Raw genomic sequence first — 142,238 nt, 5'->3', positions numbered from 1 at the left:
TAGTGGATGGAGCAAGGTTCTGGGAGTCGGCAGGTCCTGGGTTCTAATCCCGGCTCCGCGACGTGTCTGCTGTGTGACCTCCGGCAAGTCACCGCACTTTTCTGGGCCTCAGTTACCTCATCTGGAAAACGGGGATTGAGATCGTGAGCCCCACGTGGGATAGGGACCGTGTCCAACTTGATTTGTTTGTATTCACCCCAGCGCTTACTACAGTGCTGGTACATAGTAAGCACTTAACAAATACCATTATTATTATTATTATTGTTATTATCCATCCCTCTGCCCCACCTACCTAAGCCTGTCTTGAGGAGAGGCCCAGGCTAACCTCTAGAGTGAAAACTCACTGTGGGTAGATAATGTACCTGTTTTAGTGTACCCTCCCCAGTGCTTAGTTCAGTAAGCTCTCAATAAATACAATTGACTGACTCACTAAGACCCTACTAAGGCCCCTGGACCAGGCCTGTAACTGAATTCATATTCGGGACCCGCACCTGGCTCTGAGCCCTGAGCAGCTGGACACTCCCTGGGGGCTGCTGGGGAAGAGTCGGAGGACCCGAAGGTTTACTTGGCATGAATCTGTTGGCACGTGGGCAAGATGTTGGCCTAGTGGGTCCCTGCATGGAAATAAGGTCGTTTCCTTCTGCCCACATTTCAATCAATAACATTTATTGAGTGTTGACTGGGGGCAGAGCTCTGTAATAATAATGGTATTTAAGTGCTTACTATGTGCCAAGCACTGCTGTAAGTAGTGAACCTAAGTACTTGGGAGGGAACAATGCAATCAAGTCGATGGGCACGATCCCTGCCCACAAGAAGTTTACAATCTAGTGGTGGGTCTGATGTTGTCTTTCTCATGAGGCCCCGACTGATGGGAGAGAATTGGCGCAAGGTGTTCTGAGTCCTTGGGTGCTAGAGAAAGTTACTTCTAATTGCTCCATCTCCAGAAAATACCAATCTCCAGAGATTTCCTGAGATTCCTGAGATTTCCTGAGGAGAAACACAGTGGAGTCCCTCTTATTTTTCTGTTTAGACCTTTCCTGAAATCTCCTTCTAGTCTTACCTATCAAAGGCAAAGATATGGCTTTCTGGTTATCATCCAATACAGAGGTGTGACTCTGTCAGGACTTTCTGGCTAGTCCCTCAAGCTCTGGAGGAAAAGGTGCCCAGGCCAAGAACCCTGAGGAATTCTGGAAAGAGAAGCAGCAGCCTTCTCCAGGTCACCTCATCATAGGCTTCATGGAATCCCCTAAACTAGAGGTATCTTTAATCCCCCAGAAGGTGCAGAAAAGGCAAAGAAATAAGGTGTGAGGGGAGCAGGTGGAGTGGAGAAGTTAGGAAGCAGTGTGGCAGAGTACAAGAGATATAGGGGAGTGATCTCTGCCCTTGAAGAGCTTCCCTTTGAGCAAAGATGATTCCATGTCAGCCATAAGGGCGGCAGAACGATAGGGATGCAGACAAGTGGAGAGAGATGGAGACACGGTGACTGTCAGAGAATGTGGGAGAGCTTCAATAGTATTTATTGAGCGCTTACTATGTGCAGAGCACTGTACTAAGCGCTTGGGATGAACAAGTCGGCAACAGATAGAGACAGTCCCTGCCGTCCGACGGGCTTACGGTCTAATCGAGAGAGAGAGAGCTGGGGACGCCAGGCCCGGCTCATCCCAAATGCTCACCCTAAACGTAGGTTTTAGGACTCTCTTTTACTGGCTTCTCAAACAAGGATAAAGCAGGGTGCTTCAGATGGGCAAAAGGATTTTAAGATTATTCACTGAAATGACTGCCCCCAACACTCCCTCCGTGATGAAATAAGCCTTCTTTTCTCTGCCAGAATTCTCCTAGCCCTCAGGCTCCTCTCCGGGGCTCCTCCTGAGGAGCTGCCCTGATTCAACTTACAGGGCACAGTGGAAGCACCTGGCAAATCCTCCTCCTCATCCCTCTTGCCAACTGCTGCCCTCTGGGAGTGAAGGCCCGGCAATTAGGTGCCCTGGGACTGCAGTCCTGTCTTGCCTCTCTCCGGCTGGGGCAGTGCTTCCGGAGCAGAGGCTCTCCAGGGACTCGGCTGCAGGCTTGAGAGATCCAGCCGGGAGCTCTGGTCTTAGACGGGGAGACTCCCCGGACCCCTTCTCTGCAGAGGGGGATAGTGCAGTGAGCAACCAGGAAGCATCCAACTTGGGGTGAATCCAACTGGAGATTGGCCGAACGGATTGACATCACACCAAATTGTCAAAAGCCAAAACCTCAGTGGCTGGGGCAGATTTTTTGCCTTCCTGGGGCCTCCAGGGACCCCATAAAATTACTGGGTTCACCAGTCTTGCTTGGGTTTTCTTGGCATTATAACTGGGGGCTCAGGTTCGGGTTTGATTTGGTGGGTCGCTGAGGGAGGAATACAAGGGTGAGGAATGCTACCTGTCCTTTAGGACTCTGGGAACGGGCTGGGTGGGGAGCCTGAGATTGGGCCTGCACCTGGGTTCTTGGGTCTGGAAAACTGTGGGGGACATTGATTTGTTTTGCTGAGAATCCGTCCAAGGGCCACAGCTGGATTCACACAGGTATCACACAGGAGGGTCTGATACCACTTTGAGGGTGGGTTTCAGAGGAGGTCCTCTTTTAGGGTCCCTATTAGGCTGGGGTGTATGCCTTGGATTAGCTGGGGGTGGCTGTCAAAACCGAGGGAGTCTTTGATCATCAACCAAAAGCCACTGAGTCAGCCGTTTGGTGACCAGATTCTGCCCAGATTCACTAGAGTCTGAAATAATAATAATGAATAATGAGGATATTTAAATGCTTACTGTGCACCTAGACTGACTGTCCTAATCCCCATAGCAGATACAAGATCAGCAGGCCAGACGCAGTCTGGGACCTTTCGAGGCCTAGGTGAGTTGAAGTGAAAGTGGTCCTCACAGTTGAGTCTCAAAGCCTGGTCCGGGACAGTCATTTCCTCCACCTCCTGTGTCCTGTATATTACACCGGCTGGATAATGAACCCACCTAGGGGAGTTGAGGAGTGAGAGAGCACCAAGACCACCTCTCCTCTAGGAGGCCTTCCCAGATTGATGTCTAATCTCCCCTGTTTATAGTCCTCCATTGCCAATTCAACACTTCCTGACATCTAAGCACTGAAGTACTCAACAATCCTCGCATAGCCCTTGGGTGTATAGCTTCATACTCTATTACTTCCTCTTATCTGTAATTTATTTTAGCGCCTGTGTCCCCCACAGACTATCAGATCCCTCAGGGAAGAGGTCGTGTCTATTAGCTCTATTGTACCCACCTAGGTGCTTAGTTCAGTGCTTTGCACCCAGAAGATGGGGAGAAGTAGCGTGTCTTAGTGGATAGGGCACGGGCCTGGAAGTCAGAAGGACCTAGGTTCTAACCCTAGTTCAGCTACATGCCTGCTGAGGGACCTTGGGTAAGTCGATTCACTTCTCGGGGCCTCAGTTACCTCATCTGTGAAAAAGGGATTGAGACTGTGAGCCCTGTGGGGACAAGGACTGTGTCCAACGCAATTTGCTCATATCCACCTCAGTGCTTAGTACAGTTCCTGGGACATAGTAAGCGCTTAAATGCCATAATTATTATTACTGATGGGGATTAAGAGTGTGAGCTCCATGTGGACCCAGCATGACCTACTGGCAAGAGCCCGGACTTGGCAGTTAGAAGACCTGGGTTCTAATTCCCGCTCTGCCACTTGTCTGCTGTGTGACCTTGGACAAGTCACTTCACTTCTCTGTGCCTTAGTGACCTCATCTGGAAAATGGGGAGGAAGACTGTGAGCCCCATGTGGGACAAACTGATTACCTTGTATCTACCCCAGCACTTAGAACAGTGCTTGGCACATAGTGAATGCTTAATAAAATACCATAATTATTATTATAATTTTTCTTAAGTGGGACAGGGACTGTCCAAATTGATTAATGTGTATCTACTCCAGAACTTAGAACAGTGCTAGGTGCATAATAAGCGCTTAACAAGTGCCATATAAACACTATTTATTGACTGAAAGAAAAGTTGGCATTTATGTCCACTGTGCAGAGGGTCTTCCCTGCCTTCCCCTTCTGCCCCACTTCCATGAATTCACCATGGCCAGAAAAAAGAGATGCTTTATTAAAGCCACCTCCACTCCTGACCCTGTGTGAAAACTGATGGTGGACCAGGGATAGTAGAGAAGCAGTGTAACTAATTATTATTATTATATGAAGTGCATGCTATGTGTCAAGTACTGTTCTAAGCACTGGGGTAGATACAAGTTAATCGGTTTGGACACAATCCCTGCCCCATATGGGCTCACGGTCAAAGTAGGAGGGAGAACAAATATCGAGTCCCTATTTACAAATGAGGAAACTGAGGCACAGAGAAGTGAAGTGATGTGCTCAAGTCACACAAACAGCAGGCAACTGGCAGAGCTGGGATTAGAACCCGGGTCCTTTGGCTTCCGGGCATCTGGCCTTTCCATTAGGCATGTTGCTTCCTGACTAGGACTAAGGGTCTAGAACATTGGGTCAGGCACCTGCTGATGAACAGATTCAGGACGTGGGGACTGGGGAGAGGAGAGATACATCCACGGAGATGAACCCAGAAGAGTAAGGCCCATGAGAGGCAGCATGGTCCACTGGAAGGTACTGGCGCTGGGAATCCAGAAACTCGGGTTCGAGTCCCGGTTCTGCCAGAGGTTGACCTTGGGCAAGTCTCTTAATCTCTCTGTCCCTCATTTCCCTCCTCTGTAAAATGGAGGGTGCCTGCTGTCACTCCCTCTTAGATTTGAAAACCCTGTGTGGGCAGAGACTGTCTGATTTCCTTGTACCTACCCCATGCTTAGCACACAGTAAGCACTTAATGAAGGCCAAAGTTAGAACCAAGGTGCATTTTAACCAACAACAAGTGCCTACTGGGTACAGGGTATTGTTTCCGAGCAGATCCGACCAGGCTTTTGGCTTCTTTCCACGAATCCATTAGAACTCAACTTGAAACACTGTGGCCTTGTAGAAATAGCACAGGTCCAGGAGTCAGAGGGCCTGGGCTCTCATCCCGGCTTCTCCACTCGCCTGCTGTGTGCTTTAGGCGAGTTACTTAAACTTCTCTGTTTACAGTTTAAGTTCTCTGTAAAATGGGAATTCAATATCTCTTCTCCCCGCCCCCGCCTTAAACCGTGAGCCCCATGTGGGACAGGAACTGTGTCCAACCCAATTAACTTGTATCTACCCCAGTGTTTAGTATAGTGCCTGGCGCAGAGTAAGCGGTTGACAAATAACACGATATTAATAGTAATTTTTATTATTACTCAGAGGGACTCTCGTCTGCGGAACGACGGGCTCCTTGGGAATATTTCTAGGCTGGGGTAGCCTGGCCCAGAAGTCTCCCCGGAAGCTGTGACGCCCCGGTCCCCCACACCTCCATGGTTATGGTCCCCTTCCCTCCTCTCCCTGGTAGGGTTGTCCCCGGGGGGGCGAAGGAGAGATTCTCCCAGGAGGATCTGGAGGCTTTGTGGATGGGGCCTTCTCCCTGGGCCTCTGTCCATCCACCCCGCCCCCAGTCCCCACTGCCACACAGAACAGACTGAGCTCACTTCCTGGCCACCGTGACCCTGGCCCACATCAGACCGGGCAGCACTCCAGGTGACGCTTCGGCGGAGCCGGCCCAGTGAGGCGGGATCCGAGCCAGGAAGCGCAGCCATGACAGATGGTTCCAGCTCCCCCGCCGGGAGGGAAGATCGGGAATGAAGCAGGGGTTGGGAGGGAGGGAGGAATGGGAGGTGGACTATGGGATCGGTCCAACCTCCCTCTCATCCCCGTGGCCCTCCCCATCTTCCTCACGTGCCCAGTCGCCGCCGCTCAACTGTGAACTGAGGTCAGGGAGGTGAGGAAGAGGAGAAGGCCTAGCCATCATCTTGGGCAGCATTTTCCCTGTGGCAGTAAGGCAAATAATAATAATGATGATGTTGGTATTTGTTAAGCGCTTACTATGTACGGAGCACCTTTCTAAGCGCTGGGGTAGATACAGGATAATCAGGTTGTCCCACATGAAGCTCACAGTCTTAATCCCCATTTTAGAGATGAGGTAACTGAGGCACAGAGAAGTGAAGTGACTTGTCCACAGTCCCTCAGCTGAGAAGTGGCAGAGCTGGGATTCGAACCCATGACCCCTGACTCCCAAGCCCGGGCTCTTTCCACTGAGCCACGCTGCTTCTCTAAGCCACCAAGGGCTGGGATAAGATGGGGGCAAAACAGGCATGGAAAATATCTGCTTTCCAGGCTTTGGATGGCTCTCTTCTGGAAGCTCTTTGCTGGGTGGAAGAGGCTAGAGGAAGGGAGTATTAAAAAACAGGAAACTGGAGCTAGATTGATCATTCAGTGGGATTTATTGAGTGCTTAATGGGTGCAGGGCACTGTACTAAGCGCTGAAGGCAAGGAGAGAGAGAGGGAGCAAGGGAAGCACAAAGAAAAAGGAAACCAGAGCTAGATTGATCCAACAATATTATTTATTGAGTGCTTACTGGCTGTGGGGCACTCTACTAACCACTTAGGAGAGAACAATACAATAGAGCTGGTATCTATCCCTGCCCTCAAATATATATATATATATATATATATGGTGGTATTTGTTAAGCGCTTACTATGTGCAAAGCACTGTTCTAAGTGCTGGGGGATACAAGGTGATCAGGTTGTCCCACATGGGGCTCACAGTTTTAATCCCCATTTTACAGATGAGGGAACTGAGGCACAGGGAAGTTAAGTGACTTGCCCAAAGTCACACAGCTGGCAAGCGGCGACTAGTGGGAAAGAGACATTAACACAGATTGTAGATGAAGGAAGCAGCAGAGTATGAGATTGTGTACATAAGCGCTGTGGGGCTGAGGGCCAAGTTAGTATCAGAGTGCTCAAAGGGTACCCAGGCAAGTGCAGAGGGGACACCGAAGGGAGGGTGAGAGAAGTTAGTCAGGGAAGGCCTTCTGGAGGAGATGTGATTTTAGTATGATTTTGAAGATGGGGGGAGTGGTGGAGAAGTGACATGATAGTGGATAAAGCACGGGCCTGGGAGTCTGAAGGTCTACGCCCCCCTTTTTTTCAGTTCCCCCTCCTCTCCGCATCTCCCCGACTCGCTCCCTTTGCTCTATCCCCCCCCCGACCCACAGCACTTGGGTATATAGGTACATATCTATAATTCTATTTATTTACTTGCAAGCCTGTTTACTTGTTTTGATGTCTGTCTCCCCCCTTTTAATCTGTGAGCCCGTTGTGGGCAGAGATTGTCTCTATTACTGAATTGTACTTTCCAAGAGCTTGGTAAAGTGCTCTGCACACAGTTAAAGTGCTCAATGAATACAATTGAATGAATGAATGAATGAAAGGTCACGGGTTCTAATCCCCTCTCCACCATTTTTCTGCAGTGTGACCTTGGGCAGTCACTTTACTTCTCTGTGCCTCAATCACCTCATCTGTAAAATAGGCATCGGGACTGTGAGCCCCCACATGGGACAGGGATGATGACCAACACGATTTGCTTGTATTTGCCCCAGGGCTTAGTATAGTGCCTGGCACATAGTAAAAGCGATTTCCAAATACCCTAATTATTATCTGCTGAATATAAAGACGGAGAGAGTTCCAGGATAGAGGGAGAACTTAGGTAAAGGGTCTGTGTGGCAAGAGAGGTGACACTGAGGTACAGTGAGTAGGCTGGTATTAGAGAACCAAAGTGTGCGGGTTGGGTTGTAGTAGATTAGCAAGATATGGTAGTTGGTGGAGAGCTGACTGAATGCCTTAAAGTGGATGGTAAGGAATTTCTGTTTGATCCAGAGGTGAATGGGCCACCACTGGAGGTTTTTGAGGAGCGGAAAGATGTGGAGACAGAGAGGCAAGCGAGGAGGTTGATGAGTAATCAAGGCGGGATATGATATGTGCTTGGATCATCATAGTTGAAGTTTGGATGGAGTGGATAGGGTGGGTTTTAGAGATGTTGTGAAGATAGGACCGACAGGATTTGGTGACAGAGTGAATATGTGGGTTGAATGAGAGAGATGAGTCGAGGATAATGCCAAGATTACGGGGTTGTGAGACAGGTAAGATGGTGGTGCTGTCTACAGAAGCAGCTGGGCGTAGTGCATAGAGAACGGGCCTGGGAGTCAGAGGGTCATGGGTTCTAACGCCGGCTCTGCCACCCGTCTGCTGCGTGACCTTGGGCAAGTCACTCCAAGTCACTTCACTTCTCTATGCCTCAGTTGCCTCATCTGTATAATGGAGATTGAGACTCTGAGCTCCACATGGGATAGGGACTGTGTCCAGTGCAATTTGCTTGTATCCACTCCAGTGCTTAGTATAGTGTCTGGCACATAGCACTTTACAGATACCATAATCATCGTTATTATTACAGTGATGGGAAAGTCAAAGGAAGGACAGGGTTTCGGTGGGAAGATGAGGAGTTATCTTTTGGAGATGTTAAGCTTGAAGTGTTGGTGGCAGATCCGAGTAGAGATGTCCAGAAGGCAGGAGGATATATGAGATTGCAGAGAAGGAGAGAGGCCAGGGTTGGGAAATCAGGAAATGTGCCTGTTTATTGTTATACTGTACTTTCCCAAGTGCTCAGTACAGTGTTCTGCATACTATAAGCAATGCCTCAGTTCCCTCCTCTGAAAAATGGGGGTTAAAACTGTGAAACCTATGTGGAACAAGGACTATGTCCAAATTGATCATTTTATATCTACCTCAGCACTTAGAATAGTGCCCGGCAGAGAGTAAGTGCTTAAGAAATACCATAATTATTAATGATTTTTGAATGAATCATCCGTGCAGAGAGGGTAGCAAGAATAGACAAAAGAGAAAGAAAAGAGGGCAGAGAAGGTGTAGGGGGCTCCCTGAGTGGAGAAACCATTTGGAGAGGGCTGTATTTCTCACCTGTGTTGGATCAGTCAGTCTGGGTGGGATCAGCTTCGCGGAGCAGCTGCCTTGAGAGTGGACTTTATCTCTCTCTACCTTTAACATAGGCATGTCCATCCTGCCAGCCTCCCTGAGGTGGGGAGGAGGGAGGGAGAGTGAGGGGAGGTCCTTCATCTAGGAGTCAGGGATAGTAATGATGAGGATGGGTCATTTTGAGATTTGGGTCTTATCTGTTTTCCTCACTTGACTAAGTGGAGATGGTCAGAGTTTCTCCACAACTCAGAGGTGTTTCAGTGAGGTAAGTAATCGAAGCCACCGAGGGTTGCTTTGAAGAGATAAAGAAGTTCCAGTCTGATGTTCCATGTGGTGATTACAGGGGTGAGTCTATCGGAAATGCACCCAGCTGAGAGAGGACTCGTGTATTTAGTTTCCCCTTTATGGGATGCCTCTGGGAGGAATGACATGAAAAACAAATAGCGAAGGAAACCTCTTGACAGAAGGTCTGAAAAGGAAGCTCATTAAATCTGGGTCAGCTGACTCAGGAGAACCACTTCCCTTCTTCAAAGCCAGGAGAGACTGACACAGGGTTAGCCCTGGGGATGACTCCATCCCAGGCTCCCAGAGAACGGGAGCGTCTCCGGCTCACTTCGGATTTCCGCGTGGGTTCGGGGAGGACCAGGGCTGGCCTGGATGGGGAGGTGCAGAGCCCTCCCAGGGTGAGCAAGTTCTGGCTTCTAACTCCGGCTCTGCCACTTGTCTGCTGTGTGACTTCGGGCGAGTCACTTCACTTTACTGTGCCTCAGTTGCCTCATCGGTAAAATGGGGATTAATGCTGTGAGCCCCTTGTGAGACGTGACCTGTGTCCAGCCTGATTAACGTGTATCTGCCCCAGCACTTAGAACAGTGCTTGGCACATAGTAAGAATTTAACAAATATCTCCTCCAAGTTGTCATGGATTCTACAGGGTCTGGCTGAGGAGGGGAAGGCTCTGTTCATCCAAAGCCGGGCAGGAGTTCCCCAGATTGGACTACGTACTTCCTTCAGGGCGGCCCTGAGAAGCACGGGTCTGTGAATCAGAAAGACCTGTGTTCTCATTCCGGCTCTGCCACGTGTCTGCTGTGTGACCTTGGACAAGGCACTTGGCTTCTCTGTGCCTCAGTTCTCTCATCTGTAAAATGGGGATTAAGACTGGGAGTCCCACACAGGACATAGACTGAGTCCAATCTGATTATCATGTATCTACCCCACTGCTGAGTACAGTGCCTGGCACATAGGAAGCGCTTAAAGACTATTTTTTAAAAAATGGCCCCAGCTGCATGGAGGTCCTGATCCCGCAGCCAGGCCTAGAGGACAAGCCTCAACTCCCCAGGGAGCTGTGAGCCTTGTCCAGTGTGTGTTTTGTCCATCTGAACAATGACTTCATTCCACCATCCTCCCCAACTCTCAAGCCAGTCACTGTAGCTCTATCCTTGACCCCACCCTCTCTTAACGCCCATAATCGGCCTGTCCCCAGATGCTTTCGGTTTTTCCGTCACCACATTTCCAGGATCCACCTCTTTCTATCCCTCCAAACGGCCACCAGGCTGGTCTAGTCCCTCATCATATCCTTCCTTAACTACCGCCTCAGCCTCCTTACTGGCCTTCCTGCCTCTCCCCCATCTCCAGTCGGTCCGTACTTCACTATGTTGCCCAGGTCGTTTTTCTAAGTCTTTCTGCACGCGTCTCCCTGCTCCTCAAAAGCCTATAACTTCTAGACTGTGAGCCCGGTGTGGGCAGGGATTATCTCTCTTTATTGCTGAATTGTACTTTCCAAGCACTTAGAACAGTGCTCTGCACACAGTAAGTGCTAAATAAATATGAGTGAACGAATGACTATAACAATAATAGCGACAGTGATTAATAATAATGAAGCGGGGAATTTGCTATGCATTTACTTTGTGTCATGCCCCGTACAAAGTAACAAGACAATCAGATTGGACACAGTGCCTGTCCCACATGGGGCTCACAGGTCAAGTAAAACGGTAAACAAGAATTAAATCCCCATTTCACAGATGAGAAAACTGAAGCAGAGAGAAGTTCATTCATTCATTCATTCAATTGTATTTATTGAGCACTTACTGTGTGCAGAGCACTGTACTAAGCACTTGGCAACGTACAATACAACAATAAAGAGTGACAATCCCCGCCCACAGCGAGCTCGGGGGTGGGGGAGAGGGGGCGAGGGGAATTTAAGTGATTTGCCCAAGGTCACACAGCAGGCAAGTGACAGAACCGGGATGAAAACACAGGTTCCTGACTCCCTGGCCTATGTTCTAGGCCAAGATAATGGTTGTCTTTTCCTCTCTGCATCAGCAGAAACTCCTGACAGTTGATTTTAAGGCATTCAGTCAGCTTTTCCCCGCTACTTATCCGCTCTCTTCTTCCACTCTAGTCCAGCTCACACTCTTGATCCCTCTTCAGCCAACCTACTCCAGCTAACCGACCCTTCTCCCCAGCTGCCGACCTACTGCTCTCGCTCTCCCTATTGCCCGGAGCTCCCTCCCCCTTCGTATTCGAAAATCCTCCGCTCTCCCCTTTCTCCCCCTGGGCCCCAGCCACAGTTCCTCTTGGGTTGGGGGTAGAGGAGTGATGAAGGCAGTGGAAGCCCCAGTCCATTTTCTTCCTTCCAGCTCCATCCTCACCCCGTCTACTCCCTCCCTCGCTTTCCTCCTTCTCTCCACCCTTCCGTTCCACAGGGCTCTATACATTTCTCTGACTGCCATCTTCTTTCCCTTTAGGATTTTCAGGATGAGAATGTGCCCCAGAAAGTGGAAGGGGAAGAGACACTACAGTTTGGGGACCGTCACCTCCAAATGGGAATGCCAGCCAGCTCTGGGGCAGGGGCTCGCGCGTATCCAAAGCCTCAGCTCCGGAGGGATCGTAACAGCCGCGGCGGCGAGCAGTTGTTCTGTCTGCCCTCCCTCGAGACCAGACCAATCTGATGGTTATTCTCACTTCTAACTCCTGTGTGGTAAGAGATAATTTCACCACCTTTTGGGGCCTCTCGTTCTTCAGCTGTGAAATGGAGGTAACAAAGACTCCTGCCCAGCAGCTGGAGGACGAAGGAGATAAAGTCTGGAGCAGCAGCGCTCGCTGTGGAATGGGGAGGGCCAAAGGTCAGAGAAACGTGTTTACTCTCTCCTGCGCTTGGAGGCCATTATGGCGGCGTGTGGGTTTACATTTCCTCCTCTCTCCCAGTTGCGCTCTCACTTCCCAGCCCACGCTAACGCTCTCCTCGCGTTATTGCTATTGTGCTTTCTGGGGCTCCTGCCGCATTTCGGAATTGAAACGGTCTAAGGAAAAGGCGTTTGCTTTCAGAAGTGGAAGCCGCCTTTACTGAGTGGGCAGTTCCCCAGGAGGTGGGAAGAATGGCCACAGAGTTAACCGGGCCCATCATCAGTGGTATGCGTCGGGCACTTACTGTGTGCAGAGCGCTGTACTAAGCTCCTGGGAGAGTACGCTACAGCGGAGGTCGACACGTTTCCTGTCCTCGAGGAGTTTACCGTCAAGATGGGGCCAATGACCCAGGAAGCCAGGTGACCTCTCCTGTCCTCCAGCCTCTGGGTAACTTGTCGGACTTCCCCAGGCGGCTTCACTTCTTCCCACCTACCCACCCTGTGCCCGGCCTAGGGCTGGGGCTGGATCTAATGGCAATGGCTGCCACGGGAGAGATAATAACGGTGGTATCTGTTAAGCGCTTACTGTGTGCCGAGCACTGTTCTAAGCGCTGGGGTAGATACAGGGTTATCAGTTGTCCCACGTGAGACTCACAGTCTTCATCCCCATTTTGCAGATGAGGTAACTGAGGCACTGAGAAGTGAAGTGACTTGCTCAAAGTCACACAGCAGACAAGGGGCGGAGCCGGGATTCGAACCCGTGACCTCTGACTCCTAAGCCCGGACTCCTTCCACTGAGCCCACGCTGCTTCTCTAAAATAAGCCAATGTGGCCCACGCCACGGTGTGTGCCCATATATGACCTTACCTGTGGATTATCTGCTTTTTCCACAAGCTAGTTTTTCCATCTATGAATGTGGATAATGGAGTGTTCTCCGCCCCGCACCCCCAACCGCCTTCCCGACCCCAGCTGTCTGGGTTTGAACGCTTTATAATATAGATTTAGAAACACCTGGCAAGCAGGTAGCACCGCGTGAATAGATCATAATCATCATTGTAATAAGAGCAATAATGATGACAGGGCACAGCCATATAATATTTGGGTTCAGTCATAATCAGCGAGTGCATGGTTCCTTCTGATCATCTCGATACTGTGATCTTGAGGAAAAAGCCCAGAGGCCCCGGGAGGTGACCGAGCCCTTAAATGAGCCCTCATTTCCTCTTCTCCCACTCCCTTCTGGATCACCTTTGCACTTGGATTTGCTCCCTCTATTCACCCCTCCCTCAGCCTCACAGGACTGATTTCCCTATCCATAATTTATTTTAATTCAAATTTTCCTCCCCCTCTAGACTGTAAGTGCAGAGAACGTGTCTACCCTCCCTGTGATACCGTACTCTCCCAAGCACTTAGTACGGGAGCAGCGTGGCTCAGTGGAAAGGGCCCGGGCTTGGGAGTCAGAGGTCATGAATCCGAATCCCGGCTCTTCCACTTGTCAGCCGTGGGACTGTGGGCAAGTCACTTCACTTCTCTGTGCCTCAGTTACCTCATCTGGAAAATGGGGATTAACTGTGAGCCTCATGTGGGACAATCTGACTACCCTGTATCTACCCCAGCGCTTAGAACAGTGCTCGGCACATAGTGAGCGCTTAACAAATACCAACATTATTATTATTACGGTGCTTTGCACCCGGTAAGCACTTAATAAATATGATTAAATACGGGAATGAACAAATACCTTCAACACTGCTGCCAAACCTGAATCGGGAAGCCACCTGAGGAGAGAGAAGGTCTCTCAAGCTCAACTTTTTAAATTTTCTTTAGTGGTGTTTGTTAAGCGCTTACAATGTGTCAAACTCTGTTCCAAGTGCAGTGGTAGATATAAGTGTTTTGGGTTAGACACAGCCCCTGTCCCGTTTGGGGCTCACAATCTAATCAGGAAGGAGAACAGGAAAACTGAGACACAGTGAGTGGATGACTTGCCCAAGGCCACTCGGCAAGCAATCGTCAGAGCCATTATTATAATGATTTTTATTATTAATAATATTTAATATAATATTAGTATTAAGAGCAGTATTTACTTGCCAGGCACTGTACTAAACACTTGGGTGGATACAAGCAAATAAAGTTGGACACAGTGTCTGTGTTGTCAGCTGTGTGACTGTGGGCAAGTCACTTCACTTCTCTGTGCCTCAGTTCCCTCATCTGTAAAATGGGGATTAACTGTGAGCCTCCGGTGGGACAACCCGATTACCCTGTATCTACCCCAGCGCTTAGAACAGTGCTCTGCACCTAGTAAGCACTTAACAAATACCAACTTTATTATGTGGGCCTCACAGCCTCAATCCCCATTTTACAAATGAGGTGAGGCCCAGAGAGGTGAAGTGACTTGTCCGAGGTCACCCAGCAGACAAGTGGCAGAACGGGAATTAGGGCCTTTGACCTTCTGACTAGGCCAGGCATCTTCTGTAAATTTCTGCATTTAGGTCTAGAGCAAGGAGGGGACTTGGATCGAAGCAGCCTGGAGTGGGAATCAGTCCAGCACCTAGAACAGTGTTTGGCACATAGTGAGCGCTTAACAAGTACCATAGTAATAATTATTATTATTATTATTCGGGGCATCAACAGTTGAGCAACGGGACAGCGGGCAGTTGGGGCATTCGGGGCCCAGTGGAGAGAGCACGGGCCTGGGAGTCCGAAGGTTCTGCGTGTTCAGATACCCGTCTGCCGTGTGACCTTGGGCAAGTCACTGCGCCCGGCCAGGACGGGACAGCAGAGAGCACGACCCCCGGGCCCAGGTGAGTGTCGGCTTCGGCGGGCAGCCCGATGGGCCGGAGCGGAGGCGTTGGGGGCCGAGGTGAGGTTGACTCACCAGAGCCTGTTGTGAAAACCTTCCTGATTCAGGCCGGAGTCAGACAATCCCGAGGGCTCCACCCTCCCGCCTTTCCCTCTGAATCACTAGGAATGGCTGGGAAAAAGGGGTGCGGAGGCGTGGGGGGATGGGGAGGGTTGGCACAGGTCAAGGGGTGCCCGCCTGCACCTCCTCTGCTGCCCTCTGCTGGACCCAACATCCTGCAGCCCCAGCTAAGCGATCGATCGATCGATCGTACTTATTAATAATAATAATGTTGGCATTTGTTAAGCGCTTACAATGCGCAGAGCACTGCCGGGCGAGATTGTCCCACGTGAGGCTCACAGTCTTAATCCCCATTTTACAAATGAGGCCACAGAGGAGTGAAGTGACTTGCCCACAGTCACACAGCTGACGAGTGGCAGAGCCGGGATTCGAACCCATGACCTCTGACTCCCACGCCCGGGCTCTTTCCATTGAGTCACGCCACTTCTCTGTGCTTACTGTGTGCAGAGCAGCCTACTAAGCGCTTGGGAGAGAAAATGCAACGGAATTAGCAGGGAAGCAGCATGGCTCAGTGGAACGAGCCTGGGCTTGGGAGGCAGAGGTCATGGGTTCTAATCCCCGCTTGCCAGCTGCGTGACTTTGGGCAAGTCACTTCACTTCTCTGTGCCTCAGTTACCTCATCGGGAAAATAGGGATGAAGACCGTGAGCCCCACGTGGGACAACCTGATCATCTTGTATCCCCCCCCCCCAGCACTTAGAACAGTGCTTGGCACATAGTAAGCGCTTAACAAATGACATCATTAGTATTATTATTAGCAGACACGTTCCCTGCCCACAGCAACTTTACAGTCTAGAGGGGAAGATGGACATTACTATGAAGAAATAAGTAACATAATATATATATTTTTAAAATATGTACATAATAATAATGTTGGTATTTGTTAAGCGCTTACTATGTGCCAAGCACTGTTCTAAGCACTGGGGTAGATACAAGGTACTCAGGTTGCCCCACGTAGGGCTCACGGTCTTCATCCCCATTTTCCAGATGAGGTAACGGAGGCACAGAGAAGTGACTTCTCTGTGCCTTGCCCAAGGTCACACAATTGACAAGCGGCAGAGCCGGGATTAGAACCCATGACCTCTGACGCCCAAGCCCGGGCTCTTGGCACTGAGCCACGCTGAAGTGCTGTGGGGTTGGGGGTGGGGTGAAAATGAAAAGTCTAAAGGTCACAGATCCAAGATTCGGGTCCCTCCCAGGACGGGGCAGATTCTGGGTGTTGCCCTCAAAACCCCACGGCAGATTTAAGTCCCCAAGGCCTGGGTCTGCCCTAGTCACAAAATAACAACCCCGCCTTGTCAGCTGGGTGACCGTGGGCAAGTCGCTTAACTTCTCGGTGCCTCAGTTCCCTCATCTGGAAAATGGGGCTTAAGACTGTGAGCCTCACGTGGGACAACCTGATGACCCTGTATCTCCCGCAGCGCTTAGAACAGTGCTCTGCACGGAGTAAGCGCTTAACAGATACATTATTATCCAGGGCAGCCCGCATTCCACAGAAAGGGAAAAAGCCTTCCTCGTCCCCCAAATAGAGAAACAGCATAGTGTGGTGGAAAGAGCAGGAGCCGGGGAGTCAAGTGACCTGGATTTTAATCCCAGCTCTGCCACTTGTCTGCAGTGTGACCTTGAGTAAGTCATTTAACTTCTCTGGGCCTCGGTTTCCTCATCTCTAAAATGGTTATCGATACCTGTTCTCTTTTCCCCTTAGACTGTGAGCCCCAAGTGAGACAGGGACTGTGTCTGATCTGATGACTTGTAATCCATCCCGTTAGTACAGAGAGCACAGGCCTGGGACCTGGGTTCTAATCCCAGCTCTGCGACTGTGGGCAAGTCACTTCTCTGTGCCTCAGTGACCTCATCTGTAAAATGGGGATTAACTGTGAGCCTCATGTGGGACAAGCTGATTATCCTGTATCTACCCCAGAGCTTAGAACGGTGCTCTGCACATAGTAAGCGCTTAACAAATACCAACAATATTATTCACTTCTCTGTGCCTCAGTTCCCTCATCTGTAAAATGGGAATCAATACTCTGAACCCCTTGCGGGACAAAGACTGTGTTCATCCTAATTGTCTTGTATCTACCCCAGAGCTTAGTACAGTGCCTGGCACATAGGAAGTGCTCAAAAATTGCCATCACTATTATTTTTAGGACAACAGGGCTGTGCCCCCATGAAGTCCAGAGGGTCCACCTTCCTGTAAACTCCTTGTGGGCAGGGAATGTGTCTGTTGGAGAAGCGATGTGGCTTAATGGATAGAGCACAGGCCCGGAAATCAGAAAGACCTGGGTTCTGATTCTGGCTCTGTCACATATCTGCTGTGGGGCCTTGGGCAAGTCGCATCACTTCTCTGTGCCTCGTTACCTCATCTGTAAAGTGGGGATTAATAATAATAATAATGTTGGTATTTGTTAAGCTCTTACCATGTGCCGAGCACTATTCTAAGCGCTGGGGGAGATACAAGGTTATCGGCTTGTCCCATGTGGGGGGGGGGGGTCACGGTCTTCATCCCCATTTTACAGATGAGGTAACTGAGGCACAGAGAAGTTAAGTGACTTCCTCACAGTCACCAGCTGACAAGAGGGTGAGCCCCATGTGGGACAGGGACTGTGTCCAACCTGATTAACTTGTATCTACCCCAGCGCTTAGAACAGTGCTTGGCACGTAGTAAGCGCTTAAGTACTTTTTTTTTTTATTGTTGTATTGTACTCTTCCAAATGCTTAGTACAGCGCTCTGCCCCCATGTAAGCGCTAAAAAAAATTTAAAATGTTGGTATTTGTTAAGCGCTTACTACGTGCAGAGCACCGTTCTAAGCGCTGGGGTAGATACAGGGTAATCAGGTGGTCCCACGTGAGGCTCCCAGTCTTAATCCCCATTTTCCAGATGAGGTAACTGGGGCACAGAGAAGTGAAGTGACTTGCCCGGAGTCACACAGCTGCGAAGTGGCAGAGCCTAGGACTGAATGAATGACCGTCCCCGAAGGGAAGTGGAATCCCCAAATTTCCAGGCACTTGCCCAGGCCTCCGCGTTCTTGCCTCACGCCATCTTCCGCCGAGCTGGGCCTAGGAGCGCCAGGCCGGGCCCTTAGGCTCCGGGGCTGGGTGGGAGGGTACGATCCTCATCGGGAAGGGGAGGCTCAGAGCCTGTCACGCCCGGGACTTGGTGGCGGGGGCAGGAAGTCTCTCCCAGCTGCTTCCCGGGGAGCCTGCCTGCCTCCCTACCCTCCGCTCCCACCGACCAAGTTTGGGAAGACAGGTCGGGGGTGGGAATGGAGGCCCCTCCTGCGTGACTCGTCTCCAAACTCCGGAGAGCGGGCGAGGGAGAGGGCCATCCGCGAGGGCCATTTGGGCCCGGAGATGACCCGTGGCGGCGACCGAGAACACCCCAGCGGGGGCCACGGGGAGCCCAGGGACGGGGAGAAGGGTGGGGGTTCATCCTCCGGTTGAAGGGACGTTGTCTGACTTCTCAGTGCTTAGAACAATGCATGACACTTAGTCCTTACAAAGGAGGACGCGAGAAGCAGTGGATAGAGCAGAGGCCTGGGAGTCATGGGTTCTAATCCCGGCTCCGCCACTTCAATCGTATTTATAATAATAATAATGTTGGTTTTCGTTAAGCGCTTACTATGTGCCGAGCACTGTTCTAAGCGCTGGGGTAGACACAGGGGAATCAGGGTGTCCCGCGTGGGGCTCCCGGTCTTAATCCCCATTTTACAGATGAGGTAACCGAGGCACAGAGAAGCGAAGTGACTTGCCCACAGTCACACAGCTGACAAGCGGCAGAGCTGGGATTCGAACTCATGACCTCTGACTCCAAAGCCCGTGCACTTAAGGTGTGCAGAGCCCTGTACTAAAAAATAAAATAAAATGGTGGTATTTGTTAAGCGCTTACTATGTGCAGAGCGCTGTTCTAAGTACTGGGGGATACAAGGCGATCAGGTTGTCCCGTGTGGGGCTCCCGGTTTTAATCCCCATTTGACAGATGAGGTAACTGAGGCACAGAGAAAACTGAAGTGACTTGCCCAAAGTCACACAGCTGGCAAGCGGCGGAGCCGGGATTCGAACCCATGAACTCTGACTCCCAAGCCCGGGCTCTTTCCACTGTACCACGCTGCTTCTCTGAGCTAGGAATAGACTAAGCGCTTGGAATATACAATTCGGCCACAGATAGAGACAATCCCTGCCCAACAAAGGGGTCACACTTGTCCGCTGTGCGACCTCGGGCAAGTCGCTTCACTTCTCTGGGCCTCAGCTGCCTCATCTGTAAAATGGGGATGGAGGCCGTGAGCCCCAGGTACGACAAGGGCTGTGTCCAACCTGATTTGCTTGTATCCACCCAGCGCTTAGTGCAGTGCCTGGCACAAGGTAAGCGCTTAACGAGTACCAGAATTATTATCATTATTATTATTGCACATACCATAAAAAGAACCTGCAGTTGCCCCTATTCCCTGCCCCAGCGCCCCCACACATTGTCTTTCCCTCTCTGTATTCTGCACATACCCTTTGTGGAACTGTGCTTGTTTGCAATGCCAGGAGCTGTTTCGACTTTTGCTTCCGTCGCGTGATCTTCTCGTAGCCGCTCCTGCGAAGGAGCCGCTGTTCCCTCCGGGGTAGGGTGTCCGGCAGCCTGTGTGTCCCGTTTATCACACACCGATCCACTCTCCCTCCAACTCCCACCCGCTCACTCTCCTTCCTTTCCAACCGGGCGTCCCGGGCCCAGCTCCCTTTTCTCCCGCCCTCTCGACACCCGACAAATTCTGGGCCTTTGTTCAGTACGGTGCCTGTTTTCCACCTCAGGGACTGAGGGCCTGCTTTGGGCGGAGTACTGTGCTTGGGAGTTCAATCAGTCGGTGATATTTTTGGACCGCTCGATGTGTGCAGAACAGTGTATTCATTCATTTAATCCTATTTATTGAGCGCTGATTGTGTGCGGGGCACTGTACCGAGCGGTTGGGAGAGTACACTACAACAATAAACAGACACATTCCCTGCCCACGACGATTGTACTACGCACTCAGGAAATAAAATAAAATAAAGTTGGTAGACACGTTCCCTGCCCACAGAGAAGCAGCGTGGCCTCATGGCAAGAGCACGGGTTTGGGAGTCAGGGGTCGTGGGTTCTAATCCCGGCTCCACCACACGTCTGCTGTGTGACCTTAGACAAGTCTGTTAAATTCCCTGTGCCTCAGTTACCTCATCTGGAAAATGGGGAAGAAGACCGCGAGCCCCACGTGGAACTACCTAATCACCTTGTATCTACCTCAGCGTTTAGAACAGTGTTTGGCACGTAGTAAGTGCTTAACAAATACCACAATTATGATTAGACTGTGAGCCCGTCACTGGGCAGGGATTGTCTCTATCTGTTGCCGGATTGTACATTCCGAGCGCTCAGTACAGTGGTCTGCGCCTAGTAAGCGCTCAATAAATACTATTGAAATATTAAGGAGGTTACTTGGGATCGAATTGTTCATGCATTCATTCAATAATATTTATTGAGCACTTACTATGTGCAGAACACTGTACTGAGCGCTTGGAATGTACAGTTTGGCAACAGATAGAGACAATCTCTGCCCAGTGACGGGGAATTAGTACAAGGCTAACCCTTCTGTACAGTGTTCAGCGCACAGTAAGCACTCAGTCAATTCCATCTCACCTCTGGTCCCTCACCTCTGGACTCTTAGCTGGGGCTTAGGGGCTGGCCCGTGTCCCACCCCGTGCTGACCGTGAGGTCAATCTAAGAGGGTGGTCTTATCTTCTGCTCTATTACATCCATTAACAAAAAGAGAAGCAACATGGCCTAGTGAGCCAGAAGAGCATGGATCCGGGAGTCAGAAGACCTGGGTTCTAAACCCAGCTCTTCCACTTGCCTGCTGGGTGACCCTGGGCAAGTCACTTAACTCCTCTGAGCCTCCGTTACTTCATCTGTAAAATGGGGATTACGACTGTGAGCCCTACATGGGGCACGGACGCTGTCGGGCCTGATTAGCTTGTAGCTACCCCAGCGCCAAGTACAACGCCTGGCACATAGTAAGTGCTTAAAAAATACCGTTGGAAAAAAAAGTGTACTGTCAGAATTCACCAGCCCCTGAGCCTGGACCTATTACTAAGTTGAGCAGGGTGATCTCTAACCTTAAAGGGAGCAAGGTGGCTTGGAGTCAGAGGTCCTGGGTTCTAATTCCAGATCTGCCACTTGTCTGCTGGGTGACCTGGGGCAAGTCACTTAATTTCTCTGGGCTTGTTTCCTCATCTGTGAAATGGGGATTTCATTCATTCATTCAATCGTAGTAACTGAGCGCTTACTATGCGCAGAACACTATACTAAGCGCTTGGAATGTACAATTCGGCAACAGATAGAGACAATCCCTGCCCGACGCCGGGCTCACAGTCTAATGTTCTCCCTTTTACTTGGACTGTCAGCCCCAGGGACTGTGTCCAACCTAATAACCTGTGTGCTTGTTATTATTATTCATCCCCATTTTACAGATGAGGGAACTGAGGCACAGAGGAGTTAGGTGCTTAATAATAATAATAATAATAATAATATAATATACAGTAGGTGGCGCTGGGTACTTATTTTTCCAAGCTATATCTTCCCAATCTCCAGGGAATGAAGCCTCCTGCCTTTGAGGAGTGTGGAGCGGTTGGCCACCCAGGAGACAAAATCCAGAAGTCTCCTCCTCCCCGAGGCCTTTTTCACCCTCAGAAAGCCCCCCACTAATCCGTTGCCTAATCCCGGCTCCTCGATTTGTCTGCTGTGAGACCTTGGGTAAATCACTTCACTTCTGTGAGCCTCAGTTACCTCATCTGTCAAATGGGGATTGAGAATGTGGACCCCACAATGGGACAGGGACTGTGTCCAGCTCGATTTGCTTGTATCCACCCCAGCGCTTAGAAGAATGCCCGGTATATAGTAGGGCTTAACAAACGCCATCATTATTATTAGAGACCCGGAGCATTCATTCATTAGCGTGGCTCAGTGGAAAGAGCCCGAGGCTTTGGAGTCAGAGGTCATGGGTTCGAACCCCGGCTCTGCCACTTGTCAGCTGTGTGACTTTGGGCAAGTCACTTCACTTCTCGGTGCCTCAGTGACCTCATCCGTAAAATGGGGATTAAGACTGTGAGCCCCACGTGGGACAACCTGATTTCCCCTGTGTCTACCCCAGCGCTTAGAACAGTGCTCGGCACATAGTAAGCGCTGAACAAATACCAACATTATTATTCATTCATTCAATCATATTTATTGAGGGTTTACTGAGCGCAGAGCACTGTACTAAGCTCTTGGAATGTACAATTTGGCAACAGATAGAGACAATCCCTGCCCAACAACGGGCTCACAGTCTAAAAGGGGGAGACAAGCAGCAAAACAAAACAAGTAGACGGTCATCACTACCATCAAAATAGATAAATAGAATCATAGATATATACACATCATTAATAAAATAGAGTAATAACAACATGGAGGTTGTACCTTGATTTGGGCAACTGTGATCTGTGAGCAGTGAAACCGCTTGTCTGTTGCTGACCAAAGGTCCTTTTTATGTTAACTGCTTCAACCGATCAACCAGGTGTATTTACTGAGTGCATGCTATGTGTCAGGACTGTACTAAGCACTGGGTCAGATACAAGTGAATCAGGTTGGGCACAGTCCCTATCCCATATGGGGCTCACTGTCTTAATCCCCATTTTACAGATGAGGTAACTGAGACACGAAGAAGTAGGTGACTCGCCCAAGGTCACACAGCAGATAAGTGACAGAGCCAGGATTATAACCCAGGTCCTTCCGACACCTAAATCTGTGCTTTATCCACTGGGTCACACTGCTTCTCTAAGGTTTTCCAAGCCTTCCCCTAATTGCTGGGATTTTACCGAGCCCACCTTCTTTCACCGAGTCCACCTTCGCACCTACTTCCCACCCCCATCAATTATGAATATTATTCTCCCTGCTTGGAGTGCCCTCCCCACTCTTTTTCACCCAACCATCAATCAGTGAGTGGATTTAGCTGAACGCTCTCTGTGTGCAGAGTACTGTACTTAAAGCTTCGGAAGTACAATATAGTAATAATAATGGTATTTAAGTGCTTATTATATGCCAAGCACTGTTCTAAGCGCTGGGATAGATACGAGATAATCCGGTTGTCCCATTTGGGGCTCACAGTCTTAATCCCCATTTTACAGATGAGGTAATTAAGGCATAGGGAAGTAATTAAGGCATAGGGAAGTTAAGCGACTTGCCCAAAGTCACACAGCTGATAAGTGGCGGAGGCAGGATTAGAACCCAAGACCTCTGACTCCCAAGCCCGGGCTCTTTCCACTAAGCCACGCTGCTTCCCATATATAATAGAGTTGGTAGGTGCAATCTTGGTCCACAAGGAGCTTAGAGTCTACAGGGGCAGACAGCCATGTTCCTGCTTTCTTTCAAAATTCAGATGATCCCCTAACTCTTCCTTGAAACTGGGGCCGATCACCGGACTTGACTCTGTTCCTCGTGGGACCCCTTAACAGTAGGGTTTTTCTCTCTCTAAATTCTGTTTTCGTCTCTCGTGTCCTTATGTAGCTTCTCCACACTTGAACGTTTCTGTCAGTGGTGAGGAATTTTTATATTTCTGTTGATGTATTTTTTGGTTCCCCATGAGACTCCCCTGCCGCAGTAGCCCTGCCCTCAAGATCCCAGATTAACCTGAGGATCCAGAGCCAGCGACTGCCGCTGTCTTCCCTACTTCCATCCCCTCCCCCTAACCTGGGTGCCCTCCCACCCCAAGCACCCCCTTCCACCCCCCTTTCCCCATTCCCCAGGACCAGCTCAGACACCAGCACCTCAGAGAGGCCTTTGTCCACTGTGGCTGAGTAACGGGCCAAGGCCCAGCGGAGGGCTGGACTCCTGGCTGGAGGTGGGGTTTTTTGTTGTTGTTTGTTTTTAATGCTATTTGGTAAGCACTTACTATGTGCCAAGACTTGTACTGAGCGCTGGGGTACATATAAAGTAAATCAGATTAGACACAGACCCTGTCTCACAGGCTATGAGGGGAGTAGGATTTAATCCCTAATTTACAGGTGATTTTAATGCTATTTGTTAAGCATTTACTATGTGCCAAGACTTGTACTGAGCGCTGGAGTAGATATAAGGTAAATCAGATTAGACACAGACCCTGTCTCACGGGCTATGAGGGGAGTAGGATTTAATCCCTAATTTACAGGTGATTTTAATGCTATTTGTTAAGCACTTACTATGTGCCAAGACTTGTACTGAGCGCTGGGGTAGATATAAAGTAAATCAGATTAGACACAGACCCTGTCTCACAGGCTAAGTATGGAGGGAGTAGGATTTAATCCCTAATTTACAGGTGAAGAAACTGAGGCACAGAGAAGTTAAGTCACTTGCCCAAGATCACAGAGCAGACCAGTAGGAGAGCCAGGATTAGAATCCAGGTCCTTTGAGTCCCAGGTCTGCGCTCTTTCCATTCGGCCACGCTGCTTCTTTGGGCTAGGCCAAGCAGCTTTGTCGCTACGGGTTGAGCTGCGGGAGGTGAGTTGTTACAACCGAATTTAAGTCTGTTTTCTCCCAGGAAAGCAGTCTTCAGCCTCCAGAGAGGCTTCCATGTGTGGAATTCAAAATTAGCGTAACCCAATCAGGAAAATCAATGGACCTCTGTCTGGGCTCTTGACTCCAAAGTTTTCTAGAGTCTCCTCGGCCTTTGGCTTCCCTGAGGAGGTGGTTTTAGAAGAATGTAGGAGGAGGGAAGCGACCCAAGGTGAATTAATTCTTTCTCAGAGGCTTCCTGGAGGTCGGGTCCCCTTTAGAAGAGTTATTAGCTGAGGCTCAGTTCCCACCACCCTGCTTAAATACAGAAGCAGAGAAGCAGCATGGTATGGGAGGCAGCATGGCTCAGTGGAAAGAGCACGGGCTTGGGAGTCAGAGGTCATGGGTTCGAATCCCGCCTCTGTCACTTGGCAGCTGGGTGACCTTGGGCAAGTCACTTAACTTCTCTGTGCCTCAGTTCCCTCATCTGTAAAATGGGGATTAAGACTGTGAGCCTCACGTGGAACAACCTGATTACCTTGTATCTACCCCAGCGCTTAGAACAGTGCTCTGCACATAGTAAGCGCTTAATAAATACCAACATTACTATTATAGTGGCTAAACCCCGGGCCTGGGGGTCAGAGGGTCATGGGTTCTAATCCCTGTTCCGCCACCTGTCTGCTGTGTGGCCTTGGGCAAGTCACTTCACTTCTCTGGGCCTCAGTTGCCTCATCTGTAAAATGGAGATTGAGACTATGCGCCCCACATGGGACAGGGACTGTGTGCAACCTGATTTGCTTCTTTGCACCCCATTCATTCATTCATTTATTTATTCATTCATTCATTCAATCAATCATATTTATTGAGCGTTTATTGTGTGCAGAGCACTAGTAATTGCTTGGAAAGTTTGATTCAACAATAGAGACAATCCCTTAGAGAGCGCCCAGTGAACTGCCTGACACATAGTAAGAACTTAATAAATTGTACAATCATTATTATTATTATTATTATTATTATATTTCTGTGAATTATGTGTTTATGTGTTTGTTGTGGGATTTTTTTTTAATCTTTTGATGGCTTTGCTCTCAGCCAGATGTCTCTGGGGCATTTGTGTGTGGTGTGTTTGTCCCAACTCCTTTAGATCGAATCAGCGCTCTGAGGGCAGAGTACTGCTTCCATAGTCTCCTCCCTCCCCATCAGCCCAGCCCACAGCACAGTGCTTAGCACAATGGGAACACCTCCCAGTGAGGCTACCCCCTCAGTGCGGCTGGACACGGAAGCAGCAGTCCTTGGGTACCTGGGATACGGACTATTGCCCATATAGGGGGGAGCCCGGGGGCGTCCATCCCCCCAGCCTGGAGAACCCAAGTGACGAAAAGAAACAGTTGACATGGAAAGAAGTCCAAATTTTATTCCCAACAAGAAGCTGAGGACCTCAGCCTCTGGTTCCACCCACCTCCCCAGGAGCCAGAGGGCCCTAGCCGGAGTCAGCCAATCATATTTATTGAATGCTTACCTTGTGTAGAGCTCTGTACTAAGCGCTTGGGAGAGTACAATTCAACAGTAAACAGGCACATTCCCTGCCCACAGTGAGCTTCCAGTCTAACCGGAGCAGCCCGGAGATCTTTCCCGTAGAATTGGAGGTTTGGCTTACCTCCAAAGGAGAGGCTTTTGATCCGTTTGCAACCACCTGAGCCTCGGTAACCCCAGCCAAGCTCCAGATGTTGAGTCTGTAAGGGAAAGGGAGCGTCCCCCGGGGCTGGGAGGAAACTCCGGGTCTCTCCCTGGAACCCCCCCTTGACACTAGCCGCACAGGGCTTGGAGTAGCCTTTCTGGGACTACTTTCTCCAACAGGAAGGAGCCACTCGTGGCTCCTCTGAAGAATCATCCATCGCCCGGGGGCTGGCTGCCCTTTGCCGGACGGAACAAGATTGGCACCCAGAGGCCAGAGCTCAGGGCCAGCCCTCCCAGGGTGGGCGACTAAGTCGGCATCTGGTGGTTCAGATGGGCTGCCAGGGCAGAAGGGAGGGAGCCTAGCTGGTAGGGCAGTGGCCAGAAAGCAATATGAAGCGGGAAAAATTTTCTCATGATTTGGAAGGGCTTGGGACTGGTTGACGTTGTGGGGAAGCAGCGTAGCCTAGTAGAAAGAGCACGGGCCTGGAGGTCAGAGGAAATGATTTCTAATCCCAGCTCTGTCACTTGTCTGATGCGTGACTCTGGGCAAGTCACTTCACTTCTCTATGCCTCAGTTACCTCATCTGTAAAGTGGGGATTAAGACTGTGAGCCCGATGTGAGACGGGGACTGTGTCCAACCTGATTAGCTTGTATCTACCCCAGTCTTTAGAACTGTGCTTGGTACATAGTAAGCTCTTAACAAATGCTGTTGTTATTATTATTATTAGGAGAGAGAGTATCCTGAGCACAGAGGAGGAAGTGTGCCTCTCATCCTATCCCCTCCACCCCCTCCCCTCTCAAGCTTCTACCCCTCTCTGCCCCACCCCGTGAAATCCCTGTCCCCTCCACCCTTTTCCCCTCCTATCCCCTCATCCTATCCTCTCCACCCCTCTCCCCTCTCAAGCTTCTACCCCTCTCAGCCCCAGCCTGTGAAATCCCTAACACTTTTGCTAGCTTCATCAGAACCTAATGGGGAGTGAAGTCTGGGAAGATGCCTGTCCCACTGGGATGTTAGAGATCGGAGCAATGAAGCTCTCTGAGCTGCTTAGGAACAGGAGAGGGATCGATCATCAGTCAGTGATATTTATTGAGCAATTACTATGTGCAAAGCACGGAGAATACAGTACAACAGAATTAACGGACATGCTCCCTGCCCATATCGAGCTTACAGTTTAGAGGGGGAGACAGGCATTAATATAAATGAATTATTTATGTTATCTAAATTATTAGGAAGCAGCATAAGGAAGCCCTCTCTTACCTCCGGCTTCTTCTGTCCGACCTCTGGGTTCAGCTCTCAACATCATCAGTCTCACCCGAGACAGAGCCAAACCTGAACTGTTGCAGCTGCTTCCCAGCGCCGGGATGGACGAGGGCCCATCCGTCCGCTGCCAAGCCATGACCTCAAGAACAGTATTTCCAGGAATCCCCATCTCAGCACCTAAGGGATTCCTGGGAAAACTGGACCCTGAGGACACGGTGGGGGTGGCCTGTAGGCAGGAAACCAGGATCCTTTCAGGTTCTGGGGAGGAGCTTGTCTCGAGCCCCCACGGCTGCAGCTGGCCCCGGCGGAGGCGCCTCGTTCCCCAGGAAGTTGTCGGGCGTTAGCTTCCGAGGCTACCGGATCCCAGCTCAGGGCGGTCCTCCTTCCCTTTTTTTCCTCCTTCCCACTTCAGGGAGGGTGGGGACCTGGCTCTACCCTTGTGAGGATTCCCTCTCCCAAATGATGAGATGGAGCGAGAGGCCCCGGGGATGGAAAAGGAAGGCCTTTTCCGTTGCTTCATGGCGATCGGGGAAGACTCTCTGTGTGTGTGATCGAGGCCCCGTCGGAGCCCTCCCTCCTGACCCCCTGAACTGAAGCTGACAGTGTCTACGCCAAGAAGGCTGTAGTTTCATGGAAGTCAGCATGACCTAGTGGAAAGAACACGGACTTGGGAGTCAGAGGGTCTGGGTTCTAATCCTCGGTCCTCTTGATGACGATGGTATTTGTTAAGCGCTTGCTATGTGCCAAGCACTGTTCTAAGCACTGGGGTAGAGACGTGGTAATCAGGTTGTCCTACGTGGGGCTCAAAGTCTTCATCCCCATTTGACAGATGAGGGAACTGAGGCACAGAGAAGTGAAGTGACTTGCCCAAAGTCACACAGCTGACAAGTGGCAGAGCCAGGATTAGAATCCACGACCTCTGACTCCCAAGCCCAGGCTCTTGCCACTAAGCCACGACTCAGTTCCCTCATCTGCAAAATGGGGATTCAGTACTTCTTCTACTTCCTACTGTGAACTCCATGTAGGACCTGATTTTATCTTGCATTTACCCCAGCGCTTAGTACAGTGCTTGGCACAGAGTAAGCACTTAATAAATGCCACAATTATTACTATTAGCTAGCATTTTTTTCTCCCTAAATTCTCCCTGGTTACTGTTCTTTCAGTTCCCGTTATGGAAACTTCCAAATTTCCAGTTAATCTGAACCTGGAGCTGGGAACCGTTAAATGTTGCTTTCCCTTTATTCCCAAATATCTCGGTCTGGAAGTCTGCTTTTCTCCCGAACAATTTTTCATGGTGCTTTCTCTGAACACCAGGGACCTAATAATAGTAACTGGGGCAATTATTTGTGCCCAGGGCTGTCGGTAGAAGACAATTAGGTCAGTTATGATGCCTGTCTCACAAGGGACTCAGAGTTGAGCGGGGAGGGAAAACAGGTATTGAATCCCCATTTTACAGATGAGGAAACAGGGGCCCAGAGAAGTTAAGTGACTTGCCCAAGGTCGCACGGCAGGCAAGTGATTGAGCTGAGATTAGAACCCAGCCCTATGGCTTCTCCATTAGGCCACGCTGTACCTCTTCCTTTGCGATAGCCGGGAGGGATGGGAGGCAGTGCCCGGAGAAGAGAGAGGGCATCAGTCAGTATCAGGACCTGTCGTTCTCCACAGTCTCCATCGGGCTGTTCCCCAAACCAGCCCCTCCCCAAATCCAGCCCTCCGGGGAGTCTCCCTGCAGCACCAGTCTTGTGGGCGATCAGTAAATACCTGGTGATGATGATGAGGTGGGAGACTCCTCAGCCCATCAATCAATCAGTCCAAACCCCTCATAGCTCTTTCCAGAAAAGAGGGGAAAGGTAGCATTTGTCTTTGAGAAAGGACCGCCCCGTGGGATCTCTGTCCCCCAGCCCAGCCGCATCTTTATTAGGTGAAGAACACGTCCGATCGCAGGGTGCCTCTCCTGGATCCACCTACCAACCGCAGAAAGCTGCTCTGTCCCTCCGGGTCAGGTCGGGGGCTGTTCCTGGGGAGGAGAGGGGCTCCCACAGGGTTGCCGCTGCTTGTCCGTGCGGCCGGCCGATGGGACGGGGGAGCAGGGGCATCGGGGACGACGATTCCCCGTCCGGCTGGACAGCTCCTCCCTTCCCGAGCTACAGTGCTTCATCTCAGACTCACAACTGACCAGAGATGCAGCACTGCACCTTGGGCTGGGAGACATCGGAGAGGTCTCTGAGTTTCCGGTCTTCAGCCGGCCCGGGACAGGAGCCGGATGGGTGTGAAGATCGGGGACCAAGGAAGAAACACGGAGAGGTTTCCCTGCTCTCCATCCTGCCTTGGGGCAGGGGGAAGGAAAGGGCCCCGGCCATCCCATGGGCGCCAACATTCCTAGGCTCCAGGAAGGACAGGTGGCATATTGAGCTTCCTTTGGCAAAGTAGCCAGAAACCCAAAGGTTGGGGAGTGAGAGAATAGAAAGAGGAAAGAGACCTTGGCGCTCACCAGAACCTGGCTTAGAAAGGGAGGGTGAGAGAGAGGGAGGGTGAGAGAGAAGAGAGGATGGAGGGAAGGAGAGTGAGAAACATGGAGGGGGAGAGAAGGTAGGGGAGGGGGAGGCTGGAGGGAGGTGAAGATAGAGAAAGGTGGAGGGAAAGGTGGAGGGACAGAGGGGAGGATGGAGGGAGGGGAAGATGGAAAGAGCGAGAATGATGGAAGGAGAAAGGAGAAGAGGGAGGGAGGGAAAGATGGGAGGAGAGGGGGAAGATGGAGGGTGAGAGAGAGGAGAGGATAGAGGGAAGGAGGGTGAGAAACATGGAGGGGGAGAGAAGGGAGGGGAGGGGGAGGCTGGAGGGAGGGGAAGATAGAGAAAGGTGGAGGGAGGAAGGGAGGGGAAGGTGGAGGGACAGAGGGGAGGATGGAGGGAGGGGAAGATGGAAAGAGCGAGAATGATGGAAGGAGAAAGGAGAAGAGGGAGGGAGGGAACGATGGGAGGAGAGGGGGAAGATGGAGGGTGAGAGAGAGGAGAGGATAGAGGGAAGGAGGGTGAGAAACATGGAGGGGGAGAGAAGGGAGGGGAGGGGGAGGCTGGAGGGAGGGGAAGATGGAAAGAGCGAGAATGATAGAAGGAGAAAGGGGAAGAGGGAGGGAGGGAAAGATGGGAGGAGAGGGGGAAGATGGAGGGAGAAAGAGAGGGGAGGATGGAAGGACAGAGAAGAAAGGATAAAGGGAGGAAAGAGGAGAAGGGAGAAGGGAGAAAGGGGCAGCCTGCAGGGAAGCAGCTGTGTTCTTCACCCTCTAGAGCAGAGCATCTAAATAGAGCACCTGCTCCATGCAGAGCACTGTACTGAGCATTTGGGAGGGTAAAATAGAAATAGTAGACACAATCCCTGCCTTCAAGGAATTTACAGTCTACCCTCCTGAGTGCAAACTTCATTCCACCCCCTGCCCAAAGAGGGCTCTGAAAGGAGCAATCTCCATTTCTCTTCGGCAAGGCATTGGGGCAGAGAACCCCAGAGTCACCCTTGGATTTGAAACAGGAATTCGAAGCAGAAATACCACCCAGTATTTTCCTCAGTTTGGGGCATGACAAAGACATCACAGTAACTGAAAAGGTAGGGTAGGGGCAGGGGAATTGAACTTTCATGGAAGCAACAATCAGGGAGCAGGGGGAATAATCATTGTGTTATTTGGTAAGTACTCTGCTAAGCACCGGGGTACCTACAAAATAGTCAGGTTGGACAATCGCTGTCCCACACGGGGCTCACAATCTAAGTAATAATAATGGCATTAGTTAAGTGCTTATTCTGTGGCAAGCACTGTAATAATAATAATAATGTTGGTATTTGTTATGCGCTTACTATGTGCCGAGCACTGTTCTAAGTGCTGGGGTAGACACAAGGGAATCAGGTTGTCCCACGTGGGGCTCACAGTCTTAATCCCCATTTTACAGATGAGGTAACTGAGGCACAGAGAAGTTAAGTGACTTGCCCACAGTCACACAGCTGACAAGTGGCGGAGCCGGGATCTGAACTCATGACCTCTGACTCCAAAGCCCGTGCTCTTTCCACTGAGCCACGCTAAGCACTGGGGTAGATACAAGTTAATCTGGTCACACAGTCCCTGTCCCAAGTGGGGCTGACAGCTTAAGCAGGAGGGAGATATCGATTCCCCATTTTTACAGACGAGGAAACTGAGACACAGAGCAGTCCAGTGACTTACCCACGGTCACCCAGTAGGCAGGGGAAAGAGCCGGGATTAGAACCCAGCTCCTCTGACTCCCAGACCCGGGCTCTTTCCACTAGGCCAAACTGCTTCCGGAAATAATAGTCTGGAAGGAATTCCACTCTGGTGCAGCAGAAAAGTACAAAACGTTAAGCGAGACTGCACCCCCAACACCGAGCACCACAAAGGTCCTGGTAGAAACTAACGGAGCCTGGGCTCCCAGCCCCAGGGCCAAGGCACTAGTGTGCCTGGCTTGCACCCAGCTATCTTCTAGGCCCGGGCTAGCGAGTGTGACTCTTAGAGGGCAGAGGCCATAACACTGTTAGAATTGGCTCCGGTCCCTCTGTCTCTAGCGAGGAAATGGGATCCACAGTTTCCATCCTCAAGGAGCCAGAGGTAATAAGCGGCGTGGCTGGGGAAGCGGCACAGCTTAGTGAAAAAGCACGGGTTCGGGAGTCAGAGGATGTGGGTTCTGATCTTGGCTCCGTTACTTGTCTGCTGTGTGACCTTGGGCAAGCCACTTAACGTCTCTGTACCTCAATTACCTCATCTGTAAAATGGGGAGCCCCACGTGGGACGACCTGATTACCTTGTACCTACCCCAGTGCTTAGAACAGTGCTCAGTACATAGTAAGCCCTTAAATACCAGCGTCATCATCGTAATAATAGTAACAATCATAATTATGGTAATTGGTGAGCTGACTGACTCTTCTTTCCCTCCCTCCCTCCCTCTTCTCCTTTCTCCTTCCATCATTCTCTGACTAAGCGCCAAGTCCTGTTCTAAGCTCTGGGATAGATACAAGTTAACCAGATCGGACACAGTCCCCGTCCCACATGGGGCTCACACTCTTATCCCCATTTTCCAGATGAGGTAACTGAGGTACAGAGAAGGGAAGCGACTTGCCCAAGGTCATACAGCGGACACGTGGTGGATCCGGGATTAGAACCCCGGGCCTCCTGACTCCCAGGCCCGTACTCCATCCTCTAAGCCACGCTGCTTCTCCAAGGGCCCCGGAGCCGGGGGAGGTGGGAGGCGCCTGAATTGGGACTACTTGGGGGGAGGGGGAATGAGCCGAGACAGCCCCAGATGTTTCCCATCGGCGCCCAACGCTGCCTTCGGACAGGGGTAGGGAGCGACATTCCCACGTCTCCATCCCTTTTCCGCAGCCTTGCCCCAGTGAGAGGAGAGGAAGCGCGCGAGGAGGGAAGCGAGGGAAGAGGACAGATTAAACAGAGGCCGCCTGGGCTTTCTCCATCCGGCCTGGAGGAGTCTTCTCCCAGGGCTCCTTCCCTTATATGGCCAGAAGCAGCCTCCTGCCTTGTTGAAAAGGAGCTGGCAGGCAGGCGTCCCCCGTCCTGGCCGCTTCCCCTCACCCCCTCTCCTCCCCGGCAGCCCCTCACCGGCAGATAAATTGGCTTAATCCAAGGAGAGTGGAGTCTGTCTGTGATGGCCTGGTCGTTGGGGCAGGAGACAGCTTTGTTCTCTGAAGCACAAAAAAGTGTGTGCACACGTGTGTGTGTGTGTATGTGAGGAGAGCGGGGGTGAGGGAGCCGGAGGGAGAAGGGACAATTAATCACCGCCCAGCCCGCGTCCACAATCCAGCAGCCGGACAGGCCCAGAGCCGCCTGGTGCGAGGCGATGTTTAGCCGCTCTCTGCAGAAGGCAGACAGGAGATTTACACTAAGGATAAACTGTCGTGGACTGTTTTCATTACATCGGCCCGCTCCCCGCTCCAGGTGCAGTGGGTTTCCTGGGAATTGAGACCAGGGCCTGGTGCCTGTAACGGTCTGAGCTCCAGAGTGGGGCTTTCCTCTCGTCTCCCCAGCTCACAGCCTGGGAGCTTGGCCTAGTGGATAGAGCATGGACCTGGGACTCAGAAAGACCTGGGTTCTGATCTCTGCTCCGCCACTTGTCTGCCGGGTGATCTTGAGCAAGTCGTCGCCCTTCTCTGAGCCACAGTTCCCTCGTCTGTAAAATGGGGATTAAGATGGTGAGCCCCAAGTGGGACAGGGACTGTGTACAACCTGATTAGCTTGTATCTACCCCAGCGTTTAGTTCAGCGCCTGGCACAGAGTAAGCGCTTAATAAATCTGGCCCAGTACTCCTCACCCAATCCACACACAGACGGACCTGAAAGAGATATCATGGCGCAGTGGATAGAGAACGGGCCAGGAAATCAGAAGGTCATGGGTTCTAGTCTCCGATCTGCCACTTGTCTGCTGTATGACCTTGGGAAAGTCACTTCACTTCTCTGAGTCTCCGTTACCTCCATCTGTAAAATGGGGATTGAGACTATGAGCCCCACGTGGGACAGGGACTGTGTCTAACCCAATTTGCGTGTATCCACCCCAGCACTCAGTACAGTGCCTGGCACATAGTAAGTGCTTAACAAATGCCATAATTATTATTCCATCCCTGGGCCTCCCTGGAGGAGACACTGGCCAGACTGCTGACTTGAGAAGTCACCTCTGACCCCTGCTGCAAGGGGCTGCAGGTGGCATTTTCTTGAGGTCATAATAAATAAGGAATGAGAAAAAAAGGAAAAGATGGTGGGAATAGTAGCTTCCACAGGACAAGAGAAATTGCAGGGAGGCTCGGCAAGAACGTAAGGGCATTTGTGCCCACAAACCAGCCTACGGAACCTGTCGGTTGGCAGAGAAATGACTAATTTTTCTTTGGGAGATGCAGTGGGGTGGGGACAAGGCTGAATGCGTCAAGATCCCACCTCCAGGGCTTGAAGGGGAATAATAATAAATGCATTTGTTAAGCCCGTCCTCTGTACCCAACACCGAACTAGATGCTAGGGAAGACACACGATATAATCAGGTCGATCATCATGGAGTCCCCCCAGCCCCACACAGGACCAAAGGGGAGGGAGAATAGGTATTCCACCCCCATTTTACAGATGGAGAAACTGAAGCCAAGGAGTCAGGTCTCCAATACCCGCTGAGAGCACAATTCCCCACCGGGTCAGAGACTGGGGATCTGGAATAAATTGGCAGCTGCTGGCAGGGTGAGTGGAAAATGGCACCGACCACCCAGGTAACAAGACGGCAGCTCCCGGGGGGGGGCAGGAGGAAAAGGAAACCTAATAATAATAATGATTATGGTATTTGTTAGGCCCTTACTATGTTCCAAGCACTTTCATAAGCACTGGGGTAGATACAAGGTAATCAGGTTGGACACAGTCCCTTTCCCACATGGGACTCCTAGTCTTAACCCCCAATTTACAGAGGAAGGAACTGAGGCATAGATAAGTGAAGTGACTTGTTCAAGGTCACACAGAAGACAAGCGGCAGAGCCGGGATTAGAACCCATACCTTCTGACTCTTAAGCTAGTGCTCTTGACGCTAGGTCATTCTGCTTCTCACGAGACCATGCTGCTCCTTGGCCTGAGATGGGTGGACTTGTGGCAGTGGGCTTGTGACCACTCTGCTCCCAGTTCCCACCCGGGTCTTCGTGCTCAGCCCCCCTATGGTGTCCCTGTTGCCCCCTCAGAAATGGGTGGGGGATAGGGATGGGCAAGGGTGGCAGGTCATAGCTGCACCACGTCCAGAGCCCTGAACTGGGCGACGCTATTCGCGGGTCACATGACACAGAGGTCGGCCGCCCCAAAGAGGCCCCGTCTGGAGCGATTCCCTGGAGGCTCCCCCAATTTAGGCCCTGTGGTGGGTCTTACATGGGACCATTCTTCAGCGTCCTGCCTCCCTGGACCAATTCCCAGAGGAATTCCCGGGACCCTGCCTCCCTAGACCAATTCCCAGAGGAATTCCTGGGATCCTGCCTCCCTGGACTGATTCCCAGAGGAATTCCTGGGACCCTGTTCTTTGGGGGTCCAAAACACAGCATGGCAGCCTGAACAGAGCATGTGAGAGAAGGAGGGAGGAGAGGAAATGGTGTTCACAAGGAGGGAAGAAAAGGACAGGGAGCAGAAGCAAGTTTAGAAACGTACAGCACACAAGTACTAACATCCTGTGCAATTCTCCACCGGCAGAAAAACCTCAAGAAATGAAACATCGATCATCACAACGTCCTCCCACTGTGATTCAGTGCCTTTGTCCCCAGAGGGGGAGGAGCAGAAAGTCAGAACAGCAAGAGAGAAAGCAGATGGCAGCTCTGTCTAGCCATGTCAGCATTTTGGACACAAAGCAGCCTGTCTCCTTTCCTCCCAGGGTGAGCAGAGATTCCACTCCCGGATTACAACTTGTAATCTAACGTATTTAAACCTAATTTCTTAGCCCAAAAAGCTTTCACTTTTGCTCATTTGGTAGGAGATTGAGGGAGCGTGTATGGGGGGGGGGGGTGATATAAATTTTTACCTATACAGAAGGCTATTCTGGGGTGCGTGTGTGTAGGGGTTTGGGTGTGGTCGGTCACTCCATAAAGGGAGCTGGTCCGGGTTGCACTGGGGTCATTTTGAGGAGCTGGGACCAAAGTAGCCTAGGTTGGTCAGGCATACTATACTATTCTGGAATGAGATAATGATGTTCTTCCTGCTGTGGAGCATCAACAGGCCGCTTTCCGGCAGAAGTGTTTCTAGGCCCCGGGGCCTTCCGCTGTAAGAACCTTCTTTCTTTCACTCCCAGCAGCCTCATCTGAAAGAAATAGAGAGAGAAAAGACTAAATAGGAGAAGTCAGGAAATATCAGAGTTGAATTTCCTTAATACATTCCTTGGCCTTTTATATGTTATTTGTTAAGGGCTTACTATGCGCCGGGCTCTGTACTAAGCACTGAGATGGATATAAAATAATCAGGTGGGACACAGTCCAGGTCCCACGGGGGGTTTACAGCCTTAATCCCCATTTTACAGATAAGGGAACTGAGGCCCTGAGAAGTGAAGTGCCTTGCCCAAGGACCCAAGACAAGGGGCAGAGCCCGATTAGAACCCAGGTCCTTCTGACTCCCAGGCCTACGCTCTATCCACTAGGCCAAACCGCTTCTCAATTGGTTTCGATTGGCCTTCTTTCCAATTCAGTTGCAAGCCACTAACGAAAGGGAAGTCTGTTGCCTAAACTGGGATTCTAGAACCCCTGAAGGCTTCAGATATTAACTGGAGCCTGATATTGATGGATCGTGTCCACCAACTCTATTGTACTGAACTCTCCCAAGCATTTTTAGTCCACTGCTCCACACAATAGAAAGCACCCAATAAATTCCATTGATAGATAAATTGATTGAGACTAGTATTCTGGCGATAAAATATTGGCATCAAATGATTCAGTGTAAACTGGTTCATGATGATGGGAAGTCATTCATTCATATTTATTGAGCACTTACTGTGTGCAGACACTATCCAGCGCTTAGTACAGTGCTTGGTACAGAGTAAGCGCTTAACAAACACCATCATTACTAAGCAGTTGGGAGAATACAATATAACATATTGTATCTAACAATATCTAATTTGTAATTAGAGAAGCAGCGCGACTTGGTGGAAAGAGCATGGGCTGGGGAGTCAGAGGACGTGGGTTCTAATCCCGGCTCCGCCACTTGTCTGCTGTGTGACCTTGGGCAAGCCACTTAACTTCTCTGTGCCTCTGTTGCCTCATCTATAAAATGGGAATTAAGACTGTGAGCCCCACATGGGACAACCTGATTACCTTGTATCTGCCCCAGTGCTGAGAACAGTGCTTGGCACATAGTATGTGCTTAACAAATACCATCATTATATTTAATTGTTATTATTATTATTAATCCCCATTTTACAGATGAAGTAGCTGAGGCACAGACAAGTTATATGAGTTGCCCAAGATCACACAGAGGACACATGGAGAAGCAGGGATTAGAACTCTGATTCTATTTATTGCCATTTTTCTTGTCTGTCTCCCCCGATTAGACCGTAAGCCCGTCAAAGGGCAGGGACTGTCTCTATCTGTTACCGATTTGTACATTCCAAGCGCTTAGTACAGTGCTCTGCACATAGTAAGTGCTCAATAAATACTATTGAATGAATGAATGAATGAATGAATGAATGAACCCAGGTCCTCTGACTCTCCGTCCCATGCTTTTTCCACTAAGGATACACTGCTTCCCAGATCAGATGAAATGGAGATCTCTCACTAGGCAGGAAGAAGAGTCAGTGCCTACCTACTAAGTGTCACTGAACACTTAGGCCAGTGCTCTGCGTATAGTCAGTCGCACTCAATAAATACCACTGATCACCAAAATCCATCCCCCCCTCCCTTTCCCTTGGGAAGATTGCAGTACAGAGGGGAAGAAAAAGGGACGGAAATAGTCCAGGTCGGAAACAGGCAGTGGAGATGAGGGATCTGGTGGGAAGGAAAGAATGGAATGAAGCCAAGAGAGGAAGGGAAAAAGGAAATGTATAAACAAGAAGAGTTCCACGGAGAGACGTGACTGTGGTGTGGTTGTGTATCTCTGCTGTGCTCTCTGCTTCTCAGCTCTCTTTCCCAGAACTTCTGTTTTCCTTTCCCTGAGATTTGCTCCTGCCCTTGGCCGAGGGATCACAGTCCTCACACGCTCCCAGCATCCTCCCTGGAGGAAATGGCTGGAGCGTGAGGTTGGGCCCTGGCAGTGGGGACGGCAGGGCGGCCTACTGAGAGGCCCTCGGTGGTGGACGTGGAGCCAGACTGCAATCACTCGGGTCAGCCAAGGGAGGAAGTGAGGGGTTTGTCATGTTGTACTCTCCCAAGCACTTAGTACAGTGCTCTGCACACAGTAAGCTCTCAATAAATACGATTGAATGAAAGGGATAAGGTAGAAAGGACCGAAGAGCAAAGAGAAACCCCGGGATTCAGGGAACGTGAGCGTCAAAGCAAAATCGAAATCGCGGGACCGATGACACTAGGGTAAAATAATAATAATAGTGGGCTTTGTTAAGCACTTGCTGTGTGCCAAGCACTGTATTAAGTGCTGGGGTACATACGAGATGATCGGGTCCTGCGTGGGGGTCATAGTCTAAGTAGGAGGGAGAACGGATATTGAATCCCCATTTTGCAGATCAGGGATCTGAGGCCCAGAGAAGTGAAGTGCCTTGCCCAAGATCGCACAGCAGGTAAGTGGAGGAGCCGGGATTAGAACCCAGGTCTTCTGACTCTCAGACCTGGGCTCTTTTCACAAGGCCACGCTGCTTCCCAGGTTGGATAAAATGGAGATCTCTCCCTAGCCAAGAGAAATTTTCCAAGTCAGTCGAAAGGTGGATTCCTGACTGGGCTGGGACAGAATCAATGGAAAATGGGAATCATGTGCACCAGGAAGGAACCGCAGAAGAAGAGGGGACAATGACACTGCAAGGAAGAGAACATAAGACTAAACACCACCGACACCGAAGCAATGTATGTGGAGTTGATCAGTTCTGAGTAGAGAGATGATATTTGGAAAGATGGCAAAGTTCTTAGTATTTTTCCCAAGATGTCTCTCAGCATCTGACCCTACCTACTAGGAGAAGAGTCCTGTTATCTCAGCCTAGGCAAGAATCTTTGGACCTCAGAATCCACTTTCCAATGGATTTTGTCTTTTTATGAGCAGCTTCGCCACTTGTCTGCTGTATGGCTTTGGGAAAGTCAGTTAACTTCTCTGTGCCTCTGTTATGTCGACTATAAAATAGGGATTAAGACTAGGAGCCCCACGTGGGACAGCGGATTATTTTATATCTATCCCAGGGCTTAGTTCAAATGCCTGGCATAGAGTAAATGCTTCACAAATACCATTTTTTAAAAATTCTATTTCTCAGTGAATAAATGGACTGTGCACAGAGGAAGCCTTCATTTTGTCATTCACTCATATTTATTGAGTACAACAATATAAGGACACATTCCCCACCCACACTGAGCTTACAGTTCTCAGAAAATAATACGGATTGTTTGATATTCTGGTCCTAAATCAACCTCCTGGGAGGGCTTGGAAAGAGCATGCTGCTGAACTGGTTTTCCATCCAGCCCCAGATCAATCAATCAATCAGTCATATTTATTGTGCACTTTCTGTCTGCAGAGCATCGTATTAAGAACTTGGAAGAGCATAATATAACGGAGTTGGCAGACTCGTTCCCTGCCCATAACGAGCAGATAAGCAGACAATTACCCTCCCGGACTGGCAGAGCTGAATTTCAGGAATTAAATCTTGGAGCCTTGACCAGACCTCAGCTCTCAGGGGTGACTTTTTAACAATCCATGTGAACGCCTCATGGGCAGGGAACATGTCTACCGACTGTGTAATATTTTTCTCCCCCAAGTGCTGACTACAGTGCTCTGCCCACGGCAAACGCTGAATAAATACCACTGATTGACCGATGGTTTGACAGGTTAATACAGCCATCCCCGGGGAGATGCAAGAACACTGAGAAGTCATCAGATCCAGTCCCCTTCCTCGAGGCTGGTGAACGATTCTCCCATCAAGAACAGATGAAGTCTGTCTGTTCTTCAAGGTTTTCCAGGAGGGACCTTCTACAGGCTTAATCACCCTGATGGCCTGAAAGTTCTTCCTTCTCCACAGCTGGACTCCCCCCATCCTCATTCCTCTAGTTTACCCCTCGTTCAGACCTTTGGCAGTGAGCCGGGCTGCCCAGAATCAGGGGGAAGAGCAAAGTCTCTTCCAGGGAGTGGACTTAAAGAGAAGCATGCATGTTCCCAATGTAACCCTGATGTCATGGCAGATGCCGAGAGCTTCAGGCCAGCTCTTCTCCCGGAATCACATCCCGCCTGCCTTGGCAGCCAGCCCCCCTTTCCCCACTCCCTTTTGATGTTAATCAACCATTCCCACAAAAAGCAAGCAAACCCCCAGTTGGGAGGAGGAAACCCTTTGAAAGTCAGCCCCGGTCCCTTCCCACAAGCCCCCCTTCCAGCACGGAGCGAATTATCTGCTGGGAAGAGCCACAAAGCCGCAAGTGAGTTTCTACTCTGGATCGGATTTGCTGGGGGCCGAGGCCCAGCGGCTTCCTCATGTCCTTGGGAGCCTTGGCGGGGGTCTCCGCTCTGCCCTCGCATTACCGGGACTCCTTTCAGATCACTCCTTCTAGCCAAGCGGTGGTCTCTGTCGTAAAATCCTCTGCCGTGGTCTCCCTTTTTTAAAATTATGGTATTGAAGTGCTTACCACTGGCCAGGCACTGTGCTAAGCACTGGGGTAGATACAAGTTAATCAGATTGGACACAGTCCGTGTCCCACAAGGGGCTCTACAGTTTCAACCCCCATTTTATAAATGAGGTAACTGAGGCACTGAGAATCAATCAGTCAAGTGCTTACTATGTGCAGAGCACTGTACTGAGCGCATGGAAGAGTACAATAAGGAAGAATTAGCAGACACATTCCCTGCCCCAAACGAATTTACATCTAGAGGGATGAGCAGTTAAGTGACTTGCCCAGGGTCACACAGCAGAACCAGGATTAGAACCCAGGTCGGTCAGTCAGTCATATTTGTGAAGCACTTACTGTGTGCAGAGCACTGTACTAGGTACTTGGGAGAGTAGAGTATAAAATTATAACAGACACATTCCCTGACCGCAACAAGCTTCTGACTCCCAGGCCCGTGGTCTATCCACTTGGCCATGCTGCATCTACTCTCTCCGTTGGACCCCTGCTCGGACTTTTTCTTCCTTGGCAGACCTGCCTCTCCTCTCCTGATGTCTTGCCACTAGAAGAGATCAACCCAGATAAGTGCCTGCCGAGTTCTTTACCTGGTCCCTTCCCTGCGTTTCATCTGGGGATCCGGAGCATCAAGAAGGCAAGACCTGCTCGGGTCCCAGGGAGGCAGCTATGCGGGGGTTCTCTGAAATAAAACTGCCAGAGGAGGCTGCCTGCCCAAACCATGGAATTTCCTTTCTGGATCAGGAAAATCAGGCTGAGTCAGAAACCTCAAGATGACCCCCCCCCCGTCATAGGATAATAATAGGATAATAAACTGCTTTGTGATACCAGAATCACTTAGAAAATGCTGCCCAAGTATCTTGTATCTCCCCCAGAACTTACTCCAGGAGTTGACACATAATAAGGGCTTAAGACCTACCACAGTGATTAGTCTTCCCTGCTGTGTGCCTGGCTCTAGTCTAGTGGCTGAAAGAGAAGACATATTTGATACTATTCCCTGACCTCCCAGTCCACAGTGGCTTCAAGCTAAGTCCATTCTGATCAAAGTCCATTAGACTGTAACGACTACTAGAGAAGCAGTATGGCCTAGTGGAAAGGCCCCAGGCCTGAGTGTCAGAGGACCTGGGTTCTAATTCTAGCTCCAGAACTTGTCTGCCATTTGACCTCAGGCAAGTCGCTTATCTTCTCAGTGCCTCAGTTACCTCTCCTGTAATATGAGGTTTAAGACTATGATGCTCATGTAGGACAGGGACTGTGTCCAACCTGATTAGCTTCTATCTACCCCAGCGCTTCACACAGTACCTGGCATATAGTAAGTGCTTAACAAATACCATTAAAAAAAAGATTGTATTAGACTGTAAAAGATTATAAAGGTGGGAACTGTTATCTCTGTCAGCTCCTTTGAGGGGGGAGGGTCCACTGATTCTATTGTGCTCTCCCAAGTGCTTAGTACAGCGCTCTGCATGCAGGTGGTGTTCAATGAATGCCATCCATGAGAAGGATAATTGAGTTTTTCTGTTTCAGTCCCCCAGATGCTCCATGCTGATTTTATTATACGTCCATCAAAGGCCTGGAAACAATTCAGAGAGTATTAAGTGCCTTCCCGTTCACTGATTCTTTGGTGGGGGGGAAGAGCTTCATTTGGGGGCACTCTTCCATTATCTCCGAAGGCAGTACCTTGTCACTTAGAAGAACCGGCGAGTCCTTGTTTGTGGGTAGGGCAGGCACCTGCTTTCAGAACCACACTATGGAAGAGTCCAGATCTAAAAGACAGGCCCAGATGTCTTGGAAAAGTCTAGATAACTGAGCTTTTGGGGCAGAAAGGTTCTTGATCTCATCTAGCTTGCCGCTGCTGATTCCTTGCCCACGTCCTGTCTCTGGTCTGGAACTCCCTCCTCCTCCATATCTGACAGACCACCGCTCTCCCCACCTTCAACCCTTATTACAATCACATCTCCTCCAAGGGGTCTTCTCCAGCTAAATCCTCATTTCCCCTAGTCCCTCTACCTCAGAGTCACCTATCCACTTGGATCTGGACCCTTTAAGCATATAATATTCACTCAGCCCCACAACACATGTACAAATCAGTAATTTATTTTCAATGTTTGTCTCCCCGCTCTAGATTGTAAGCTCCCCGTGGGCAGGGAACGTGCCTACCAATTCTGTTGAATTGTACTCTCCCAAGCACTTCGTACAGTGCTCCGCACACAGTAAGTACCCAATAAATAAATACTGAGAAACTCTGCTCAGATCCAAGAGGGACTTTGTAATAATTGTGGTATTTGTTAAGGGCTTACTATGTGCCAGGTACTGTACTAAATGTTGGGGTGAATACAAGTAAATTGGGTTGGACATAGTCCCTACCCCACATGGGGCTCACAGTCTTAATCCCCATTTTACAGATGAGGTAACTGAGGCATAGAGTAGTGAAGTGACTTGCCAAAGGTCACACAGCAGACAAGTGGAAAAGCCAGAATTAGAATCCAGGTCCTTCGACTCCCAGCCCCATGCTCTATCTACTAGGGCACTCTAGTTTGTACTCTTTTAAAATAAAGCAGCTCGGTGCAGCCTAGTGGAAAGAGTACATGCCTGGGAGTCAGAGGACCTGGGTTTGAATCTTGGCTCTGCCACTTACCTGCTGGGTGACCTCGGTCAAGGCACTTAACTTTTCTGTACCTCATTTTCTCCACCTACTAAATGAGGATTCCAAACCTATAATAATAATAATAGTGGTATTTGTTAAGTGCTTACTCTGTGCAAAACACTGTTCTATGCACTGGGGGGATACAAGGTGATCAGGTTGTCCCACGTGGGGTTCACAGTTTTAATCCTCATTTTACAGATGAGGTAACTGAGACACGAAGAAGTTAGATGACTTGCCCAAAGTCACACCGCTGGCAAGTGGCGGGGCCGGGATTAGAACCCATGACTTCTGACTCCCAAGCCCGGGTTCTTTCCACTGAGCCACACTGTGGGACAGGGACTCTATCTGGCCTGACTGTCTTGTATCTACTCCAATGCTTGACACACAGTAAACACTTAAATACTGCAGTTGTTATTGTTATTATTATTATTATTGTTATTATAGCATCTGGTAAGAATTGATTTCCACCCAGCCCTGTCTTTTGCTAGGGCGGACCAATTACCGTTTTAGAGGACTTTCCAGAGGGGCAGAACTGGGCTGACAAGTTGAGAGGAGCCAAGGCCAGAAACAAAAAAGAACCCATGTGTAGTGCTTTCTACCTTGTCCAGAGAGTCCCCTCAGAGAGCCCAGAGAAAACCAGCCAGCCCAGCCCGAACCAAACCAGCTAACAGAGAGCTTCAAATTGTCTTTTTTTCCCCTAGGGTATTTGTTAAGTGCTTACTATGTGCCAGGCACTGTATTAAGCACTGGGGCAGATACAATATACTGGCCTAAAGGGCTAATCTCTCTCTCTCCCCCTCATATTCTCTTATTCCATTTCCTCAAACACATTTTGAAGAATCAGCCTTCTACCCACTCTTTCCTTCTTACCTTCAGATGCCACTTTGGGTTTGAAAAGTGGTGACTTGTGGTGAGTGGTGGGTAAAGTCCGTGTCCCACCTGGGGCTCACAGTCTTAATCCTCATTTTACGGATGAGGTAACTGAGGCATAGAGAAGTTAAGTGACTTGCCCAAGGTCACAGAGCAGTCAAGAGGTGGAGCCGGGATTAGAACCCAGGTCCTTCCGACTCCCAGGCCCGGGCTCTGTCCTCTAGGCCATGCCGCTTCAGCTGCCATTATCTGGGTGAAGAGTCATCGCTAAGAATGACCGACCCAGGCTCAGACACCGGTGATGCCTATTGACCCCGTAGGACAGTTTACCCCAGGGACGCAGCAAGGCCTCCTGTGTTCAATGCAGGCCTTGCTGATCATTTGCCAGGCTATCCTAAATACGTTTCTCTTAGTGCCCTTTCCCAAGTTCCCCATCTTCCGAACCCACTGTTTCATCTACTTCACCAAATGAAGCTTCCTTCCCTCCTCTCCCTCCTGCAACCCACGATTCCCACCGAACCCTGCGGTGCCTCCAGGAACCGAAGGTGACAGAAGATGACTGCCTGAATTATGAAAGCTTCCTCTATGATTTATGTCACCTTAATGCGTTCAATAATTGAAAAAATAATGGAAAATATGGCTCCACAAATATGTTTTTTCTTTTTGAAAAGAAGATCCTCTAAATTCCTTTAGCTTTGAAGATGATCTAATGAATCACCACTTACCTTTTGTCCCTTCAAGGAGCCAGATGTAAATCCACCCATCCCTCCATCCATCCATCCTTCTATCCATCCAATCATTCATCCATCCATCTATTTGATTGTATTAAAAGTCACCACTCTTATTTCAAACCCAAAGTGGCATCTGAAGATAAGGAGAGAGTGGATAGAGGTTGATTCTTCAAAATGTACTTGAGGAAATGGAATAAGGGAATACGAGGGGAAGAGAGAGACAGGTAGAGAGACACAGAGAGATTAGCCCATTTAGGCCAATCTGCTAAGACCCGTCTTGAGCTCATGAACAAACCCTCAGATCCCCTAAAAATAGCCCCCATCCTCCTGGAAGCAGTGGTAGCGGGCAGCAGAAGTAGCAGCAGGACCAGGGCATAGAAGTATTTGCCCTTTTATGGTCATCGAAGACAGATTCCCGAGACCAAAAAAAGAGCAGCTCCAGCCTGCCTAACTGGAGAAGTGCCAAGGAGACTGATTGCGGGGGATCCTGTTGTTAATCTGTGGCGTTCGCTGGGAACCATCACAGGGATCCCGGTTTGTCACCCCGTGAGGTGAGAAACAAACTAGACCCCAGCCCCGAAACCCAGAGAGGAAATCTCGGGGGCCCCGGGTTGGAAGCTTGGGGGGAACCAGGGCACCCTGAGGATGGGTGGGGGGTTCAGCTGTCGAGCAGGAGGGGAACTAGAAATGAGAAGCGGCGTGGTCTACTGGAAAAAGCGTGGGACCAGGAATCGGGAGACTGGGGTTCTCATCCCAGGTCCACTACTTGACTGCTGTGTGACCTTGGGTGAGCCGCTTAACTTCTCCGAGCCTCAGCTTGCTCATCTGTCTTAGATTGTGAGCCATGGAAGAGACAGGGACAGTGTCCCATCTGAAGCTCGTTGTGGGTAGGGATCGTGTCTGCCAATTTTGTCATTTTGTACTCTCCCAAGTGCTTAGTACAGTGTTCTGCACACAGGAAGAGCTCAATAAATATCAATGATGATGATGATCTTTTATCGCTCCTCAGCATTTAGTACAGTGCTCTGCCCACCGTCAATGCTCAATAAATACCACTGATGATGATTATCTTATATCAACCCCCAGCATTTAGTACAGTGCTTGGCACAAGCTAAGCACTTAACAAATGCCTCAATCAATCAATGGTATTTAACGAGCGCTTACTGTGTGCAGAGCACTGGACTAAGCGTTTGAGAGACATTCCCTGCCCATAATGAGCTTACAGTCTAGAGGGAGGAGAGAGGAGGCTGGAGATCATCTTCTAGACTGTAAGCCCGGTGTGGGCCGGGACTGTCTGTCTTTATTGCCCAATTGTACTTTCCTAAGTGCTTAGTACAGCGTTCTGCACACAGTAAGCACTCAATAAATACGACTGAATGAATGAGGGTCTCCATGTCCCGCACTTAGTGGCAGAACGTGTTTCTCTCTATCAGCAGTTGGCTGGCTTCCTATCGGAGACAGGAGAGATCAGCCCCAAGGCACTGGACTACCTGCCTGGAAGTGGGAGACTTTTTGAAGACCGTTCCTCACTGACACATCGCTGTGAGTTGAGGCAGTTGAAGGGGAGGGAAAATCCATCTTCATTTCTAGACTCTAAGCTCATTGTGGGCAGGGAATGTGTCTGTTTATATTGTACTCTCCCAAGCACTTAATACAGTGCTCTGCACGCAGTAAAAGTGCTCAGTAAAAAAGTTTGAATCCACTGAAATGTTTTTCCTGTGCACCAGGAATAAGATAGACCGTATGTAAACAACAAGCGGAGGGAGGAGCTTCCAAACCACTGAGAAAAGAATTCACCCCAAGAAATGACAGGAAAGAGGCAGGCAGAATCTGCGGGGAGTCATCCGAGCGGGGCTTAATCCCTATCGTGAACCGGACGGGTGTGACCCGGATTCACATGGGCACCGCGAGCCTCGGAGAGACGACGCTGGTTAATGAAAGGTGCCTCGGAAGTTTAGGGAGATACTAGTGGGGGTCGGTAATGGAAAAAATCCGAGTCCATAAACCGGTTTGCTTAAGAAGACCAATCCCATGGACGCAGGAAGTGAGGAGGGCCTAGGAAACACCCAAGGAGATGGTTCCCATGGCAGAATCCATTCCGGGAAGGGGTCAGACACACCACGGTTCTAGGGCTTGCATGTAAACGGAAGAGAGGATCAGCGTAAACGAATGCAGCCTACGCCTCCCCTGGGGAGTCAGACCAGCTCCCATCTCCTGCTCCACAGAGGAGGAAGCAGAACAGGCCAGTTCCCAGGCTTGGTGAAGCGAACTCCCCGTATCCTCTAGGGAATGCTGGAAGCTGCAGGCAGGAGCATACGCATCTGCAGTTCCCATAGCCAGCTAATAAACCCGGAAGGGAGGGAACAGGGATGGAAACCATGAAGCTCCAGACCTCAGAGGAAAGGTGAAACTGATATAGGAAGGGCAGAGGGTTTACCCTCGTTAAGCAGAGAGCTCAATATTCAGCGTGGCCTAGTGGCAAGAGCTTAGGCTGGGGGTCAGAGCACCTGGGTTCTAATCCTGGCTCTGCCACTTGCCTGCTGTGTTTCCTTAGGCAAGACACTTCACTTTTTCAAGGCCTCAGTTTTCACATCTGTAAAATGGAGATTCAATGCCTGTTGTCCCTCCTACTTAGACTGTGAGCACTATTTGGGGCAAGGATGCTGTAGGACCTGGTTATCTTGTATCTACCACAGTGCTTGGCACATGGTACAGAGTAAGCGCTTAACAAATACCACAATTATTATTATTATTGAGCTCTTCTCTGATTCTGTTTGACATTCATCCCTTTATTTCTCTGATCCGGTTTCCTCCTTCACTGCTCTGCTGGCGGTAAGGCACTCCATAAATCTTGTTGATCGAATCAAGAAGAGTGAGATCATATTGCTCCACTTAGTTATGAAGAATAATAAAACCAGAACTTCCAAATAAGGCCAATAGAAAGTGCTACGTAAAAGGTAACTATTCCTACAGCGACAAGAAAGTAGGCAGTTGAAAGCAAAATGGCAAGTATTATCCCCCTAGTGTTTAAGGACTTTTCTAGAGCTCTTCCTAAAAGGATCAATTAATTATAGAGGATTAGATACTATATTAATATGAATGTATATCATTATAGATATGTGTGTGTGTGGTTATGGGCCGGGAATGTACAGTGCTCTGCACCCAATAATAATAACGATGCTATTAGTTAAGCACTTATTATGTGCCGGGCACTGTACTGAGTGCTGGAGTGGATACAAGCAAATCGAGTTGGAAGCAGTCCCTGCCCCATGTGGGGCTCACAGACTCAATCCCCATTTTCCAGATGAGGTAACAGGCCCAGAGAAGTGAAGTGACTTGCCCCTGTAAACCCCCTGTAAAGCCCCACGTCTGATGAATGGAAAAGCCCAAATCTCCCTCAACTTCTTCAGGTGGGAAAGCTGAAGGACAGAAACCCCTTGCCCAGACTCCCGCACGAACTGAGATCCAAATTAAGGTTGGATCCAGACACTCTGAATTAGAAATGGACCGTTCATCACCAAATCAGGACTCCAGAGAAACACTTCAGTTCTCTGACTCGTCGGATCGGCCATTTCCAAGTCAGGAAAACCATACTAAATTTCTCAAGAGCCTGACCTTCCCCCCAAAACCCAGAGCTTTAAGAGAGAATGAGAGAAGCTTCGATGGAAAAAGTAAAGCATTGTAGAGAAAAACCAACCAGCGTTTTCCCCAGTTTTCTTCCTTCAGGTCCATCTGCCATCTTGGCTTGGGACTGAGGCAGTCAGTCAGTTGTATTTACTGAGTGCTGACTGTGTGCAGAGCACTGTATTAAGCGCTCAGGAGAGTACAATACAACAATAGACTCATTCCCTGCCCACAGTGAGCTTAAAGTCTAGAAGGGAGCCCTAGCAAGCAAGAAGGCAAAAAATCAGGGGAGGCAAACAGGCCTAACTAACCAGTCCCTTGACAGAACCACACATCTCCAGGTCAGCAGTGGCCACCAAATGTATCCTGCAGGGACAGCACAGTGACCGACAGCCAATCCCAGGATCTCATCAGCTTGGGAGGCAGGAAGTTTTTGTTTGTTTTTTAATGTTATTGGTTAAGCACTTCCTGTGGTCTAATGAATAGAGCTTGGGCCTGGGAATCAGAAGGACCTGGATTCTAATCCCGGCTCCCCCACTTGTCTGCTGTGTGACCTTGGGCAAATCGTTTCACTTCCCCATACCTCAGTTACCTCATCTGTAAAATAGGGATTAAGACTGTGAGCCCCATGAGGGACAGGGAACATGTCTGACCCGATTACCTTCTACCTACCTCAGCGTTTAGAACAGTGCTGGGCACATAGGAAATGCTTAACAAATGCCATTGTCATTATTATTGTTACTATTTTCTGGTGCGTGTGAGCAGAGGTCTCTGGGACCTTACTGCGGATCTGTTTTCAAGCTGCATTCCTCAAGGAGGGGAGAGGGTTTACGGAGTTAATTCCCTAGGGGACCACAGGCATGTAAACAGGCCTGGTCTGGTGGCCCTGGCCCTGGTGGGAGTCAGTTCAGAATTCCGCTGGGAAACGGGGGGAGGGGGAACATAGAGTGGGAGGAAAGACTGCGGGAGGAAGGGGGTGGGCCGGGAGGGGGATTGGAGGAAAGAGGAGTGGAGGAGGAAACCCCAAGAGTGGCATGGGAGCCACTCGGCCTGCTCTGGCTGCAGTAGCCAGAGGGCAATGTGTCCTGGGAACAGACAGTCTGCTTAGCATTTTGGATGGAGCACAATCTATCTTTCATTTTAATCATTTTCACAATTCCTGGGATTTCTAAGTCCTTCTTCTGGGAACCTTAAAGAATTCAGAGATTAGAGTTTCTTACAGAATCGAGGAAGACAGGCAAGGGACCGGTCTTATTTTCACCCTCATTTGGGAGGAACTGAGGCACAAGGTAAACCCTGGCTACCAGTTCGGGGGGGCTTTCTGCTCGACGTTATTGCTTCCTTAATAGGTTGAAGAGGAGACCTAATAACAGTAATAATTGTGGTATGGGTTAAGCATTTACTCTGAGCCAAACCAGATCAGATACTGCCTCTGTCCCTCACAGGACTCATAGTTTAAGCGGGGGAAGAATGGGTAATTAATTCTCATTTTACAGATGAGGAAACTGAGGCCCAGTGAAGTAAAGTGACTTGCCCAAGGGCACACAGCAGGCAAGTGGTAGAACCGGGTTCAGAAGCCAGACGCCCTGCCGCCCGGTCCCATGAGCTCTATCCACTATGCCAAACTGCTTCGCGGGCCTCCTCGGACCCTCCTCCGAACTGGCACTGCATCGCTCCCTGGGTGAAGGTGTTACTGTTGGCACAGACGGCTGTGGCAAGGAAAACGCACCATCGGCCCCCGTCTCTGGAAAGGGAAGAGGCAGTTGTATTTCCTCTCGGGGGAACTTGAGGAGCCAAGCGGGAACCCAAACCTCTGATTTCCTTTCAGCTGCTCCCCAGTAGCCGGAAGACTCCTCCAATGTGACAGAGGCCAATCCGCCCAGCTATTCCTTGATAATCCCTTGACAGACCCCTTACAACCACCTGACAGTTCCTTGACACCCCCGCCCCCCCCGAAGCCCCCGACAACCCCCTGATGGTCCCTTGAAAGTCCCCTTGCAACCCCCTGACAGCAGCCTTACAGTCCCTTTCAGTCCCCTCAGCTTTCCTTACCTGTACAGAGGATTCAGAGAGCTACGGCGGATGGGATGGCCATAGGCTTCGCTTTCCCTTCTTCCCTCCTTCCTTCCTTCCTTGCCTTCCCCCTTAGCAGCTTCTCTCTGCTACATCCAGGTGTATCCCTTCAAGACCGAGAGTCTCCGAAGAGCCTTGTGGCTGCAGATTTAGAGGAGGAGGAGGAAGCCCTGACCCTTTCTGTCCTAGCCCAGAAGACCGTGACATCTGACAGGCCAAAATGAAGGGTTTTGACCCAACATGCTGCAGGCTTGAAGGAAATGAAGGCTACCAGGCACTTTGCCTTCCTCCCTGCTCGCCTAATCAGCGTGGGTGAGTTGATTTTCAGCGGGTCCCTTTAAGAGCCTCCTGCATTGAGCCGGCCTGGTCTTCATTACAGCGGCATAGATAGCATCATTCTGTTTATCACAGTGTTCCCTCCCTTTGTTCTAGTTATCGCTCTATCTGGGCTCTGCAAGGAGGAGGAGGAGAAGGAGGAGGATGTGTTGCAGACAGAGATGAGCCCCATTAGCAAAATAGTTTCCTTAATGCTCAGCATGTTTTCCAGTTGGGAGCTTGATTGCTCTGTTGCTTTGTTCCAGAAGTAGGTTTGCTGGTTTGGGCCGCTTAAAAGAACCTGCTAGGGACGAGTCGGATCAGAACAAGAAACTCCTGCTGAACAAGAAGAATATGATCCTTGACCCAGGGCTGGGGAAGGGTTGAGCGAAGGATGAGAGCGAAAGTCGGGTTAAGAAAGAAACTTAGTACAGCACTTAGTACAGTGTCTGGCACATAGTAAATGCCTAACAAATACCATAAAAAAGAGAAACTGTCATGGAGGCTTGAAGAGATTTGGGGTGGGGTAAGGGGACAATTATTAATCAATCAATGGTATTTATTGAATGCTTACTGTGTGCTAAACCCTTGGAGGAGTACAATGCAACAGAATTGGTAGAGGAATTCCCTGCCTACAAGGAGCTTACAGTCTCGAGGGGGAGACAGAAATTAAAATAAATCATGGATATGGAAATAAGTGTGCTGAGGGTCGTAGCTCAGCGGAAAGAGCACGGGCTGGGGAGTCAGAGGTCATGGGTTCAAATGCCACCTCCACCGCCTGTCAGCTGTGTGACTTTGGGTAAGTCACTTAACTTCTCTGTGCCTCAGTTACCTCAACTGTAAAACGTGAGCCCCACGTGAGATCACCTCCGGCGCTTAGAACAGCGCCTTGCACGTAGTAAGCGCTTAAATGCCATCATTATTATCTACTGTTTAAAGTGTACAGATCCAAGTGCAGAGACAACACAAAAGGGTGAGGAAATCTGGGAAAGGAGGGTTTAGCTGGGGAAGGCCTCTTGGTAGAAATATGATTTTAATTTACTAGAAACCCCTCTCTCTCAGCCTCCCCTTATTTGTCCCAAATGTCTTTTCCCTCCTCCCCACCATCTCTGTTTCTTCCTCAGATTTTCCCTCTAAGAGCCAGTTCGTCTCTCTATTTCCCTCCCCTCACTGTCCCCTCCTTCTGACTGCAAATCCCTCTCCTCCAGCATTCTTCCATTGCCCACTCAGGATCTAAAAACCCCTCTGCCGTTAGCTCCCAAGGAGACGGTCCATCCATGGGCCTTGTGAACCCAAGGTTCTCTGCGTTTCCAGGCAGAGTGGCGGCTGTCAATGGGGTGGCCAGGACAGACTCAGCAGGCTAGTATTCAGAGCCGACCGGTCTCATCGAATCGCTCTGTCTCTGTCCTTGACTCAGGTCAGTTCAAATCAATCGATTACAACTGTGAACTCCACGAGGGATAGGGATTGGGTCCTACCTGATTAGCTTTTAACTACCCCAAAGCTTAGTTCAGTGCCTGGCACATAGTAAGAACTTAACAAATACCATTAAAAAATGATCGACGCATGGTATTTATTAAGCGTTTACTGATCACAGAGCACTGTACTAAGCACTTAACATTGTATTCTTGCAGCTCTCTTGAGTCTGACTGAACCTGGAAATGTCTTCTTTTTGCCCTCCCTACTTGCCATCTCCCACCCCAGGAGAGCTTTCTGGGTCACCACGTCAGAAGGACTATCGACGGCCTCCTTTGGGACCCCTTCCGGGCCAGACTGGTCAAGGTCTAAGGTCATAGCCGGGGTCAGGGCCAGGGTCAGGGCCGGGGTCGTGGCTGCTTTTCAGCCTAACCTCCCTCTAAGTGGGGTTTGGCTGCAGTTCTTCCACCAGGACAGAACTGCTGCTCATTCCGGAAGGGGCTGACTGGTCCAGAACAGAGACTGTCTGTCACGGGGCCAAGCGCGGTCTCTGGAGCCAGGAAGGAGATTAAAGCTGTTTCTGTCTTCCTGGCAAATCTACAGCTACAGGAAAAGCCGTTGGGAAGTCTTATTCCCAGGTGATAGCAAGGGATCCCCAGGGCAGCGTTTCCCCAAAGGACCATTCTTGCACCCAGACATCCTCACCCAAATCAGAGGCACCACTTGTCATCAGTCTGGAACTTTTCTTGAGCTTCTCACCAACCCTCGCGGGGGTCGGCCCGTCTGGAACTTTTCTTGAGCTTCTCACCAACCCTGCTGGGGGTCGGCCCTGGGTTAATGGACCTTCCTTCTTGCTTCTTTCTGTAGAACTAGACTGTAAGCATGCTGTGAGCAGGGAAGGTGTCTGTTTATTGTTGTATTCTCTCAAGAGCTTACTACAGTGCTGGGCACACAGTAAACGCTCAACAAATACTATTGACTGATGTATGGACCTGGGCGAATACCCAGGGGTGTGGGTACAAGCGTTTACAACCGCTTTTGTATATGTGCGTGTTTGTATGTGTGCAGGGGATCTGTATTTGAGCGTACACAAGTAGGTCCCTGCCATGTGCTTGTATGTGCCTGGAGGGTAATACAACAATCACAGATATTTCACCTTCATCCTAAACAGCTCTTTCAGTCTCATCATTTCCAGAGCTACTGCAACAAAAAGACGTGGCTTAGACCATCACTGCCATTTCATATTGGCAGCCTGGTACCTCAGTTCCTGCCTTCCGCTGCGGGAGGACACCCGTCATCTCACCCAGAAAGCAACAGGGGAGGGGAAGAGATGACACCTGAAGCATGAAAGAAGGGAGGGAGAGAGACACCCCGCCACTTCCCCCCCTCCCCCCCCCCAAAAAAAGGAATGTCTTTTGTCAGATTTTCACAGGGCAAGTCCCAAAGCCAGGTTCTGTCTTTACAGCAATTCCCAGATCTTGCTCAGTTAACATCTGCCTGAGTCCCTCTCCTTTTTATTTTAATGGTATTTGCTAAGTGCTTACTATGTACCAGGTACTGTATTAGGCGCTGGAGTAGATCCAAGCTAATGGGGTTGTACAGAGTGCCTGACATTCTTAATCAATCTTAATCTTTATTTTTGTGATGTGGTAACTGAGGCGCAGAGAAGTTAAGTGACTTGCCCAAGGTCACACACCAGACAAGTGTCAGAGCTGGGATTAGAACCCAAGTCCTTCTGGCTCCCAGGTCTGTGCTCTAACCACTAAGCCATTCTGCTTCTTTCTGGGCAGAGTTGTTGTAGCAGAAATGTACTCAAGAAGCACTAATGGAAAGAACGGCTGGAAGATTCAGGGGTGGGCGAGCACTGGGGGAGACAGGTCACCTCCAGAGAGCCGACATCACAAACACACACACACGACATCCATCTCTTTCCCATCGCTAAACATCAGGTATGTCAGCTCAGGTGGATGGGCATCTTGCTTGCATCCACCCCAGCGCTTAGTACAGAGCCTGGCACATAGTAAGTACTTAACAAATACCATCATTATTATTATTAGTAGTAGTAATATGCCCAGGACACCCAGTGTTTCCAGTACTCCCAGTGCTCCAAATAATCCCGTACTCCAGGTACTCATCCAGTACTCTCGGTATACCCAGTGTGCCTAAGATGTCCAGTACTCCCATTGCTCCCAGTAGCCCGGGTAATCCCAGTACACCTAGTACTCCCAGGGCCCAGGAGGTATCTCTCTTTCTGCCCAATGCACACAGCGGCCATCGAGGCAGGCCTAGAAAAACACCTAGAATTTGTAGAATGCCTTTATGCTTCCATAACGCTGTCACACTGATTGTCTCATTTTGCCTTCCAACTGTCCCTTCGAGAGAGTGAGAGGTGGGCATCATCATCCCCATTTTACAGCTAAAGAGACTGAGGCCCAGAGACATAAGTGCAGAGGCTCATGCAAGTGCTCAGCAGATTCTGGGGATGGTGGTACGCGATGGAGTGTCCACCCAAAGTCCTCTGAGCTCCCTATATAAGGATTCTCAGGGCAAACTCTCAGGGCGGGGGTGACCGCTCGGAACCAGTGGTGGTACAGAAGTCCCAGCTCTCCCCCACTGGGATTGGCCCGGGTCCTGCTCCTTGGCTGGGCCCTTTAATGGGAAGAGGGCAAGCCTGGCATCAGGGGAAGCCTGGGGGGCTGGGAGGAAACGGAAGGTAAGAGAGCAAAAGCTGGGGTGATGGCAGAAAGATCATCATCATGGTTCCCAAGCCTCTCAAAGAGATCCTGCAGATCTCTAGTGGTGCCAGAGAAACGGGATCTGTAACAGAAGGTAAAGGAGAAGCGGGGACCCAAACTGGAGGTGCCTGAGGACAGCCTGTCCCACCCGACCCAGAAGCCAGGGAAGACATTAAACATTCTCCCTCTTTGCGGAGACCATCGATTTCTTTCTGGTGGCCGAAGCACCGGGAACAGCCAGCATCCTGGAGTCGTTCGGTGATGGTTGATGTGTTTTCCCAAGGGGATAGGAAGCGGAGCCAGTGACTTCTTGGAATCCCTCCTGCCTTCCTCCTGCCACCCCAGGGCAAACCTGGAGCTTCTCAAGACCAGTCAAGGCAAAGCAGAAGGCTTTAACCTCAGAGGGGCTCCCCAGATGTTCCTTGGCCCCACGTACTCTGGCTTCCTGGGGCTCTGAGCCAGGGACCTCCTTCTCCATTTTCTCATCCCCTTCCACAAAAAAAAACTTGCCTCATTTGGACTCCCCAGGTACTCTTAGGCGGGCTTTTGGCTTTGGAACACCTCGCCCCCATCCCACCAAATAAACCATGCAGAAAATCTCCCCCAAGTAGTGGTTTGCTTAGGGCCACGCCATGTCAGCCTGATACCATCAAGGGTTTCCGCCGTTCTTGGAGCCTTTATTCTGCCCTGGGAAGATTTAGGCTTTTGAAGCAAATTCTCCCAAGTTAGCCTTTTGTGGCCAAACCCCGCTGGCCAGAATCCCGTCTGTGCTTTCTCCTCTCGGGGTTTCCAGACAAACGGATACTCGGGTAAGAGTTTCCAGCTGCTTTGGAAGCTCTCTTTGTTTCTCCCCAGCTCATTGTCTGATTTTCTGGCAGGAGGGAAACCAAGAACCCAAAGACCCCAGGCGAGAAAATCTTTGGGGAACATTTCTTTCTTCAAGTCCCGGAGAGTCGGGTCCTGTCCTGTCGGAGCCGGGCCCCCCCAGTCTCCATCTCCATTTGCTTTCCAGAAGCCCAGCGGGCCCCAGAATGTCCAAAGAGGGACTCCCCCAGGCTGCTCTCCATAAGGGGTGCCCAGGAGAGCTCTCTTTGGCCCCGAGCTTAACGCTCTCTCCCACCCCGGCCACATTCGAGTCTTTTTTTGTTGGGTTTGGAAAGTGAATGGTTATTCTGGCGAACCACACGATTCCTGGCCAGACTCCCCAGGCGATTTGTGCAATCAGTGATAGGAGTGCAGGGGCATTGGGAAATGAGAGCGGGGTCTAGGAGCCGAGCGGCCGCACTGGGGGAGACGGATGTCGCGGTTAGCCGGTCCATGGGTGTGTGGTTGGGGGTCGTTGCCGTGACCCTGACTACGGCCCTGCCCCTGCCACCCATCCACCCACTGACTCGAGAGATGCCCCGAAGGCATTTCAGTTCGCAGACCCACAACATCGTCCCACTTGGCTCCGGGTTTGGTACGTACCTGAGGGGCGGCCTGTCCCGGGAGGGCTGGGAGGTCAACTCACACCTGTTGCCTGTGGGGCGCTGAGCGAGGGCTGGTGGGCGGGGGAGGCCGCCTCGCCCCACCTCACCTCTCCTCTTCCAAATATACCCGGCACTGGGACCCCGCTGCTGCCACTCTGGGATTTTTAAGCAGCTGGCATGGGGTCCCCTTCTCGGAAAACTCCTTCCGCACGGCTCCCCGGCTGGAAAAGGCTTTTTCTTTTTACCTTATATGAGCTGAACCGGGAGGCCAGGCGGCGGAGCGCCCCATCTGTCAGGCCCTCCGCCGGTCCCCATTGGTTGCCGGCTGGGCCACGTGACCGCCTCGCCTTGACCTGCGACCGCTCAGCGAATGTTGGTTTTGCCCCCTAAGGAAGGAGCGTTTGACAATTTTCATATTTCTTCTAAATTTGGAGATTTCAGACAAGGCTCTGAGGTTTGGCTTGGGATGCCAGAGGCCCATGTGGAAGTCATTAAGACAGGGTGGGGGGAGGGAGGGGGTGTGGGAGGGAGGGAAGAAGGGAGGAAGAAAGAAGGGGGGGAGTGGAGAGTGCTGGGGAAGGAGGGAGAGCACGTGAGGAAGACAGGCCTGTGACTGTTGCCAGTTACATGCCTGGGAACATGAGCAAACTCTCTCAGAGAAAGTTGTTTGGAATCATTTCCTTCCCCCCTCTCCCTCTCTCTCTCTCTCTTGTCCTTCTGCCCCAAAGGGGAACAAGCTAAAGTCTAGAGCCCTGAGAACCAGGAGTGGGAAGGAATAAATCCTACCTCACCCCTGACAGGAGACCCTGTGACCCTGGAGAGAAAGATAGGGTGGGGAACCGGGTTGGTGGGGGTAGGGTGGAAGAAAGAGGAAAATCAAACCCTCTGGGATTGCAGAGGGCTGTCGCGGGAGAAGATCCTGGGAATTGCAAGCCCTCCTTAAAACAGACAAATCGACCCAGAGGTCGGTAGCCCCAGGGATGAGGAGCGGCTCTGCTGGGGATCTCTTCGTGGGCAACCCCACCCACCCTCAGTCCCCCAAGCCAGTTGTGCATGTATTAGGTTTCCAACCCTTTGAGCAGCACCAGTGGAATTGGTGGAGGATGAACTGGCCAAGGACAAATTGGTGGAGACCATCCTCCACCAATTCATCCGAGGCCACAGGCCTCTGTGAGCCCTTTTTCCCCATGCTGGGTTTGGGCAGCCTCTGGGCAGGAGGAGTAACTGAAGGAGCCAGGGCCCCTTCGGAGGGTCTATGAGACAGCCAGGCCGATCACTAGGCAGAAGAATAGTATAGCCCCGCTTTGAACAAGGAGAACCCAGCCAGAGCCTGTAGCGGGGCTTTGGATTTCTCCGATTCCCTCTGCAGCTTAGGCCCTCTCAGAGTCCAGATGGACTCTGCCCCAAGTCGAGCTTTCCCTGGCCCAGGCCTCCCCTCAAAAGTGCCCCAAGTTGTGACCTCATCCAGCTTGACTCCTGAGGACGAATCCTTCCTTTCCCGAAGCTCTTTGAGGGCATGGACTCTGTCTGCTCCGGCTTAGGACCTCAATCTAATTTATCTTGCCACCGACATTTAGGCCAAGTCCCACCTCTGGCCTGGAATGCCCTCCCTCTTCATATCTGTCAGACAATTACTCCCTTCATCTTCAAAGGCTTATTGAAGGCCCATCTCGTCCAAGAGGCCTTCCCTGACTAAGCCCTTATTTCCTCTTCTCCCACTCCGTTCTCTGACACCCTGCTTTGCTCCCTTTAATCAACACTCACCCCTCTCAGCCGCATAGCAATTATGTATGTAGCTGTAGCTTATTCATTTATATTAACGTCTCTTTCCCCCTAGACTGTAAACTCGTTGTGGGCAGGGAATGTGACTGTTTATTGGTATATCATATTCTCCCAAGTGCTTAGTTCAGGGAAGCAGCATGGCTAAGTGGAAAGAGCCTGGGCTTCGGAGTCAGAGGTCATGGGTTCGACTCCCGGCTCGGCCACTTGTCAGTTGTGTGACCGTGGGCGAGTCACTTAATTTATCTGTGCCTCAGTTACCTCATCTGTCAAATGGGGATTAACTGTGAGCCTCACGTGGGACAACCCGATTCCCCTGTTTCTACCCCAGCGCTTAGAACAGTGCTCTGCACATAGTAAGCGCTTAACAAATACCAACATTATTATTAGTAAGTGCTCAGTAAATCCCATTGATTGATTGATCATTCATTTATTCATTCAATTGTATTTATTGAGAGCTTATTGTGTGCAGAGCACTGTACTAAGCACTTGGAAAGTACAATTGGGCAACAGATAGAGACAATCCCTACCCAACAATGGGATCACAGCCTAGAAGGGGGAGGCAGACAACAAAACAAAACAAGTAGACAGGCATCAATAGCGTCAAAATAAAATAATAGAATTATAGATATTAACACATCTTTTAGCAGCCATGATCATTTTAGGGACTGCTTTCTGAGGTTATCTTCTGGTCAGTGAGCATTATGGGAAGGACTACAGGATCTCAGAGGGAGGAAGAGAGCAGAGTCTGACTTCTCAGCTTCAACTTAAAGGAACGGACATTCCCCATCACAGCTCGCCGCTCTTCCCAAGGGCCGGGGCTTGGCTCTTTTTGAACCGGATGAATTTGGATGGGCTTGGCGCTGGGTCAAAAGTTTCCAGGGCATTTGCGTTTTTTTGTTCTCCACTTTGCTGCAGAGAAGTCTGAGTTACAAAAAACCGTCTCCATTCGTTCGTTCATTCATTCAATAGTATTTATTGAGCGCTTACTATGTGCTGAGCACTGTACTAAGCGCTTGGAATGTACAAATCGGCAACAGATAGAGACAGTCCCTGTCCACTGACGGGCTTACAGTCTAATCGGGGGAGACAGACGGACAAAAACAAGACAACTTAATCACGATAAATAGAATCAAGGGGATGTACACCTCATTAATAAAATAAATAGGGTATTAAAAATATATACAAATGAGCACAGTGCTGAGGGGAGGGGAAAGGAGGGGGGAGGAACAGAGGGAAAGGGGGAAAAGGGGGCTTAGCTGAGGGGAGGTGAAGGGGGGAAAGGGGAGGGAGCAGAGGGCGGAGAGGGAAAAGGGGAAGCTAAATCTGGGAAGGCCTCTTGGAGGAGGTGAGCTCTCACGGCTTTGAAGAGGGGAAGAGAGTTAGTTTGACGGAGGTGAGGAGGGAGGGCATTTCACTACAGCGGGAGGGTGTGGGTCAGGGGTCGAGGGTGGGATAGGCGTGAACGGGGAACGGTGAGGAGGTGGGCCGCAGAGGAGTGGAGCCTACGGGGTGGGCAGTAGAAAGAGAGAAGGGAGGAGAGGTAGGAGGGGGCGAGGTGATGGAGAGCCTTGAAGCCCAGAGCGAGTGCTGTCCTCCTCAGTGAGCTAGAGGCCAAGAGGACTGAGCAGCGCTCCCGTGTCCAACCAGGGAGCCTTGTAGAGACCTGGCTTTTATGCCTGCTATTTACTGGGACTTCTGACACTGTCGTTGCTGCTGCAGCAGAGATTCAGAGACTTGTCAGGAATATCCCCAGCCCCATTCAAGTTTGCACGGGCAATAGAAAGTAAGTCCTCTTTCCAGTTCAGGTGGTCAACTGTGTATACGCTGGACTTCTTGCTTGAAGGAGGTGCTAGACAGCCGATTTGTCTATGCCGGGTTCGGTTGAAAATACCTGAGAGGGGTGGGGGGAGTGTGTGGGTGTGTATGGGTGGGAGGGGTGATTGAAAAGACCAATTCCTTCCCTAAAGGGCTCAGAAATGTCCTTTGTTGTGAAGCTATAGCCATTATCTACACTTTTCTGTAGCCTAAAGCCATCCCATTAAGTTTGAGTTTGTGCTTCATTAGCATTCCTTCAGAGATATTTCTGCTTTATACTGACTTTTGAAAAGCTCTTAAAGGTGCTGTTCTTTACCCTCCTTTTTGCCTAACTCACTAAAGAAAGGTCTACGAATGCTCACCAAGTGCCCAAACTGACGTGGAGCCCTACAGGCTCAAACAGGACAATCTCTCCCTTTGTTCCCTTCCCAAAGAAAGAGTAGATATTGGGGGTGTGAGTGGGGAGGGAGGTATCCAGGGGGAATGTGGCATGAAAACAATGTCCACCACCTGGGTGCTCTCACCTACCTCATCACCTGGGGGCCCTCATCACCGGTGGGCGGGGGTGGGGAAACGCTCATCACCTGGGGTGCCCTTAATTGATCAGTCAATGTGCAGAACACTATACTAACGCTTGGGAGAATACAGTACAACAGAGCTGGTAGACATATTCATTTATTCATTCAGTCATATTTACTGAGCGCTGACTGTGTGCAGCACTGTAGTAAGTGCTTAGGAAAGTACAATACAATAAAGTGGCATTCCCTGCCCACCACAATTTTACAATCTGGGGGTGTGGGGGGGGGGTCAGGGAGACTGATATGCATATAAATAAATAAAATGATAGATATGTACACAAGTGCTGTGGGTCTGACGAGGGGGAAGAGCAAAGGGAGCAAGGCATGGGGACACAGAAGGAAGTGGAAGATGAGGAAAAGTGAAGCTTAGTCTGGGAAGGCTTCTTGGAGGAGATGGGCCTTCAATAAGGCTTTGAAGACAGGGGAGTCATTGGCGGATTTGAGGAGGAAGGGCGTTCCAGGCCAGAGGTCGGTGGTGAGACAGGTGAGATTGAGGCACCGTTTAGCACTAAAGGAGCAGAGTGTGCGGGCTGGTTTGTAGAAGGAGAGAAGTTATGTGAAGTTGAAGGGGAAAGGAGATGGACTGCTTTAAAGACAATGGTGAGTAGTTTTTGTTTCATACAGGGGCAACCACTGGACCTTTTGGGGAGCAGGGTGACGTCCTGAACGTTTTTGCAGGAAAATGATCGAGGCAGTAGAGTGAAGTATGGACTGGAGTGACAGTCCCTACCCACAATGAGCTTACATTCAATCAGTCAGTCATATTTATTGAGCACTTACTATGTACAGAGCACTGTATTAAGTTCTTGGGAGAGTACAATACAACAGAATTAGCAGGCATGTTCTCTGCCTGTACCGTTCATTCATTCAATGGTATTTATTGAGCGCTTACTATGTGCCGAGCTTACAATCTAGAAGGAGACAGACATTACTATGAATAAACTTTGTTTCGGGTGAAAAAATTTCGTTCTAGAACCACCCTGTATTTTGTAGTTTACTCCGTCTAGCGCTGAGGGGACAGTTAAGTGACTTTAAACTTATTTTCAGATTTGCATATAAGAAAATAAGTGTGAACTAGGAAGAGACAATTGCAGAAGTTACTCGACTATGGCGTTTCCATAAAAAAAAAATTGCTCCCCATGCTTTGAAGTAAAAAGCTTTTTCATTTCTAACACTTACGTGTTTTATAGTCTCTGCATCATCTGAGAACTACGGTATGTGAAACTATTCTGCAGAACATTCAAAGAACATATACATTCCCTTCTAATCTTCCTGCATTACCAGTCTTGACATGTTTCCGTTTCTAACGCTGGTCTTCTTTTCTCTCCTTTGAATGCCTTATGTCCAAACTGCCTTCCAGGTTCTCCTAGAAGGGGGTACAATCTTCTTGAGTTTTTGGAAAGGAAAGGAAGCTTTGTTTCCTGTCACTCCCCTTTCGTGAGGGTTTACTCCTCCTTTCTCTTCATTCATTCAGTAGTATTTATTAGAGCTTACTGTGTGCAGAGTACTATTCTAAACACTTGGGAGAGTACAATATAACAATACACAAACACATCCCTTCCCACAGTGAGCTCAGAGTCTAGGAGGACTATTCTTTTATGATGTTAATCGTCCTTCTCCAATGTAGCTATAACCCTTTCCACACTGCCTCAATTCCTAGAGCACCGATCATGTGAAACTCCCTTGTCGTGGGTTTTTTAGTGGTATTTATTAATCTCTTACATTGTGTCAGGTACCTTAAGCACTGGGGTAGTTAGAAGATAATTAGGTGGACACAGACCCTGTCCACACCACCCTCGCAGTCCAAGTAGGAGGGAGATTATTGAATTACCATTTTACAGAGGAGGAACCTGAGCCACCAAGAAGTTGAATGATTTATCCAAGCAGGGCCCAGAGTCAGGATTAGGACCCAGGTGTTCTGACTCCCACACCTGTGCTCTTTCCACTAAACCATGCTCCTTCATCCCCCAGCCTTCACTCTGTTAGTGACAAGGACACAGGCCTGGGAATCAGAGGACCTGTATTCTAATCCCAGCTCTTCTACTTGCCTGCTGTGTGACCTTGGGCAAGTCACTTAACTTCCCTGTGCCTCAGTTTCCTCATCTGTAAATTGGGATTAAAAAACTTGTTCTCCTTCTTATTTACACTGTGAGCCCCACTGTGTGGCAGGGACTGTGTCTGACCTGATCATCTTGTATCTATCCCAGTGCTTAGCACAGTGCTTGGCACGAAGTAAATGTTTAACAAATACCACAGTTATTATTCTCTTTCCTATCCCTCCAACCCACAGATCACTGAAATTCATATCTTTTCACTTTATGGCCTCCGTCTACCTGTGATTTATTGTAGTGTCTTCCTCCCCCTTTAAATTGTAAACTACCAAGGAACAAGACTCTCCTGCTGAAATGAATCAACACTTAATAAATATGATTGATAACATTCTCAGTTCTTTTTTTTTAATAGTATTTGTTTAGTTCTTACTATATGCCGGGAACCATATTAATTGCTGGGGTAGATATAAGATAATCAGGTTGGACACAGCCCATGTCCCACCTGGGGCTCACAGTCTTAACCCCCATTTTACAGATGGTATAAGTGAGGTAACGGTTCTTCCACAAATGATTAATATAAACATTAATCATAACGTTTATGTAATGCATAATACATAGACTGTGTATATTAATATACATAATACATCTTACAAATAATAAATAGTATTATTATTCACTGTTTGACAAATGGCACTATGGCCTTGAATCCCATGAGAAATGGTGTTTCCCCAAGCATTAAAAATGGTCTCAGCAGATATGCCAAGCCCAGGTCCGGCAGGGAAGCCCAGAGCTGGACTGGGAGTCAGAACGCCCGGGCTCCAATGCCACTTCCGCTGCTGGTGATGGATAAGCTACTTGACCATTCTGAGCCGCAGTCCCTCATCTGTAGAATGTGGCTAGGCTACCCGCTCTCCCTCACGCTTAGATTGTGAGCCCCAAGGGGACAAAGACCATAACCGATCATATCGTATTTACCTCAGCGCTCAGTACATAGTAAGCCACATCTTACCAAACCGGGGAGAGAGAAGAGAGCCTCCATCCATCTCCTCTTCCCCTCCTGTCTGCTCAGCCTTGTAATAATAATAATGTTGGTATTTGTTAAGCGCTTACTATGTGCAGAACACTGTTCTGAGCACTGGGGTAGACACGGGAATCAGGTTGTCCCGCGTGGGGCTCACAGTTAACCCCCATTTTACAGATGAGGTAACTGAGGCACAGAGAAGTGAAGTGACTTGCCCACAGTCACCCAGCTGACAAGTGGCAGAGCTGGGATTCGAACTCGTGACCCCTGACTCCAAAGCCCGTGCTCTTTCCACTGAGTCACGCTGCTTCTTGTACCCTCACCAGATGGCCAGGGCCCTGCTACCAACAAAATTCCCAATTCCACAGCTCTATTTTTTTCTCCAGTCACCAGGATCGGAGCATAAGCAGCTCCTAAACTGTATTTGTCAACAAGTAGCCCTGGGGAGGGGATTGGCTTGGGTCTGCGTGCAGGTTCTGTGGGTTCTGCAGGTTCTTTCAATCCCATGGATTGATAGAAAAGCAGCGTAGCTTAACAGAGAGAGCTCAGAGCTGGGAGTCAGAGGAACTGGGTTCAAATCCCAGATCCTCCTGTTAATAATTGTGGTATTTGTTAAGCACTTACTACGGGCTAGTTGGATTCAAGCAAATTGGGCTAGGCACAGTCCCTGAGCCACATAGGGCCCATAGTCTCAAACCCCATTTTACAGATGAGATGTTGGGCAAAGAGAAGTGAAGTGATTTGCCCGAGGTCACATGGCTCTTTCTGACTCCTGGGCCCATACTCCACCCATTAGGCCACACTGCTCCTCATAGTTGAATCCAAGCAGCATGGCTCAGTGGAAAGAGCCCGGGCTTGGGAGTCAGAGGTCATGGGTTCGAATCCCGGCTCTGCCACTTCTCAGCTGTGTGACTGGGGGCAAGTGACTTCACTTCTCTGTGCCTCAGTTACCTCATCTGGAAAAATGGGGTTTAAGTGTGAGCCTCATGTGAGACAAACTGATTACCCTGTATCTACCCCAGTGCTTAGAACAGTGCTCTGCACATAGTAAGCGCTTAACAAATACCAACATTATTATTGTCTTCCAGTCGGAAAGGTGAGCTACCTGCACTTATAGACCGTCATTCTGACTATGTGGTGTCCTATTTAATAATGTTGGTATTTGTTAAGTGCTTACTATGTGCAGAGCACTGTTCTAAGTGCTGGGGTTGACACAGGGGAATCAGATTGTCCCACGTGGGGCTCACAGTCTTAATCCCCATTTTACAGCTGAGGTAACTGAGGCACAGAGAAGTTAAGTGACTTGCCCACAGTCACACAGCTGACAAGTGGCAGAGAAGGGATTCGAACCCATGACCTCTGACTCCAAAGCCCGTGCTCTCTCCACTGAGCCACGCTCTTCTCTATTTGTGTTCTCGCTTTCCTCAATCTCCAAACCTCTCTGCCTTTCCAAAGTCAACTGCCACATTTAGTATCATTTGGCCTATCACTTTGCATTCCAGTGGGTCAGCGCTTTCGCTCAGGCTGACCTCTCCTCAAAGCGACGTTTCAGTATGGACTAGCGGCAAGAGCCTGGGCTTGGGAGTCAGAGATCATGGGCTCTAATCCCAGCTCCGCTACTAGTCTGCTGTGTGACCTTGGGCAAGTCACTTAACTTCTCTGGGCCTCAGTTCCCTCATCTGTAAAATGGGGATTGAGACTGTGTGCCCCATGTGGGACAATGTGATTACCTTGTATTTACCCCAGCACTTAGAAGAGTGCTTGACACATAGTAAGTGCTTAACAAATACCACAATTATTATTATTATGAATCCAAGTGCTTAGTACAGTGCCCAGCACACAATACAGACGGGGTAAGTTTTCAATAAATACCACTGTCCACTGTTGTTGATAATCCTTCCCCCTGCATTCACATTTGGACTCCTTTGCGGGTTTTTGTGGCCTTCAGGAAAGCTCTCCCTGGAAACTATTTTTTTCTCTCCTTAATCAATTTTATTTACTGAGCACTTACCATGCACAGAGCATTGTGCTATGCACTTGGGAGAGTACAATATAACAGAGTTGGTAGATGCGCTCCCTGCCAACAGTCAGCTAGAGGAGACTTGTGGGCAGGGAACGAGTCTACCGACTGTGTTATATTATACTTTCCCAAGTGCTTAGTACAGTGCTCTGCACAGTAAGGACTCAATTAATACCATTGATTGATTATTTAGTTTTCTGTGAGACGATGGATGTTAACCTAATTCATCTCCACCCCTTCCCATCAGAGGTTTAGTATCAGACTCCTTCCAGCATGGCGCAGATCACAGACCTGGGACTCAGAAGGTCATGGTTTCTAATCCCAGCTACCCTACTTGTCTGCTGTGTGACCTAGGGCAAGTCACTTCACTTCTCTGTGCCTCAGTTTCATCATCTGTAAAATGGGGATGGAGACTGTGAGCCCCATATGGGACAAGGACCGTGTCCAACTCGATCGGCTTGTATCCACCTAGCACTTAGTACGGTGTCTGGCACATAGTAAGCACTCAGCACACAGCAGAATTATCACTGTGAGAGATGGGGAAGAAAAGTCAACCTATGAAATTTTCCTGACCTTCGGACCACCGGGATTTCGTCATGTTCTCCCCTATTGCTTGTGAGCTTCCCTCCACTCCCATGCTGAGAGCAGGCATCTCTTGCCCTGCAAGCTGGCTCCAGTGGAAAACACCATCAAGCTCTGCCATTAAACAAGCCCTATAATTAGAAACCAGGTTCACTAAATGAAGTGAAAAATGGAATGTTCCCCTCTGTTTGTTCTCTGGATGCGAAACTCTTGTTCCATGATCCGGAGGGGCTGTGACCTCTGGTTTCCAAGAAGCCTTAATAAGGTAATGTTTAGAAGGTTACTATCTTTACAACTCTTGTCTTATTACAAGTCTGTGAGAAAAGCATTCGGGACAAACCGTAAGTCCATGGAGATGGTTTTTTACTACTCCCCTCAGATGGTGTGGAATGACACCCTTTGCCGCCCGTCCGGTTTCAGTGTCTCTGGCTCTCCCTTCTCCGTTTGACCTTTTTCCACTGGACCTACGGCCCGGTGCCAAGCTGACCTGGGACCTAAAGGACCGGATGGATTTCCCCGGTCCTTCCCGGGACAGCTGAGCAGGGAAGCTGGATTGACCTGACCTGGAGGGCAGGAGCTGAGTTTACAAAATTGTGAGGGAATTTTTTGTGTAAAGGTATATGCTAAACACTATGTGTCAAGCGCTGTTCTAAACACTGGGGTAGATATGAAAAAAGCAGAGGGGAAGCAGTGTGGCCAAGTGGATAGAGCACAGACATGGGACCTGGACCTTTGTGTTCTCGCTTCCCTCAATCTCGGGTCCAGAAGGACCTGGATTCTAATCTCAGCTCTGCCACTTGTCGGCTGTGTGACCCTAGACAAGTCACTTTACTTTTCTGTGCCTCTGTTTCTTCCCCTGTAAAATGGGATTTCAACCCCTATTCCCTAGTTAGATTGTGAGTCCCATGTGGTGCAGGAACTGTGTGTGAGCTGATTTCATCGTATCTACCCCAGTGTTTAGTAATTATAATGATGGCAGTATTTGTTAAGAGTTTACTATGTCCCAGGCACTGTATTAAGTTCTGGGGTGGATACAAGCAGTTCGGGTTGGACACAATCCCCGTCCCACCCGGGACTCACAGTCACGATCCCCATTTTACAGAGGAAGTAATGGAGGCACAGAGCAGTGAAGTGACTTGCCCAAGGTCACCCGGCAGACAAGTGGGGGAGCTGGGATTAGAAGCCATGACCTTCTGACTCCCAGGCCTGGGCTCTAGCCACTTCTAAGTGCTCTTCTCAGCACTTAGCACAGGGTTCGGCACATTGTTGTAGTACTAATAAGTTCAGTGGTCCCCAGGGATGTCCGCAGGGCCTTACTGCGAACCCACGGTCATCCCACTGTTTGGAAGACCGGCAGGGAAGCTTCATTGCTCAGAGCCCCCGGGCGAGCACTGGGGTGAGCAGCAGGGTGAGCACTGGGACGAGCCGAGTCAGTCAGTCAATAGCATTGCTTGAGCGCATACTGTGTGCAAAGCACTATACTAAGCCGTTGCAGAGTATGTTATAACAGATTCATTCCCTGCCCACAACGAGCTTACACTTTAGAGGGGGAGATGAAGCCAGCAGAAAGGCAGCTAAGCAGCTTCTGGGGACGCAGGAGGACCCCCAGCTGACTCCTCTCCCATCCCCATCCCCCTTGGTAGCTAGAAGTTAGGGGATGCATTTTGGTTTCTGGAATGTGGGGTGACTAACTGGGTGCCTTCTTGGTGTCAGGTACCACGGGAGAAAGAATCCCCATGGGATTCTTGCGATCGGAAATCCCCTGCCCCCCATCAGAACCCCTTCCTGAATCGCTCCCCACCTTCCACCCCCTACCAGAAAGCCCCCTCAGAGGCAGACCGCCACCCACCTCACCTGACCCCTGACCTAAACACCACTCCTCACTATGGTCTTTCCAGGAAAAGTCAGTACGAGGGGTGGGGGTTGGGGGTGGGGAGGAGTGTCTTGGATTCTGGAAGAGCTCAGAGTGTTCTAGAAGACCTTGAGCCCACTTCCATCCGCCCGGCAAGAGCAGAGTTCACAGCAAAGCTGCCTCGCCTGGCCTGGGCCGAGCCAAACCTCGGGAAAAGTGCCAGGCTCGGTGCAGAGACCGAGAAACCTTAGGGCAGGGGCTAAGGGCAAGTCAGACCACGGAGGAGCCACCAAAACCTGCTGCTTTTTTTTTTCTTATGGCATTTGTCAAAACTCAGCTGTGCTGGGCGGCAGCAGCATAGGAGAGAGTCGACTGCAGAGACTCAATTTACTGTGTGGAAGGAGGCAACGGTAAACCACTGCCAGATTTTTACCAAGAAAACTCTTTGGATACACTATTCATTCATTCGATAGTATTTATTGAGCACTTACTATGTGCAGAGCACTGTACTAAGTGCTTGGAATGTACAATTCGGCAGCAGATAGAGATAATTCCTGCCCAGTGATGGGTTTACAGTCTAATCGGGGGAGACAGATGGACAAAAACAAGACAACGTAATCACGATAAATAGAATCAAGGGGATGGACGGGCATTAACAAAATGAATAGGGTAATAAAAGCATATACAAATGAGCAAAGTGCTGAGGGGAGGGGAAGGGGGGAAGGGGAGGGAGCAGAGGGCGGAGGGGGAGCAGAGGGAAAAGGGGAAGCTCAGTCTGGGAAGACCTCTTATAGGAGGTGAGCTCTTAGTAGGAGAGACTACTGGAACGATTGCAGATGGAGGTGGGGCCTTCTGGGAGAGATGTGTCCATGGTGTCGCTACGGGTCGGAGACGACTCGACAGTGTAAAATGAGACAATGGTATTTGTTAAATGCTTACTATGTGCCAGGCGCTGTACTAAGAATTGGGCTAGATACAAGATAATCAGATTAGACACAGACCATGTCCCACTTGAGCTCACAGTCTGAATCCCTATTTTATGGATGAGGTGACCGAGGTACAGGAAAGTTAAGTGACTTGACCCAGGTCACACAGTAGACAAGTAGCAGAGCCAGGATTAGAACCCAGGTTCTTCTGACTCCCAGGGTCATGCTCTATCCATTAGGCCATGCTGCTTCTGCCTTGAGGGCCTGGCCTGCTCTCTCTGAAGCCCACACTCACTCACGGAGCCAGCCAGCATCCGTACCCCCCGTTCAGTTTTGTCCAAAAAGAAAATGATCATGGGCGGGGGGGATAAGGTGGGAAGGAGGAGAACCGGGGATGGAGGGAGGGAGTCACTTCCTTGTCCTGGGTTCAGGTCTGATGAATCTTGTACTTTGTTTGACAGGAGGAGGCTTACACAGCAGTTTTACAGTCTATCATATTAATGACAATAATAATTATGGTATTTGTTAAGTGCTTACTGTGTGCCAAACACTGCTCTACGCCCGAGGGTAGATACAAAGTAATCAAGTTGTCCCACATGGGGCTCACAGTCTTAATCCCCATTTTACAGACGAGATAACTGAGTCACAGAGCAGTTAAGCGGCTTGCCCAAGGTGACAGAGCAGACTAGTGTCGGACCCGGGATCGGAACCCACGTCCTCTGACTCTCAGACCCGGGCTCTTTCCACTAAGCCACGCCGCTTCATCACACTCCCAGTGCATGACGACAACGACAAGGCTACGGTTAGGAGTGGGCACGCCGGCTACGGACCCCGGCACGAAGGTCAGGACGCTTCAGCGGTCAGGAGCCGAGGGTCTGACCTTCCTCCCCCTCTCATATCTCCTCCCGCCCCCGAACGGCCCCACCCCCGCTTAGGAGAGGAACTGGAGTCTTAATTTAGAAAGGCATCTAACGGGAGTCGGGGAGGAGGGGAAGGGGCAGCCGCTCAGTGGGGCCAGAGGGCCCGGGCGTGGGCAGGGTCCACCCGGCTAACAGGCAAGCGCAGGCCGATTGCAGGAGTTGGCTCCGGAGCCGTGTTGGATCTGTTTGGGTCCCATGGGCCACTGTCTCCATTTGGATTGCCTCAGTCCCAAGACCCCTCAATTGCTACTCCTTTAGTCTCAGCATAAACTCCTGTCTGGCTCTTCCTCTCTCCCCTCCTTCCTCCCTAAACATCCGCAACCCTGCCCTCCTCTCTCTCCCCCCCGCCCTTCCTCCCTCGCTCCCTTCCTCTCCCCGTTCGATAAGCCAAGTCTCCCTCCCCTCTCTTTTTTTAATGGTATATTTGTCAAGCGCTTGTCAAGCGCTTACTATGTGCACTCCACTAGGTAGATACAAATTAATCTGGTTGGACACAGTACTTGTCCCACATGGGGCTCCCGGTCTTAATCCCCATTTTCCAGATGAGATAACTGAGGCACAGAGAAGTTAAGTGGCAGAGCAGGGATTAGAACCCAGGTCCTCTGACTACCAGGCCCAGGTTATTTCCACAAGGCCATGCTGTGCATGCGCTCTCTCTCTCTGTGTCCATCTCTGTCTCTGTTTCTCTCTCTCTCCCTCCATCTCTCCCCTTCTTCCTCTCTCCCTCTCCTTCTCCCTCTTTTTCTTTCTCCCACCGACTCCCCCAACCCCCAATATACTTTACGTGCCTGCTCTTCTCCTTTTTTCCCAATAACCCGGAGGTTATTGAGGAAGGAGGACAGGAAGATAGATACCACAGGCACCACCTGTTCCTACCCAGAGCCGTTCTGGGCGGGAAGGCGGGGTGGAGATAGGGCGTGTGCTCTGCTGAGGGCAGGGATGAGGGTCGGGTGTACTCAGATGTTGCCCCGGGGGCAGGGATGAGGGTCTGGGTGGTGAGGCCAAAGGGATCCTCCAGCTTCCTCTACCAAGGACTCGGGGGACCTCCGGAGTCAACCCCTGGCCTTGCCCAGAGCCCTAGGTGACCGGTCAAACTCGGACTGGGCCGAGGCATCACGGACAACCGTGATGGCCTGAGCCCAGGTCTTGGGGTGCCCCCGGGCCCCGCCTCTGTCAGCGCTTGGCCCGCCGACCGAGCCACAGCTGCAGGCTGGAGCCTGCCGTAGGTCCGGGTAGCTTGGACGCATCCAAGAGCTTCCGACCCTTCCCCGACCTGGCAGCTCTGGCTCAAGTCCTAGTATGGTGAGGGCACTGTGTGCCGGAGCTGGAAGAGCAGGAGGACGCATGGGGAAGGAAGGACTCCCGATCTTCCCTTCCCTTTGGTTCTCGAGGACCTTGTGGGCCCCCCGCACTCCACATAGCCGCCCTCTCCTCTCTCTCTTCCAGAACTATGCCAGGGAGGAAGGAAGCAGCATGGCCCAGGGGAAAGAATCTGGACAGTGGCAATTAGGCAACCTGGCTTCAAATCCTGGCTCTGTCACTTGTCTTCTGGGTGACCTTGGACAAGTCACCTCATTTTTCTGGGGCTCCATTTTCTCAACTATCAAATGGGGATTCGATCCTTAGATTGAGAGTCCCATGTGGGATAGGGACTGGGATCAGATTATCTTGTATCTATCACAATGCTCTACACATAGTAGGTGCTTAACTCATTCCATGATTATTATTATTACTATAATTATTATTATAATGTTTCAAGGCCTCGTAGCTCCAAGGCCTGAACAATGCTGGCTGAGTGTTTGGGATTGGATGGGTTGGAGCAAAGCTCTCTGGGACCCCTCCAAGAGCTAGGCCCCTGCAGGAGCCCAGGAGAGAGCCGGGATGGTCTGGAGAGATCCCAGACCCAAGGGTCCCCCAGAGACTGGTCACCCCTAGACGTCAAACCACTGCTGGCAATCATGGCGACCCTCTAGCCCGGCCCAGCCCAACAGTTACCCAAGCACCTGGTGACTCCCAACTGACGCCATCTCCAGGGTGCGGGGGGCGAGAGGAAAGGGACACTGGGAATAATCTCCCCATGTCCCTCCCTGGAGGAGCACCATGGTTTCAACTTGAACCCGAGAGGCTCAGACAAGATCAGAACGGTTTGGGGACCGCATCGAGCTGGATGATCGGTCTCAGCTGCGTTCGGCGCTGGGTCCCTTCCGCCGAGGAGCCGTGGAGTCGGGGAACGACTCCGGCCGGACGGCAACTACCTGGAAGCAGCCTGCCAGCCGAAGTCCCCAAATTCTTCCGATTTCGTCGAGCTGCTTGGGTTCAAGTTGAGACCGGGCTGTGCTGGGGCTCCCCTGGGAGTGGGGGTGCGAAGGAGGTGGGGGCGTTGCTCTCACTGGCCCTTTCCTCTTGACCCCAGTAGCCGCCAACTAGGGCTGACTTCAGAGACCCTCCCCCATCTGTCCCCAGTCACCTCCGAGCAGCAACCTCCAATGGAGGGGTAGACCGGCCCCATTACTACAGCCTCCCTCTTTGGCTAGCTTCCTCTCTCTTCTCCCTCTTCCTCCTCCTCCTTCTCCCTCCTCCCTCTATCCCCTGCTTCCTGCCAGAGGAGCGACCCAAGTCAAACACTTCCCCGGGCCCAAAGGATGCACCCCTGCCCCGCAAATGTCACTCTTTCTCTCACCCTCCACCGGTGTTCCCAGGATCTGAGTGGGAACGCGGCAGTTGGGGAGGCAGAGGAGTATGGGGTGGGCTGGTGGGGAGGGTGACGGAAGAGCAGGAGTCCGGCAGGAGAGATGTCCCAGGCGGTCCTGAGGAAACGGCAGCTGCGATCGCCACATCATTCTTTATACGATGTGGGAGGGGCGGTGGGCTCTGGCTGGGTCTCAGAAAATAGCAACGGACAAAAACCAAGCAAGAAAGAGATGACAGCTTTGGGGGAGAAAGCCGGGAGTCTGGAACACATAACGCCAGATGTGGGGTAAACATCCCCGCTGGACCGGGGGGGGAGCCCGGCGCCGAGGGCCTGCCTCACGAGCACACTGTTTACTCCCTCTGCCGTGGTGTCTCCCGCCGCCCATCTCCCCGGGGTTGTTTATCCCGGCCATGACGCGTGAGGAGAGGGGTTTGAGGGGGGAGGAGGCCGGATTGGGGGAAAAGGACGCCTTCGACCAAGCCCGGGGGCGGAGCGGAGTCTCTTTCATCTGGACTGTTGGGTGGAGGTTCAGGGCCACTCTGGACTTCCTTTGGACCTCGGATCTTGGGGCAGTTTCGACCCCTTACGACTCCACGTCTGTGATCCAGGTGGCAGCGTGTGTTTTAGGCCCACTCGCCAGGCGGGAAGGTGGCACATGGTCATTCATTCATTTGTTTGTATTTATTGAGCACTTACTACGTGCAGAGCACTGTACTAAGCGCTTGGGAAAGTACAATACAACAATAAACAGTCACATTCCCTGCCCACAACAAGCTTACAGTCTAGAGGTGGGGAGACGGCGATACAAATAAATAAAATTATGGTTATGTACGTAAATGCCGTGGGTCTTGCAGGGTGGGGGGAAGAGCAAAGGGAGTGAGTCATGGCCATGCAGAAGAGAGTAGGAGATGAGGAAAAGTGGGGTTTAGTCTGGGAAGGCCTCTTGGAGGAGATGCGTCTTCTATAAGGCTTTGAAGGTGGGGGAGAGTCATTGTCTGATGGATTTGAGCAGGGAGGGCATTCCAGGCCAGAGGCAGGACGTGGGTTAGGGGTCGGCAGTGAGACGGGTGAGATTGAGGCCTAGTGGATTGGGTCCTGAGGCCCTCTCTTTGTCCCTCACTCTAAGTGCCGCGGCCTGCCCACCCGAGGAGTCAGCAGCCCAGCCGGTGGACCTCTGGGCCCAGTCCCTCGACTTCCTCGGATGGGCTCGGGGATGACCTGATCACCAGGGCGGGGGGGAGGGGGCATCCCACCAAGGGGTCCGGAAGGGACCCAGGGACTGAAGCTGTGAGTGCAGAGAGGTTCCAGAGCACAACCCCCCGACACCCTGGTTTCCAGACAGTGCCCCCCGCCAAGCTCCAGAGAGTGGTCTCCCGGGCTTCAGAGAGTGGCCCCCTGGAATCCAGAGAGCTTCTCCCCCAGACTCCAGAGAGCAATCTCCCCAGATTCCAGAAAGCAGCCCCCCGAAGGACTCCGGACAGTATCCCCCGGGCTTCAGCCCCCAGTGCCCCAGAAAGAGCAGCCTCCCAGGCTCCACAGAGTGGCACCCCCCTACCCCCCAAAGACACCAGAAAGCGGCTCCCGCCGCCTCCCCCAAGGCTACAGAGAGCAGCCTCCCAGACTCCAGGGAACAGCCCCCCTCTAAGGCGGGTGGGCCAAGCTTCCAGTTTTGTATAACTCCGTGCGACGTCAGCGGCAGCAGAGCCGGGGCTCAGGATTCTGCCCTTTTGGAGAACCAAGAGTTCACGGGCTTGTTCATTCCCACCAAAAGATGTTCTTTTCCAGGGAGCTTAAAATAGCTGCCCTTGGCGGGTGCTGCGAGCACGAGGCTCCGAGGCCGACTTTGTGCAAATATGGACTTGAGCGAAACAGCCCCAACGCACGGGCCGGGTGGGCCAGGGAAGCGAGGCCCTCCCGGGAAAGAGAACGGGAGCCGGGGAACTCCCTGCTTGCGCAGCAGCCCCTTCCTGGGGTCGGGCTTGAGGGCACCTAGTTGGGGTTGTAGGTCACCAGCAGATAGCCAGACTCTGGTGGGTCCAGTTGGAGGGAGCTCGGGGGAGCGAGGGCTCCAGGAGGAGCGGTGAAGTTGGACAGAGAGGTCGAAGCCTTTGGCCTCTCCTGCCCCTTCAGCGGAGAGAGGCTGATTGCCTCGGGGTTGGCGGTTCCGGGGGTAGGCGGGGGGCGGCGTCAGAAGACCCATGGAAGGGGCACCAAGACTTACCTCAACTAGAGGCCTCCCCATCTGTGCATCCTCAAGAGGTTGGAGATGCTGCTGGGTGAATGATAATGACCACGATGATGATGGTTTTTATTTAGCACTTAGTGTGCTGCGTTAAGCATAGGGGAGAACCCAAGATAAGCAGATCAGACCCAATCACTGGCCCACCATGGGGCTCACAGTCTAGGAAAGAGTGAGAGCGGTTGTTTTTATTGTCATTTTAGTCAGAAACGTTTACTGTTTTCAGAGCCCTCTATTAAGTGCTTGGGAGAGTACAATATAACAGGCACGTTCCCTGCCCACAATGAGCTTACAGTCTAGGGAGAAGGAGACTGAGGTTCAGAGAGCTTAACCGACAGGCACCCAGCAGAATCAAGTACAGAACCCAGGTCATTCATTCAGTAGTATTTATTGTGCTTACTATGTGCAGGGCAGTGTACTAAGCGCTTGGAATGTACAGTTCGGCAACAGATAGAGACAATCCCTGCCTATCGACGGGCTTACAGTCTAATCGACGGGCGTCCTTGACTCTCTTTCCACTAGGCCTGTTGGCAGGCCTGAGAGCTGGAGTGCCACGTGTGGGTGAGAGAAGCTGCGGCCCCACGGGCTGATCTGTGCCCATGCGCTGCCCCGCTCCGCCCCGGCTCCTCTGCGCTGCATTTGGGGGCCAGGCTTGCTGAGTAGGGTGGCGGCCCCCAGTGGGGGGGTGGTCCTTGTTCCAGCCCCTGTGATTTGTCAGGAGTCCTGCGTACTGCCAAAGTCAGCCATTCTAATAATAATAATAGAAATAACAATGACGGCATTGGTTAAGCCCTTATTATGTGCCAGACACTGTTCTAAACCCTGGGGCAGATACTGGTTATCAGGTTGGATGCAGTCCCTGTCCCATGTAATAATAATAATTATGGTATTTGTAAAGCGCTTATTATGTGCAGAGCACTGTTCCAAGCGCTGGGGTAGATACAGGGTAATCAGATTGTCCCAGGTGGGGCTCACATTTTTTAATCCCCATTTTTACAGACGAGGTAACTGAGGCACAGAGAAGTGGTGACTTGCCCAAGGTCACACAGCAGACAAGTGGCGGAGCCGGGTTTAGAACCTATGTCCTCTGACTCCCAAGCCCGTGCTCTTTCCACTGAGCCATGCTGCTTTCCACTAACAATCATGGTATTTGTTAAGCGCTTACTATGTGCAGAGCACTGTTCTAAGCACTGGGGTAGATACAGGGTAATCAGATTGTCCCACTTGGGGCTCACTTTTTTAATCCCCATTTTTACAGACGAGGTAACTGAGGCACAGAGAAGTTTAGTGACGAATCTCACAGTCTTAATTCCTATTTTCCAGAGGAGGTAATTGAGACCCAGAGAAGTGAAGTGACTGGCCCGAGGTCACACAGCAGACAAGTGGCAGAGCGGGGATTAGAGCCAGGCCCTTCTGGCTCCCAGGCCCGTGATCTATCCATTAGGCTACACCGCTCCACTATCCTTTGTGGAGGAGTGAAGGGAGGCAAACCCTTGGGTGCTGCCCCCATCCCCCTCCTGTCGTGGCCCCCGAACTCGTCATATGAGGAGAAGCTGACCCGTCCGCCCTGTTTCTTCACCAAAAAAGATCAAAACCAGGAGGGAGCTGCTGATGCCCAGCACAGACGCCCGCTGGCTTCCCTCGAGTGTAAACAACATTTCCATGTGCTGATCCAAGCCAGGCTCTGCCACCGCAGAGACCAAGCCGGCTCCAGCACCCGTGAGGCGCGGGTTGACCCCGTGGGCTCTGGGCCTGGACGCTTTCTGAGAGTCGGTCAATTGTATTTATTGATCACAGTTGTGCTATCTGTTGATCCCTCACTTGGTGCCAACCGCTGAGCTGTACTGGAGACCAGCGTGGCTCAGTGGAAAGAGCATGGGCTTGGGAGTCAGAAGTCGTGGGTTCTAATTCCGACTCTGCCACTTGTCTGCTGTGTGATCTTGGGCAAGTCACTTCACTTCTCTGGGCCTCAATTCCCTCATCTGTAAAATGGGGATTAAGACTGTGAGCCCCGTGTGGGACAACCTGACTAACTTGTATCCACCCCAGTGCTTGGCACATAGTAAACGTTCATTCATATTGAAGCAGCGTGGCTCAGTGGAAAGAGCACCGGCTTGGGAGTCAGAGGTCATGGGTTCGAATCCCGGCTCCGCCGCTTGTCAGCTGTGTGACTGTGGGCAAGTCACTTCACTTCTCTGTGCCTCAGTTTACTCATCTGTAAAATGGGGATGAAGACTGTGAGCCTCACCTGGAACAACCTGATTACCCTGTGTCTACCCCAGCTCTTAGAACAGTGCTCTGCATGTAGTAAGCGCTTAACAAATAACATTATTATTATTATTATTTATTGAGCACTTACGGTGTGCAGAGCACTGTATTAAGCTCTTGGGAGAGTACAATATAACAATAAACAGACACATTCCCTAACTACAATGGTCTAGACTATAAGCTTCATATGAACAGGGAAGGTGTCTGCTAATTCTGTTGCACTGTACTTTCCCAAGCGCTTAGCAGGGTCTAGTGGTTAGGGCACGGCCCTGGGAGTCAGAAGGTCAAGGGTTCTAATCCCGGCTCTGCTACTTATCTACTCTCTGACCCTGAGCAAGTCACTTCACTTCTCTGGGCCTCCATTCCCTCATCTGTAAAATGGGCATTAATTCTGTGAGCCCCACGTGGGTCAGGGACAGTATCCAACACGATTATCTTGTATCTACCCCAGTGCTTAAAACAGTGCCTGGAACATAGTAAGTGCTTAACAAATACCATCATTATTATTATTATTACAGGGCTCTGCATGTAGTAAGTGCTCATTAAAAATGATTGATTAGTTGATCTGCTAGTCTTCCCCATAGAAGGTCCTCCTCCGGAGGATGAGGCCTTTTGTACCTCATCCAGTAGACAATTCGTGACCACTCTGAAGCTGGGGTCTTTGGGAGTACTGGGCTGTGCTGGTGAGTGGCCAGACTTGTCCTAGAGCACTGGAAAAATGCCTAAATCCAGGCAGGATTATGGAATCAGCTACAAGGGGCCAAGAGTCAGGAGGGGAGGAGGGAGGTTTCACCGGGACCTGCCCGCGGGGTAATGATTCTCCTGAAATTCTCCTCACACTTTGTCGTACCCCCCTGCCCACCTTCCACCCAGGGTCAGCTCCACCCAGCTCCCCAACTGCCCCGGAACAAAAGCGTCTCTCTAGAAAGAGGACTTTTTCTAGTCATTCATTCAATAGTATTTATTGAGCGCTTACTATGTGCAGAGCACTGTAGTCCACCAAGGAGCCAAGAGGGTGGATGGCTCCTGCAGCCGCCACGGTCAAGGAAGTCCCTAGGGAGACCCCCATCAGCGGAAGCCAGAGGGTGACTTCTTTCACTGTCCTCAGATCCCACAGGCCTCCTGGTCACAAGGGGATATCCGCGGGTCCCCAGGGAAATAATAATAATAATGTTGGTATTCGTTAAGCGCTTACTATGTGCAGAGCACTGTTCTAAGCGCTGGGGTAGATACAGGCTCATCAGGTTGTCCCACGTAAGGCTCACAGTTAATCCCTATTTTCCAGATGAGGTCACTGAGGCACAGAGAAGTGAAGTGACCTGCCCACAGTCACACAGCTGACAAGTGGCAGAGCTGGGAATCGAACGCCTGGCCTCTCTGACTCCCAAGCCCGGGCGCTTTCCACTGAGCCACGAAATGAGAGCAGTGAAGGCTGGGATTCCTGCGGGAATGAGCGGATCCTGCGACCGGAGTCCCCCCCCACCATTTCCACTCCGGATTTTTAAGCCCAAAGTGGAAGAGGCATGAAATGGAGGCCATCTAGGGCCCACCAGTTTGCTGGGCCCAGTGGCCTGAGAGGGACTGGACATTTGGCTTTAAGGCAGCACCATCTTGTGGCCAAAAGCTGGCGAGGGGACTCACCTTCTGTGGACACAAACCAGATCCCCAGCGCTTAGAACAGTGCTTTGCACATAGAAAGCACTTAACAATGGCCATCGTTATTTATTATTGTTATTATTATTAATTGGCGGCCACTAGTCTGCTAGTTCGATCGATCGTATTTATTAGCGCTTGTTGTGTGCAGAGTAATAATAACGATGATGGCATGTGTTAAGTGCTTGCTGTGTGCAAAGCGCTGTTCTAAGCTCCGAGTACTGTACTAAGCATTTGGGAGAGGGCAGCGTAAAAAGGTGGGTAGACACAATCCTTGTCCACAGAGTTCTTACAGTCTAGAGGGGGTGACAGACGTAAAGGCACGAGAAGCAGCGTGGCTCAGTGGAAAGAGCCTGGGCTTCGGAGGCAGAGGTCATGGGTTCGACTCCCGGCTCTGCCACTTGTCAGCTGTGTGACTGGGCAAGTCACTTCACTTCTCTGGGCCTCAGTTACCTCATCTGTAAAATGGGGATTAACTGTGAGCCTCACGTGGGACGACCTGATTACCCTCTGCACATAGTAAGAACAGTGCTCTGCACATAGTAAGCGCTTGACAAATACCAATATTATTATTAAATTAATAAATTTATAGACCCCTATATAAATGTGGGGCTGAGGGAGGGGCGAATAAAGGGTACAGATCTAAGTGCAAGGACGGCACAGAAGAGGAAATGAGGGCTTAATCGGGGAGGGCGTCTTGAAGGAGATGTTTTTAATGAGGATAATTATTAAATCAACATTTAAGTCAACAGTTATTAAATTGTTCAATCCACGAAGCCCCAGATGGAAGTCCAAAAACTGACAATGTCCATTTCTGAAGAAGTAAATTAGGGGTTGGATATGGTTTTGGTCCTAGGGGTAAAAGTTAGGGGGTGGGTTAAGGTGAGGATTTGTTCAGGATTGGTCTGTAGCCTCAAATGGTTGGTTTGGTCATCATTGACACTTCAATTTAATGGGCAATGAGTGGATGCGCCCAGGGTTTGATGACAGTTGACTGAGGGTCAGTGATTGGAAGAATGTGTGCCATTGAGCCTTGCTCATCGATCAGTCAATCAGTGGGATTTATTGAGTGCTTCCTGTGTGTGCAAAGCGCTGCACTAAGCACTCGGGAGAGTAATAACGATGATGATAATAATAATTGTGGAATTTGTTAAGCTCATTGTGGGCAATATTGTTTATTTTTATTGTTTATTGTTACACATTTATTGTTGAATTTATTGTTGTACTGTACTCTCCCAAGTGTTTAATATAGTGTTCTGCAGACAGTAAACACTCAATAAATAAGATTGAATGAATAAATGGTAAGCATTTACTATGTGCCAAGCTCTATACTAAGCACTGGAGTAGATACAAGATAATCAGGTCCCACATGGGGCTCACAGTCTAAGCAGGAGGGAGAACAGGTATTAAATCCCCATTCTGCAGATGAGGGAATGGAGGCACAGAGAAGTTCAATGACTTATCCAAGGTCACATGACTGGTATATAACAGAGCCAGGATGAAAACCCTGATTTTCTGACTCCTAGGCCTGGGCTCTTTCCACTAGCTATTGCCACTTCTCAATTAATTTACAACATAATGGACATACTTCAAAAATTATCCAGAATATAGTAGACTCTTGAATCAGAGAGCTGGAAGAATCCTTTATCTGGAAAGGTCCTCGAGGGTAGAGACTGTGTCTTGTGGAAAGAGCACGGACCTTGAAGTCAGAGGAGCTGGGTTCTAAACCCAGTTTGGCCACTTGCTTCCTGTGTGACCTGGGGTGAGCCATTTATTCATTCATTCAATAGTATTTATTGAGCGCTTACTATGTGCAGAGCACTGTACTAAGCGCTTGGAATGCACAAATCGGTAACAGATAGAGACAGTCCCTGCCCTTTGACGGGCTTACGGTCTAATCGGGGGAGACGGACAGACAAGAACAATGGCAATAAATAGAATCAGGGCTCACGTTTACCAAGTGCGGAGAGTCCGATTCAACAGAATTGACAGACATGTTCCCTGCTCATATAGAATTTACAGTCAGTCAGTTGATAGTATTTATTGAATGCTTACTATGTGCAGAGCACTGTCCTAAGTCCTTGGGAGAGAACAATAGAACAATTAACAGATACATTCCCTGCTCACAGTGAGCTTACAGTCTAGATAGGGAGACAGACATTAATATAAATAAATAAATGACAGCTATGTATAAAAGTGCTGGGGGGCTGGGAGGGAATTGAATAAAGGGAGCAAGTCGGCGCTGCAGAAGGGATCGGGAGAAGAGGAGAGAAGACCTCTTGGAGGAGATGTGCCTTCAGTAAGCCTTTGAAGTGTGGGCAGAGGGCAAGAAAAAAGGGGAGAGAGAAAAAGACAGAAGAGAAAGAGGAACAGGGAGAAAAGGGGATGACAGAAAAGAGAGAAAGGCAAAGAGAGAGGAACAGAAAAAAGGGTGAGAAAAAGTGGGGAGAGAGAAAAAGGGAGATAGAAAAGAGGAACTTTGAAGTGTCAGATTTGAGGAGGGAGGGAGTTCCAGGCCAGAGGTAGGATGTGGGCAAGGGGTCGGTGGCAAGATAACGAGATGGAGGTCCGGTGGGTAGGTTGGCAATAGAGGAGCAAAGGTGTGGGCTGGAGGGGTAGGGGAGGGTCGGGGGAAGGGGCAGGGGCCTGCCATTACCTCCAGCCCTTCCTTCTTCCACCCCACAGTGACCCTGCCACCGCCCAGAAAGCTCGCCACACCAAAAATAGCAGCCCCGCCAGACACGGGGGGCTGGCCCAGTTGGTTTGGGGCCCACCCGCTCACTCCAAGTCTGCGTCACTTCTGCTGGGCGGCTGCAGCAGCTTCCCATCGAGGACATCTGCCCCAAATAACGCCCCGTCCTCGGCTGTCTGAGAAGCATCTGGCCAGGAGGAACAATGAGATTCCGTCGGTCCCCCCGCTGGGGGAGAGGATGGGGAGGAGGGGGAGGAGGCAGCGGCAGACGGGGATTCTGGGTGTCTCCAGCCACTCAGAGGAATGTTTCACCCTGCAGCCTAGATCCGCCGTGTGGTCTAGTGGTTAGAACGGTGGCTGAAGAGCCAAGAATCCTGCCTTCTATTTCCAGCTCTGCCCCGACCTTGCTGGAGGCGAGACGGGGCCTTGTGGCCTTGGCCTCTTTAACTCTGCAGCTTGCTCTCTCTGTCTCTCTCTCTTTTTCTCTCTCTACATTAATGAAGCTGAGGATCTTTCAACAAGGAGCCGGAAGCATATTGTACTCATTATTCCACCTGGCAGAAGGCCTTTGCTACAGGCAATTTGGGGCCCTGTGGCCTTGGCCTCTTTGGCTCTACAGCTCTCTCTCTCTCTCTTTCTCTCTTTTTCTCTTTCCCCATTTTTTCTCACCTTCTCTCGTCCCTCTGTTCTTCTCTCTTTCTGTCTTTCTTTTCTGTTTCTTTCTCTCACCTTCTTTTATCTCATCCTCTCTTTTCTCTCTGTTCCTCTTTTCTATCTCTCTTTTTCTCTCTCCCCATTTTTTCTCACCCTTTTTTCTGTTCCTCTTTCTTTGCCTTTCTCTCTTTTCTGTCATCCTCTTTTCTCCCTGTTCCTCTTTCTCTTCTGCCTTTTTCTCTCTCCTCTTTTTTCTTGGCCTCTTTTCTCTTTCTCTCTTTCTATTTGTCTTTCTCTTTTCTGTCTCTTTTTTCTCTCCCCATTTTTTCTCACCCTCTCTTCTTTTTGTTCCTCTCTCTCTCTCTCTTTGTCTTTCTCTCTCTCTTTTTCTCTCTCCCTCTTTTCTTGCTCTTTTCTCTCTTTCTCTCTCCCTTTTTTACCTTCTCTTCTCTCTCTCTCTCTCTCTTTCTGTACTAATGAAGCTGAGGACCTTTCTACAAGGAGCCTGAAGCACATTGAATTCATTATTCCACCTGGCAGAAGGCCTTCTGGAGTCCCCATTAGCAACGCCACCTCACCTGGCCAGCCCGACTCAGACCCCTATTTTCCTAGGTTAAAAGTAAATAAACAACTTGTTGTAACCAACGCAGACTGCATTCCCCTGGGCACACATCCCTATGACAGAGCACAATGAACCGCTTTCAGGACACACAAGAAGGGACTGTGTCATCTTCGGTTGCCCAAGAGGTCCAGAGATTTGGGTCCCCATTTCACTGAAGGGAAATCGAGGCACTGGAGAACACACCCAATGGGAGATGAGGATCAGGGATAGGACTTTAATACAAAAGTAAATGGACCCAGCAGAGCAGGATCAGGGAACGAGCCTAAAGGGTGAGTGCAAATCAGTAATTTACATCGGCATTCAAAATGGCATTTGTTAAGCACTTACTATGTGCCAGCCACTGTACTAAGCTCTGGGGTAGAAACAAGCTAATTAGGTTGGACACAGTCCCTATCCCACATTGGGCTCATAGTCTTAAACCCCATTTTAATAATTACGGTTTTTGCTAAGCCCTTATTACGTGCCAAGGTCCTTCTGATTTCCAGGCTTGCACTCTAATGCGCTATGCTAGGTTGCAATCAATCAATGGTATATATCGATGATATATACTGTGATTATATCGATGATTCTATTTATTTTGATGGTACTGATGCCTGTATCCTTGTTTTGTTTTGTTGTCTGTCTCCCACCTTCTAGACTGTAAGCCCATTGTTGGATAGGGATTGTCTCTCTCTGTTGCCGAATTGTACTTTCCAAGCACTTAGTACAGTGCTCTGCACACAGTAAATGCTCAATAAATACGATTGAATTGAATGAATGTTATTGAGCGTTTGGGAGAGAGTACAATACAGCAGATTGGTAGATACGTACCCTGTCCACAAAGAGCTTACAGACTAGAGGGGGAGACGAACATTTAAAAAATTACAGCTACGTACATAAGTGCTATGGGTCTGAGGATGGGGTGAGTATCGAGTGCTTAAAGGGGACAGATCCAAATGGATAGGTGATGCAGAAAGGAGAGGCCGTAGGGGAAATGAGGGCTTAGCTGGCAAAGGCCTTTTGGAGGAGATGGGCTTTTAGAGTGGCTTTGAAGGTGGAGACAGTACAACCTACACACCGTGCCTTGTTCTCGGCTCATGCCATGCCTCCCACCTCTTGCTCATGCCCTTCCTCCTGTGTGGAACTCCCTCCCTCCTTCAAATCCAGAAGACCCCTGCTCTCCCCATCTTCAAAGCCCTTCTGAAATCACATCTCCTCCAGGGGGCCTTCCCTGATTAATCTTTCATCTCCCAACCCTAGATCTTCCCTAGCTAACACTTCAGCACTACCCTATCAAATAAGCCATAATAATAACAACAACAATAATAGTAATGGAATTTGTTAAGCGCTTACTATGTGCCAAGCACTGTTCTAAGCGCCGGGGTAGATACAAGGGAATCAGGTTGTCCCACATGGGGCTCACAGTCTTAATCTTCATTTTACAGATGAGGTAACTGAGGCACAGAGAAGTTAAGTGGCTTGCCCAAGAAAATACAGGAGCCAGGATTAGAACCCATATCCTCTGACTCCCAAACCCGGGCCCTTTCCACTAAGCCACGCTGCTTCTCTACAACAACGACAACACTGTGGTACTTGTTAAGTGCTTACTATGTGCCAAGATAGTATTGTGTACTTTGTGCTGGAAAAATGCTCAAATACCCGCGCTTTGCATCTGAGAATCTATCTTCCTATTTTATTGCTTCCTATTCTATTGAGACACTCGGTTTCTGGCCATTTTGAATCTGAGAGGCAGGCAGGATATTCGGGTAGTGTCGTCTTGGTGGCGGGGGGAGAAAAAGAGAGGTCAGGGCTGGAGAGGTAGATCTCTGAGTCATCCAGGTAAAGATGGTAGTTGAAGCTGTGGGAGTGAATAAATTCTCAAAGGGCGGGGATATAGATGGAAAATAGAAAGGAACCTAAGTTCCTGGAAGGATTCCTACAGTTAGAGGATGGGAGGCAGAGGAGGAGCTGATGTAAAGCAGGGGCCAAAGAATTAGAAGAATCAGAAGAGGATGGTGTCATCAAAATGAAGGTGAAGAGTATCCAGGAGAAAGGGGTGGTCCACAGTGTCAAAAGCATCTGAGGAGACTAGGAGGATTAGGATGAAGTAGAGGCCATGAGATTCTACGAGTAGTAGATCAACGGCAACTTTGGAGAAGGCAGTTTTTGGTTAGGTGGTTGGTGCCCAAGCTGGGGTGTAGAGGACCAAGGAGACAGCTGGAAAAGAGGAAATGGAGCCAGCAGGTGTGAGCAACCCGTTTGAGGACTGTAGATCAGAACTATAGGAGGGAGGAGGGGTGTTCACTTATGAAGCGGTGGGATTGAGAGGAGGATATTTTTCAGATAGAAAACATTTGGGCGTGTCTGAAAGAAGAGGGGAAGGAGCCAGTGGCAAGTGAGCAGATGACGATGGTGGACAGGAAGGGAGAAAGAGTGGGCATAAGTGTTTTTAGGAGGAGGCCGGGAAGGCTGAGAGAGTGGATTTGGGTCCGGTGGGGAGAGGGGGGTTGTGGTGGGAGGCAGTTGGGAAGGTGAGACTGGTCTCCGTTGGTGGCGGGCCGGGCCAGAAGAGATGTCCTTAGGTGGACGACCTCAGAAGTCAGGAGGTTCTGTGCTCCTGCCGCCATCATCTGGACTGAGGTGACTCCCCACCCCCTTCCCTGTGGCCAACCAGCGGACTCCATTTTAAAGGCCTCTGGTCTCCTCAGAGGACCTCTAAATGCAAAGGGCTCTTCTCTCCATCTTCCCCAGAAGTCTTGGAAGACTGGCCGGAAACCGATCTACTCAAAGTGGTTTAGGGGCGGCCTTCCTTGTTCATTCATTCGATCGCATTTCATTCGATCATATTTATTGAGTGCTTACTGTGTGCAGAGCACTGTACTAAGCGCTTGGGAGAGTACAGGACAACAGACACATTCAATGCCCACACTGAGCTTACAATCTTGGATGGGGGGCGGTGAGGGGAGATGGTGGAGGTGCTCCCGCGCCCGAGGGGAGCTGGGGTGTGTGTGGACTGCCGGTGTCCGAGCTGACGCGAGCTCCAGGTCCCTCTCCCTTCTGCATCGTCGATGTCCTTGAACTTCTGACCGTCTGGCATTTGATATCCTCCCCACAGCCCTTAAGGATATATCTATAAATTATATATTATAAATTATTTACATTAATGTCTGTCTCCCCCTCTAGACTGTAAACTCCTTGTGGGCAGGGAGTGGGTCTGTTATATTGTTATATTGTAATCTCACAAGAGTTTAGTACAGTGGTCTGAACACAGTAAGTGCTCAATAAATACAATTGACTGACTGACCTCCTGATCGACCTTCGGGTATTTGATATCCACCCCGTCAACTTTCATTCATTCAATCATATTTACTGAGCGCTTACTGTGTGCAGAGCACTATACTAAGCGCTTGGAAAGTACAATTCAGGAACAAATAGAGACAATCCCTGCCCACAATGGGCTCACAGTCTAGAAGGTGGGAGACAAACGTCAAAACAATATGTATAAATTATAAATTATTCATATTAATGTCTGTCTCGCCCTCTAGACTGGAAGCTCATGGTGGGCAGGGAACGTGTCCAACAACTCAGTTGGTTGTATTCTCCCCAGCACTTAGCGCAGTTCTCTGCACACAGTAAATACCACTGATGATGATGATGATGATGATAGAATTAGCCTCTTTGGACAAGAAGTTCAGACCGCCAACTGTATTCATTCATTCATTCATTCATTCATTCATTCAATCATGTTTACTGAGTGCCTACTGTGTGCCAAGCACCTTACTAAGCGCTTGTATCACCCATCAGCCCATCTTGGCTGGCTCGCTGTGGCCTCCCCGAGGCGCCGGGCGTCTGTGGAGCACTAGAACCACTGGGAAAGGTGCTCGATCAGTGCTTAGAACAGTGCTTTGCACATAGTAAGCGCTCAACAAATGCCATCATCATTATCATTATTATTTGAGCTCCTCCGCGATGAAGCAACGAGGCCACTTCTGCTGCTCGGAATCTCCGTCCCGAGTAAACGATCCCGGGACCCAGCCGGCAGCCAAAAATCTCCTGTGAAAGTTTGCTCTGAAACCACACCTTTCCAACTGGTCTCTACTCCCCGCCCCGTTCCCTGCAGGTTTGAAAAGCAAACGAAGCATATTATCTCAGCACATCCTGTGCGAGCAGGCAGCGTGGTGGCTGAGGAGGGGGCCGCGGGGCCGCCGCGGGGAGATGCCCGCCCGCCGGGGCAGGCCGCTACGCCCACGCCACTGTCCTGCCGTCAACACCCCTCTCTGCACCGAGGCCTGGTGAAGGTGCCCACCCCCCACCCACGCACACGCCCACCGCCATCGTCCTGGGATGGGACAGCCGGGATGCCGATTGGTCACTTACCTCCCTTCTTTTTTCTCTTTCGCTCGTCGCCTGGACCCATCCGGTTCCCTCCACACTGACTCCGAGACATCTCTCCAAGCCACCCTCCCGCAGACTGTCTCGAGAATGGACGGGTCTCACCATCTGGTAGGTACTTTGCTGCTTTCCTCGTTTCAAGCGCTGGGATGAATGCTTGTTCTCTCCATATTGACCGGTGACGCTGGACGTTTGTCTTGGAAACCCAATTTGCTTCCTTTCGGAGCGATCCCCATCCCCCTCCTGTATGCAGACCCCAGCTTGGCGCAATCCTGCAGGAAAATGCGTAAGCCATTGAGTCAGAAGAACCTGGGTTCTAATCCCAGTTCTGCCGCTTGTCTGCTGGGTTACCTTGGACGAGTCACTTAACTTCTCTGTGCTTCAGTTAGGTCATCGGTAAAATGAGGATAAGACTTGTGAGCTCCAAGTGGGACATGGATTGGGTCCAACTCGATCAGCCTAGAACTAGACAGTAAGTCTTCTAGACTGTAAACCCGATGTGGGCAGGGATTGTCTCTTTATTGCTGAATTATGCTTTCCAAGCACCTAGTACAGTGCTCCGCACACAGAAAAGCGCTCAATAAATATGACTGAATAAATGAATCTACCTTGGTACTTAGTACTGGAGTAGATTCATTTATTCAGTCGTATTTATTGTGCAGAGAAGCAGTGTGGCTCAGTGGAAAGAGCATAGATTTGGGAGTCACGGTTCGTGGGCTCTAATCCCGGCTCTGCCACTTGTCTGCTGTGTGACCTTGGGGGAGTCACTTAACTTCTCTGTGCCTCAATTCCCTCATCTATAAAATGGGGATTAAGACTGTGAGCCCCATGTGGAACAACCTGATTACCTGGTATCTATTCCAGAGCTTAGAACAATGCTTTGCATATAGTAAGCACTTAAATACCACCACTATTATTAGTAGTACAGTGCCTTGAGCATAGTAAGTACTTATCAAAGACCATTTTTTAAAAAGCCAGAGTCAGTCAGTTGATTGTTTTTATTAAGCTTTTACTGTGTGCAGTGTACTGTACTAGGTGCTTGGGAGTGGACAATATACAGACACATTCCCTGCCCACGGTGAGTTTACAGTCTAGAGACAATTCATTCATTCAATCGTATTTATGTAGAGTTAGGTTTGACAGTCTGGTGGAGAAATGGGTTTCTAGGAGCAGAAAGCCAGGGCCTTCTCTGCAGACTGGCAGAGCGAGATTGGGGAGTCCTTTGCATCCCATTGAGTGAAAATCCCTCTTCCTTCCAAGGAAAAGGAGCCCTGGGGTACAGGGCAGGACCCATCCTGGAGGCAGGAGCTGGGCAAAAGCCTGGGAAAACTCTGAGGAGAAAGAATTGCAGGATCACGTTGTCGGGAAGACTGAGCGTGTCAGAGCTTGGGACAGGAAAGAAAGAATCCCTTGGTTATATAAATCCAGGGGGAAAGGTATGCAGTCGTGGGACATTTAAGTAAATATTGTCTGACATTTAGAGATCATCATCACCTCCAAGGATTTTTGAGTGCCCTCAGGCGGCAGAGCCCTGCTCCAGAGCCTGTAGTTTCTGGCCGCCGCTCCCTAGGCCTCACTTCTTACTCTAAGCTGCCGGCCTCCCTCTTGACTCTTTTCCAAGTGGGGATAGCTTGCAGCGCATCATCCGCAGACAATAGCTCCCGGTGCTGCGGCAGGCTGAGCGAGATGGGGGCAGGGTGCAGCCTGGGGAGCTTCAGGGTCTTGGAGACCAAGAACGTTAAAGAGGTTTGAGGCGAGGAAGGGCTCGGAAACCCACGGTCTGGGCGACCTGCTCCAAAGCGTCAGAATCCTTCTCCTAAATTCCTCGGGCGTCCCGTTCCCAGAGCCCGCCGACGGAACTAAGTGGCACCCAGGAACTAGTAGTAGTAGTAGGAATAATAATAATTCTGGTACTTGTTAAGTGCGTACTATGTGCCAGGCACTGTAGGAAACGCTGGGGTAGATACGAGACAATCAGCTCCCCATAGGGCTCCCATTCTAAGTAGGAGGGAGCACAGATATTGAATCCCCATTTGGTAGAGGAGGGAACTGAGGCACAGAGGACTGAAGTGGCTTGCCCTAGGTCACACAGCAGGTAAGTGGCGGACCTAGGATTAGAACCCAGGTCTTCTGACTCCCAGGCCCAAGCTCTTTCCAATAGGCCACACAGCAGAGATGCGGGAAGAGACAGAGATGTTGAAGGTATCAGAGACTGAGACTCTGTGTTGGTGACTTCTGAGATTCACCCTAACCCAAATCCTGGGCTGCTGGGGAGGCCGGGGGAGGTGCCGCTGTGGGAAATTGGCTTTTTGCGGCTCCTGGGGGCCAGTTGGCAGGATCTGGGAATCCTTGCTTGCGGCCCCTATCCTGACCCTCCCCTCCCCTCGGTCCAGAGCCCCGTCCCCTGAGAATTCCCCGGGGTGTCTGCCCAACGCCGGTCCCAGAGAAGCTGCCAGAGAAGGGAAAATATTCATTCATTCATTCATTCATTCAATAGTATGTATTGAGCGCTTACTATGTGCAGAGCACTGTACTAAGCGCTTGGGATGAACAAAATAGGGACTTTGACAGAAGACAAGTACTTGATACCTGCAGACCTCACGTCTTAGTTCACTGCTTCCGTCCCTAGGCCAGACTGCAGTCTGTCAGTCAGTCGATCATGTTTATTGAGCTCTTCCTGCATGCATAGCACTGTAGTAAGTGCTTGGGAAAGTACAATACAACAATAAAAAGTGACATTCCCGGCAAGGAGCTCACAGCCTACAGTGGGGGAGACAGACAATACAAATGGACTGCCTGGGGCAGTACAAAATGACAATATGACTACTCTCCCATGCGCTTTATACAGTGCTTTGCAAACAGGAAGTGCTCAATAAATATCACTTCTAAGGAAGGCCTGGTGTGAGCCCCTTTTCCACAGCTACTGGGAGCCCGTGGACTGGGATCTCCGGGATTCGGAGGGCTGCAGTTTATGGGAGGAGGGTGGAGAGAGCCCGTGGGCCATGGGTGGGTGAGCTGCCAGAGCAGGAAGAAAACAGGGCCTGGGGGAAGCTAGACCAGACGCTATCCCTCTGCGAGCGGAGGAGCACTGGCTTGGTCTGGGATCTGTCTGCCTGAGGAGAGAAAAACCAACTCCTGACTTGAGGAGGCTTCTGGTTTAAGATACTGGGCCTCGGCTGTGGGGGACGCGGAGAAAAGGAAGAAACTCAGCAAGCCTCTGGTAGGCCCTGCAGAGTGGCCAGAGTCATTTTGGGGATAACTCAGGGTTTTCCTCGGGGGGCCACCCGGGAGGCAAGGGGAGTCGGGTAAAGGAGGAGGAAACGGATGCCCGCGGTCGGGCTGGGACAGAGTGCCTGTCTCCTTGGCCCTGCTCAGCCTCCCACCTCCAGCAAGGCCCCGGGGGGAGGGTTCGGGGAGAAGCTGGTCCGTTGCGACGGAGCGGGCAAGCGGGCGGGTGGCAGGGGTGGGGGAGACTCCCGATCTCTGGGGCGCTTATGAGGCTGTCTATACCCTCTGCCTGTCTTTCATTCATTCACTCAATCGTGTGTATTGAGCGCTTACTGTGTGCAGAGTACTGTACTAAGCACTTGGGAAAGTACAATACAAAAGTAAACAGTGACATTTCCCTGTAAGGGAACAACAGCCAGACTGTAAGCTCCTCGAGTTGGCACTTCAGCCAACTCCACTGATCTCTACCTATCAGAAGGAATTGGATGCTAGTCCCAGCTCTGCCACTTGTCTGCTGTGTGACTTTGGGCAAGTCACTTGCCTTCTCTATCCTCAGTTACGTCATCTGTAAAATGGGGATTAAGTCTCTGAGCACCATGTGGGATAAGGACTGCGTCAACCTGATTACCTTGTATCTACCCCAGTGCTTAGAACAGTGCCTGGCACAAAGTAAGCGCTAAACAAATACTATTAAAAAATCAATCGTATTTATTGAGCGCTGTGTGCGGGGCACTGTACTAAGTGCTGGGGAGAGTATAATACACTATAACAGACACATTCCCTGCCCATAACAAGCATGCTCCCAAGCACGCTCAGCACAGTGCTCTACACACACTAAGCGCTCAGTAAATGTCACTGATTGATTGGGCACGGGCCACGGTCCTGGGTTTAACGCGAACCAGCTTAGAGTCTAGTGGTCTTTTGGGCTGCTGGGTCACATGCTGTCCTTGATGTTCCCTCAGCTCATCCTCATCCTGGTCTTCATCTCCCTGGTGCTAGTCAGTCCGGGGGAGCCAAAGGAACGTGGCAAGGGGGCGAAGGGTAAGAGGAAGGGGGCTTCCAGGCCCAAGGCCCTGTCCCCCGAAGCTCACAGACCATCGCTCGACCTGGTCCAGAGGGTGAACCTGTCAGGGGAGAGGGCATACGCCCTGGTGGAAGACTACGAGAGGAGCATTCAGGAGATGGTGACGCAGCTGAGGAACAGCTCCGAGCTCGCCAGGAGCAAATGTGAAGTCAACTTGCAACTGTGGCTGTCCAACAAGCGGAGCCTGTCCCCTTGGGCCTACAGGTAAGTAGAGGCTGGGCCCCCACCTGATCATTTAAGGGCTCTCACCCCCAGGCTAAGGGAGGAGAAAAGAGTCCCAGTAACAACGGTAGTATTTAAGCGCTTACTGTGTGCCAAACACTGTACTAAGGGCTGGGGTAGGTACAGGATAATTGGGTCCCAAATAGTGCTCAGGCTCTAAGTAGGACGGAGAAGAGCTATTGAATCCCCATTTTGCAGATGACGACACGGAGGCCCAGAGAAGTCAAATGACTTGGCCAAGGTGTCACAGCAGGCAAGTGGCGGAACTGGGATTAGAACGGAGGCCCTCTGACTCCCAGGCCCGGGCTCTTTCCGCTAGGCCACGCACAAGAATGGGCAACTTTTGTGGGTCAGACACGATCGATCTCTGGCCCCAGGAATAAGGTCTAGGGGTGAGGAGTGGGCAGTGTGACGGGAGGGTCCCCGAGCCTGTCCGGTGGTCTGGTCCAACTCTGGGCTCTGACGTAGGGGTCGGAGCAAAAGTAGGCCTTTGGACAACTCCCCACTGAACGATAAGCTCCATGAGAGCAGAGATTATAATGATAGTATTTGTTAAGCACTTACTATGTTCCAAGCACTGTTCTTAGCATTGGATTATGTGTGTTAACTGTATTATATTGAACCCTCCCAAATGCGTAACATAATGTTCTATAATCAATCAGTGGTATTTACTGAGCACTTGCTGTGTTCAGAGCATTGTACTAATGATAATAATGTTGGTACTTAAGTGCTTACTATGTGCCGAGCACTGTTCTAAGCACTGGGGTAGATATAGGGTAATCAGGTTGTCCCACGTGAGGCTCACGATTAATCCCCATTTGACAGATGAGGGAACTGAGGCACAGAGAAGCGAAGTGACTTGCCCACAGTCACACAGCTGACAAGTGGCAGAGCCGGGATTCAAACTCATGACCTCTCACTCCCAAACCCGTGCTCTTTCCACTGAGCCACGCTGCTTCTCTAAGCACTTGGGAGAGGAATAATAAACAATTAATAATGTAGTATTTGTTAAGTGCTTGATTATGTGCCAGGCAACACAGAAGCAGCGGGGTTCAATGCAAGAGCACAGGCTTGGGAGTCAGAGGTCATGGGTTCTAATCCCAGCTCCGCCACTTGTCAGCTGTGTGATTTTGGGGAAGTCACAACTTCTCTGGGCCTCAGTTCCCTCATCTGGAAAAAGGGGATTAAGACTGTGAGCCCCAAGTGGGACAACCTGATTACCTTGTATTCCCCCTCCAGCGCTTAGAACAGTGCTTGGCACATAGTAAGCACTTAACAATTACCATCATCACTAAGCACTGGGGCTCTGTGCCTCAGTTCCCTGATCTGTAAAGTGGGGATTAAAACTGTGAGCCTCACGTGGGACAACCTGATTACTCTGTATCTACCCAGCGCTTAGAACAGTGCTCTGCACGTAGTAAGCGCTTAACAAATACCAACATTATTATACAAGCGAATGGGGTTGGGCACAGTCCCTGTCCCACGTGGGGCTCACTGTCTCCATCCCCATTTTACAGATGAGGTAACGGAGGCCCAGAGAAGTGAAGTGACTTACCCAAGGTCATACAGCAGGCAAGTGGCATGACCTTCTGACTCCCAGGCCCGTGCTCTATCCCCTATGCCACCACACAACTGGTAGACATGTTACCTGCCTGCAGTGCGCTTGCACTCTAGAGGGAACACAATAAGCGCTCAATAAATCCCCTTGATAATAATAATAATAATAATAATGGTATTTGCTAAGCACATACTATGTGCCAAGCACTGTTCTAAGCACTGGGGTAGATACAAGGTAATCAGGTTGTCCCACATGAGGCTCACAGTCTTAATCCCCATTTTCCAGATGAGGGAACTGAGGCAATGAGAAGTTAAGTGACTTGCCCAAGATCGCACAGCTGACAAGTGGCGGAGCCGGGATCAGAACCCACGATCTCTGACTCCCAAGCCCGGGCTCTTTTCACTGAGCCACGCTGCTTCTTGACCGAATGTGGGAGGTGGAGGGTTAGGTGCAGAGAGGGACGGACGAACTAGGGGGTCGGAGAAGAGGATGGATCATCATCAGCGCTGACTGAGCACTTAAGGGATGCAGGGCACTGTCCTGAGCACCTGCTGTGTCCACAGCACTGTACTAGGCGCTTGAGAACATACCCTAGAGGGAAAAGCAGGGTCCCTGTGGTCAAGGATCTTATAATCTAGGGGGTCACTAAGGACTCTGAGGTCTCCCCGCAGGGTCCCCCGCCTCCAGTTAGAATGGAGTCAGTCCAGCAGCGACCTCACCCCAACCCCAAGATGACTGGGCTCGTCCATCACAGGATACTGAAGTTGGGGGTGTGTGTGGGGGTGGGAAGGGCAGAGATCAGACCGCCCCCCGCCATGGTCTCGCCACAGCCCCATCAGCCTCTCTCCCCCTCCGCCCCACCCCGGTTCCCACTCGTGCAGCATAAACCACGACTCCGGGCGCATCCCCGCCGACCTTCCCGAGGCCCGCTGCCTGTGCCACGGCTGCATCAACCCCTTCACCCGGCAGGAAGACCGCACCATGGTGAGCGTCCCCATCTACAGCAAGATTCCCGTCCGGCGTCGGCTCTGCCAGGTCCCCCGGGGGGCGGGGGCGGCCCCGACACAGGCCCAGGCCCAGCGGAAGCGGCCCCGCCACTGCCGCAGGGAACTCCAGACCGTCATGGAGACCATCGCCGTGGGCTGCACCTGCATCTTCTGAGAGGACCCCGAGCCGCCGTCCGCCCCCCTACCCCACCCCACACCCCCGTCCGTCCGCTCCGCTGAGACCCCCTGGCTGCGATGGAGGCGGGCTGGCCTGGGAGAGGGCCAGGCTCGGGGCTGGACGGAAGCGGGGGAACGGTCGCTCTCGGCATCAGCCCGACGGGGGATATACCGTGGGAGCGGCCAGGGGCTTAGTGGCCCGAACTCCTCTCCAACAGGCCGCACGCAAGTCCCTCGGGGTGGACACTTAGATCGGGAGGGTGAGGGTGTCCGCTTGTCCCTGCTCCTCAGACCCTCTCCCCGCTAGAGACCCCGGAGAGGCCTGGGAGCACCAAGGGCTCATTTGTGGCTTGAGTTTGGATCCCTTGTAGGGCAGGTTTAGGATTCCATACAGTCCAGCAGCACCTAAAGTTTATCCCCAAACCCAGACAAGCCCACCGAGCTCCCCCGTCCTGGGAATGGTTTGGCTAGCCCTCCGGGCCCCCCGAGAAGCAGAGAAGCTGCTCATTTCCCCCATCCAGGCTGGCGAAATTGGGGTAGGCCGGTGGCAGGTCTGGGGAGATACCAGGGCCGAGGGGGAGCCGGTGGGGAGGGCCCAGCTGCGTGTCTTGCCATCTCCTCACGGAGCCGGACTGAACAGCAGCCGCAAGGGAGGGCCCTCATGACCGGTTTGGGGACGGAGCGGGGCTCGGGAAGATCCCGCGGCGGCAGCCGCTGGCAGGGGAGAGGGAAGTACTCACAGGCCTCCAGAAGAGAGAGAAGACTGCACCTTGTTGGGAGGGAAATCCGGGAGAAAGGGAAGGGAGAGACTGAGAAGCCTGGAAAAATGAGGCCCCCGGGTTCAGTCACTGTCCTTCATCCTGGCCAAGCCACCTGTGAGAGCCACAAACGTGCTGAGGACAAGCAGCCCGGCACCCTCCCCTTTCTGAGCTGGGAGGCTGCTTTGGCCAATAAAAAAACCCAGGAACCCAGGGTCACTGGGGCCATAATTAAGAATCAAGGAAGAGGGTCCAACACGCACAGGCAGACACTGGAGGCCCGTCTCGTGGCCCCTAAAGCTGATTCCTCAGGGCAAGACCCCGGGGCGGAGTGATGGCTCCCGCCCACGGGCTGCTGGGGAAAAAACTCCTTCATTTCAGTGTCTGCTGCTGTTGGGCGGGCCAGTTTGCAGAGCCCTTGGCGGGTAGCATTGGCAGCCGGCAGGAGGTATCCGCTCGCTGGCTTTAGCCTCGCCCCGCAGAGGGGTTGGCGGGCGACCGAGGAGTTGGCAGATGAAACCCCGAGGGGCCAGGGCTTCTTCAAGGCTCCGCTCGGGCATCTCCCAGAATACTCCCCTCCGTGGGAAAGGCCGCCGGAGCCCGCGGGGTCCCAGGTAGGGTCGACGTCATCACCGCCTCAGACCCCATCACAACAGCAGCAAAGAGCCCCTGGGCCCCAACTTCTCCCCATAAGCCTCCCCTAACTAAATGCCCCAGAGGCGACAGTCCCCACACACGTCCAAGCTCGGGCCTACCCCGGCCCACGTCCTAATCATTCAGCACCCAGAACCCACCTCCCCTAGCTAAATAATATTAGGCCCCAGTATTTTTTCGGATTGTTCTCTGGCCAAGGCCAGAGCCTCCCAAGCTCTGACTCCCTCTCCCGAAACTCCAAACTCCGGCACAAGGCTGAAATTTAGGCAGCCGGACATCCTTCTCCTTCCCTTAACTAAGCCTCAGCTGCAGGCTAGACCACGCAGGGCCCAGGGCCACCATCCCCTCCCCTTGCCTGTGGACTCACCTGATACATCAGCGGGAGCCGATCCCCACTCGAGACCCCTGTGGCAACAGGAGCCGCCGCTTCCCCCCTCCAGAGATCAGGGCCAACTCTGCCCCTCCCCAGAGCGTCATCCGGGCAGGAAGTGTCTGGAGAAACACGTTTCTGGCCAAGCCCGTAAGCTGTTGGTCTCGCCAACTGATCCTTCTGCCTGGCCCCCGTGCCCCACCGCCAGCTGCTCTGAAGGTGCCCGGAGCAGACGGTGGAGGTGGGGCCCGGCGGCTCTCCCGGTGCTACCGACGACCAGGCTTCCATTACTCTCCCCCTCCCACTCCGACTGGTGGTATTCTCTCCTCTCTGGAAAATAAAATCCGCGTGCCAACCCGCCACGGTCCTCGCCCACAGTCCTCTGCCCCATTTCTGCTTGCATCGGAATGCAGGGGAGGGGACCACGGCGTTGACAGTCGGCAGCCCCAACAGACCGGGGACTCTTGCACCCCCTGGGAACAGATGCCCGGGGCAGACCCCGCTCTAACCCTCTCCTTGAGCGGGCTGAGAGCTGGCTTCTTGGACAAGAAACCGCCTGGGGGCCCCTGGGCTGCCGAGGGGCCCGGAGGTTCACCGGGCTGTCCCACTGGGGTTGTCCGATCTTCCGATTTCCACAGGGATGCAGCGGCACCGGTGCAGCTCTGCCGCTCCCTCTCCGGCCTGAGCCGAGATCAGGGGTTCCAAGGGGCCATTTTAAGCAGGTGAGAGAAGGGTCTCTGCCTTCCGCTTGTCCCTGCGGCTGGTGCGGGCCCGGTGAGTTTTTCAATCGAGTGAGAAATCCCCAACTCCCATCCAAGGGCTTGCCTAACCAACCCAGCTATGGGGAATGGGGAGCCTCACCAAGGGGAGGAAGTTTCAGGAGGGCCTGTGAGGGTCACCCCCAGCTCTATTTGGCCTAAAGCCTGAGCCCAGCTGGCCCTGATCAGGTTTGCCCTGAGGAATTGCCATCCAGTCCTCAGTGGGAGGGCTGCACACGGTCCTCCATGCAGACACAAAGGGATCATCCTGCCCCACTGAAGGGGAACCATGCTCCTCCATGTGCCCCCACTCCCTCTGACAAGATTTGGTAGCTGCAACGGGGAGGTGGGAGGGTGGGGAGCCACGGCCTACAGGTCCATCATGTAGGGCTCCGGCACAACCTTTATGAAAACTTGCAAGGCCAACCTTCCTAAAGGGAGCTGAAACAACCACCCCTTTACCTGGCTTGGCAGGGTCACGTTCCACAGGGCTTGCCCACCACCCAAAGACGGGATGACCTTCCTCCTGCGACGCCGGCCCTCTAGGACGGGGGGGGCACAAAGAGCATAACTAGCTGTTCTTCCCCCCCCCCCCCCCAAGGGCTGATGGGAAGCGAAACCCTCCCCCTTGTCCCGAGACTAGGGCGGAGCTCAACTGCCCCACGCCACTTCCTCTCCCTCTGCCCACCGGCCCCATGGCCCCCACCCCAACCTCTGAGGCTCCTGGGGTTCAGCAGAAATGGCAGCAGGGTTCCCTGAGCCAGTTCTGACACCTGCCAGGACCCAAGGTTCCGGAACCAGCTGCGATCAAAGCACCAATCGCAGAGCCCGGTCTCCCCCAGCCAGGCGCCCGGACCGAGGCCCAGGTGCGACCGGTGGGGGGGATTTCCATTTTTATTAAATCTGTTACCGCTGCCCCCCGTCCCCCCGGGACACAGACGGGAAGGCGGTCGCAAGACACCCACGGACCCGGCCCGGAGCCCCGCCACCCCCACCGCGTCCGCCACGCTGCCAAGAGAAACCGCCCACGGTGGCCGCCCACGGTGGTTTTCGCCCGAGGCCGCGGCGACCGATGGGGGACTCAGTCGGCCTTCGAGGGGAGCGGCCCCGGACCCACCCAAGGACGCCCTGGGCACGCACCCGGCTCAGGACTGCCACGCTACGGCGCAGTGGGCGGGCGGGGACAGAGAGCAGAGACATCGGTGGCCGAGGCTCGGGGCCTCAAGCCGAGACCTCCCTGCTTCTCGCGGTACGACCTGCGCTCCCTCCACCTTCCTCGGGCGCGGCCTCTCTCCCTCGCCCGGCGGCTCCCATCCCTCCGCCGCGGTCCTCACAGTTCCGTCTTCACCTTGTGCAGTAAGTCCTTCTGGTCGATCTTCTCCGGGTCCTGGTACCAACGGTTGTAAGCCAGGAGGGCCACGTTCTTGGCGGCCACCGCCCCCATCTCCGCCGAGCTGGCGGCCCACTCCAGCCCGTTGAGGTAGAAGAGTTGGTCGTGGAGGGCGAAGGGGGGCAGGGTGGCCTGGGAGCCGTAGCGGGGGTGGGCCTGCCACTCCGCCGTCTGGACCGAGTAGTAGGAGCGGAAGAGGGTCTTGAGCTGGGGTCGCTCCAGGGCCCGCGGCGACAGGACTCGCCAGATGGCGGCCTCCTGGGGCTGCTTCCGCCGGAAGGCGGCCGACACGTTCACGGGGCAGACGTTGTCCAGGGACCGGAAGAAGAGGGATGGGGAGTCGGCGGCCAGGATGCTGGCGAAAGGGAAGAGCTTGGGGTCGGGGAAGCCGAAGTAGGAGGAGTTGAGGTAGCCGTGGACCAAGGAGGTGACCGTGGGTTGGAAGGAGCCCAGGAACTCGGGGATGGGGGGGTCGAACCCCGTGAAGGAAATATTGCCATCGCCGCCCGGGTACAGGGCGGTAGCGATGACCACCATGTCGTACGACTCGGAGCCGGGGCCGGCCTCGTTTTCGTACTTCACCCGGTACAGGGGCCGTCCTTCTGCGGGGAGAGGTGACAGAGGTCAATGACTTCCTTCTTCCCCTTCCCGCTGAGCCTGCCTCGCTCCATACTCCACCTCTAGAGAACACCACGGTCCTCATGGGGTCGTGGGGGCAACAGCCCAACCTGGGAGGGTTCCGCTTTCAGGGGGGGCCCCCCCAGCCCTCATCTGGCTTCCTGGTCCTCCCCTGGGCCTCCAGTACCGAGGAGCGGGACCGACCCCAACGCTGGCTCCGACCTTCCGACACCCATGCCCATCCCGGACCGGGAACCGTGGGCTCTGGCGGTCAGCCCACCCATCGACCCCACACCTCTCCCGGCCCCATTTCAGCTTCCAACCCCTCCACCCGGCCGCCCTTTTTCAAGGACTCTCTCACTGGCCCTCTCTTCTCGCCGGACAGCCATCCCTGCTCAAAACTCCTACCGACCAGATGGCTGCCCCAACCCCCGGCCCCCCTCGGGACTGCCGAGCAGGTGGTGTCTTTAGGCCGAGGGGATTCCCGGAGTCCAAAGATCGGCCGATTTAGAACCAAATGCTAGAGACCTCCAGCACATCCGCTCTTGAAAGATGCCGTCCAAGACCCCAAGGAGGTACCCTCTGGCTAGAGACAGTACTGTTAACTTCTAGCCGCCCACCCCTGCCCATCTCCTCCGGTCAGCTCTGGGCCCCACAGGTGCTGGAGGGGACGGAACCCTCCGAGGCCGGGTCCCGACGGACTCACCCGAGCTGTGCAGAGCCACGTCAGTCACCTTGGCTTTGATCACGTTGGCCTTGGTGAGCTTCAGCAGACCCGAACACACCAGCTTGTTTCCCCCTTCCACGGCCCACAGGTTGCCCTGCGCCCCCGCCAGAGACACGGCCCCTGAGGAGACGGAGGGAGAGAGGCGGCTGCCCTCTGCACCGAGCCCCCCGCGAGGCAGAGTCGGGGTCCTTTGGGGGATTTTTCTGGGGAGACGTTGCAGGGGGAGACCAGATTCCCTGCTCACAGATGCATGCGTGAGTGGGATGGAGGAGGAAGGGGTCACTTTCAAAGCCCCGGTAATTCGAAGGTCAGAGGAGGTGTGTGAAGAGTCAGAAAACCAGCCAATTCCTCACACACGAGCTCCATGCCCAAGAGTCTCCACAGCGGTGTCGAAACTTTTGTCCGTGGCAGGGTGGGACGCTGGCACCTCCCAAGCCTCGGCATCCCCGGAGCTACGGCCCCAACTGCCCCGGGAGACCCCCGTCCTGCTTCCGCAGGGACCCGGACGGTCGGCGGGGCACTGCGCGCCAGGAGCGGCTACCCGGGGACAGAGCCGGACTGGCGGAAGGAGAGACACGGCGAGGGACCGGGGGGCTCACCGGCAAAGGCGGGCATGGAGACAGACTGGCCGGCCCCGGCTCGCAGGACGGCGGCGATGACGTCGTCGATGAAGCGCTGGGTGACGCCCAACTCCAGCAGCGCCTCGGCCACCGAGCGCTGGGTCATGTTGACGAAGGTGTCCCCGCCCAGAGAGCGCAGAAGTTCCTCCACCCGAGAGAAGGCGTAGCCGTGGGCCTGGTACTTGTAGATCCTGGCACAGGGTGGGTGAGGGGAGGGAGGCGAGATAGGGGGGCAAGAGGTTCACACCGTTGGGAGTCAAGACTGGCAGCGCCCACCACAGCTATCCCCCATCCTGCAGAAAGCCTGCATGTGCTAGGTGCTATTGAGCCACCACCTCAATCGGATCTGCTGAGTAAAGAGCACTGTACTAAGCACCTGGGAGCGTACAATCAGCTAGAATCCTCAGCTAGAACTTCTATGCCAATGGATATTCTTACCCTTTCCCGGTACAAGCGGGCCCTGCCCTGTCTCAATCTGCTGTACTTTGGGCATGCCGATGCCACACCCCTCCCTTCCTCCCTAAGACCCCTCTTCTTGGTTCATCTCGCCATTCTCGTCGTGCCCGGGGGAAGCAATTGTCCTTTCGACTCGCTCGCCCACCCTCGCCCATCTTGCCCGGCCCGACCGTTCCCAAACCGAGCTCCACGGGCCCCACCTCATGAACTTCTCCATGACCTCCTCCACCCACATCTGCAACCGCAGGAAGCTGATCCCATAGTGCCACCAGAGCCGGAAGAGGTTCAGCAGGTACCAGTCCGTCTCCTCCAGGATGAACTGTCCTCCCCCAAAGATGGCACTCTTCCCCGCCACCTCTCGCCGCTGCTTCAGGCCTGCAGAGACAGTGGCTTTCTCAAACTCCTGGGGCCATCTCAAGCCGGGACAACTTGGGATTCCGTTGGAGGGATGAGGGCAGGGGGTGGGGCGGAGGGGAGCTTAAGAAGGAATCCCCGTGGCTCTGGAAAAGTAGCGGAAGGGTGGAAAGGGTTAAATTTCAGCACACAGAGAGGTGGAGAAACACCACAGATGCGGCGTTGCCAGAGCCCGGGCCTGAGAATTAGAAGGACCTGGGTTCTAATCTCAGCTCCACCACTTATCTGCTGGGTGGGCTTAGGCAAGTCACTTCATTTCTCTGGTCCTCAGTTCCCTCATCTGTAAAATGGGGATTAAGACTTTGAGCCCCATGTGGGACCGTGTCCAACCTGATCAACCGGTACCTATCCCAGAGCTAATGAACAGCATCTGGCACACAGCAAGCACTTAACAAATACCGTTAAAAAACACAAAACAAAACACAAACAGAAAAACTCAAAACCCAGGCACCTGAAATGGAGCCCATTTCTGAGCGGGCAAAGGCCTGCCGGGCCCACCTGCATTTTCAGCAAGGCACGGGGTCGGTGACTAAGGCCTTGAGGAAGACGGGGACTCAGAATCCCAGCATGGGTGGGTCCGGGTATGCGGCAAGCATTGTGTTTGCAGCTGCCCCGGGCTCTTCCTGCCCGGATGGCACTGGTCATGAGGTGTTGTGCAAAAAGCAACCCAGACTTCTGTCTCCTGGGACCTGAGGCTTCCTCAGGAGCCGAGGATAAAGCCAAGAGACTCTTAAGGGGTGGGGGAATGTTAACCTGTCTTACCTCCCAGCCTTCCCCATGAAAGTCCTAAGAGTACTTATTAAGTGCTTACCCTGGGCAGAGTACTGAATTACACGCTAGGAAGGAGTAATACTGATGATGGTATTAGTTAAGTGTTTACTACATGCCAGACACTGTGCTGAGTACCCAGGTGGGACTTAGACACAGACCCTGCCCCCTGAGGGGCTCAGATCGATGAACAGAACTGGGGAAGGGGACTGGAGTCAGAGTGGGAGGGCAGGAGAAAGATGGCAGAAGGGTCCCACAGCCAAGTCACGGCCCAGATGCAGCCATCACTTTTTTTTTTAATGGTATGTGTTAACCACTGTGTGTCAGGCATTATACTAAGCGCTGGGATAGATACTAGGTAATCAGGTTGGACAGAGTCCGTGTCCCCCATGGATTGTCAGAGCCTTAATCCTAAGCAGCGTGGCTCAGTGGAAAGAGCATGGGCTTTGGAGTCGGAGATCATGGGTTCGAATCCCAGCTCTGTCACTTGTCAGCTGTGTGACTGTGGGCAAGTCACTTCACTTCTCTGGGCCTCAGTGACCTCATCTGTAAAATGGGGATGAAGACTGTGAGCCCCACGTGGGACCTGATTCCCTTGTGTCTACCCCAGCGCTTGGCACATAGTAAGCGCTCAACAAATGCCAACATTATTATTTGACAGTGTAACTGAGGCCCAGAAAAGTTATGTGACTTTCCCACGGTCACACAGCAAACGGCCCAGCTGGAAAAAGAACCCAGGTCTTCCGACTCCCAGGTCGATGCTTCCTGCACTAGGCCTCGCTGCTTCTCTATACCGTCTCGCTTTTACTAGGCCCCACCTGGCCAGGCTCCAGAGTTCAGAAGGGGCCGGGACAGAGGGTTATCCCGCCTGGACCTTTCCCCTTCAGCCTGGTTTCACACTCACCCAGCACCTTGACGAAATCCTGCATGTGCAGGTTGAGGGAGTGGAAGGAAGCTCCCCCGCTCTCGTACTGCTGCTTGTTGACCGTGATGGTGGCCAGGCGGCCGCCGACAGTCCCCTTCTCATACACGTCGATCGGCACCTGGGGTCCGAAGTGCTGCTGCAGGAAATGGGCCACGGCCGAGCCCCCGATGCCGGCCCCCACCACGGCTACCGGGCCGGGGCATGAGGGAGACAGGAGAGGGCAAAGGGAGGAGGAAGAAGCAGAGGTGAATGTGGTGCAGTACTGAGGACAAAAACCACCGAGCAACGGAGGAGCTCCAGAATTTGCTTTTCTGCTTCCCCGTCCTCACTTCCGTATCGACCCGGCAGCTTTGTCCTCAAAGCTGAGATCATTTTTCAGATAATAATAACTGTGGTATTTGATAATTGCTTACCATGTGCCAGGCACTGTACTAAACGCTGGGGGGGGATAGAAGAAAATCAGGTTGGACACAGCTCCTGTCCCCATGGGGCTCACAGTCTTAATTCTCATTAGCTCACAGATGAGGTAACCGAGGCACGGAAAAGAGAGGTGACTTGCCCAACGTCCCAGGCCCGTGCTCTATCCATTAGACCATGCCGCTCAGGCTATCAATTGGCTACTAAAATCAGAGGCAACCTCAAACTGAAGATAATTTTTCTGATAAACTCAGGCTTGCCAATCTATAAGTGGGCTACTGGATTCCTGGGCAACCTGGGCATATATTGCAGAAGTGGGCGTAGCAGGCCGGGACATGCTTTTTTAATTGTGGGGTCACGCGGTTAAGGGGACCATCGCCGGAAAGAGCACAAGACCACCTGCCCCAGAGAGCATGGGGTGGGGGGAAAGAGCTGGGAGGGTGAGGCCTCCATCCCGGTGTGGGCTGGGACTGTCTCGCTTTACTGCTAAACTGTACTTCCCAAGCGCTTAGTAGCGTTCTGCACACAGTAAGCACTCAACAGTAATAATGATGATGGTATTTGTTAAGCGCTTACTATGTGCCAAGCACTGTCCTAAGCGCTGGAGGTAGTCACGAGGTGACCAGGTTGTCCCGCCTGGGGCTCAGTCTTCATCTCCATTTTACAGACGAGGGAACTGAGGCACCGAGAAGCGACTTGCCCCAAAGTCACTCAGCTGACAAGTGGCGGAGGCGGGATTAGAACCCACGACCTCTGACTCCCAAGCCCGGGCTCTTTCCACCGAGCCACGCTGTTCAATGCACGCGATTGAATAAATGGGATTCTACAGCCCGAAGGGGCTGGGCAGAGAGGATTTGGATGGTCGGCCTGCAAGTCCCCCTACCTGAGCCTCTTCCGGCCACAGGGTCGTGGACTCCTTGCCTCATCTCATGGTCAAGGGTTCGAATCCCGGTTCTGCCACTTGTCGGCTGTGTGACCGGGGGGGGGGGGGGGGGGGGGGGGGGGGGGGGGGCAAGTCACTTCACTGGGCCTCAGCTCATCTGAAAAGCAGATGAGAAGCACTGGAGAAGCAGCGTGGCTCAGTGCAAAGAGCAGGGGCTTTGGAGTCAGGGCTCATGAGTTCGAATCCCAGCTCTGCCACTTGTCGGCTGGGTGACTGTGGGCAAGTCACTTAACTTCTCTGTGCCTCAGTTCCCTCATCTGTAAAATGGGGATTTTAAGACTGTGAGCCCCACGTGGGACAACCTGATTCCCCTATGTCTACCCCAGCGCTTAGAACAGTGCTCGGCACCTAGTAAGCGCTTAACAAATACCAACATTATTATTATTATGAAAAATGGGGATGAAGACTGTGAGCCTCACGTGGGGCAACCTGATTACCCTGTCTACCCCAGCGCTTGGAGCAGTGTCCCGCATATAGTAAAAGCTTAATGCCAACATTATGATGATGTCGGCCCTGAGTCACTGGTGCCCAATAGGTGGCCACAACCGTCAGTTGGGCCCAGGTGGGATGGCATGGCAGCTGCTCATGCTACTGCTGCTAAGCCTCTCCCTCCCATAGCCCCCCCGCGCCCATGGGCTCCCTGCATCCTCCCCTCCCACCCCCAGGGCATCCCCCACCCCACCCTCCCAGCTACCGATTTTGGCGGGTGGGGCGTCTCCTGCGAAGGCCGGGCGGGGGGAGGCGGCCAGGACGGCGGCCAGGGCGGCGAGGAGCCAGGAGGCATGGGCCATGGTAGGCTGGGCCGCCGAGCAGGACCGGAGCGGGGGCAGGAGGAGGAGGAGGAGGAGAAGGGGCAGGGGAAGGAAGAGGAGCTGCAGGAAGAGAAGGTGCACGAAGAGGGGGTGCAGGTGGAATAGGAGCAGGAGGTGCAGGAGATACAGGAGGAGGAGAGGAGGTGCACGAGGAGGGGGTGCAGGAGGAATAGGAGGAGGGGTGCAGGAGGAGGGGGAGAAGGAGCAGGGGGAGGAAGAGGAGCTGCAGGAAGAAAAGGTGCACGAGGAGGGGGTGCAGGAGGAATAGGAAGGGGTGCAGGAGGAGGAGAAGGAGCAGGGGGAGGAAGAGGAGGTGCAGGAGATGCACGAGGAGGGGGTGCAGGAGAAATAGGAGGGGTGCAGGAGGAGGGGGGGGAGGAGGAGAAGGGGGAAGAGGAGGAGGGGAGGAGGTGCAAGAGGAGGGGGTGCAGAAGGAGCAGGGGGAGGAAGAGGAGGAGATGCAGGAGATACAGGAGGAGGAGAGGAGGTGCAAGAGAAGAAACAGGAGGGCGGGCGCAGCTCCTGGGCCTGGCCGGCCCCCGTGGGCCTGCTGCACCCCCTGAGCTCCCTGCAGCGCGCGTGCGCGGGACGGAGGGCGGCCGCGCGAGCTGGGAGGCGCGCGCTCGCGGGCGCGTGCGGCCCGCTGGGGGGCGGCGGAGGCGGGAGCTCGCGTGCCCATTGGCTGCCGGCACCTGGGCCGGGGCTCCTCATTGGCCGCGCGGCGCCAGGCGGCCTCGCGCCGCCAGCCGATGGAGGAGGGGGGGAGAGGAGGGATGACGTAAGGCGGGAACCCAACGTTTCATTCTGGCCCAACCCACGCTGCTGGGCATGCATGCATTCATTCACTCACTCATTCATTCATTCATATTTATTAAATAATAATAATAATGACGGCATTTGTTAAGCGCTCACTATGTGCCAATTACTGTTCTAAGCGCTTGGGGGTGGTAATACAAGGTCATTAGCTTGTCCCACATGGGGCTCACAACCTAATCCCCATTTTCCAGATGAGGGAACTGAGGCCCAGAGAATAATAATAATAATGATGGCATTTGTTAAGCACTTACTATGTGCAAAGCACTGTTCTAAGCGCTGGGGAGGATACAAGGTCATCAGGTTGTCCCACATGGGGCTCACAGTCGTCATCCCCGGTTTACAGTTGAGGGAACTGAGGCACAGAGAAGTTAAGTGACTTGCCCAAAGTCACACAGCTGGCAAGCGGCAGGGCTGGGATTTGAACCTTTGACCTCTGAGTCCCCAGCCCGTGCTCTTTCCACTGAGCCAAGATGCTGAGGGCTTACTGTGTGCAGAGCACTGTGCTAAGTGTTTGGAAAGTACAATTCAGCAACAGATAGAGACAATCCCTGCCTAGCAACGGACTCACAGTCTAGAAGGGGGATACAGACAACAAAACAAATACACAGGCATCAATAGCATCAAAATACAAAAATAGAATTATAGAAGAGCAGTGTGTCTTAGTGGATAGAGCCTGGGCCTGAGAGGAGGAACTGGGTTCTAATTCTGGTTCTGCCACTTTGCTGCTGGGTGACCTTGGGCAAGTCACTTCACTTCTCTGGTCCTCAGTTACCTCATCTGTAAAATGGGGGTTAAGGCTGTGAGCTCCATGTGGGACAGGGACTGTCTCCAACCAGATTAACTTGTATCTACCTCAGTGCTTAGAATAGTGTTTGGCACATAGTAATAATAATAACGTTGATAGTTAAGCACTTACAATGTGCAGAGCACTGTTCTAAGCTCTGGGGTAGATACAGGGTCATCAGGTTGTTCCAGGTGGGGCTCACAGTTAATCCCCATTTGACAGATGAGGTCACTGAGGCAAGTGAAGTGACTTGCCCACAGTCATCCAGCTGACAAGTGGCAGAGCTGGGATTCGAACCCATGACCTCTGACTCCCAAGCCCGGGCTCTTTCCACTGAGCCACGCTAAGCACTTAACAAGTACCATAATTATTACTATTATTATTATTCATTCATTCACTCAATCGTATGTCACTTCTCTGGGCCTCATTTACCTCACCTATAAAATGGGAATTGAAACTGTGAGCCCCACAGGGGACAGGGAGTGTGTCCAACCTGATAATAATAATAATAATAATGATGATATTTAAGTAATAGGATAGAAAGAACATCGATTCATTTGAAATGTGGTGTTGGAGAAGGCTTTTGTGAATGCCATGGATGGCCCGAAAAACAAACAAATGGATTTTAGAGCAAATTAAACCAAAGTAGTCTTTGGAAGGCCAAATAATTTGACCTAGATTAGCATATTTTGGACACATAATGAGGAGGACTAATTCGCTGGAGAAGACATTGATGTTAGGAAAAGTCCAAGGAAAACGTGGAAGAGGCAGACCGGCAGCTAGATGGATACAAACCATAACAACGATAATGGAAGAACCGTTACAAAGGTTGCGGATTATGGCAGAGGACGGGATGCTCTGGAGAAAGTATATCCATGGAGTCGCTATGGATCAGAAATGACTCAATGGCACTTAATAATATTAATTTGTTAAGCGCTTACAGCGTGCCAAGCACTGTTCTAAGCCCTGAGGTAGATACAGGGTAATCAGGTTGCCCCACACAGGGCTCACATTCTTAATCCCTGTTTTGCAGATGAGGTAACTGAGACCCAGAGAAGTGAAGTGATTTGCCCAAAGTCACATAGCTGACACGTGGTGGAGCTGGGATTAGAACCCACGACCTCTGACTCCCAAGCCCGGGCTCTTTCCACTAGGCCATGCTTCTAACCTTGTATCTACCCCAGCCCTTAGTGTAGTGCCAGGCACATAGTAAACACTTAACAAATACCACAATTATTATTATTTATTGAGCACTTACTGTGTGCAGAGCACTGTACTAAGTGCTCGGAGAATACAGTGCAACAATAAACAGACACATTTCTTCCCCACAACGAGCAGACATAAGCGCGAATAACCAAACCCGCCTCGGGCCCTGGATTCTCGGCGACCACCTGGCAATGTGCCCTCTGACTGCGTATCATGATGATGCTATTTAATAATAATAATTCTGGTATTTATTAAGCACTATGTGCCAGGCACTGTACTAAGCGCCGGGGTGGATGCAAGCAAATCGGATTGGACATAGTTCCTGTCTTACATGGGGCTCACAGTCTCAATTCCCATTTTATAGATGAGGGAACTGAGACCTAAAGATCACCCAGCAGAGCTCCAGTAGAGTGGGGATTAGAACCCAGGTCCTTCTGCCTCCCACGCCCATGATCTTACCACTTAGGCCGTGCTGCTAAATGCCCAAAGATTACAGATACAAAGATGACACAGAAGAGAGAGGGAGGCGGGGAAAAGAGGGCTTAATCTGGGAAGGCCTCTTGGAGGAGATGGGGCCTTAATTCTCACTAATTCTTAATTCTCACTATTGTAAAATATACGATAATTTTACTTCTGTCTCCCTTCCCCACTCTGTCCAGGCCAGGTGCTCAGTGCTGTTGATGAAGAAGATTTAAAGCAGCTGGCTAGGCTACCACACTCTTCTCCTAAGGCGGCGGGGTGGGGTCATTCAAATTAAGAAATGGAATTCCCCAAAAAAAGGCTTTTTGGGTGGAATTGAATGATTTACACTGCAAAGGTTTATACGCCTCGGCAAAGTTCATATTTTAAGGAGAACCGGGAGGAGCTCCGGAGACACATTCCCGGGGGAGGTTGGCATAAACTCATTGCGGACGTATCTACCAACTCTCTTCTATTGTACTCTTCCAAGCGCTTAGTACGGTGCTCTGCACACGGTGAGTGTCTAAAAAATATGATTAATCGATGAACTGACCCCTTTGTGGGCCAGATGAGGACTAAGGCTGTCTGGTGCCAGGACTGTTCCTGAGCCAGGAGTCCTATGGTGAGGAATCTTCACCGTACAGTATAATAATAATAATGCTGGTTATTTATATTGTCTGTCCTCCCCCTAGACTAAGCTCACTGTGGGCAGGAAATTTGTCTGCCAACTCTGTTATATTGTACTCTCCTAACTGCTTAGTACAATGCTCTGCACACTAAATTCTCAATAAATACCACTGATTGATTCTTACTTTGTCACACATGAAAGGGAAAGACAGAAATGTGCCAACTGAGGGCTGGCATGACCAAAAAGGGAAGAGGGAGTTAATTGGTGGGGGTCTAAACGAAATGACCTTTCAAAATAAGGAAGAGTTTTTTTTATGGTATTTGTTAAGTGCTTATTATATACCAGGCCCTCTTCTAAGCACTAGAATAGATGACTGTTTATTGTTGCAGTGTACTTTCCCAAGTGCTTAGTACAGTGCTATGCACACAGTAAGCACTCAGTACATACAATTGAATTAATGAATAAAGCTAGTCAGGTTGGACGTAGTCCCTGTCCCGCATGAGACTCACCGTCTTAATCTCCATTTTACATTTGAGGTAACTGAGGCCCAGAGATGTGAAGTGTCTTGCCCAAGGTCATGCAGCAGACCACCAGGGGTAATGGTGGGGAGAACTCACCTCCTCCAAGAGGCCTTCCCAGACTGAGCTTCCCCTTTTCCCTCTGCTCCCTCTGCTGCCTCTCTACACGCCCCCCTTCACCTCCCCTCAACTAAGCCCCCTTTCTCCCCCTTTCCCTCTGCTCCTCCCCCCTCCCTTCCCCTCCCCTCAGCACTGTGCTCATCCGCTCATTTGTCTATATTTTTATTACCCTATTTATTCTGTTAATGAGATGTACATCACCTTGATTCTATTTATTGCTATTGTTTTAATGAGATGTACATCCCCTTGATTCTATTTATTGCCATTGTCTCTGTCTGTCTCCCCCCAATTAGACTGTAAGCCCGTCAATGGGCAGGGACTGTATCTGTTGCCAATTTGTACATTCCAAGCACTTAGTACAGTGCTCTGCCCATAGTAAGCGCTCAATAAATACTATGGAATGAATGAATGAATGACAATGTGAGTCTCCATCGGATCTTTTTTGGGGATGTGGTGGCCCAGAGTTATGGCCTCAACTGGTTTTCTGAATGTTTTATTCTGCGACTCTCTTAGAGGAACGTTTTCAGCAAAGGGTACCAGTGCCAACAGGGAAGACAGATACATTTCTGCTCAAGCACTTTCAACAAACTAATATGGTGTTTCCTAAGGGAGGAAGAGGAATATTTACTTTAAAATGACACAAAAGCTAACTCTTTTACACAGAGGGATTTGCTGCCCCTTAAAACTCTGCTAGTCTGTCCCTGTCTGTGTCATTTTGGTTCTCCATTCTGGATGGATTAGTTGTACACTTCCCCATGTGGTGAATGAAGATTGGAGGTACAAGAAAAATCACTTCTCTGGGGCTCCCGTTTTGGATTTTATGCAGAAAGCTTAAGCTGACCCTAAAGTAAGGATTGATTCACGTTATAAGATTAGACTTTCAGCGCTTTTTAAAAAATGGTATTTGTTAAGTGCTTACCGTGTGCCAGGCACTGTACTAAGTAATAATAATGTTGGTATTTGTTAAGCGCTTACTATGTGCAGAGCACTGTTCTAAGCGCTGGGGTAGATACAGGGTAATCAGGTTGTCCCACGTGAGGCTCACAGTTAATCCCCATTTTACAGATGAGGTAACTGAGGCACAGAGAAGTGAAGCAACTTGCCCAGTCACACAGCTAAGTGGCAGAGCTAGGAGTCGAACTCATGACCTGACTCCAAAGCCCAGGCTCTTTCCACTGAGCCACGCTGCTTCCCCTAGTACTGGGGGTGGATACAAGATTATCAGGTTGTACACATATCAGGCTCATAGTTTTAATCTCCACTTTACAGATGAGGGAACTGAGGCACAGAGAAGTGAAGTTACTTGTCAAAGGGCACATAGCAGACATGGGGCAGAGCTGGGATTAGAACCCAGGTCTTTCTGACTCCTAAATGGTCAATAAATACCATTGACTGTTATTTTATCACACCCACTAAGCCATGCGGCTTCTCATCAAATGCAGCTTTCTTACCTCAAAAATTTCCTACTTGAGCACCTTCAGTGCCCTTTCCCATGTGGAACTCATCACAAATGGGTTTAAGGAGTAAAGAAAGAGTCAGTCACTTGAGTGAGACCCGCAGGGCTCCGGGGAGCAAGATGGCAGGGCCTCGTGGATGGAGCACGGGCCTAGGAATCATCAGGATCTGGACACAGCTGTAGCTATGCTTGATGGGCGAACTTTGGAGTGGTGGATTTAGGAGTGGAAACTCCTAGTTACCTACAGAGAAGGTATAGAATCCCCCCCAACACACACACATTTTTTCCTCTTAAACGGAGAGTAGTGTTGTAAGCTCATTGTGGACAGAGAACGTGTTCAGCAATTATACTGTACTCTCCCAGGCACTTAGTACAGTGCTCTGCGCAGTAAGCAATCAAAAATACGGTCGATTGATTGACAGTGTTAAAGGATGACACTCGGCATTTCACTTCTTTCATGGCTATCTCCATTTCGGATAGCTAAGGAGGTTTTCTTCTATTTGATTCAGGTTTAAAAGTTGGATGAACTAACCCTGGAGGTTGTGTCGAGCTACAGTCCTTGGGATTTATTGAGCGCTTTCTCTATGTAAAGTACCATACTAAGTGCTTGGAAGAGTACAGTATGACATTTTCCCTACCCATTGTAAGCACACAATGAGCGGTAGACTGACTGTAATCTTGTGTACTGACCAGGACTCTATGTATTGTACTCTCCCAAGCGCTTAGTACAGTGCTCCGCACACAATAAGCACTCAATAAATACCAGAGTGCAAGTGTTCTCATCTTGACCTTCCTTCCCCTCCCTACCACCCTTCACTCCTCACTTTGCAAAAACCACCCATGAGACTAGCTTTAGCGATCCCACCTCTGCCACTTGTCAGCTGTGTGACTGTGGGCAAGTCACTTCACTTCTCTGTGCCTCAGTTCCCTCATCTGTAAAATGGGGATTAAGACTGGGAGCCTCTCGTGGGACAACCTGATGACCCTGTATCTACCCCAGCGCTTAGAACAGTGCTCGGCCCATAGTAAGCGCTTAACAAATACCAACATTATTATTTATCCCCATTTCAAACTAAGGAAAATGGGAATTGTCTAAGGCTCCTCCAGAGCTTGGCCCTCCTCCAGCCCACCCCTCCCCTTTCCCCTCCTCCCCGCCCCAAGCCCCAATTTGGGTCATAGGCTTATATATTAACACTCCAGGAATGGAAGTCAAACATACCTAGTGTATTTATTCTAGTTTTGAGACCATACTGTCACGATTTATTCTTTTTCATGTAACAGATGGGGCTGCCAAAAGGATTTGCCAGGAAAATCCGTCTGAAGGCATCTGAGCCTTGTCCCACAATCGGCCTTTCCAGCCCTTATTAGGACTCTTCTCTCCTCTCCCTCCACTGCCAGATCTGAAAAATAGATTCTTAGAGCACTCACAATGCTCATGTTTGGTCCCGTTTCAGACCTCTGCACTGGGGGTGGGAGAGGGCGCATATTTTCTTGTCCAGAGACACTGCTCCAAACAACTATGATATACGTCAACTGTTCTCCCGAGGCGGGGACCTTTACTTTTGCTTTAAACTGGGTTTTACTGAAAATTCCAAGGTGTTTCATAATGTATCTTTTCCAATTTTCAACTGAATTTAAGAGCAAGTAAACCCAGTTCAACAGAAGAAAATCAAACACAGAAGATTAATGTTGGTATTTGTTAAACGCTATGTGCGGAGCACTGTTCTAAGCGCTAGGGTAGATACAGGGTCATCAGGTTGTCGAACGTGAGGCTCACAGTTAATCCCCATTTTACAGATGAGGTAACTGAGGCACCGAGAAGTTAAGTGACTTGCCCACAGTCACACAGCTGACAAGTGGCAGAGCCGGGAGTAGAACCCATGACCTCTGACTCCGAAGCCCAGGCTCTTTCCGCTGAGCCGTCAGACCCACAGATTCTCTTGGATCCAATGTGGCCAGGACCAAATCTACTTTGTATTCCTAAAGGCAGAGTATGACCTAAATCCAGTGTCTGGCCTAGGAGTCCACTCTGACACCCCGCCACCACCACCATCACCAGAACCTCTGGACATTTCCCCCCCCAAATATTTTACAGGAGAGCAAGGGAATTGTACTGGGTTAGAAATGGGAAGCAGGGTGGCCTAGTGGAAAGCGCATGGGCCTGGGAGCCAGAGGACCTGGATTTTAACGTTGGCGCTTCCACTTGCCTGCTGTGTGACCTCAGGCAAGTCACTTAACTGCTCTATGCCTCAGTTTCCTCAACTGCAAAATGAGAATTCAATGCCTGTTCTCCCTCCTGGTTAATAATAATAATAATGTTGGTATTTGTTAAGCGCTTCCTATGTGCAGAGCACTGTTCTAAGTGCTGGGGGAGAGACAGGGTAATCAGGTTGTCCCACGTGAGGCTCACAGTTAATCCCCATTTTACAGATGAGGTAACTGAGGCACAGAGAAGTTAAGTGACTTGCCCACAGTCACACAGCTGACAAATGGCAGAACCGGTATTCGAACCCATGACCTCGGACTCCCAAGCCCGGGCTCTTTCCACTGAGCCACGCTGCTTCTCTAAGGCTGAGAGCCCCATGTTGGGAGGGATTGTATTCAGTCTGATTAACTTGTGACTACCCTAGTGCTTAGAACAATGCTTGACCAATACCTTTTTTTAAAAAAAGTCTGATGCTAGCATCTTGCTAGCAGTGAGTACTTAAGAAATAACAACCATTATGGAATTGTGTGTTAAGCATATATGGGGTTATAAGATCAAAACCCCTGCTACCTTAATTTCTCTGAGCCTCCATTTCCTCCTCTATAAAATGGAGATAAATGACTCTCCCAAGATCACATTGTCGGGGCAAAGCTGGGATTCAAACCGGGATTCATACCTCCCAGGCCTGTGTTCTTTCCATTAGGTCAAATTGTCTCTGCGCTGCCATTCCTTTGAAAAAAAATTCATGGCGATATCCTACAAACAAGATGGCTTCTAACTCACCCCCAATTTCATGAAGTCTAGAGGATTTCAAGCTGGAAATGAGCCCCCTCCAAGGGAATTCCACTGGCATGGGAGTTTTTTTAAAAAATTTACCTGGTTCCGTAACCTTTAAAAAAAAGCACGTGATATTGTGACAGTACGCAGTCGGCATTAAAGTTCTGCAACAAACGTTTTGTAAACGATTTTATTAGCAAGTATGTAGACTTTTAGAAAGAAATCTACTCATTCTTATGGCATCAACTTCAATTTTATTGTCCAGTTGCTGCGGTTTCTAATTCCCCCTCTCCAACCTCTTTATCACTTCTTACAGCTGCCATCTTTTATTTATCAAATGAGAGCAGAGAAAATATGAGTGTTTTTCTGTACATCAAGTTTCCTGGTACCGAAAGTACTATTATTCTTGGAAGATTCAGACACCCTTGAGGGCTCTGACAGAGAACTCGCCATCATTTAAATTAAAACCCCCCCACAAAAGACATCAACAACATGAAGGATTGAGGACAGAGATTATGATCAAAGTAGCCCTAACAACAGAGATTCAACTTTATGTAAGGTGCTATGAGCACTTCCAAAGTGCATAGCTTGACCTCCCCATTTTCTCAGCACCTAAAATTGCCACAAAAATACGAATTGTCAATTCTGTGGTGTTTCCAGCGACAATGTATAGATCTAAAGGCTGAAGAATGAAAAAACAGGATAGAAAGAGCATCGATTCTTTTGAAATGTAGTGTTGGAGAAGGCTTTTGTGAATAACATGGACTGCCTGAAAAACAAATTTTGGAGCAAATTAAGCCACAGAGGTCTTTGGAAGGCCAAATGACTCGACTTAGATTAGTATATTTAGGACACAATCAGGAGGACTGATTCACTGGATAAGATGTTAATTCTAGAAAAAGTCCAGGGAAAACATGGGAGAGGCAGACCAGCAGCTAGAGGGATAGAGACCACAACGATAACAGAAGAACCGTTAGAAAGGTTAGGGATTATGGCAGAAGACAGGACGTTCTGGAAAAAATATATCCATGGAGTCGATATGAATCGGAAACGATTCGACAGTACTTGATAATAACAACTGTAGACTCTGTTTAACTAGTCCCACTGCTGACAAAGAGAAACCCGATGAAACAGATTGTAACATAAACATTTATGAACACACGCTGGGGGTGTCAGTATCAGAACACCCTGATACTTCCAGAAGACCTGGGAAGCAGGGTGTTGATTCCGGAGACTGCTCACCCAAGCTGAGTTTCTAACTTCTAATGATGGTTTACGGTCTAAGAACATTAGACTGTAAGCAACAGGAAAACACCCGATCAACAGCAGTTCTAAAACCTCGATGACTCAAATTGGCATTTAGAAAAAGAAAAAAACTGCGAGGCAGTATTCAAGTTGGATCGAAGAGATCCAGAAAAAAAAAAAGCTCACGCTTTGGAATCTCTGAGATTGGTCTGGTCCCACCAAATTTACTTTGTTGCGCATTTAACCACAGTTTTCATTAGGAAGCAGGAAAATACATTTTAGTCTGTAAAATCTCAGGAAAAAAAAACAAAATATCTGTGATAAAGGAACTGGATTTCAGGACATGCATGGACCTCTAAAGGAGAATCTCGTCCTGTGACTGGTGCTCAGTTGTAGACATTAGACGCTATCCTAAATATTTCTTATACAGGCACATGATTCAAATCAAGCTCCCTTTAGATAACTCTTTGCTATTTATAAGGGCTCATATTGGCTTCTTTATGAAGTCAACTGGTTTAAGGAGAGGAAGAGCTCCCTCAGGAGAGTCTAAGGCGACATTTCCACAGGCCGTCTTATCTGTACGCTCTATCTAAAGTCTTAGCCAAAGCAGCAGGGATTGGGTTCCTTCTGCTACGGAAGACCTAACAGGCAAATAGACGCATGCGTTTGGGGGCCAGAGACTAAGAGAATCAAGCACATTCATTCGTTGTCACCCCAGGGCATAGGGCTTGGCATTCTCTCCGGACCCTCTTTGGGGAACCACCCGTCACGGTATACAAAGGGCATCGGATACCCTAGTCTCCGGGCAAGTCCGTGCTTTCACCGTATAAGGGAGGGTGGAGTGGAGGAGGGAAAGGAGACCGTGGAGTGGTTATCGTTGCCACAAACCCTACCGGTCAGAGCCGGGATTAGAGCCAGGTCCTCTGACTCCCGGGCCCGTGCTCTTCGCATTAGGCTACGCTGCTTCAAAGATGAGCTTCAAATGGCAAAGATGAGATAATAACGTGTGGTGTTATTCATTTGCTCAAAAATGGAATTTTTTTTTTTTTTTAGTAGTAGGTAGTTCCAAGACCACATTTCCAACAGCAGTGGGAGATCCCGATTCTTGGGGAGTCCAGGGTGTTAAGGGTCACTCCATTACCTGGGGCTGGAAGCAGGATTTGGGCACCCCCAGGTTTCAGGTGGGAAATGAGGTAGAGAGTTAAAGATCACCTCTTTTCTTCCAAGTCCAGGGCTGAGCGGCGGGGGCGGTTCAAGGGTGACCAGCCTGGAGCCGGTTTCTGACCCTGGAGTAGACTTGAGAAGTGGTGGGTGGGAGGGTTCCCAAAGCCCACCCAAGTAATGAGAGAAACCCAAAGAAACTAAGAGGATAAAGAGGGGGAGAGCAGGACAGAGAGATCCACAAGGAGGAACCAGACGACCCCAGCGGATGTTTCATAGGTTTTGACTTAGTAATATCCTAATCATATTCCTAGTGGTACACCCCTCTAGACTGTGAGCTAGTTGTGGACAGGGAATGTCACTGTTTATTGATGCACTGGACTTTCCCAAACTCTTTACAGTGCTCTTCACCCAGTAAGCGCTTAATAAATACTACTGCGTGAATGAATCAACAAAGAAAGGCTGAGAGATAGGACAGGCCACTTAACCAGAGGTTTTGATAGAAATTAACCATTTTTTTCAAAAGGACCTACTTCACAGCATAACGCCGTCCTCTCTTTCCCTCTCTTGATCGCCAACGGTGAAGAACCAAGTCCGCGGTTCTTACACTGCCAGGACTTCCACGATTCTAGTGATGGAGCGGCTGTAAAAGTCACTCACGGCACCGCGTGGAAGTGGGCGGTCTGAAAGAGGGATGGGGGGCGGGGACTGGTTGAGGAGAAAACAAAATAGGGGGTAGAGCAGGTTACACTGCACATAAGATGAAAATGTGCAGCTAGTTACTGGTTAATTTGGGGCCACGTATATATCTAGGTTGGCAAACTGAGGCAAAAAAAATAAATCCAGTTTTGTCTCCTGCTTTTCCTTTTCCCTTCCTCTTAACTGCTTTCACCGTCCTCATTGATTCAATTAAGCAGATAGTTAATAACTCTCTCCATTTTGTGTTGGATATCCTCTACACAATGAGCTCATTGCGGACAGGGAACGTGTCTACCAACTCTGTCACGTGGTACTCTCCAAGCTCTCGGTACAGAGCTCTGCACACGGTAAGTGCCCGGTAATACAACTGATTGATTGATATCCACCTAGGAAGAGTTAGAAAAAAATGAGGTTGTCTTGATAAGGGCTAGAAGGGAAGATGGAGGACGGAATGATATAATTGGTAAGTGAAAGCAGGCTCATAACCCTCTTTTGCCAGGCTACTCAATCGCCCAAAGATATGTGCAGGAATGTAAGAAATGGGCTAACGTTTATTATCAATAAAGATTACTATGTGCATTTACATAGCTTTATTATAGTACCTGGTGCTAAACAAAACAATTCTGGTGTCTACCTCCCTTTCTGTGGAAAGGAGATCCCAGATTCCAGCAAGATCAGAGAGTGAATCCCGACACTCTCCGGATTATCACTGTAGTTCAGCTAAAGGGATTGCACAACTAATTCCTTGGAACTATCGGAACATACACAAATACACATACGCACCCACACGCGCACACACACACACGCTGAGCTTTGGCTTTCCACCGAATTGTCCCAGTTCAACTTCAGACATGGTTTACTTATAACTTATATAGCATAAACTTAAAAGATATATAGAAACACAGATATACATATGCACACTATACAGTTGACGTTATCCCCAGGCAGATGAACTGCGTGATGGATTATCTGCAGAGTTTTGGACCATTTCCCCACCACCCAACTTTGGCAACCCAAGTTCCCACGTACGTACCTACGTACACACACACACACACAGAGACACACACAAAACACATTTCACATTTGGGTTTTCCTGCACAAGGGAAAATAAACCACTCTCTAAACTCACCCTGTTTCTCCTTCCTCCAGGATGCCCGTCCCCAGAGAACGTACTGGTTCATTTGTTTAAACCTGTGTGCTCGAGCTGTGGGAGAAATCCAGACCACTCTTTTACAGGTATCCACCCACAACTGATTAACAACAAGTAAATGTCCGAGTCAGCTTTGGGTGGGATCGACCGAGTTACATGAAATTTTCTACTTATCCATATTTCTGTTCTCTTCCATTTCTAAAGATAATGGAGTACGTGCTCCCTCTACTTTATAAAGAACGGTGTCTTTACGAAGCTTTTCTTCATTCCACCATAGCATTAACACATTTTTTTTTAAACCACACCATAATTGTGACATTTGTTAAACTCTTACTATGTGTCAAGCACTGTACTAAGCACTGGGGTAGTTACTAGATAATCAGGTCACATATGGGGCTCACCGTCCAAGTAGGAGGGAGAACAGCTCTTGAATCCCCATTCTGCAGAGAAGCTAAGTGACTTGCCCAAGGTCACACGGCAGGCAAGTGGATTAGAATCCAGGTCCTCTGACTCCAGGCCTGTGTTCTTTGCACTAGGCCATGCTCCCTCAAACATTCTAAGCTCATTTTAAAAATAATTTTAAATGACTTTTACACGTTACAATTTAAAAGAAAGGAGAGGCAGCTTGGTGTTCTAGACAGAGCACGGAACCGGGAGTCCTACCAGGCAACCTGGATTCTGGGCCCAGCTCGGCCACCGGCCTACCGTGGGACTTTTGGGCAAGTCGTTTGACCTCTCTGTGCCTCGGTCTCCTCATCCGTAAATGGGGACAATGAAAACTGCCTCTCCTGACCTCCCAGGATAGTTGTGAGGGTAATATCGCAATTTTACAAATATCGCTGTTAGAGAAGCAGTGTGGCCTAGTGGAAAATCATGGGAGTAGAGGACCTGGATTCTAACGCTGGCTCCGCCACTTGCCTGCTGCGTGACCTTGGGCAAGTCGATTTATTTCTCAGTGCCTTGGTGACGTCATCTGTAAAAAATAGGGATTAAGACTAGGAGCCCTATGTGGGGCAGAGACGGTGCGCAACCTGATTATCTACCCGATCACTTGTATAATGCCGGGCACGTAGTAAGTGCTTAACAAATATCATTTAAAAAAAAAATGTGAATCCACATGACAGTGCTTGGGAACAATAAAAGCGTTATACAAGCACAAGGTATTACTAGATCTGCAGATAATAAAAATAAAATGAATCCACGTCATCAAACCCTGGCTAGACAGGAGAAATGAATTTTGATTTGCTCTCGAGGTCACCACTAGAACAGAAGAATTCAGTTGCAAGAGCACACAAACACCCGCCCCCCGACCGCCCCCACCACACACAAACCACACGCAAACACACTTTTATCTCTATTCCTACCGCGTCCAGACATTCTACCCAAAAGACACCAGAGCAGCCGTATATAAATACCTTTTTCCCCGACGTACCCTATGACGAGGGTCACCGAAAACGGAGGGACCACCCCCACCCCCATTGGCGTGAGCAACCCGACGGAAGCCGAGGCAAAACGTCACGTCAGACCAACGAGAACGTCCCGGAATTTCACCCGACAAACCAGCCCCCGGACGTCCCACAAAGCAGCCGACGTCCAATACGGACCCAGTTGAATAAATAAAGGCGAAACCGGCGACCGCCATCTCCACGGGGCCGTTGAGTCGGCTAGGATTCCGGTTTGGGGGGGTCACCGGTTCCGGGGAACGCCCCGGGGTGTCGGACTCACTCCTGCGACTCCACGGCCACCCCGACCTGAGCGTGTCGGATGGTGCGGCCGTGAAGCTTGTAGCCGTCCTGGGTCACCAGCGTCACCGTCCCCGGCTGGACGCCCTCGGCCGGCACGTGGCAGATTATCTCGTGGTCGTACGGGTCGTACTTGCCGCCGATGGGGGCCATCTTCTGTAGGCCGTGCTTGGCGAACACGCTCTGAAGTTTGGCTTCTAGGACAGAAAGGCCCTCGGAGATCTTCTCGAGGGTCGGCTTCTGGTCCCCGGGGGCGGCGTCCCTGGAAATGCTGTCGGAGGCCTTCTCCAAGATGTCGGCCACCTCCACCAAGTCTTTGCAGAAGCTCTGGATCCCTAAAGAGGAATGGGATGGGAACAGGCAGAGCGGGTGGGCGGTCACCGCTGTCCTACCCTGCCAGGGCATCTGAGGTGACCCTCGGCCCGCGACGGCCCCCTGTTGCTCGGCTTTGCGGCGGAGGGCGTGCAGCTGTCTGGACCGACATTGGACAGGCACGTCTGCCCTCGTTTATGCCTGGCACCCTGAGCCACTCGACCATAGCGGCAGTGGAGAGCTTTCTTTACACAGACCGGAGCAGGAATTTCTGACGGCCCTGCGCATTTCTGGCAAAGATGCGAGAACACAGAGGATGGGCTCCTCCTCCTCCTGCACCATCTACTTTCGGGGGCCCAAGAAAGAAATTCTACCCTGTTCTTCATTCCCATAACAGACCTTGGGGGACTGATCCCTCCTTGGGCACGGGCCGGGCTAAGGCCGGCTGGTCTATGCCAGCTGAATCTGGGGCCTACCCAGATTGGGTTTCAGAATACGCACAACGGCTATGGGGCACGCACTATAAGTCACTTGTATGTGGACACACACACATCTATCCCTTGAGTCTTTCAGGATTACAGGTCTCACAGCCCTGCCATGCCCAGGAATGAGGACACCTATCTGCTGTGTGACCTTGGGTAAGTCACTTCACTTCTCTAGGCCTCCGTCGCCTCATCTGCAAAATGGGGACTAAGACCGTGAGCCCCCAGGTGGGACATGAACTGTGTCCAACTTGATTGGCTTGGATCTTCCCCAGAGTATAGTATAGTATAGGTCATGGGTTCTAATCCCGCCTCCGCCCCGTCAGCTGTGTGACTTTGGGCAAGTCACTTAACTTCTCGGAGCCTCAGTTACTTCATCTGTAAAATGGGGCTTAAGACTCTGAGCCTCACGTGGGACAATCTGATTACCCTCTATCTACCCCGGCGCTTAGAACGGTGCTCGGCACATAGTAAGCGCTTAACAAATATCAACGTTATCGTTCTTATTAGTGCCCGGCACAAAGTAAGCGCTTAAGAAATAGCATAAAAAATGTTTCTTTTAAAAAAAGGGAATCAGGCCGATAGGGTGGTTGTCAGTCTGGGTTCAGGCCCTTTAGCACTTACGACTTTTGGTCCGTGCGAAACTCTCCGGTAAAAAATGATTCTGACATTCTGAAAGAGAAGCAGTGTGGCCTAATGGAAAGAACCCGGAAGTTGGAAGACCTGGATTCTAATCCTGCCTCTGCCACTTATCTGCTGTGTGACATTGGGCAACTCACTTCATTCCTCTATGCCTCGGTTTCTTCATCTGAAGAAAGGGGATTCAATACCTAATCTCTCCTCTCCCTTAGACGGTAGACTCCATGGGGACTGTGTCCAACCTGATGATCCTGTATCTCCCTTAGTGCCTAGCACAAAGTAAGGGCTTAACAAATTCCAGAAGGATTCTTATTTCATCTTGCCTCTGGCAGTGGCTTATGCGTTCTCTCTCCCTAGATAAGGGGATTCTTCAAGGAAATTTGTTACTCCGACAGCGAAAATAAAAGCCCCAAAGAAGCCAGTTGGAGGGAAAAGGAACATCCAAGGTGGGACAGACTCAGGCTGCCTCTGAGGGGTGGTGGGGGAAGTTGGGGGGGGAAGTCCCTTCTATCTGCAGCAGCTCCTCCTCACCCATCATCATCATCATCAATGGTATTTATTGAGCGCACACTATGTGCAGAGCACTGTACTAAGCGCTGGGGAGAGTACATCAGAGGAAGACACATTGGTAGACACGTTCCCGGCCCACGAGGAGCTCGCGGCAAGCAGCGGCTCCAAGCCAAGCGGGGGCTGCCGGGGTTGGAAAGGGCTGCGCTCGCAGAGGCTAAACCTCTCTGGGCACAGCTGGCACTCGCCCTTGGAGCCCTACAGCCCCTCAAGATGCCAGATCTTTGAGAGTTAGTCAACCAAGGGAGAAATAATAATAATAATGATGATGGCATTTGTTAAGCACTATGTGCAAAGCACTGTTCTAAGCACTGGGGGGGATACAAGGTGATCAGGTTGTCCCACGTGGGGCTCACAGTCTTCATCCCCGTTTTACAGATGAGGTAACTGAGGCACAGAGAAGCTAAGTGACTCGCCCAAAGTCATACAGCTGACAAGCGGCAGAGCCGGGATTAGAACCCACGACCTCTAACTCCCAAGACCGGGCTCTTTCCACTGAGCCATGCTGCTTTTCAGGAAATACATACACAAAGACACACACACACACTCACCAATATGCCTGGCCTCTGACAGTGAGTCAACTGGGGAGGAAACACACACATGAACACATACACACCCACCCACCCATATGCCCGATCTTTGGGAGGGAGTCAACGGGGAAGGAAATACACAAACATGCACACACCTCATTTCCACAATACGGTAACTGCCTCTTCCCCCATTCAAATTTTAGTCGGGAGGAAGGAGTCTAGAAACAGCAGTGGCAAAAAGATGGCTGCTGAAGACCCAAGATATGAAGATATTACCCCCAGAGAGGAATCATTTACAGCTAACGATCTGACCCACTCACTCTGGGTCAAGTATTCCACGAGAGCAGTAATAATAATAATAATAATGTTGGTATTTGTTAAGCGCTTACTATGTGCAGAGCACTGTTCTAAGCAATGGGGTAGATACAGGGTCATCAGGTTGCCCCACGTGAGGCTCACAGTCTTAACCCCCATTTTCCAGATGAGGTAACTGAGGCACAGAGAAGTTAAGTGACTTTCCCACAGTCACACAGCTGACAAGTGGCAGAGCCGAGAGTCGAACCCATGACCTCTGATTCCCAAATCCGGGCTCTTTCCACTGAGCCACGTTGCTTCTCTAACGTGATTTAACTAGGTCTGTAAAACCACCACTGAGTTTCCTCAAACTTCTGGGAAATTATCTGTGGGCAGAGAGTCTTCACTTACCGAACAGTTTAGCATCTTCCACAAATTTCTGCGTGCGCCGCCTAACGTTTTCGGAGTCCGCCAAAGCCCTCTGATATCTTTCCTGCACACACAGATCAAAGCCAGCATTAGAGAGAAAAGAAGCCTCCATTGGAAAGAAAAGAACACGGGGCCATCGTGGGAAGTACATACTCCTCTGACGTGCTTTTCTGTACCTCTTGGGGCCATTTATGGTATCGAATTCAAGAGCGGGATTTATCTAGCCTTAAGTCTAGAGTCTGGGAGTCCCCTGGATAAGCTGGGGGGACCCGATAGACTGATTAGGTATCGGGGAGGCGCAAGTGGAATAATAATAACAATAACTGGGGTATTTGTTAACTACTTGCAACGTGCCAAGCACTGGACTGGGGTGGATATAATAAGCAAATCGGGTTGGATACGGTCCCTGTCCCACATGGGGCTCACGATCTTTAATCCCCATTTTACGGATGAGGTAACTGAGGCCCAGAGAAGTGAGGTGACTTGCACAAAGTCACACAGCAGACAAGCGGCGGAGCTGGAATGAGAACCCGGGTCCGCCTGACTTCCCGGCCCGTGCTCTATCCACCAGGCCACGATGCTTCTCACGAGAACAGGGAGTAGAAAGCTGCCAAGCGGTGCCTGTCATAGCTGCAGGTACACACGGTCCAAGGGGGACGGCCAAAACTACATACACCAAGTTCATGCCCTACTTCTCCAACCAGTGCAGTAAACTGAGTCCAATCAACCGATGGCATTTATTGAGCGCTGTGTGCAGAGCACTGTACTAAGCGCTCGGGCGAGCCCCATCCAACTGGTAGACGTGTCCCCTGCCCACAAGGAGCTCACAGCCCAGAGGAGGAGCTTCCGGTCTTTAGAAAACGATCTTCCTACTGGTACGTAAATGGAGACTGACCGTTAAGTCCCGGACCTCCGCTTCCAGTTTAACGGCTCTGTGCTCCAGGGTCTGCAGGGCCAGCGAGGGGTCGGGCTCGTCGGAGGTCGGGGGGTCATCCGAGCTGCACTCGTCGCCGGTGCTCCTCTGGGCGGCCGTGCTGAAGGTCATCGAGGGGCCTCTGAAGGGGCCACGGAGAGGGAGAGAGACACACGCAGAGAATCAATGCCCACGTGCCCGTGGCCCACGTCTCGAAGCCCAGAGGGCAGGGTCCTCTGAGGACATTTCAGTCATCACCCACAAAACGCAGCACGACGGGCACAACGCCACTTCCGCCCGCCAATCATGCGATCTTATTTATTGACTGCTTATTATGTGCAGGGCACTGTACTAAGCGCTTGGGAGAGAACAATATATCGGAGTTGGAAGACACGTGCTCTGCCCACAACAAGCTTACAGTCTAGAAGGGGAGGCCTGAGGGACAAAGTCAGAAATGGAAGACTGTGCTCAGCGCAGCACACACTCTGAGATTTGATGAACTGTTATTCATTCATGCGAATATTTCACTGTTCCCTACATTTAAACCCATGTTACTCTTATGGTATTTGTTAACTACATACTCTGTATTGAGCACTAAGAGCTGGGGTAGACACAAGTTAATCAGGTTGGACACAGTCCCTATCCCACATGGGGTTCACAGGCTATGTAGGAGGGAGAACAGGTATTGAATCCTCATTTTCAGATGAGGAAACTGAGTCCCGGAGAAGTGAACTGGCAGCCTGACTTAGTGGATGGAGTATGGGCCTGGGAGTCAGAAGGTCAGGGGTTCTAATCCTGAGTCCGCCACATGTCTGCCGTGTGACCTTGGGCAAATCGCTTCACAGGACCTCAGTTACCTCATCTTAAAATGGAGTTTAAGATTGTGAGCCCTATGTGGGTCAGGGACTGTGTCCAACCTAACTTGTATCTACCCCAGCTCTTAGAACAGTGCTTGGAACCTAGTAAGTGCTTAACAAGTACCATCATCATTATTATTATTATTATTGTTAAGTGCATGCCCAAAGTCACCCAGCAGGCAACTAGCAGAGTCAGGATTAGAACCCAGGTCCTCTGACTCCCAGACCCATGCTCCCCATGGGTATCGATCCCCCCGGAGGTACGAAATCAAGATAAGAACACTGCACCCCCACAACCAGATGAGTAAGCATGCCGGGAAGCAGCCTGGCTCAGTGGAAAGAGCCTGGGCTTCGGAGTCAGAGGTCATGGGTTCGAATCCCGGCTCTGCCACTTGACAGCTGTGTGACTGTGGGCAAGTCACTTCGCTTCTCTGTGCCTCAGTTCCCTCATCTGTAAAATGGGGATTAACTGTGAGCCTCACGTGGGACAACCTGATGACCCTGTATCTACCCCAGCGCTTAGAACTGTGCTCTGCACATAGTAAGCGCTTAACAAATACCAACATTATTATTATTGATATTCGAAATGAGATGAGTGGAGACGGGCAAGTTCATGGCAACAGGGTCCGGTGTCTCTGTCTGGTTCTCTTCCTGGAGACTGTAAGCTTCTCGAGGACAGGGAACGTGCCTACCAACTCGGTGCTACTGACCCCTCCCAAGCTCTTAGTACTGTACTTTGCTCGCAGTAAGCGCTCAACAAATCCCACTGATTGACTGGTCTGCTGCCAGCCCAGCCCAAAGGCTGCCGAAGCACAAATCAGCCGCGTCCAGTTAGTAGCCGGCCTGAACTGATGGTTTACAGTTCCCTGGGATCCCAGGCCACTCTTTCTTCGGCTCAGCCCCCTTCCAGGTCGACAGGCCGGAGGGTCCCTCCTCTCCCCTGCGACTGAGCAACAGGAGTCCGATTCTTCTGGGGTTCTCTGTGCGACTATAACAGGATGCGCAAAATGGAATTCGGGGCGTGAGGGAATGAAGGTGTCGGTCTGGAGCGGTAATAATAACAATAATTATGGCATCTGTTAAGCACCCACTATGTGCCGGGCACTGTACTAAGCACTGGGGTAGATACAAGCAAATCGGGTTGGACACTGTCCCTGTCCCATGTGGGGCTCATAGTCGCCAACCCCAATTTATAGATGAGGTAACTGAGGCCCAGAGAATAATAATAATGGTGGTATTTGTTAAGCGTTTACTATGTGCAAAGCATTGTTCTAAGCGCTGGGGCGATACAAGGTGATCAGGTTGTCCCACGTGGGGCTCACAGTCTTAATCCCCAATTTACAGATAAGGTAACTGAGGCCCAGAGAAGTGAAGTGACTTGCCCAAAGTCACCCAGCTGACAAGCGGCAGAGCTGGGATTCAAACCCATGACTTCTGACTCCCAAGCCCGGGCTCTTTCCACTGAGCCACGCTGCTTCTCTGAGTGAAGTGACTTTCTTTTTTAATGGTATTTGTTAGGCGCTTACCATGTGCCAGGCACTGTTCTATGCACTGGAGTTGATATAGGTAATCAGGTTGGACACAGTCCCTGTCCCACATGGGGCTCACGGTCTTAATCCCCATTTTACAGATGAGGGAACTGAGGCACAGAGAAGCAACTTGCCCAAGGTCACACAGCAGACAAGTGGTTGGGGCCAGGATTAGAACCAATTACCATCTGACTCCTAGGCCCGGGCTCTATCTACTAAGCCAGCACCTGAGGGCTGCCTAAAATCTGCCACTTGTGAGCTGTGTGACTGTGGGCAAGTCACTTAACTTCTCTGTGCCTCAGTTACCTCATCTGTAAAATGCGGATTAAGACTGTGAGCCCCATGTGGGACAACCTGATTACCCTGTATACCCCAGCGTTTAGAGCAGTGCTCTGCACATATTAAGCGCTTAACAAATACCAACATTATTATTATTATTATTATTATTATTATTATTGTTAAAAGGGCTAGTAACTGAACTCCACAGCCTGTGGGAAAGTGTCACTCTGAGGGAGAGGGAAAGAGGACTTTTTTTAAGAGCAGGATTGCGAGGTGGGTCAGGAATCAAAACCGTCTTGGGAGCCAGTAAATCAGTCAGTTGTATTTATTGAGTACGTACTGTGTGCAGAGCACTGTACTGAGCGCTTGGGACAATACAACAGCTACATTCCCTGCCCACAACGAGCTTACAGTCTAGAAGCGGGGAGAGCGGAGATGAGAGAAGCAGAAGCAGCGTGGCTCAGTGGAAAGAGCCCGGGCTTTGGAGTCAGAGATCATGGGTTCGAACCCCCGCTCTGCCACTTGTCAGCTGTGTGACTGTGGGCAAGTCACTTCACTTCTCTGTGCCTCAGTTACCCCATCTGTAAAATGGGGATGAAGACTGGGAGCCCCACGTGGGACAACCTGATTCCCCTGTGTCTACCCAAGTGCTTAGAACAGTGCTCTGTACATAGTAAGCACTTAACAAATACCAACATTATTATTATTATGGAAGGGGAATTTAAGGACGGTTAGGGTGGGGGGGAGTGTACTTCGGGATTAAAGGGTTAAGGGTCCCCTCTTTGGGAAGTTGGGGGTCGACGTCCTTCGAGGTAAAAACAAAGCGTCAACACACGACCACTAAAGAGTCTGCCTAGCCAACACAATTGGGCATTGAGGCAAAAATAAAAAAATACAAAGGCAGACTGTCCCATCACACAACCGGGGCCTTTATCGACGCGCGGCCTTCACACAAGCTCCCAACACACTCCCCTGGACTTCGGAGCTTTGCCACTTCATTTTGGCTCCTTACCATTTCACTGAAACTTGGATAGCTGCCGGGGATCGGGCTGCAGTCAAACAGAACCAAACATGGGCAGCTCAGCCCTAGATCCCGACTGAGAAGAATGAAGATGCTTTGTCAAACAAAACCCTTTTTGGACAACTCCCCCATCCTCTGGGGAACTGGCAACTGCTTGAAAAACCCTCGCCACCCTGGCTTTCCAAAACCGTTTGGGGCAGGTTTCGGCACATTATCACGTAACGTCGTTCCCCATTGGGGTTGCTCAAATGCAGACAGAAGAAAGGAGATACACAGGGTCCCCGAGATAAGGTTTGGTGGCAGGGGTGACGACGCATAATCACAATAATAATGATAGCTTTTAAGCACTTACTATGTGCAAAGCACTGTTCTAAGCGCTGGGGGGATACAAGGTGATCAGGTTGTCCCACGTGAGGCTCACAGTCTTCATCCCCATTTTACAGTTGAGGTCACTGAGGCGCAGAGAATAATAATGTTGGTATTTGTTAAGCGCTTACTATGTGCCGAGCACTGTTCTAAGCGCTGGGGTAGACATAGGGGAATCAGGTTGTCCCACGTGGGGCTCACAGTCTTCATCCCCATTTTACAGATGAGGGAACTGAGGCACAGAGAAGTTAAGTGACTCGCCCACAGTCACACAGCCGACAAGTGGCAGAGCCGGGATTCGAACTCATGAGCCCTGACTCCAAAGCCCGTGCTCTTTCCACTGAGCCACGCTGCCAAGTGACTCGCCCCAAGTCACACAACTGACAAGCGGCAGTGTCGGGATTTGAACCCATGACCTCTGACTCCCCGACCCGTGCTCTTTCCACTGAGCCACGCGGCTTCTCTCTATAGTCTGCTTCTGCATAGTGAGGGCCACTGGGATCTCTACCCCAGCGCTTAGAACAGTGCTCTGCACACAGTAAGCGCTTAACAAATACCAACATTATTATTTTTATTATCGTCTTGGCTCGGCCGCCACTCGGCTAACTCAGTCTTGTGGATCCGAGAAGGGGGCAGAGCTCTGACAGGCAGGGAAGGGGATTGTCCTGAGGCCATGTGCAAGGCGGGCTGTTAGGGAAGAGGTCTAGGAAGTGGTTCTATTATCACATCAAATAACAGGAGGAAAAATGAAAATAGGTCCCAATTATCTCCTTAGAAAAGGCTCATTCCTCCAACATTCCTGCCTTTTCACCATTATCTACCAACACAGTAGGACTTAATTTACATTCCTTTGAGGACAGAATGAAATTAGCATCCGCCCCAGGGTTTCTCAAACTGGGGACAGGGGCCCCTAAGGGGCTCAGAGACCAAAAAAAGGGCACCGTTCCTAGGCACAAATTCTGCACGGCCTGCAGTCAGTCAATCGTATTTATTGAGAACACTGTACTAAGCGCTTGGAAGAGAACAATAGAACACTTTCCTCTCTCTTCCTAACCACAGTACACCCCACACACCTTGATCTGAACATCTTTTCTTTCCCAACCGTTACCTTTCCATTCATTCATTCATTCAATGGTATTTATTGAACGCTTACTGAGTGCAGTGCACTGTACTACGCGCTTGGAATGTTCAATTCGGCAACAGATTCAATAGTATTTATTGAGCGCTTATAGACACAATCCCTGCCCAACAACTTCACCTCTCCGACCACCTCTCACAGGCCCCACCGGAGAAGCAGTGTGGCTCAGTGAAAAGAGCGTGGGCTTCGGAATCAGAGGTCATGGGTTCGGCGCCCGGCTCTGCCACTTGTCAGCTGTGTGACTGTGGGCAAGTCGCTTCACTTCTCTGGGCCTCAGTTACCTCATCTGTAAAATGGGGATTATCTGTGAGCCTCATGTGGGACAACCTGATTACCCTGTATCTGCCCCAGACCTTAGAACAGTGCTCTGCACATAGTAAGCGCTTGACGAATACCAACATCATCATCACCGCCCGCCTTCGACAGACTACAGCTCAGGCAAGCACCGAATTTCTCCATCATCCTCATCAAAGGTATCTATTGAACACTTACTGTGCGCAGAGCACTGTTCTATGTGCTTGGGAAATGATAAGGATAAGGGAAAGGATAAGGATAAGGGAAAGGATAAGGAAAGGATTTTCATTCCCCTATTTATTTTGTTAGTGAGATGTACATCACCTTGATTCTATTTATTTGCTGTTGTTTTAATGAGATGTTCATCCCCTTGATTCTATTTATTGCTATTGTTCTTATCTGTCTCCCCCATTAGACCTTAAGCCCGTCAAAGGGCAGGGACTGTCTCTGCTACCGATCTGTCCATTCCAAGCGCTTAGTACAGTGCTGTGCACATAGTAAGCGCTCAATAAATACTACTGAATGAATGAATGATGATAGAAGAGAGTCGGCAGAAATATTCTCTGCCCACAGGGAGGATACAGTCTAGAAATGAGCTCACAGTCATCCTCATCGCGGGCACTGATGACGTTCAGAGCACTGCGGTAAGCACTTGGGAGAGTCTAATGCCTTCTATGGCTGTCTGCAGTTGAGCTTTTTCCAAGGCCCCAGGAGAGGGGCCACCCAGATAGCTATCTGCATAACCCTTGGGCCCATCAGTCACCGGCCCAGCTCTTCCTGGGGAGATGTGAAAAGGAAAGGAAAGGCCCTGGAAACTATAAATCAGCCACCTGGCACTTCTGGAGGCCTCATTTCCCCCGATTTGCATTCTTGCGGGATCATCTCGGCTGGGGGTTGAAAGGCCTGCTAGGAGTCCTTCAGAGTAGACAAAGCAGCAGAAGGGAAGAGCAACAGATTGACCAAATAGGGGCAGAAAAGAGAAAAGCAGTTTAAAGTTAGTCAGCCAACAAGTATTTATTGAGTACTCTTGACGGGCCCAGCACTCTACTAGGCCCTTGAAGATATCTATATGTGTATGTAGAAGGGGGAAAGGGAGGGTGGGGAGGAAAGAAAATTCGTGCTTCCGAAAGACTAAAGCCAGGGCGGTGATTCTGGCATTTCACTGCCTTCCTGGCAGAATTAAAGCATAGAATCTTGTAGCATCACACAGATGGCCAACATGTGGCTGTTTCTAACTTCTAGCTTCCACACCAACATTCGCTCCATATAAAGAGAGGAGCAGGATTTGTTCCTGTTGTTTTAGACCTCCAAGTGAAAGAAGGGTCATTCCCAGGGCCTCCTCCAAAGCGGATCAGATGTCCATGGCAAAGAGGAATCTTACCTTATAGACAAACGGAAGAACTGCCACTCGAACAATCAAAACGGTGCATTTTCCAAGAGTGCACAAGTAAGGCTGGGTTATAATAAGTTCCAGCTTTTTGGACTCGACTCTTGATTTCTCCCTCACAGTTGCACGACTTGGAGATTAGGTGGCTAATTCCTGTTTCTACCAGCTTAATTCCAAACCTAGGAAACGAACACGGCCAGAGAATGCTGATCTGCTAGAAACAAAGGTAAGAGAACAACTCTTTCTTCCACGCCAGCCCATGTTTACCCCGAAAACCCGCAGGTAACAACTGATGGGCTTCATGACAAACAAAACTGTGCCAAGAGGCTCGAAGTGGAATTCTTTTACACCAAGACCTTCCTCCAAGGTGGCACCGCCACCAGATTTTTTCTCTTCTGCACATGAACCTGGTTGTCCGCAGGTTTTAAGAGTGTAATGAATGAGGCGTGCCGGAGCCGGGGGAGTTGGCTACGTGAACCAGAACGCACTCTGAATGGCCTCCTTTTTCCAACTAAGTGAAACTAGAGCCAAGAATGAGTCACCCTTCGCTCCATTCCCCTACCCTCCTACTCCTCCGACACCAGAAGGCTCTCTCGTTTCTTTCCAGTTAAAGCGGTCGCAGAAAGCCCTGATAAAAACGGTGGGAAGAGATGCTCTGGTGAGAGCTCAGAGGAGAAGAGCTGGTGATGAAGAGCTAGCGTGCAGATAGGGAAGGCTTGACAGAAATGTTTCTTAGAAGCACAGAAGGGGCCATCTCAAGTCCCGCTAAAAAAGATGTCACTTCTGTCTCTAACCTAAAAGGGAGAAATTCGGGACACCCTACTATTAAGAAGCCCTAGGCCTTAATGCCATTTTAGGGGTTTATTCAGAATCCGAGTCATCTCCACTGATGCCTGATTTTTCTTCCCCCTCACCAAACTCCCTGTAATGTCACTCTCCAAATTCAGTACCTCCCCACTCCCCCATAACCCATCCTATAGATTTAAGCATGTGGACATAATCTACTCATCAGGCACCAAGAGTCTCTCTCCATTAATGTTAGCCCCCATTGACCCTGGTGACCTTTTTTCAAACTCACACAAGCCGGCTCTCATCCATCACTCGTATTTATTGAGGGTCTACTATGTGCAGAGCACTTTGATTTTTAGTTTCCCACAGGAGGCTAACAAGAGGCTAATAAGAGACTAATCTCGGCTCAATCAGTATCTGCTGTGTGACCTTAGGTAAGTCACTTCACTTCTCTGTGCCTCGGTTACTTCATCTGTAAAATGGGGACTAAGACTGCAAACCCCAGATGGACACACAAAAAGAGGTCTAATTTCCCCCTTTACCATTCATCTTGTAGAAATAATTCTGTGAGCAGAGAGGCAGAGTGCGTCTTTAAAATACTGTAATTCAGTGGGTTTTCGGGCTAGATATCCAAGCTATTGAGATTTAAAGCCAAACAAAATAACTGTTCAAGCCTAATCTCTCCAAGGCTAAGGGAAACTTGGAGATAACACTCGGCCTAGATACCCCTGCTAGACTCTAAACTCCTCAGGGGCTGGGATCACTTCTAATTCTAGTGTCCTGGCCTAAATGCTTAGAACAGCATTCTGCACACGGTAGGTGCTCAGTGCGTACTAGTGATTGATAATCCTCTTCACCGCAATCTCACCACTGTCACACCTTCTCTGGGGATTACTTGATTTTCTGTATAAGCCCCAAGTTCACTAGCTCCTCCAAAATAACTATTCAACCTGAGGCGTCGTTCCACTCCTAGTAGCCTTATTAAAGTCCCATCTCTTCCAAGAGGATTTCCCTCATTAAGCCCTCTTTTCCTCCGCTCCTTCTCCCTTCCGCGTCATCTATGCGCTCGGGTCTGTGTACTATAGGCATCTCCCCACAGCACTTATGTACATACTATAAATTATATATAAATATATTAACATCTGCCTCCTCCTCTAGACGGTAATAAGCTCCTTGTGGGCACAGAACGTGTCTTCCAACTTTGTTTTACTCTCCCCAGTGCTTAGTAGAGTCCTCTGCACAGAGTAAGCGCTCAATACATACCATAGATTGACTGCTATATCACAAATCATTTATTTACATTAATTTCTATCTCTCTCTCTAGACTGTAAACTCACTGTGGGCAGGGAACGTGTCCACCAACTCCGTTGTACTGTACTCTTCTCCAAGTGCTTAGTACAGTGCTCAGTACGCAATAAACACTCAATACGTACCACTGATGATGATGATGACTTCTTTCTCCCCAGAAATCAAGGCCAAGAGAGCAACCTTCTGGGATCCCTGTTACAGTCACTGCCAAAACTTGCAAACAGATCCACTTCGATTCAAAGAAAAATTTTTAAATCCCATAAAACTCTACTAGGTCAACTTTGGCTCTTTCATTCCCACCACCGCGTAAAACCCAGAGCAAGTGTATTTGGCAAATACGCGTTTGGAATAGCTTTCCATATACCCAAAGCTGCGGAGCTGCAAACACTGACTATCCTACTGATGATCATAAAGTCATCCTCATTATTTCCAAGTCTGACTGAACCCGCAGAGTTGCGCTGGCAATAAAAGATCCGTAATGGTTTGTTTCTGCATATTACCATCCTTGTCCACTTGACAGTTTTCCCCCGCCAGTCCAAAGAAAACATTTAGACAGTTGCTCCTCTCCCATCCAAAGAAAACATTGAGCCCAGTGCCAGGCCCGGGACTTCTAATTGGAGGCAAAACTGTCACTTTCTCCTGCTGGCACGGATGAGTTTTTAATCGTTTCTAGCCCTTGTTTGGGCAGGTGCGTAAAAGGGTTCTGGAGAAGCAGCACGGTGTAGTGGATGGAGAGGGGCCTGGGAATCAGAAAGTCAGGGGTTCCGATCCTGACTCCACTGTGTGCTGCTGCCTGACCTTGGGCAAGTCACTACACTTCTCTGGGCCTCAATTCTCTCATCTGTAAAATGGGGATTGAGACCGTGAGCCCCACACGGGACAGGCATTTAGTACAGTGCCTGGCACACAGCACTTAGATACCACAATTATACTTATCATTATTATTATTATTATTAGACGGATATCTCCATGTGGGACAGGGACCGCCTCTGACCTGGTTCACTTGAATCTACCCCAGCGCTTAATGCAGCGCTGGGCACCCAGTAAGTAATAATGTTGGTATTTGTTAAGCGCTTACTCTGTGCAGAGCACTATTCTAAGCACTGGGGTAGGTACAAGGCCATCAGGTTGTCCCACGTGAGGCTCACAGTCTTCACCCTCATTTTGCAGATGAGGTAACTGAGGCCCAGAGAAGTGAAGTGACTTGCCCACAGTCACCCAGCTGACAGATGGCAGAGCCGGGATTCGAATCCATGACCTCGGACTCCCAAATAGAGTAAGAATAAGAATAATGAGAGGAAACGCTTTGGGAGGTGGGAGCTTGGGGAAGCTCCGCGGGGGATGGAGGGTGAGAGGGTCCGACGGGAAGTCTGGGACTTTGCCAGCCTTTGCCCCTGAAAGGGGGGCAAAGTTGGGAGTGACCAACATGAGGTTTCCAATCCCGTCTGACAGCAGGTGGCCTGGGAGGGGCTTTTTATTCCTGCCCCTCATAGCAGGGTGGCTGTCACTTGACCAAAAAAACACAGCAACCCAAAGATGTGATGGTTTTCTCCAACAGCTCACGTGCTAATGATTTTTCAAGTTTCGCTGGACGGGTGGATGCGATGGTCATTCCGCAGAGCTCAGGATCCGCTGACTCCCTTTTCCTTTGGGCATGGGGAGGTTTCGGGATGGAGGCGGGATTCTGAAACTGTTATTGGGCAGGGATTGTCTCTATCTGTTGCCGAATTGTACACTCCAAGCGCTTAGTACAGTGCTCTGCACATAGTAAGCGCTCAATAAATACTACTGAATGAACGGATGAATGAACGGGGGAAAGGAAGCCTCCGTGGGATCGTGGGGAGCCTCTCCGGGACTGGAGAGATTGGGAAGCAGCGAGGCGTAGTGGACGGACAACAGGCCAAGCCCGGGCTCTTTCCCCTGGGCCACGCTGCTTCTCATCGCTTCTCTAAATAAATACATAGATAAATGAATAATGATATCGTTGGCATTTGTTAAGCGTTTTCTATGTGCAGAGCGCTGTTCTAAGTGCTGGGGTAGATACAAGATCATCAGGTTGTCCCACGTGAGGCTCACAGTCTTCATCCCCGTTTTACAGAAGAGGTAACTGAGGCACAGAGAAGTGAAGGGACTTGCCTACAGTTGCACAGCTGACAAGTGGCAGAGCCGGGATTCGAACCCATGACCTCTGCCAATGATGGATCTGTAGAGATCTAGACATATGTGGGTCGGGCTTGGGAGTCAGGGGTCATGGGTTCTAATCCCGGCTCCGCCACTTGTCAGCTGTGTGATCCTGGGCAAGTCACTTCACTTCTCTGGACCTCAGTGACCTCATCTGTAAAATAGGGATTAACTGTGAGCCTCACGTGGGACAACCTGATTACCCTGTATCTCCCCCAGCGCTTAGAACTGTGTTCTGCACATAGTAAGCGCTTAACAAATACCAACATTATTATTAGAGAAGCAGCGTGGCTCGGTGGAAAGAGTCCGGGCTTGGGAGTCCGAGATCATGGGTTCGAATCCCGACTTTGCCACTTGTCAGCTGGGTGACTGTGGCCAAGTCACTTCACTTTTCTGGCCCTCAGTTCCCTCATCTGGAAAATGGGGATGAAGACTGTGAGCCCCAAGTGGGACAACCTGATGACCCTGTATCTCCCCCAGCGCTTAGAACAGTGCTCTGCACATAGTAAGCGCTTAACAAATACCACCATCATTATTATTATCTCCCCCAGCGCTTAGAACAGTGCTCTCTGCACATAGTAAGCGCTTAACAAATACCACCATTATTATCTCTCCCAGCGCTTAGAACAGTGCTCTCTGCACACAGTAAGCGCTTAACAAATACCAACATTATTATTATCTCCCCCAGCGCTTAGAACAGTTCATTCCAAGCGCTTAGTACAGTGCTCTGCACATAGTGCTCTGCACATAGTGAGCTCAATAAATACTATTGAATGAATGAACAGTGCTCTGCACATAGTAAGCACTTAACACTTAACAGTTAACTGTTAACAATTAAGAGAAGCAGCGTGGCTCAGTGGAAAGAGCACAGGCTTTGGAGTCAGAGGTCATGGGTTCGAATCCCGGTTCGGCCACTTGTCAGCTGTGTGACTTTGGGCAAGTCACTTCACTTCTCGGTGCCTCAGTTCCCTCATCTGTAAAATGGGGATTAAGACTGTGAGCCCCACGTGGGTCAACCTGATTCCCCTGGGTCTACCCCAGCGCTTAGAACAGTGCTCGGTACATAGTAAGCGCTTAACAAATACCAACATTATTATTACTTAACTCCAACACGCTGGAGAAGCAGCGTGGCTCAGTGGAAAGAGCACGGGCTTTGGAGTCAGAGGTCATGGGTTCGAATCCCAGCTGGGCCACTTGTCAGCTGTGTGACTTTATGCGAGTCACTTCACTTCTCTGCGCCTCAGTTCCCTCATCTGTAAAATGGGGATGAAGACTGTGAGCCCCACGTGGGACAACCTGATTCCCCTGGGTCTACCCCAGCGCTTAGAAACAGTGCTCTGCACATAGTAAGCGCTGAACAAATACCAAAATGATTCTTATTAACAAATACCAGCATTATTAGTACTAGCACAGTGCTCTGCAGAGAGTAGGTGCTCCACCGATGCGATTGAAGAGCGGCGGGGGGAAGGGAGGGGGGCGCAGGCAGGGAGGGCTTCCTGGAGGAGGCGTGCCTGCAAAAAGGCAGCCTTGGAGGGCGCCCCCCGCCCCTCCCCCACCGGTTTTTGCAGCACAGCCTGGTCCAGGTGGCCCCTCCGGTCCCTCCGCCCCCTCCCCCGCCGGTGTTACCTGCCCAGGGCGAGGAGTCGGTGCAGAGGGCGTCGTGCAAGACCCGCGCAGCGCCCGGGCACCGTCGCCATGGTGCCTGCCCGGGCCCGACTGAGGCGGCGCATGCGCCCCGTAGCGACCGCCCGCCGCCCGACAACTACAACCCCCAGGAGCCATCGCGGCCGGGCGCCTGCGCGCCGGAGGGGGCGACTACAACTCCCAGGGGCCTCCGCGACGCGGGCGGGAGGGAGACGGAGAGGCTCCCGGCGGCCTTTGCGATAAGGAGAGGAGGATTATGGGCTGCTGGCAATCAGTCCAGTCCTTCCTTCCTTCATTCATTCATTCATTCATTCACTCATTCATTCCTTCCTTCATTCATTCTTGTTTATTCAGCGCTGACTGTGTTCAGAGCACTGGACTAAGCACTTGGGATGCACAGTTGGGCAACAGATAAAATAATGTTGGTATTTGTTAAGCGCCTACTATGTGCCAAGCACTGCTCTTAGCGCTGGGGGAGATACAGGGTCATCAGGTTGTCCCACGTGAGGCTCCCAGGTAATCCCCATTTTACAGATGAGGGAACTGAGGCCCAGAGAAGTGAAGTGACTCGCCCACAGTCACACAGCTGACAAGTGGCAGAGCCGGGAGTCGAACTCATGACCTCTGACTCCGAAGCTTGGGCTCTTTTCCACTGAGCCACGCTGCTTCCCATGAGGGGCCCACAGGCTAAACGGGGCAGGCAGCAAAGCAGGATAAAACAAAATAGCATCATCGAGATAAATAAAATCATAGGGATATACACATCATTAACAGAATAAATAGGGAAATAATAAAGACAGATACGCGCAGGGCTGAGGGGAAGGGGGAAGAGCAGAGGGAGGGAGAGGGGCGATGGGGAGGGAAGGGGGAGCAGAGGGGAAGGGGGCTCAGTCTGGGAAGGCCTCCTGGAGGAGGGGAGCTCTCAGAAGCCAGTCAATCAGTCGTGTTTATTGAGTGCTTGTGGAGGGCGATGGGCTCCTGTCAATCAGTCTACACGCAGATCTACATCTCCGCCCCTGTCCTCTCCCCCTCCCTTCAGGCTCGCATCTCCTCCTGCCTCCGGGACGTCTCCACCTGGATGTCGGCCCGCCACCTAAAACTCAACATGAGCAAGACTGAGCTCCTCATCTTCCCTCCCAAGCCCGGTCCGCTCCCAGACTTCTCCGTCACCGTGGATGGCACGACCATCCTTCCCGTCCCGCAGGCCCGCAATCTCGGTGTCATCCTTGACTCGTCCCTCTCGTTCACCCCATACATCCTATCCGTTACCGAGACCTGCCGGTTTCACCTCTACAATATCGCCAAGATCCGCCCTTTCCTCTCCACCCAAACGGCTACCTTACTATTACGGGCTCTCGTTATATCCCGGCTAGACTACTGTGTCAGCCTTCTCTCTGACCTCCCTTCCTCCTCTCTCGCCCCGCTCCGGTCTATTCTTCACTCCGCCGCCCGGCTCATCTTCCCGCAGAAACGATCTGGGCATGTCACTCCCCTTCTTAAACAACTCCAGCGGTTGCCTATCGACCTCCGCTCCAAACAAAAACTCCTCACTCTAGGCTTCAAGGCTCTCCATCACCTTGCCCCTTCCTACCTCTCCTCCCTTCTCTCTTTCCACCGCCCACCCCGCACGCTCCGCTCCTCCGCCGCCCACCTCCTCGCCGTCCCTCGGTCTCGCCTATCCCGCCGTCGACCCCTGGGTCACGTCCTCCCGTGGTCCCGGAACGCCCTCCCTCCTCACCTCCGCCAAACTGATTCTCTTTCCCTCTTCAAAACCTTACTTAAAAATCACCTCCTCCAAGAGGCGTTCCCAGACTGAGCTCCTCTTCTCCCTCTACTCCCTCTGCCATCCCCCCTTTACCTCTCCGCAGCTAAAGCCTCATTTTCCCCTTTTCCCTCTGCTCCTCCACCTCTCCCTTCCCATCCCCACGGCACTGTACTCGTCCGCTCAACTGTATATATTTTCGTTACCCTATTTATTTTGTTAATGAATTGTACATCGCCTCGATTCTATTTAGTCGCCATCGGTTTTTACGAGATGTTCTTCCCCTTGACGCTGTTTAGTGCCATTGTTCTCGTCTGTCCGTCTCCCCCGATTAGACTGTAAGCCCGTCAAACGGCAGGGACTGTCTCTATCTGTTGCCGACTTGTTCATCCCAAGCGCTTAGTACAGTGCTCTGCACATAGTAAGCGCTCAATAAATACTATTGAATGAATGAATCAGTCAGTCCAGTCGATCAATCATGTTTATTGAGCGCTTGTGGAGGGCGATGGGCTCCTGTCAGTCAGTCAATCAGTCAGTCATGTTTATTGAGCACTTATGGAGGGTGATGAGCTCCTGTCAGTCAATCAGTCAATCAGTCATGCTTACTGAGTGCTTACGGAGGGCAGTGGGCTCCTGTCAGTCAGTCCAGTCAGTTAATCAATCAGTCATCCTTACTGAGCGCTTACGGAGGGTGATGGGCTTCTGTCAGTCCGTCAGTTAATCAGTCATGTTTATTGAGCACTTGTGGAGGGCGATAAGTTCCTGTCAGTCAGCCCAGTGAGTCAGTCACTCAGTCATCTTTATTGAGTACTTACGGAGGGCATTGGGCTCCTGTCAATCAATCAGTCAATCAGTCACCTTTATTGAGCGTTTACAGAGGGCGATGGGCTCCTGTCAGTCAATCAGTCAATCAGTCATGTTTATTGAGTGCTTACAGAGGGCGATGGGCTCCTGTCAGTCAGCCCAGTCAATCACTCAGTCATCTTTATTGAGTACTTACGGAGGGCAGTGGGCTCCTGCCAGTCAGTCAGTCAATTAGTTGGGTTTATTGAGCGCTTAGGGAGGGCAGTGGGCTCCTATCAGTCAGTCAATCAGTCAATCAGCCATCTTTTATTGAGCGCTTACAAAGAGAGATGGGCTCCTGTCAGTCAGTCAATCCAGTCAATCAATCAGTCATCTTTATTGAGTGCTTACGGTGTGCAAAGCACTGTACTCAACACTTGGGAGAGGACAATAGAACAATAAACAGACACATTCCCTGCCCACCACCAGCTTACAGCCTAGAGGGGGAGACAGACATTAAGAGAAATACAGAAATGACGGATGTGGACATAAGTGGTGTGGGATTGGGAGGGGGATGAATGAAGGAAGCAAGTCAGGGGGACAAAGAAGGGAGTGGGAGATGAGGAAATAGTAATAACAACAATGGTATTTGTTAAGCGCTTAGTATGTGCCAATCACTGGTCTAAGCGCCGAAATAATAATTGTATTTGTTAAGCGCTTACTAGGTGCCGAGCACTGTTCTAGGTGCTGGGATAGATACAGGGTTATCAGCTTGTCCCACGTGGACAAGTCTTAATCGTGGCTTAGTAGAAAGAGCCCCGGTTTGAGGGTCAGTGGTCGTGAGTTCTAATCCCAGCTCTGCCACTTATCAGCTGTGTGACTTTGGGCAAGTCACTTAACTGCTCTGTGCCTCAGTTACCTTAATCTGTAAAATGGGGATGAAGACTGTGAGCCCCACGTGGGACACCTTGATTACCTTGTATCTACCCCAGCTCATAGAACAGTGCTTAGCACGTAGTAAGTGCTTAACAAATACCACCATCATTATTATTATTATTATTATTATTAATCCTCACTTTACAGAAGAGGTAACTTTGGCACAGAGAAATCAAGTGACTTGCCCAAAGTCACAGAGCTGATAAGTGGCGGAGTCAGGATTAGCACCCATGACCTCTGACTCCTAGGCTCTCTCCACTAAACCATGGGTTTAGTCAGGGAAGGCCTCTTGGAGGAGGTGGGCCTTCGATAAGCATTTGAAGCCAGGGAGAGTCATTGTCAGAGGGTAGGTGGGACTGATTTTAGTGACCCCAAGATGGAAGCAGGGAAGCAGCATGGCCTAACGGATAGAGCACGGGCCTGGCAGTCAGAAGGACCTGGGTTCTGATTCCCGCCTCCAGCACTTGCCTGCTGTGTGAACTTGGACAAGTCACTTCACTCCTCTGTGCCTCAGTTACCTCACCCGGAAAATGGAAATTAAGACTGGGAGTCCCATGTGGGACAGGGACTGTGCAAACCTGATTCATTTAGGCGCTAAAAAAAGTGTTTGACATACAATAGGTGCTTAAGAAATGCCATAAAAACCCCAACTTAGTCAGTTGTATTTATTGAGCACTTACTGTGTGCAGAGCACTGTACTAGCACTTGGGAAAATGCAGCATAACAATAAACAGAGCTATTCCCTGCCCACAACGAGTTTACAGTCCAGAGGGGGAGGCAGGCACGAATAGAATTAAATAAATTACAGATGTGGACTTAAATGTTGTGAGGCTGGGAGAGAATTTAGGATCTTGGGAAATGTGTCTGGTGGCAGCTGGTGCAGCACGGCGCTCTGTGGGACGCCTCACCTGAGTTTTGGGAGGGTCGCCAGCCGCCACCCCACAGCACTTACGTATATATCTGCGTGGCCTAGTGGAAAGGGTATGGGCTTTGGAGTCAGAGGTCATGGGTTCTAATCCCGGCTCCGCCGCTTGTCAGCTGTGTGACCTTGGGCAGTCACTTCACTTCTCTGGGCCTCAGTTCCCTCATCTAGAAAACGGGGATGAAGAGTGCGAGCCCTACGTGGGACAACCTGATTCCCTTGTGTCTATCCCAGCGCTTAGAACAGTGCTCAGCACATAGTAAGCGCTTAACAAATACCCAACATTCCTATCATATAGCTGTCATTTTATTTATTTATAGTGACGTCTGTCTATTAGTTTTGATGTCTGCTTCCTCCCCACCCCACCCTAGACTGTGAGCTCGTTGTGGGCGGGGACTGTCTTTGTTGCTGCATTGTACTTTCCCCAGCGCTTAGTACAGTGCCCTGCACAAGGAAGCACTCGATAAATACGAATGAATGAATGAATGAATGAATGAATGAATGAATGAATGAATGAATGAATGAATGAATGTGGAGGGGAGGCTGCAGTGAGCGGTGCTGACCGGCAGGTGGCAGTGTTGGAGAGCGCTGCTGCAGGGAGGATTTGCTTTTCCAGGAAACGGGCTTGGAAGGGAAAGGCCTCATTCATTCATTCATTCATGCATGCATGCATTCATTCATGCATTCATTCGTTCATTCGTTCGTTCGTTCGTTCATACACTTCCTCATGCATTCATTTGTTCATTCGTTCACTCATTCATTTCCTGATGCATTCATT

General features: G+C 50.8%; 3 protein-coding genes, 1 long non-coding RNA gene and 1 other non-coding gene across 5 annotated transcripts; 1 reads left to right on the top strand and 4 right to left on the bottom strand.

Annotated features, from left to right (window-relative positions):
• Positions 1–29,504: 29,504 nt before the first annotated feature.
• MIR143 (microRNA mir-143) lies at positions 29,505–29,594 on the bottom strand. Its single transcript, NR_034828.1, has one exon. It is a non-coding gene; the product is annotated as a microRNA mir-143 (primary transcript).
• A 45,860-nt stretch (positions 29,595–75,454) lies between these two features.
• LOC114806299 lies at positions 75,455–96,365 on the bottom strand. Its single transcript, XR_003754329.1, has 3 exons — positions 96,281–96,365; positions 87,232–87,518; positions 75,455–75,734 (listed from the first exon to the last, which is right to left on the bottom strand). It is a non-coding gene; the product is annotated as an uncharacterized LOC114806299 (long non-coding RNA).
• On the top strand, positions 87,170–96,312 carry IL17B (interleukin 17B). Its single transcript, XM_029049696.2, has 3 exons — positions 87,170–87,357; positions 91,437–91,762; positions 94,220–96,312. The coding sequence occupies exons 1-3, from the start codon at positions 87,199–87,201 to the stop codon at positions 94,497–94,499; spliced, it is 765 nt and encodes a 254-aa protein (XP_028905529.1). The 5' UTR covers positions 87,170–87,198; the 3' UTR covers positions 94,500–96,312.
• Positions 96,366–97,867: 1,502 nt separating the features above from the next.
• Positions 97,868–105,291, bottom strand: PCYOX1L (prenylcysteine oxidase 1 like). Its single transcript, XM_001518270.4, has 6 exons — positions 105,014–105,291; positions 102,939–103,145; positions 101,053–101,227; positions 100,376–100,587; positions 99,756–99,896; positions 97,868–99,033 (listed from the first exon to the last, which is right to left on the bottom strand). Exons 1-6 carry the CDS (start codon positions 105,108–105,110, stop codon positions 98,372–98,374), a joined length of 1,494 nt encoding a protein of 497 aa, XP_001518320.1. The 5' UTR covers positions 105,111–105,291; the 3' UTR covers positions 97,868–98,371.
• Positions 105,292–119,697: 14,406 nt separating this feature from the next.
• Positions 119,698–137,119, bottom strand: GRPEL2 (GrpE like 2, mitochondrial). The gene is made up of 4 exons (XM_007667941.3): positions 137,040–137,119; positions 124,247–124,406; positions 123,334–123,415; positions 119,698–120,433 (listed from the first exon to the last, which is right to left on the bottom strand). The coding sequence occupies exons 1-4, from the start codon at positions 137,108–137,110 to the stop codon at positions 120,078–120,080; spliced, it is 669 nt and encodes a 222-aa protein (XP_007666131.2). The 5' UTR covers positions 137,111–137,119; the 3' UTR covers positions 119,698–120,077.
• Between the last annotated feature and the right edge of the window lie 5,119 nt (positions 137,120–142,238).

This window comes from Ornithorhynchus anatinus, chromosome X1 (genome assembly GCF_004115215.2).
Source record: "Ornithorhynchus anatinus isolate Pmale09 chromosome X1, mOrnAna1.pri.v4, whole genome shotgun sequence".
Lineage (NCBI taxonomy): Eukaryota > Metazoa > Chordata > Mammalia > Monotremata > Ornithorhynchidae > Ornithorhynchus > Ornithorhynchus anatinus.
This window is presented reverse-complemented; position numbering and strand designations above follow the sequence as displayed.

Coding starts and splice junctions, on each gene's coding strand:
- IL17B (XM_029049696.2), top strand. CDS start 87,199: ATGGGACAGCCGGGATGCCGATTGGTCACTTACCTCCCTTCTTTTTTC. Junction 87,358..91,436: donor TGGACGGGTCTCACCATCTG/GTAGGTACTTTG, acceptor ATGTTCCCTCAG/CTCATCCTCATCCTGGTCTT. Junction 91,763..94,219: donor CTGTCCCCTTGGGCCTACAG/GTAAGTAGAGGC, acceptor CCACTCGTGCAG/CATAAACCACGACTCCGGGC.
- PCYOX1L (XM_001518270.4), bottom strand. CDS start 105,110: ATGGCCCATGCCTCCTGGCTCCTCGCCGCCCTGGCCGCCGTCCTGGCC. Junction 103,146..105,013: donor CGCCCCACCCGCCAAAATCG/GTAGCTGGGAGG, acceptor CCGGCCCGGTAG/CCGTGGTGGGGGCCGGCATC. Junction 99,897..100,375: donor CTCCATGCCCGCCTTTGCCG/GTGAGCCCCCCG, acceptor CCGTCTCCTCAG/GGGCCGTGTCTCTGGCGGGG.
- GRPEL2 (XM_007667941.3), bottom strand. CDS start 137,110: ATGGCGACGGTGCCCGGGCGCTGCGCGGGTCTTGCACGACGCCCTCTG. Junction 124,407..137,039: donor CGACTCCTCGCCCTGGGCAG/GTAACACCGGCG, acceptor TGGCCCCTTCAG/AGGCCCCTCGATGACCTTCA. Junction 120,434..123,333: donor GGAAGATGCTAAACTGTTCG/GTAAGTGAAGAC, acceptor ATTCCTCTTTAG/GGATCCAGAGCTTCTGCAAA.